A 144179-nucleotide genomic window follows, 5' to 3' on the forward strand; every position below is an offset into this window, starting at 1 on the left:
GTGAAGTGTTGTGGATTGACAGTTTATAAAGATGCATGTTGCAGCTACAGCAGGAAGCTGCAGGAGATGCTCAGTCACCACACACATCTCTTGTCCCACCCTGGACAATTCAGAGGGCACTTCTCAAATACACCACCTTCCAGGCCTTCCAATGACCACAGGTATGAGATTGATCCCCACAAAAGGTAGATAGGAATTGTAAGGAAGCTCGTGCCCTAGGAACAACTTGGAATCAATGGCCTGTGAAGTTGTGGAGGAATATTTCAACTTCCTGCCTTCAGAGTGCTGCTCATAACCTCCAAGGCAACCCCAGCATGATTGACCCCGTGCTCATCAATGCACCTGCATAAGTTTCCTGTTCTTCCTTGCCTTACCTGCAAAGCACCTGCCTTTAACTCATGGCAGCCAGGAAGCAGGGGGCAGGGAGGTAGAGTCCCATTGTCCCCTTCAGACACACACTTCCAATGACTTAACTTCCTTCCATGAGTCTCCACCACCTTATAGGCTAGAGACCAAGCTTTCAACACATGTGCCTTGGGGAGCATTCAAGATTCAATTAGCAAAGAGTTTATAAGGGTGGCATAAAGGGGTCCCAGGCAGGAGAACAGCCTGGCAGAGGTCCTGTGGTTTGGGGCAGAGGGCACCATTTTGGCAGAGAATTAAGGGGCACTATGTGATCTAGGAAATCACATCACATCCCTGAGCTTCAGTTTCTTCTATCAAGTGGTCCCTATCATTGCCTCTGCAAAGCAGGATGCAGAACTTAGAGGTTCTAAATGGGAAAGGTGACCGAAGAGAGGGACCCAAGAATAACAATGCTGACATTGAGCATTTACCACCAAGGCACCCATGCAAGATCCTATGTTTAGTTCACTGAATTTTTTTTTCTCCAAAGTCTTTGCCCTTCTGGAGTGACAACAGCACTGTGGGGCAGGGGAGTATCTGAGAAACTTATATGCCAGTGGCTGCAAAGGATTTACACAGTAAGAAATTTAGGGAAGAAAAATAAAGCAAGAGCTGACAGTGCAGGACAAGGGAAATATTTTAAATAAGGCCCCTGAGAATAGGGACTTGAAACAGGCAGATGAGCTCACCATGTGAATAATGCAGTAAGAGCAAGCCAGGAAGAACAAGCAGTATGTGCAAAGGTCCTGGGGCGGGAGGGATTCATTGGAGATATAGCAATGAGGCTGGTATGGCTGGGATATGGTCATTAAGGTGGAAGGAAATGATGGGAGAGAAGGATGAGAGATTGTGGGGTCAGATACTCCAGGGCTTTGTGGACCAACAGTGAGGAGTTCAGTTTTTAACCTGCATGAGCAGGGATCCAGGAGTCAAATCTGGCCTGGATGACATCTCTGATTCACAGTGAAGGGTCATCCCAGCTGAGGCATGAAAAATGACCCAGTAGTGGTCAGAGAAGCATGCAGGCAGGTGACTGATGGACCCCACCACACTATCATGGAGTCTGCTCTCAACACATGTCCCTACGGTACTCTATCCTGAGGACGTGTGCCAGCCAGGGGTGATGAGCTGCAAAGGATTAGCTGGCAAGAGCTTCTAATTTCCACCGGCATGGTAGGTAAAGGCTGTGGTGACATGCAATTAAGCCCTGAGCTCTAAAAATAGGGTAATAAGGGGGATAGGGGTGTAGGAGGCTGCCTGGTAATTTAAATGATATCCAGCTCAAATATGGAGTATTTAAATGGTCTCTCTCAGAGCCTTCTATGAGAGAGAGCTGCCTCATTCATTTATTTTGTTAACTAGCTACTCATTGGCACTACCTCCAGTCACTCAGTGGAAGAGACAGGAACCCAGTGACCATTGGTGACCTCTGTGCAGGGGGCCAGCCATAGAGGACTAACAACTGTACTCATTGGTGGCTGGTCCTAGAGACCCACTGTGTGCATGGGATTCAGAACATCAATCATGTAAATTAGAAATGATGCTGAATGAGTCCCTCTGAAGGTCAATCTTGTGAATTAGAAGTGATGCTGTATGAGTCCCCATGAGGAGCCACGTGGGGAAACCCAGGCACAGGGCAGAGAGGACTCATTCAAGTTCACAGCTGGTGAGTGACTTGGTGCAGCAGCCTTGCCATAATGGAAGGCTGAATGTCGACTCCTTGGCTTGGTCAGTTTCTCCACACCAGCTCTGGTGTGTATGGCTACCCGGCAGCCATCCTGAGGGTCCTGCACACCACCTACCGCCCCATGCAGACCTTCCACATTAGGAGGGCTGGGCTCAGGCTCAGCACGTGCACGGGTGGTCAGTGGTGTGGGGACCTCTGATGCTGCAAGGAAGAACAGGCAGCCAGTCTTGGGACTGGCTCTCTTGAGTTTCTCGCTTTTGTTAGAGTTGTGGCTGTTGGAAGCAGGCCACTTTCATCTGCACAATGACAACAGTAACACTGGTGAGAGTGTGGTGGTAAGTGGGACTGATATCCCCTTCAACTTGGGCGAGCAAAGGGAGTGGTGGGGACTGTGGCATTCTGGAGGGTGCACGGGAACAACAGATACCCAGCTCTGACCCAGCATTGCCCCCTGGAGTCTGGTCCCACAGCTGACAGAGCTCCAGGTTGGTGACAGGTGTTGGCAACTGAAAGAGGTCTCTACTGATTTCCCTTCCTGACTGTGAGATATACATGTTCAAAGACTTGCCAAAGAAAAACTTTTGTCTACCTGGCGGGATTCTGAACAGGGGCCCTTATTATGCCCTTCTTGTGCCCTCTAAGGCATGCGTCTTGTGGGGCCGATGGCTGAGGGTCAAGCGGTGCCATGGTCCCAAGATCAGGCCAGACTTGAGAGGTGGGGCCTGCATCTTGACACTGGCAGCCCTGCCTTGCATCAAGACCGCCATGGCCCCCATGACCCTGCTGCACTCGGCCCTCACAGCCCTGGTGCTCATGCATCCTTCTGGTTCTCCCTCTTCTGCCAGGAGGCCTACCCAACCACCAAGGCTTATCTCCAAACGCCTGCACCAAGACATGCCAACATTCATTCATTTGGGGACCTTCTTCTAGACTTCCACTGTGTCCCAACATTACCCGGACCTATCATTTACTGAAGCTTTTCTTTAAACTCCTTTTTCTTAATTGTTCAAAAAACACTTGGGACCAGTGCTACACACACAATGTCCCTTTTTCATAAAGAGAAAACAAGAGAGGAGCTCCATACAGTGAGAGCCATGGGATGTTGTTACATTCTAACCAGATAGATTTTCACAAGGCTCCTCCTCCTGACCTTTGCTCTCTCTCTGTTCAAAAACAACCAAGCAAACAAATGCCTACCCAGCAGGACATTCTAGCTCCACTCAGCTGAAACAAAGTTGCCAATGACCCCCATAAAAACTATTTTTCCAGCTTTATTCCTAACAGTGCCAAAGACCAAAGTGGAAATCACCCAAATGTCCAGCCGTGGGCCAGCCACGGGGGATGAGTCATATACAGAGATATGTTTATTTTAGGGAATATTAGACAGCACTGAAAAAGAATGAACTGTGAACACAGTGCAGCAGAGAGGAAATTCATGAACATAACAGGAAACAAATGAAGCAAATTCAAAAGGTGTGCATTTGTCCACCCGTGAATGAAGAGGTAAATAAAATGTGGTGTATTCACACAGTGGAATATTATTCAGTCCATTAAAAAGGAATGACTAAGGATCCAACAATGGATGAACTTGGAAAATGTTATGCTCAGTGAAAAGAGCCAAACACAAAATACCACATATTGTGTAATTTAAAATACATGAAACATTCAAAATAGGTAAATCCTTAAAGACAGAAAGCAGATTAGTGATACCAGGAATGGGAGAGGTCAGGTAACTTTGGGGGTGATAGGAGGAATACAAGTTTTGTTTTGGAGGTGATGAAATATTACAAAATTGACTGTAATGACATTTTCCCAGCTTTGTGAACATATTAAAAGTCACTGAATTTTAAATGGATGAATTATGCGGTATGCAAATTATATCTCTATAAAACTAATAAATACTTTAGTAGTCCATTTAACTGACGTTCAAGAAATCTTTGGGGCCAGCAGTGAGGACTGTGGGCAGGCTTGCTGAAGGCAGAGGCTGGGAGGGTGGAATGCAAACCAAGACTGAGAACACTCCACTTTCCCCTGCAGATATGTGAAAAGTTTTGCACTATCCACCTAAGATGTGTGCACCTTGCTTTTTTTTGTTTGTTTGTTTGTTTGTTTAAGAGAAAAGTAGCTGGTATTGAAAATGGGATGGTAGCAGATGAAGTCCTTCTCCTTGACATGGCGGGGTGGCTGGAAGGGAGTAACTTCCTGACACTCAAGCTCCACACAGGTTAATGGCATCCTCTGAGCAACCTGGACAGGCCCCCTGTCCTAGAGACAAGGTCAGCCAGGAGCAATCCTGGGCCCTGGGCCAAGTGCTGCCCCCCTTCATCTCATTGAAATGTGCATCTTTGAGACCATTATCATGGTTCCCATTTTGCAATGAGGAAACAGGCCCAGGGAGGCTAAGGAACAGCCAGGGTCTCCCAGGTACTGAGTTCTGGGGCTGGGGTTGGAATTGGCTGGAACCCTAAGACTTTGTCACTCTTCTTCTTTCTCTGAAGCTTGGTCACCCCCAAAAGCCCTGCCAGGGTGTCACCAAACTCTTCTCAGTGAGAGCAACTTACACCCCTCCAGATAACTTGTTCCACCACTGGACACTGTGGGTCCCCACAGACACCTTGAGCCTTGGCTCTGGTGCCTTCTGGTGGCCACTCTTGCTGCTATGGCCTCTGGACTAACTCTAATGACTGGACAGAGGAAGGTTACCCAGCAGACTCTACTGTTGTGCCTGCATCCAGGGTCCTCCTGCTCCAAGGATGCTGTCCTGAACAACTGGGGTCCTGATGCCAAGCAGGGTCCCCTGCAGCCTCCCCATGGTTTCCATTTTGGGGACATCCAAAGAAAGCAGCACAGACTGTCTGCCACTCAGAAACTCCTTGCATATCAGATGACCTCTTGGGTTTGTAGAGAATAACTCTCCCCTTTGGAAAAGGAGGGACACTGTGGCAGTGCTCTCAGTGAATGATGGTAAGGATCAACTGAGATCTTGGAGAAGAGGCAATGCTGTCTTAAGTACCCAGAGAAATTGGGGAAGACATGACAAGCCTAAGATTTGGGATAGAACAGACCTGGCTTTGCACCCAGCACAGGGTCTGGGGTGCAGATGGCGACCAGGGAGCATTTGCTGGGCAAGGGTTCAGTCAAGGTCAAGCTGTCTAGACCTTGGATGACCCACTCTGAGCCTGAGGCGCCTGTTAAATCCCGGTCCCTCTCCATCACTCTGTGTGAAGCTTAAGTGTGGTCATTTCTCAAATTTGCACTTCTCAAACTTCAACCTGTTCAGGAATCACCTTTCTAAATGCAACTTTGAGGGCAATGGCTTTGGATGATGGTGGTGGCGAGACCCTGCATTTCTAACCAACCAGATCTACAGGTCTGTGGACCATACCTGAGCTAGCCAGGCTCTAAAGCACTTTATAAACAATAGGTGCTCAATAAGTGTAGGTGCTTTCTGAGAAAAAGTCACAGCATATCCCCAGCCTTAAATTTCTATCTTTCCAGAGTTCCCTCCTCTTGCCCAGCCTGTCCCTCACACTCTGCTCCCTAATCTTCCCCCTGGGGAGGTCCCCCCACATCCCCTTTGTCACCTCCTGATCTTGAACTCTCCCTGAGAGCAGCCCAGGTCGTGGTCTCAGACTGGTGCCTAGTGACACCGGACAGATGCATTGGTTCCAGAAACCAGTTTGGGACACTGACTGTGGCAACCCGGCATGAACTCCTCCCCTCCAGCACTAGATCAGTGACACATGTTCAGAAAACTTCTGCAATTCAACAGTGGACTCCAGCTCACCAGCCTATTCCTGCTCCAAGCCTCAAGTCTGAGGAAATGAACATACAAGATGAAACTAGCTATTATAACATCAGTGAAAATGTGCCCACTCGCTGCTCTAGGTGAACTGACAATTTCCACATCGTAAACATATCCACTTAATTATTTTTTAATGAAGAGTGTGAGTCTGGCTAACAGTACCACAATCTTCCTTAAACAGTGTTGCCCCAAACTCATGTGTCAATGCTTCTGAGAGCAGAATAGATTCCTAGTTATGTGTATTATAAATTACATTATATATTTATACTTATATTTTATGTATATAGTTTGACTCATTCAATCACGTGAGCTTTTTGAAGTTAATTTTTCAGGGAACAATTTAATGGTATTTTTCTTGGCATAGCCTCACTGTCCCCTGTCTCCTGAATGTGCTAAGGTCAGTTGCTTGATTGCTACTTGTTCAATTTTAAGAAGTGCATTCATCAGACTGCTCAAGCCTTCCTGAATGCACCCTGGAAAGTGTCCTGTGGGATTTTCATATCTCAGTTCTCCTGAGTGGAGGACAGGACAACTGGGTGATCGGTCATGTAGTGACTCTGGGATGTCACCAGGAATGTCAAAGAATTCGTATCAAGACCTGTTGAGTAATGACTGATGAATTCAATGTGTTTTCTCACCCTCTTTCCAGGACACCAATTCATTCTTCCTTGAACACAACCTGTTTTTCAAGTGAAATGCTGAGTAATCAATCATTATGAACACAGTGAGAAGCTGTATGGACCATGAACATAACTCATTTTACTAAGAGCCACATGTATGTAATTGTGATCCATTAGGAGAAAATATATATGCATGCATATGCATATATATATGTGTGTAAATATGTAGTTTATATACATCTATTTGTATACATAATTTTTCATTGACTAATGATGAGGGAGAAAATTAAAAACAAAACCCCAAACTATACTGGGCTAATGAAGCACATTTCAGTTATTGAACCACTCTATGTAAACTCTAAGAAATTAAATTTTGAAATTTTGAGGACTCCCAGTAGTGGTTTCCATTTCTCTGTCAGTTCAGAAGTGAGCTGGATGAAGTATATCCTGACATATTTTCTTTTTGGTGACTGGTTTTTTCAGCCTCCCTTTAATATTCTGGGTCTCTTTATGATAGAACGTGAGTGGTTCGCATGATGTGTTAATATCCCGAGGACTTAGGAGATGTCCACATGGAGGTGGGGATCCAACCAGCCCTATGTTGTCCTCAGCATCCCAGGGACAGGGTTGTATTGATCAGACCTTGTGGGTGAATGCAGAGATGAAGGTAGCATCTAAGAGGAAAGAAATTGAGAGTATTCATGAGAGCACAGTTGGAATGTGGGCTGGGGAGAGGTGTTCGCAGAGAGAGCTGCATCACAAAGAGTGAGTGGCTGGAGAAAGTCAGTATTGGGACACAGAACATAGAGAGTGGAGGTGTGCACATGAACCAGGGCAAAGGAAAGGGCTTCCCCAGAGTCCAGGACTTGATACCTGGGCCTATCATGGTGGAGCCTTCCTGGGTAGTGACATCATCTGGGGTATGTGTAGGTCTTTAGATACAATCAGACTGAGGGATGTTATTAAAGTGGGGAAAATGGGGATACTTCAGCAATTCTGGTGCTGGCAAGGGATGAGGTTTGGGTGAGATTTCTGGCCTAGGTTAGAGTCCCTGCGTAGAGAAGCATGGTGAGTTGAGGAAGTTCTACAGCAGTGTCTGAGAGACCTGGGACATTGCCAAAGGGCATGGGTGTTCCAGAGAGAAGTGAGGAAGAGTTGGTGCACCACTGCTGGATTTGTTCACCAGGAGCCACAGGAAAAAGGCTTCTGCTCCTATTTCCAAGGGGGGAGGAAGGCACAGGAAGGAGACAGCAGCCTCCAGCTGAGCTCTGGTATTCAGAAAGGTGGAATGGCTGAAGGAGTCACTTGGGAAAGGGCAAGGGGCTTCAGAAGTTTTCTGTAAAATAGAGTCATAGACTTAAGGAGATAACAGTTCTCAGAGATGGAGATGACTTCCAAAGGGGAGAGAATTGGGAGAGGTGGCTATGAGGACTCTGAGGGAGCAGGCTGTCTTCATTCCCAGTCCAGCAGACACAAGAGGATAAACAGAAGCGTTGGTGGCACCATGGGGATCACCCTTCTGTAGGAGACAGCACAGAGAGACTTTTAATAATTCTATTGTACTCGGGAAAAATGGAATTCCTACTTCTGAATTCTTCTCAAAAAGCTACCAGTTTTATTTTTTCATTTATTGGTGATGATCCAAAAGTTTTCCCATCCATGTGAGAGCACATGGCCTGTCCGGACCCTGGAAGTTATATCTTGGTTCCAGAGGCAGAGTTGGGTGGTGTTCTCTATATCACTTCTCCTAAAGTGTCCAAAATGTTAATTTTGTCTACCAAAAAGATTTAAGAAAAAAAAGTTGAGAGACTTTCAGCCTGTTTTATAGAAAAAAACTCAGAAGGTTGGGAATGTTTCTGTATTGAACTCTGTGTTATGAGGCAATTCTATTGTTTGTAGTCACTTGTCTTTTAAATGAAGTGCTTATGTTTGAAAACTTGACCCTATTTGTTGAGAGGCAAGAAACCTACTATTTTCTATAATTAAAACCTCCATTAATTAATTATAAGATATTATGCACTTCGAATTCATGATTACATAAGTCAAAAGAACCAAGTTTCTACATCAGAATTTAAACATCTCACCTTTTCCCACTTTGGTGAATGAATCAAGTGATGGGTAGCTTCATTGCCTTCATCTAGCATCTCAAATGTCACTGACTGCTAAAAGAAAATGAGTATGACTGTGCTATGAATATGTCCAAGAATTCGTTGACATTTTACTTTTGTATTAAGAGTAATTGTAAAGTATTCATAGTCAGCCTTCTTGGCTTCCTCTCCTTCCTCCTTCCCTCCTTCCTTCCTTCCTCATCCCCTCCCTCCTCCTTCACTCCCTACCTCCCTATTTCTCTTTTCTATCCTATTTGTCCTCTTTCTTCTTCTCCTTCTTTTTCTTTTTCTTTTTCTTTTTCTTTTTCTTTTTCTTCTTCTTCTTCTTCTTCTTCTTCTTCTTCTTCTTCTTCTTCTTATCTTCTCTCTCTCTCTCTCTCTCTCTCTCTCTCTCTCTCTCTCTCTCTCTCTCTCTCTCTCTCTCTCTCTCTCTCCCTCTTTCTGCTCACAGCTGAGGTTTCATAGAGTTTAACTGTTTAATGGTGATACATTCCCTTCTGGGGTTTTGGCCAGGTAAGGGAGGGAAGGGCAGAAGGCAGGAGTGCCAGTCTTGGTAGGTGACACAGAGATGGGTGAGACTCTGAGCTTTGAGAAGGGAGCTGGGGACAGGTGGAGCTGAAGCAGACATCTCTTGTGTCCCTGGACATCTCCTAGTGTGTTCCTCCATAGCATTGCATCAGTGATGACCATCAGTGTTCATCTCTACTAAACCTCTCTGTCCTGTGCGGTCTCACTCTTGCCCCCCAACACATGTCCTCCCACTCCAGCTCCTCCTCTTGCAGCACTGCTTCCTCACCTTGGTGTTCGCAGTGTTGAAATGATTAAGTGGACTGGCAGTAGGTCAATTCAGTCTGAGAGCTGCCTTGAGGTCATCAGGTCTGGGATGGGATGTGAGGCTCTCCAGGCCTGTTATGGTCAAGGGACAAAGTCTGTGTTAGACCTGCTCCTCTGAAGTTTCCCCTTGCAGAAACCTCCTAGCAGGTTCCCTCTCTCTTTTCCTTGGTCTGCTCTCTGGTTCAGCCCCCAGGAGAGCAGCACCAAGGGCGTTAACATGCTGATGCACTTCTTGGCAAAGTTATGTCTGGCACACTCACCTGAGAGGATGAGAGGGGTGCCAGAGAGACATTTGTGCCATTCAGAACTGGGAGCCCAGTGCCCAAGTGCCATCAGCTCAGGGGGTGTGAGCAACATCTCTCAATCATTGCACATGGACGCAAGTCTCCTTCTCCTGAAACTTTAGTGATAGACAGTCACTATGTCTAGCAAGTATCTCTAGCCCTATCTGATCAGCTGTGATAGCACAACTGTCCTAAGATAGTTTTCCAAAGTATTTTCATGAGAAGATAGAAGATAATTTGAGTTTTGCTTGATAGGCATTTTCTAATTTAGTGGCCCCGGTACTTAATTTTCCATGGTAAAATATAAATTTGATGTCATTGGGTAAGAAACTGATGAGGGATTCTTTGGTTCTACCTCACTGTGGTTCTCTTCCTTGCAGACAATCAGGCTGAAGAGCATGGCTGAGAAAAGTTTCATCTGTGTGTGGAGGTTGAGCAGATGCCCACCTGGAGGGCAGGTGCTCTTTTTACATGAATTAGTTCTAGAGACCCACATGGACAACCCGCTGATTGCTCCACAGTTCCTAATATGGAGAATTGGAAGATGTCACAGACTGGTTTTATATGAGAACTGCAAACTCAATTAAGAATGAAATGCTAAAGCAAAGGGGTGTCCGAGATGAGCATGGTAACAGTGGGTATGGTAAGTGTGATTTGTCACAACAGGAGACAAGACATAAAGACAAGAAAGAAAAGAAAACAAAGCACATTCGTAGCATATATAAATTTAATGAATATTTAAAAAATCAAAAATACTGGTATTTTGTAATTAATATATTCTGAATTTATGCAGTTCATTTTCTCCATTGTGAGGTCTGTGGAAATCTATTCACCTGCTGAAGCAAAGCCACTTCCTGCCCTCAGTTGATGACTGGAGTCTCCTCCAACATATGTAAGAGCACAGCTTCAGGAAGAAAGACTTCCCTCACAACTGGGATAATGTCCTCATCAGCAGGGAGTCCTCAAGGAAAAGTGTGGAGTGCTTCACTTCCCTGATGAAATCACGGAGAGTGTGGACATGCAGTGTTCTGTGAGGTCACTCACTTGGTCTCTCTGTACTTGTGATGATCAGAGACGCAGGAGTAATCAAGCCCTGGAACTCTTCAGGTTTTTTTTTTTTTCTTTCTTCTTTCTGTTTTCATTTTGGAAACAATGAGGGGAATCAAGTTTGGTGGCTTTTAGGTAGACAAACTTCATTTATATCTATTTTCATGTTTGATATTTATGAATTTTAAAGAGGAACACAGATATTCTGAGGAATCTGGGTCACTAGGGGCATGGCACAGATGACACCAGTCTAGAAACTGGCATGAAAGTATGTCTTCTACCCAGGAAACTGTGGAAGGGAGACTCCATAAGGCACAAGACTTCTCCATGAAAGGTCTGTGAGTCTCTGGGGAGTCTCCTCCTGCCCCTCTCCCAGGAGTTAGCTGGGTTAGACAATGTCAGCATCTGACTAGACATGACATGCAAGCATGTGTGGTTGAGCTCTGAATGGCTGTGGAACCAATCTGGGAGGATCTGTCCTTGAGCAGAATATAACAATCCCTGAACATGTAGGGAGGAAGTCTGAAAACCCCTTTCTTTTTTTTTTCATTCATTTTTTTTTATTGTAAACAAATGGGATACATGTTGTTTCTCTGTTTGTACATGGCGTAAAGGCATACCATTTGTGTAATCATAAATTTACATAGAGTAATGTTGTTTGATTCATTCTGTTATTTTTTCCCTTTCCCCCACCCCTCCCACCCTTCTTTTCCTTCTATACAGTGCTTCCTTCCTCCATACTTGCCCCCCTCCCTAACCCTAACTCTAACCCTAACACTAACCCTTCCCTCCCCCCATTATGTGTCATCATCCACTTATTAGCGATATCATGCTTCCTTTGGCTTCTTGAGATTGGCTTATCTCACTTAGCATGATATTCTCCAGTTTCATCCATTTGCCTGCAAATGCCATAATTTTATCATTCTTTATGGCTGAGTAATATTCCATTGTATATATATAACACAGTTTCTTTATCCACTCATCAATTGAAGGGCATCTAGGTTGGTTCCACAGTCTGGCTATTGTGAATTGAGCAGCTATGAACACTGATGTGGCTGTATCTCTGTAGTATGCTGATTTTAAGTCCTTTGGGTATAGGCCAAGGAGTGGGATAGCTGGGTCAAATGGAGGGTCCATTCCAAGTTTTCTAAGGAATCTCTACACTGCTTTCCAGAGTGGCTGCACTAATTTGCAGTCCCACCAGCAATGTATGAGTGTACCTTTCTCCCCGCATCCTCGCCAACACCTGTTGTTGCTCGTATTCTTGATAATCGCCATTCTAATTGGGGTGAGATGGAATCTTAGGGTGGTTTTGATTTGCATTTCTCTTATTACTATAGATGTTGAACATTTTTCCATATGTTTGTTGATTGCTTGTAGATCTTCTTCTGTGAAGTGTCTATTCATTTCCTTAGCCCATTTGTCGACTGGAGTATTTGAATTCTTGGAGTAGAGTTTTTTGAGTTCTTTATAGATTCTGGAGATTAGTGCTCTATCTGAAATATGATTGGCAAAGATATTCTCCCACTCTGTAGGCTCTTTCTTCGCATTGCTGATAGTTTCCTTTGCTGAGAGAAAGCTTTTTAGTTTGAATCTATCCCAGTTATTGATTCTTGCTTTTATTTCTTGTGCTATAGGAGTCCTGTTAAGGAAGTCTGGTCCTAAGCCGACATGTTGAAGATCTGGACCTACTTTTTCTTCTATAATCTGCAGGGTCTCTGGTCTGATTCCGAGGTCCTTAATCCATTTTGAGTTTAGTTTCGTGCATGGTGAGAGATATGGGTTTAGTTTCATTCTGTTGCATATGGATTTCCAATTCTCCCAGCACCATTTGTTGAAGAAGCTGTCTTTTCTCCATTGCATATTTTTGGCCCCTTTGTCTAGTATGAGAAAATTTTATTTATTAGGGTTTGTGTCCGTGTCCTCTAGTCTGTACCATTGATCTACCTGTCTATTTTGGTATCAATACCATGCTGTTTTTATTACTATTGCTTTGTAGTAGAGTTGAAGATCTGGTATTGCAATACCCCCTGTTTCACTCTTCCTGCTAAGGATTACTTTAGCTATTCTGGGATTCCTATTCTTCCAGATGAATTTCATAATTGCTTGCTCTATTTCTGTAAGGTACATCATTGGGATTTTAATTGGAATTGCATTGAATTTGTATAGCACTTTAGGTAGTATGGCCATTTTGACAATATTAATTCTTCCTATCCAAGAACATGGAAGATCTTTCCATCTTCTAAGGTGTTCTTTAATTTCTTTCGTTAGTGTTGTATAGTTCTCATTGTAGAGGTCTTTCACCTCTTTTGTGAGATTGATTCCCAAGTATTTTATTTTTTTCGATGCTATTGTGAATGGTGTAGTTTTCCTAATTTCTCTTTCTGAAGATTCATCACTTATGTATAAAAATGCATTGGATTTATGAGCATTTATCTTGTAACCCGCTACTTTACTGAATTCACTTATGAGTTCTAACAGTTTTCTGGTGGAATTTCCAGGTTCCTCTAAATATATAATCATGTCACCAGTGAACAGGGATAGTTTGAGTTCTTCTTTTCCAATTCGTATCCCTTTAATTTCTTTGGTTTGTCTAATTGCTCTGGCCAGAGTCTCAAGAACAATGTTGAATAGAAGTGGTGAAAGAGGGCATCCCTGCCTTGTTCCAGTTTTTAGGGGGAATGCTTTCAGTTTTTCACCATTTAGAATGATATTAGCCATGGGCTTAGCATAAATGGCCTTTACAATGTTAAGGAATGTTCCCACTATCCCTATTTTTTCTAGTGTTTTGAGCATGAAGGGGTGTTGTATTTTATCAAATGCTTTTTCTGCATCTATTGAAATAATCATGTGATTCTTGACTTTAAGTCTATTGATATTTTGAATGACATTTATTGATTTCCTGATGTTGAACGAACCTTGCATCCCTGGGATGAAACCCACTTGATCATGGTGCACTATCTTTTTAATATGTTTTTGTATGCGATTTGCTAAAATTTTGTTGAGAATTTTTGCATCGATGTTCATTAAGGATATTGGTCTGAAATTTTCTTTGCTTGATGAGTCTCTGTCTGGTTTAGGTATCAGTGTGACATTGGCTTCATAGAATGAGTTTGGGAGGGTACCCTCCTCTTCTATTTTATGGAATACTTTGAGAAGTATTGGAATGAGGTCTTCTTTAAAAGTTTTGTAGAACTCGGCTGAGAACCCATCTGGTCCCGGACTTTTCTTTGTTGGTAGGCTTTTGATGACTTCTTCTATTTCAGTACTTGAAATTGGTCTATTTAAATTGTGTATGTCCTCCTTGTTCAGTTTAGGCAATTCATATGTCTCTAGAAACCTGTTGATGTCTTCGAAATTTTCTATTTTGTTGGAGTATAGATTTTCAAAATACCTTTTAATTATGTTTTGTATTTCAATCATATCTGTTGTGATATTTCCTTGTTCATTTCCTTGTTATTTTAGTGATTTGGGTTTTCTCTCGTCTTCTCTTTGTTAGTGTGGCTAAAGGTTAATCAATTTTGTTTATTTTTTCGAAGAACCATCTCTTTATTTTGTCAATTTTTTGTATTGTTTCTTTTGCTTGAATTTCATTGATTTCAGCTCTGAGTTTAACTATTTCCTGTCTTCTACTACTTTTGGTGCTGGTCTGTTCTTCTTTTTCTAGGGCTTTGAGCTGTAGTGTTAGGTCGTTTATTTTTTGAGTTTTACTTCTTTTATTAAATGCACTCCATGAAATAAATTTCCCTCTAAGTACTGCTTTCATAGTGTCCCAGAGATTTTGATATGATGTTTCTTTGTTCTCATTTACCGCTAAGAATTTTTTTAATTTCCTTCCTAATATCTTCTGTTATCCATTCATCATATAATAGCATATTGTTTAATCTCCAGATGTTGGAATAGTTTCTGTGTTTTACTCTTTCATTTATTTCTAACTTCAATCCATTATGATCTGATAGAATACATGGTAGTGTCTCTATCTTCTTGTATTTGCTAACATTAGCTTTGTGGCATAATATATGGTCTATTTTAGAGAAGGATCCATGTGCTGCTGAGAAGAAAGTGTATTCACTCTTGGTTGGATGGTATATTCTATAAATGTCCGTTAAGTCTAAATTATTGATTGTGTTATTGAGTTCAATTTTTGTCTGGAAGATCTGTCCAGTGGTGAGAGAGGCGTGTTAAAATCACCTAGTATTATTGTGTTATGGTCTATTTGATTTCTGAAATTGAGAAGGATTTGTTTGACATACATGGATGAACCACTGTTTGGGGCATAGATGTTTATGATTGTTATATCTTGCTGATTTATGCTTCCCTTAAGCAGTATGAAATGACCTTCTTTATCCCTTCTGACTAACTTTGGCTTGAAGTCCACATTATCTGAAATGAGGATGGATACTCCAGCTTTTTTGCTGAGTCCATGTGCATGGTATGTTTTTCCCCATCCTTTCACCTTTAGTCTATGGGTATCTTTTTCTATGAGGTGTGTCTCTTGCAGGCAACATATTGTTGGATCTTTCTTTTTAATCCAATCTGCCAGTCTATGTCTTTTGATTGATGAATTCAGGCCATTAACATTCAGGGTTATTATTGAGATATGATTTGGTTTCCCGGTCATTTGGTTCATTTTTTAAAGTTTATATATTCATTTGTTTGACACAACTTGGCTCTTCCTTTATTTGACAATTCCTTTAGGATAATTCCTCCCTCTGCTGCTTTGCTTCTTTGTTTTTCATCTCTTCCTCATGGAATATTTTGCCGAGAATGTTCTGTAATGCTGGTTTCCTTTTTGTAAATTTTTTTAGCTTTTGTTTATCATGGAAGGATTTTATTTCATCGTCAAATTTGAAGGTAAGTTTTGCTGGGTATAAGATTCTTGGTTGGCATCCATTTTCTTTCAGGGCTTGAAAAATGTTGTTCCAGGCCCTTCTAGCTTTTAGGGTCTGGATTGAAAAATCTGCTGATATCCGTATTGGTTTCCCCTTGAATGTAATTTGGTTCTTTTCTCTCACAGCCTTTAAAATTCTGTCTTTATTTTGTATGTTAGGCATTTTCATTATAATGTGCCTTGGTGTGGGTCTGTTGTAATTTTGTGTATTTGGAGTCCTATAAGCCTCTTGAACTTGATTTTCCATTTCATTCTTCAGATTTGGGAAATTTTCTGATATTATTTCATTGAATAGATTGTTCATTCCTTTGGTTGTTTCTCTAAGCCTTCCTCAATCCCAATAATTCTTAAATTTGACCTTTTCATGATATCCCATAGTTCTTGTAGATTCTGTTCATGATTTCTTACCATCTTCTCTGTTTGTTCAACTTTTTTTCAAGGTTAAATATTTTGTCTTCAATGTCTGAGGTTCTTTCTTCCAGGTGTTCTATCCTATTGGATATGCTTTCTATGGAGTTCTTAATTTGGTTTATTGTTTCCTTCATGTCAAGAATTTCTGTTTGGTTTTTTTTTTCAATATCTCTAACTCTTTATTGAAATGATCTTTTGCTTTCTGTATTTGCTCTTTTAACTGTCGATTGGTGCGATCATTCAATGCCTGCATTTGCTCTTTCATCTCATCGTTTGCTTCTCTGATCATTTTAATTATGTACATTCTGAACTCCTTTTCTGTCATTTCTTCTGCCATGCTGTCATTGGGTTTTATTGATGTAACATCTAGATTTGTTTGCAGCATTTTCTTTCCTTGTTTTCTCATATTGTTCAGGTATCAGTGGACCGCTGAGATATTGCAGATTTCCTCTATTGACTTACAATGTCCTGAAGATTTTCTATATATATATCCCCCCTTAGCCTTCAGTAGGCTGAAGTCTTGGAGGAAGTTGATAATGCACGGTGCTCCCAAAGGAAGCTGCCTCTCTAGGAGTGGTGGCCTTCAGGTGGGGTATAATCCCTGCTAGTGGGCAGAGGTGCCTCCACTTGTTGATCAATGGTCATCCAAAGGGGACCTAGGCTGCGGGCTGAGGCAAGGCCTGTTTGGGCCTGAGTCTTTGGTTTTACTGTCCTTGTGGGGAAACCTCACCCGGCAGGGAAGACTCACCCGGTGGGGAGGTCTCGCTGGTCAGTACCCTCCTAGAGGTTCCCCTCAATTTATAGCTACTGCCTGGGCTGGGCTGCCATTCCTCTGCAAAGTTCCCAGGGGCCCAGCCCTACCTCCTGGGCCTGGGAGCCTCACCCTTCGCAGATGAATCTCCTTAGGCTGGCCCCTCCTCAGAGAATCTGCCCGCAGGCCTGGAACCTTCGCTCTGCCCATAAGCGTGTCTCTGTGCGGCTCTTCCACCAAGAAGCCTCCTAGATCCTGGGACCCTGCTCTGCACCTAAGTCGCCTGGCTATGCCGCCCCTCCTCTGAGCAGCCACCTGGGGCCCCATACAATCGCTCTGAGTCCCAGAGACCCGCCTCACGCCTCTTCCTCCAGGACATCCGCCCCAGTATTCGGTGCGGTCACTAGGAGTCCAAGAAACTCACTGCGCGCCTCCTCCTCCCACCAACCACCCGTAGCCCTGGGCAATCAATCACTCCGAGTCGAAGTGACCGTCCCCGTTCCTCCTCCTTCTCCAGATACCCCCCGGGTGTTCAGGAGCGGTCGCTCTGAGTGGCTCTGAATCCACGTGACCGCTGCATGGGTCCTCTGGGCACCGCCCGGAGCTCAGGTGCGGCCACTCAAGACCAAGCGTCCCACCACACTTCTACTCCAGGCAGCCCCCCTGTGTTCAGGAGCTGTCACTTAAGTCCAACAACTCACCACTCGCCTTCTCCTCTGAGCAGCCGCCTGGAACGCTAATGCAGTCACTGCGAGTCCAAACGACCCGCCGCGCTCCTCCTCCTCCTACTCCTCTGGGCAGGCCCTGGTGTTCAGAAGTGGTCTGAGTCCAAATAGCTCGCCACGCAGCCCCTCCTCTGGCAACCGCCTGTAGCTCTGGTGTAGTCACTCTGAATCCAAGCTGCCGCACTCCTCTTCCTCCTCCTCGTCCTCAGGGCAGGCCCTGGTGTTCAGAAGCAGTCGTTCTGAGTCCAAACAGCTCGTCACGCGGCTTCTCCTCTGGCAACTGCCTGTAGCTCTGGTGCAGTCACTCACTCCCGAATCCAAGCGGCCACGCTCCTCCTCCTCCTCCTCAGGGCAGGCCCCGGTGTTCTGAGTCCACACAGCTCTCTTCGCCACTCCTCCCCTGGGCAGCTGCCGGAGCCCCAGTGGTTGCTCCGAGTTCCAGCGCTGTGCCGAGCGGCCTCCTTTACGGGGCTCCCAGTTGTCCGAGTTCACTGCTCCAGTGGGGGGAGGGGTGTGTCTCGCCGGCAGCTCTACTTCACAAAGTTTTCTGCGTTCCGGGACACTGTCCCATTCGGGACGGCCTTCCCAACGGGTGAGAGTCACCCGGTTTGCTTGAGTTGGTCCCCAAGTGTCTCAATAATCTCCTCTTTTGAATCCTGAGTCCTGGAGCAACATGAAATGCAGCCACCCTCTAGGCTGCCATCTTGAACCTCCCCTAATTTACATTTTAAATGAGCATATTATCTTTTTCTTCAGAAGAGTATAATGCTTTATCTTCTTTTTCATTCTTTTACCTTTCTTTACTGTCATGTCATGTTAATTTCATGTCATTCCACTTTATGATGCTGGGCATTGAACTTCGGACCTCCCACATGGTAGGCAACTGCTCTACCACTAGTTATTTCCCCAGCTCTAATTTATATTTCTTATATCCAACTTAACTTTTTTTGAAGTCTCTCCGTGGAAAGGAACCTGTAGAGAGTTACTGGTAAAAACCCAGGAGAAAGTAAATCTTTGAGGCTACCTGAGCAGTAGAGGGATAAGAAGTATAAAGATATCTATGATACAAAGTAACATATGGCAAGTCTCAAAAAGATAATAAAATTGGGTACATGAATGTTGTTGGGGTACTTTATATAAATTGTCCCATTTAGGTTTCAATGAAAACCCTAGTAGGCAGGTTTATCATCTCATTTTGCAAATGAGGAAATTAACAGAGCAGTTATCCCAGTAAGGCAGAGCAGACATTTGAGCAGATATTCAAACCCAGCACTTGGTGCCATGGCCCATCTTTCTAAGAGAACTTCTCTAAGTATCTAGAAGCACTGGAGTGTCACCTTATTCAGCAGAAAGACCATTTTTATATCTGTCTGTTCTGAATCCATTTATGAGTGGATTTTTGAGTGTTATTAGTAACAAAGGGATATTTATAATGTTGACTCATAGTAAGAATCCCAACAGCTAGGTATGTTTCAATATGTTTGTTAAAGTTATATTTCTCCATTACTATATTGTACATTCTGGAAATAATTTCCTTTGATTAGTGATTCAGCCCACTTTCATTCGTTGAACCAAATCCACCTCACTGACATTCTGCATTGAATAAGCATTTTTAGATGTTTGTGTATATACAAACCTGTGTCTAGTCTTCCAAAGGAAAAGGATCTAATCTATTTTGAATGGTACTATAGTATGGACACTCAGCACCTATGTCATAACCACCATCCCCGCCCAACCTCCCTGGGACCCTATCTCCTTTAATCCTTAATGCATCCCCTGCTTCCATTGCCAGTGCTCTCCTTGGACTTCCTGCCTGCTCTTTGGATCCCCGGATCACTCTTCACCTTCACCTCTCTCATCAGTGTGAATGGCAGTAATGGACTTCTAGTCTTCTGAATTTTCTCTGTAGCTTCAGATAAAGAAGCCTTCCTTTTGTAGGCCAGCCTCCACACAGATCTTTTAATTTTTCAGGAATTGTCCTTCTTTATCCACTGTTTTGCTTGACCCACTTAGTTTTACAAGTACACAAACAATGCGTGGATCCATAATGTTACATACAAAATTGAAAGTTAAAAATTGTATTAAACTTATACTTAATTGTTCTTTGCATGGTTTTCACATTTTTAAAAAGAATATTCAATATTTATATCTTTGTTTTATTATTACAGGTATTTTTGCAGCATAGTATTTGTCATCTTATAATCTATTATTGGATATTTATGTTATTTTTCAGTTTTTTGCTATATATATAAGTATCCCATATTAGAATCTCATCCAATCCTTTTCCATATTTTGGATTGTTTTAAACAGCTTTCCACCAGTAGCATCGTGTTTAAAATATGATTTTATGACTGAATTATTGAGAAATTGCTGTCATAACCTACTATACTACAAAACATGCTCTGGCAGCAGCCAGGAATGAACTCCACGTTAACAAGTTCAGTGGCAGCATCTTCCTGGACATCTCTGTGATCCTGTTCACCCACTCCCCCATTTTAAGTCTCTTGATTTCCTTTATGGGTTGACCTCTTAGCTCTACCTTTATGTTCTAGACCAATTTACCTAACCTTTCTGAGTTTTTAGTCTCCCTTGTTGGCACAATTATGGTTGCTTATCTTATTCTTTTGGAAATTAAATAACACATAAAGCCACAAGCACAATGTCTGGTACATAGTAATAATATAAATGTATCTTTTCTTTTTGTCTCTGGCCCCTTACTTCCTGCATAGATCTTTCTCATCTAAAAAGAAAAAAGAAAAGAAAAAGAAAAAGCACTTGGTAACCTTGAGATAAGAAGGTCATGATTCCAGGTATATTTCTAACAGAGTGAGCCTTACTGTTAGTCTTTCTAACAAGTCACAATTTTGTAGTAAGATGTGGTTGTAAGATGTGTGTTTGAGCTACACCCAAAAATGAATGTTTGGATTTTCTCTCACAGCTTCACATGGAGTATTCTTGTTGTTGGATGAAGCTCACAGATTGAAAACCAAAGCTCTCTGCTGCATAAGACACTTTCAGAGGTAAACCACAAAGGATAGTCTTAGTTTTTATATAACCCTCCTTCATTTTTTTAATTTACTTTATTTTTTAGAGCAAGTTAGGTTTCCAACAAAATTGAGTAGAAGGTATAGAGTTTCCATATGTCCCCTGCCCTTTACAAACATGCTCCCTGTATTCTCAGCATCTCCCTGGAAAAGAGATGTTAAAGCTAATGAACCTGCATTGACAACATCAGAATAACTCAGAGGTCCATAATTTATTGGATTCACTATTGCTATTATAAACATTCTTTGAGTTTGGACAAATAGGTAATGACACATGTCCACCATTATAGTATCACACGGAATGGTTTCACAGGCTTAAAAATCCAATATCCCATCTATTCATTGTTCCTTCTCCCCCCAACTCCTCCTTTGAGAACATGTACTTTAGGTACTGAACATAGTCAACTAAATTGATATGTTTTTAGGAAAGATTTCTGCAGAGCTAAATGAACCTTTTTGGGGGGGTTATGGGTAGTGACAAAAGTAGTATTGAATATGGGCTAATTACTTTTCATTTCTCTTTTATATAGGAGGTTATATTTACTAAAATCCAGTTATCAAATGAGCAAGACCCTACTCCAATAAATTACATTGTATTTTGGAGATGTTTCAACTCTCTTGAATTTCCTGGCAAACAAATGATCTTATAGTTACTGCCTGCAGTTGCAGATGTATGGGACATACCTTACCACCCCTGCACCCCATTAACCTAGTCAAAAATTTTGACCATTCACCTGCACTCATGAAAAGACCAGACAAATTTCTTATAGAACATTGCCTCCAATCTCTCATCTGTCATATTTTTTTTGTTATGATACTCTTGATTTCATGCCCTTCTCTCAACCTCTTGTGGTCATTCTGGAAAAGTATGTGAGAAACATCATTGTAACCTAGTGTTGCCCTTTTTTTCTGAGAAGCCAGTGGAATGTGAAGACTATCTTCTCCTTGTTGACCTAGTGAAAGTTTGCTCACTCATTGAGACCACACTTGGTAATTTCTGAGATGATAATTGAAATTTGGTCCTCATCCTATAATAAATCAACACTAACTTTGAGTTCATTTAACAGAAATCTTAGATTTGAATTCTATATTTAATGGCCTAGAAGTTGCAGTTTTTAGAGTTTTACTGAAGATGTAATCAGGTTTTATAGTTTCAAATATTTTTTATCCCCTGCCTGGTAGGGCATCCCTTTCTCTCTGGTGTCCTCTCAGCCTTCTTTGTAGGGACTCTTGATTGTGTCTCTTTGCCATTAAGTTTGTACTTTGATATTTAAAATAATATACATAAATATACATAAATAATATACATAAATAGGATATGACTCTTCCACTTCCTGTATTATTTAATTCTCCTGGTATAAGCTCTTGTGTCAGTTCAGAGGTTGACCTTACTTGGCCTAATATTGTTATTGTTGTTGTTTTTTTTTTTTTTTTGTTTTTTGTTTTTTGGTGATGCTAGTGATTGACCCAGAGCTTCATGAATGCTAGGCAAGTGATCTGCCAGTGAGCCACATCCCCTGCCCTGTTCTCAAAAATTTACATAAGTCCTTTTCTGTATTGGACTTCTTATGACAGAATGTCCAGAAACATCCAAAGATCTGATGCCTTGCATCTGATATACCTGCAAAGTTTATAAACAGATATGTTGTTTGTATACATCTTGTTCTTGCTTGTCGATAGAGGCCTGATGCTGTAATTCTGGCTTTCAACCTCCTCGAGTATATGTGTTATTCAGATGCCCCAATAATTCTCCCTTGTGGGTCATAACCATAGTGTGAATCTTTACATAGACTTGAATAATAATAACCATAGTGAATAACTGTGAATACTCAGAGTCACAAAGTGATTGTTACTTACATTCCTATGACAGTGTCTTCTTACAGATTATTATTCCCTTCTTTAGTTAGAAAACTGAAGAGATATTATATTCTAAATTAAACAGAATGTAACCACCTTGAACTTGAGCCTAATTCCATTAAATCATGCCACTCTGCTTTTCAATAAATGTTGTCATGAGTAACTCAGTTTGCTTCCAATGTTAGAGATTTTTAACTGTGTTTATTTACATATATTCTAGTTCTCAGTGGTCTTCAGTCTCCTGTTGACTGGAACTCCTATCCCAAACAGCCTCAAGAACTCTACTCTCTCCTCAGTTTTGTGGAACCTGAGCTTTTTTCTAAGGAACAGATGGAAGATTTTGTTCAACATTACCAGGATATTGAAAAAGAGTCCAAATCAGGTTAATCCCCATTTGATAAATCATCCCCAAGAGATCTTATCACTCAGACTTCCCTAATGCATAACAGTTACAGATAGGAAAGAAAGAGAATGGATAACCAGAGAATACCTGCGGTTCTTCAGACAAAGAACCAGAAACACAAGGCAGATGTTGGGTCCCTCATGTTGTGTGCAGTTGCCTGCTATTCGTGACTTTTGTTTGTTACATGATTCTACAATGGGGATTTTTTGGTTCATTTTTGGAAGAAGGTAGAAAGTACCAACCGATCTGTATACTTTCTTTTAAAAACCAGCTTGTAATTTTCTTTTTAATATTTTTCTTTTTGTGGTATTGGAGATTGAACCCAGGTGTGCTTTACCCCTGAGATATATTCCCAGTGCTTTTGTAAAAATTTGGAGATAGCGTCTTGCTAAGTTTCTTAGGCTGGACTTCAACTTGCCATCCTCCTTCCTCAAGTATATGTTACCATGCCTGGCTTCAAATTTTAAATTTTTATGAAGACTTTTACTTTCCATGCCACTTCCCAGTGCAGAAAAGTAAGTGCATGCTGTAGTCCCAAACTGCCCTTAAGAATTCTGCAACACTGTTATTTCTCTTTAACACTTTGTAGAAACCACAAGTCTGAGATGAGTGGAGAGTGGAAGTGAAAAGGGAAGCCCTCATTCATATAACCAGTAACTTTCTCTTATACCTTTGCCCCTCTGCCTTGTGGAATTATCTGAATATTCCTGTAATATCTGAATATCCTAGGCTGATTATCCAAAACAAATGGCAGGAAGCCAACTAGTGATTATGTATGTACTGGTTAAATATGAGCTGCAAAGTCTTCTTATAGCACAAATTCCCATACCACAAGATAAAGATTACCTTGAAAACCTGCTCTGATTGATTACTCCATGTTTAGCACTGCCAGATAAAAAATAGGACAACCAATTACATGTGACATGGGACAAATTTGTATTGAAAAACTATTAATTGTTTATCTGAATTTCAGATTTAGCTGGTTGCTTGTATTTTTATTTTCTGTTTTTGAAAATACTATGTGAAGTATAATTCTAATTTAGCAGAGTTTTTGAATTCCAGGATACCTGGTCAAGGAAGAAGAGATTAGAAGTCAAAAACTCAAGTTTGAATGCCTGTGTGTCCTTGAATAAGTTGCTTAATTCCTCTGAGCCTCACTTAACAGTTGTAAAAATGGTAACAGTATTACTTGCCGTACATTTCTATGCTGTTATGCTACTCAGTGAGATTAAATGTAAGAATACCCTGGTAAACAGTTTCTTGCAAATGAGATTATTAGTGAGAAGAATCAAGCTCTTTGAGTGTTTGTATTTTGGGGGTTCAAAGCCAGGAACAAGTCTAGAAGAAATAGGGAAGAGCCCATTAAAGGCAGAAATCAGATGGTTCTCTAATTATGTGTGTTCAACTTATAATTTTTTGACTTTACCATTTTATAAAAGCATTCCACATTCAATAGAAACAATACTTTGAATTTTGAATTTTTATTGATGTACATGTTTGTGCCTATTTTTGAGGTATGTGGTATTGATGTTTTGATTCATGTATACATTGGGTAGTGATTAATTTAGATAATTAGTATATCATATACTCAAACTTCTTTATTTTGAGTATATTCAAAATTGTGTCTGAATTCTAACTGGTTTGAGATATATAATGCATTATTGTTAGTTATATTAAAATGTTTAATTTCATTAATCATGGGGGAAATGCAAATCGAGACCACAGTGAGAAACTACCTCACCCCAGTGAGAACAGTTATTACAAAAATACAAAAAAAAAAAAAAAAAAAAAAAAAAAAAAAAAAACCTAACGATTGCTAGCAAGGATGTGATGAAAGGGGAACTCTGATATACTACTGGCAGGAGTAAATTGGTCCCAACCATAATGGAAAACAGGATGGATGTTTCCTCAAAAAACTAAAACTAGAACTGCTGTATAATTCAGCAATCCCCATCAAAGGAAAGGAAATCACATGTCACAGAGATATCGCAACTCCTGTGTTTATTGCAGCACTATTCACAGTACCCAGAATTTGGAACTAACCTAAATGTCCATTAGCAGATTGAAAAAAGAAAATGCAGTGTATGTACACAATGGAATCACTATTCAGCCATAAGACAACATGAGTTTCAGTCTTCCAGGCTAGAGATAGGTTGTAAGTTTCTGTCCTGTAAGGGTTGGTGGCAGCAACAAGTCACAACTCGCCAGTTCCTGCAAGCAATCATGAGGGTAAATACCTGATACAATACAGTGTTCTGTGTTGTCAGTGTTGTTTAGACACAGGTATTCAATAAATTACATGAAGTATTCAACATATGTTCATACTATATTATGTTATATTATTTGCCTGATGGACTATTGTAAGCATTGTGAGCACATTTAAGGTAGGGTGGGCTAAGCTGTGATGTTTGGTATGTTAGATCTGTTAAATACATTTTTTACTTACTGATATTTTCAATTTTGGATGGGTTTGTAAGAATGCAATCACTTTGTAAGTCCAGGAGCATCTGTACTATGAATATTGCTATACTAACCTAGAATGCAGAATTAGCTTGAAAATGAGGAAAGTAACTTGCTATATGTTCTCCAGTAGTTCAGTGCCTTTGTTGTATTTTTGAACCACTCTCTTGTATTTTTTTCCTTACACAGCAAGTGAAAACTATACAACTTCTTGCAGCCATTTCTGCTGAGGAGAGTAAAATCTGAGGTAGCTACAAAGCTTCCCCAAAAAGACAGAAGTAGTGATATACCATGGCATGGACAGCATTGCAGAAAAAAATACTACAAGGCTATTTTGATGAAAGACCTAAGTAATCACAGGGTACTTTAATCCATTTAGAATCTAAATGAAGATGTGATTTGGGGGCAGGGAAATATTTTATAATTACACTCACTTTGTATAGCAAGAATATAGTGTAGCATTTTGTATTCTGAATGATACTCAGGTCAGCTGCAGTGAGACAATGTAGTGTTAAGTGTATCAGACTTAGTTGTTGCATGATCAATTTCCCTTTTTCCTCTTGCCTAGTTTTTCTTATTTCCAACAATGAAGCAAACACTTCTAAATGTCCATTCATGCCTTTTGTCCTCCATTTGCTTTTTCCCCCCTCTTAAATCCACAATAGCAGTTAAGGAAGAAATTTTAGAAATTTCCAGTCATTATAACAAACCATCCCCAAGTTCAATTATAGACTTCCTTCTCAAAACAAAGTTTCATGTGGATATGCTGTTAATTCTCAGCGCAGATGAGACACTGGGAGTTAGTATAAATTTGAGGAATGTCCTATGAAATGAGTAAGATTATTTATAAAGAGTTGGGTTTGTTTTTGGTTTTGTTTTTGATTTGTTAGTCCATTTTTCTTTCTCTTCAAAATTACAGATGCATTTGAAAATGAGAAGGCAAAGAAAGTTAACCTTCAGAATATCTTATCCCTTCTTCAAAAGTATGTGGATCACCCATATTTGTTTGATGGTGAGGCAGTGTTCTTTTTCCCCATGTTATTTTTCTTTAGTATTTCTGTGTTCAAAATCAGCAGAATTCTTCAAAAAAAAAAAAAAAAACAAAAAAACAAAAAACTACCTGTATTTACTGTGTGTATTTTGCTTATTCTCATTTTCTCTATATTATCTAATGTTATTCAGATTTCTTCAGATGTTCCTGTAATATCCCTGATGGCTATGTTTTTCTTTTCTCTCTTAATGAAGATTCAGAGATTCTGTATTACATTTGCCATGTCTCTATTTTTCTGCAATCTAGAAATGTTTCTAAGCTTTTTTCGAAGGGTGGGGAGAGGACTTTTTTGTCTTTCATAATGTTGACAGTTATGGAGAATAAAACTTGTAGTTTTACAGAATGTGTCATAATCTGAATTCATCTGACCATTTCTTCATGGTTATATTTTCTCTAGTCTTGAACCTACTCAGCCACCATGCCAAGTTCACCAGTGATCTCTGTGATGCCCAATGATCATCAATTCACATTTCAGTTAACCTCTCAGAAACCCTTGACACAGTATATCACTTTTTCCTTGAAATGCTCTTTACACAGCTTCTGGAGTAGTACTTTCTCTTGCTTTTCCTCCTGCCCACATGCTCCTTACTATCCTTTGCTGTTCCCCCTTCATCTTACTGACCTGTGTACATTTCTCACTAAGCACTGCTTTAGTGCCTTCCTACAAATTTGATGTGCAGTGTTTTCATTTTCATTCAAATGTTTTTTTAACACACTATGATAGGCAATTCTCTGGCCATGGAGGCTCTAATATAGAAAGAATGCATTTGTTTTAAAGACTTTTTGCAAAGTAGCACTGTGAATTATTTAAAAGTTTAACAGGATCTTAATCAGATGCACATTAGAATATTAAGGAAGAATATTAAGGCATTAGGAATATAGCTTTTGAAGGAAAACTTCAAGAATATTCTTTAGGAGAAGAGCGGCTGCAACGCCGAGCGGAGGAGGCAGAAGGCGGATATCAGGGAGCGGCTGGGTGGGCACCATGGCCGGAATCACCACCGTCGAGGAGGTGAAGCGCAAGATCCAGGTTCTGCAGCAGCAAGCTGATGATGCTGAGGAGAGGGCTGAGCGCCTCCAAAGGGAGGTGAGGGAGAAAGGCGGGCCGGGAACAGGCTGAGGCTGAGGTCGCCTCCTTGAACCGTAGGATCCAACTAGTTGAAGAGGAGCTGGACCGTGCTCAGGAGCGTCTAGCTACTGCCCTGGCAAAAGCTGGAGGAAGCAGAAAAAGCTGCTGATGAGAGTGAGAGAGGTATGAAGGTTATTGAAAACCGGGACTAAAAGATGAAGAAAAGATGGAACTCCAGGAAATCCAACTCAAAGAAGCTAAGCACATTGCAGAAGAAGCAGATAGGAAGTATGAAGAGGTGGCTCGTAAGTTAGTGATTATTGAAGGAGACTTGGAACGCACAGAGGAACAAGCTGAGCTGGCAGAGTCCGTTGCCGAGAGATGGATGAGCAGATCAGACTGATGGACCAGAACCTGAAGTGTCTGAATGCTGCTGAAGAAAAGTACTCTCAAAAAGAAGACAAATATGAGGAAGAAATAAAGATTCTTACTGATAAACTCAAGGAGGCAGAGATCCCTGCTGAGTTTGCTGAGAGATCAGTAGCCAAACTGGAAAAGACAATTGATGATTTGGAAGATAAGCTGAAATGCACCAAAGAGGAGCACCTCTGTACACAAAGGATGCTGGACCAGACTCTGCTTGACCTGAATGAGATGTAGAGCTCCCCAGTCCCGCCCTGCTGCTGCTCCTCCCTCTGACCCTGACTCCGCCTGAGGCCAGCCAGCCTGAAGCTGACCTTGAAACTGAGGGCTGATCTTTAACTGGAAGGCTGCTTTCTCCTTTCAACACCCCCTCTACCCAGACCCCCTTGTCTTTTTCACCAAACTGTCTCTGTCTCTTCCCAAAGATTCCAGCTGGGCTAAAGGCTGAGAATTTTTGGGAACAACATTTAAGGGAATGTGAGCACAACACAAAGTGTCTTTAAAAGCATGTTGGGATGTACACATTTTGTAATTACTTTTTTGTTGTTACAGTAACCATTTGTAAAACATTCCAAATAATTTCATAGCTCTGAAGTAGCAATCTAATTCCTTTCTCACTTTTGGAAAGTAACTTTCTAGCCTAATCCCTATTGCCCTCTCTGTAGAGAAGGAAAAGAGGAATGGGCCTGCCTACTGAAAGCCAAACAGAGCCCAGGGAAAGACTGTACTATGGGAAACCTCATTGCTCTGTGCAAAGTACCAGCCAAACCAGAAAGGTGATTCCAAGAGGAGTTACCCAAATAACAAAACCGTGCTATTCAGGTTTTGTTTTGTTTTTAGCTTTGAGGTATCTTTAGACAACTTTATTCTTAGTTTTTACTTATTATTATTATTATTTTTTCATCAGAAATGACCAAATTAAGATGATGAGACCTCTGAGACCTTTTGTTTTTGTGGTGCTGGGGCTTGAACCCAGGGCCTCTTGCATGCTCCTCAAATGCTCTACATTGAGCCATATCCTTAGCCCTGAGACCAAATTTTTCTCCCATCTCTACCCCCCTTCCAGGTGTTCACAGAGTGGATCATGGGCCCCTTAATCTTGAGGTGACCACTTAATTGCTCTCCTGCCTCCTTGAAGAAAAAGAAAGAAAGAAAATTATGTTTTTGCCACTGATTTAGCCATATGAAACTCATTCATCACCCTTTTCTGGGTCTGAAGCTGCTGTATCTAAAAGTGCCATCTCATTGTGCTTTGTATCAGTCAGTGCTGGAGAATCTTGAATAGCTCATGTACAAAACTTTTTAAATTTTATATTATTTTGAACTTTGCATCTTTATGGCTGGAGTACCTGGCCACCCCATCTGGCTGTGAGAGTCTGCAGCCTGGGCTGGCAGTGTGTTGATCTTTCAACGTTTCTTTCACAACCCAGTCCCCACTTTAGATGAGGTTTCTGTGAGGTCTGTTAGGTATGCATCCTGCAGCTTATTGGCTTAAATGTACTTTCCTTTGTTGTGGTCTCTTTGGGGCCAGTTGGGAGAAAGAGAAACCAATAGTGTAACTGTTTGATACTGGAATATTGACAAGTGTCTTTTTGAAATAAAGAACAGTCCCTCCAAAAACCAAAGAATATTCTTTAAGTTTTTAAGTTTGTTCTAATTACTTGTGCATGACAGTAGAATGTATTCATACATTTTGATAGATCATACAAAAAATGAAGAATAATTTCTCATTTTTTCTGATTTACATGTAGGAATCACATCAGTCATGCAGTCATATATGTACACGAGGTGAAAATGTCTGTTTCACTTAACTATCCTTCCTACCCCCCTACCCTTTTCCCTTCCATTTACTCCCTTTACCTAATATAAAGTAACTCTATTCTTCCTCTACCCCACCTTATTGTGAATAAATATCTGCATAACAGAGAAAACATTTGGCCTTTAATTTTGGTGTTTTGGCTTATTTCACTTAGCATGACCTTCTCTAACTCCATCCATTTACCAGCAAATGCTATAATTTCATTTTTAAAGCTGAGTAGTATTCCATTTTATATACATACCACATTTTCTTATCCATTCATCTGATGAAGGAAATCTAGGTTGATTCCATAGTTTAGCTATTGTGAGTTGAGCTGCTATAAACATTGATGTGGCTGCATCACTGTAGTATGCTGATTTTAAGTCCTTTAGGTATAAACCAACAAGTGGGATAGCTGGATCAAATGGTGGTTCCATTCCAAGTTTCTGAGGAATCTTCATACTGCTTTCCATAATGGTTGTACCAGTTTGCATCCCAGCAGCAATGTATGAGTGTACCTTTCCCCCAATATCCCTTGTTGACATTTCTTGTTGCTTGTTTTCTTAGAGTAGTTTTGATTTGCATTTCTCTAATTGCTAGTGATGTTGAACATTTTTTCATGTATTTGTTGATCAATTGTATTAACTTCTGTGAAGTGTCTGTCAGCCCATTTATTGATTGGTTTTTTTTTTTTTTTTTTGGTGTTAGTTTTTTGAGTTCTTTATATGTTCTAGGGATTAATGCTTTTTCTGAGGTGCATGTGGTAAAATTTTTTTCCCACACTGTAGGCTCTCTATTCACATTATTCATTGTTTCTTTTCTGAGAAGAAGCTTTCCTAGTTTGAACCCATTTCATTTATTGATTCTTGATTTAACATATTGTGCTTTAGGAGTCTTGTTAAGGAAATCAGATCCTAGGCTGACATGGTATAGATTTGGGCCTAGTTTTTCTTCTATTAGACCCAAATCTTTGATCCACTTTGAGTTGAGTTTTCATGCAGGATGAGAGATAAAGGTTTAATTTCATTTTGTTACATGCTTTTTTCCATTTATCCCAGCACCACTTGTTAAATCGGCTATCTTTTCTCCAGAGAATATTTTGGCACCCTTGTGTAGTATGAGATGCCTGTTTTTATGTGGCTGTCTCTGTGTCTTCTATTCTGTATTATTGGTCTACATGTCTGTTTTGGTGCCAAACCATGGTGTTTTTATTACTATACCTCTGCAGTATAATTTAAGGTTTGGTATTGTGATGCCTCCTCCTTCACTATTCTCCGCTAAGGATTGCTTTGGCTCTTCTGGATCTCTAATTTTTCCAAATGAATTTCATGATTGTTTTTTCTAGTTCTATGAATCTTATTGGGATTTAATAGGAATTGCATTAAATTTGTATAACACTTTTGGTAGTATGGCCATTTTGATAATATTAATTCTGCCTATCCAGGAGCATTGAGAGGTCTTTCTATTCTCTAATGTCGTCTTCAGTTTCTTTCTTTAGTGTTCTGTAATTTTCATTGTAGAGGTCTTTCACCTCTTTTGTTAGATTGATACCTTTTTTTTTTTTTTTTTTTTTTGAGGCTACTGTAAATGGAATAGTTTACTCTCTTTTTGGGGGAAAGGGGGGTAATTTTCTTTATTTCTCTTTTAGTGGATTTATTACTGATGCATAGGAATGCATTTGATTTATGGGTATTGATTTTATATCCTGCTACTTTCCTGAATTCATTTATTAGTTCTAGAAGTTTCTGGTAGAACTTTTTAGATCTTCTAAATAAAGAAACATTATTGGCAAATAGTGATAGTTTGAGTTCTTCTTTACCTATTTGTATACCTTTAATTTCTTTCTTTTGTCTAATTGCTCTGGCTAGAGTTTCAAGGACATTATTGAATAAAAGTGATGAAAGGGCATCCTTGTTTTGTTCCAGTTTTTAGAGGGAATGCTTTCCAATTTTTCTTGGTTTAGAAATATGTTGGCCTTGGGTTTAGTATATGTGGCTTTTACAATGTTGAGGTATGTTCCTACTATGCCTAAGTTTTTCTAGTTTTTTAAACACGAAGTGGTCCTGTATTTTGTCAAATGCTTTTTCTGCATCTATGAGATAATGATTTTGTTTTTAAGTCTATTGATATGATAAATTACATTTATTGTTTTCCATATGTTGAACCAATTCTGCATCCCTGGGATGAACCCAACTTGATAGTGGTGCACTATCTTCTTTTTAATATTTTTTGGTAGCTATTTTGCAGGATTTTATTGAGAATTTTTGCATCTGTGTTTATCAGGGATATGGTCTGAAGTTTTCTCTCCTTAATGTGTCTTTGTCTGATTTTGGTATCAGGATGATTTTACCCTATAGAATGAGTTGGAAAGCTTCTCTCCTTCTATTTCATGGAATAATTTGAGGAGTATTGGTGTTAATTCTTCTTTGAAGATCTTGTAGAACTCAGCTGAGAATCTATCTGGTTCTGGGCTTTTCTTAATTGGGAGGCTTTTAATGGTGTTTCCTATTTCATTACTTGAAAGTATTCTGTTTAGATCATGTATGATCTCCTGATTCAGATTAGATAGTTCATATATCTCTAGAAATTTGTCGATGTCTGCAGTATTTTCTCTTATTGGAATATAAATTTTCAAAATAGTTTCTAATTATTCTGTATTTCAGTTGGGTCTGTTGTGATATTTCCTTTCTCATCTTGTATTTCAGTAATTCAGATTTTCTCTCTTTTTTCTCTTCGTTAGTGTGGCTAGGGATTTATCAATTTTGTTGATATTTTTTTCAAAGAACCAACATTTTGTTTTGTCAAATTATTCAGTTGTTTCTTTGTTTCAATTTCATTAATTTCAGTTCTGATTTTAATTATTTCATATTTTCTACTGTTTTTGGTGTTGATTTGTTCTACTTTTTCTAGGACTTTGAGATATAATGTTAGGTCATTTATTTGTTGACTTTTTATTCTTTAATAATTGAGCTCAGTGCAGTGAACTTTCCCTCTTAGTACTGCCTTCATGTGTCCCAGAGATTTGGTTTGTTGTATCTGTATTCTCATTTATTCTTGGCATTTTTTTCATTTCATCCTTGATTTTCTTTACTATCCATTTTTCATTCAATAGTGTATTATTTAGTCTCCAAATGTTAGAGTAGCTTCTATTTTTTCTATTTTTTATCTTATCATTGATTTCTAATTTCAGTCCATTATGATCTGATAGACTATAGGGTATTTTAAGGATTTCTGCTTTTTTTCCCCCCACAATCACTAACCCTTTATTGAAGTGATCTTTCACTTCCTGTATTTTCTCTTTGATTTCACTCTTTATACCATCCTTTACTTCATAGATCAGTTTAACTATGCATATTCTAAACTCCTTTGTGGACATTTCTACTGAATGTCAGTGGATTCTCATATTGGGCCATCTTGACTTGTTTGGGGCAATTCGTTCCCTTGTTTTTTCATGTTGCTTGTGTGTTTTCCCATGTAGTTGTATGAATCTGAGCTACTACAGACTGTACCCTGTAGAACTATATTGTCCCAGAAGATTTCCAGCATTTCACCTTTAAGAGGGAGATCAACATCAACAGCACCCTGCACAAACAATACACAGCCTCAAATCTAATAGCTTCCACCAAGTTGTCCACTGCCCTCTAGCAATAAACAGCAATAATGACTTCAATCATGGTTCACAATATGAACAGAAAATTTGCAAAAGAATTTACAATCTCAAATATTGGACACTGAGAAATCAGAAATAGTGCAGGACATGATGTCATGAAGGAGAAAGAGAGAAACCAGAAGTAAAAATCCACAGGAAGAATGGAAGAGCAACCAACAGATTGACTATTAGGAGGAAAAAAATTAGAAAGGGAATCCAGAAAAACAGACAAGGAAGAGAAAGCATATATATATATATATATAATATATATATATATATAATATATATGGAGAAATGAATTAAAAATATAAGAATATACAACAGAACTGCAAAACGCCATGCATATATCTCCATCCTCAACAAACTGGTGCAGGAAAAATACTGTGCTCCAAATACAGTGGAGAGAGATTCCAGAGAAATAAATAAATAAATAAATCTCAGTGGAAAATTGAACAACTGTTTCTGCCAGCATCCAAAAGCTTCTCAGCCCTGCCTCTGACTTCCCACAAGACTGCCTGGCCCAGACAGGCCCTGGGAGACCCAGTCACTATCCCACCAATCTGGGCCCCAGATGTCTTAGGTTCCACCTGTTGCAGTCCCAAGATCTCACAATACTGGAATTTGGAAAGAGACCACCAGGGATAAGCAATCCTGAGAGACAATAACTAGGTGGCAGCAACCAGCACCCCCAGGAGGAAAACCCCAGGTGCAGCCAAACCCACAGTCACCTGACACTGAACCTTCAGGTTCTGGTGGGTGTCCCCAGACAGGGGCACCTTGTCTCCCCAAGATGGCAGTAGCAGGAAACCCATCAGCATCTCATATCTCAGGTTCTGTCTGGCGTCTCAAAATGGATGCAATCCTGTGCAACCAAACCTGGAGTCTCCCTAACAGCGAACCTCTGGGCAGTGGTAGAAACGGTAAGTGGCAGGGGGTTGGTGGCAGCAGGCAGGTGCTCAGCAGCAGCTCAGTTGTCAGTGGTGTTGGCAGGGGTGGGGGATCAGCAGCTGCACTGGTGGAAGCTGTGGCTGCAGCTGCAATGGCACCCAGAGAGAAGACCTCCAGGTGACCTCTGGGGAGCAGCAGCAGCTTTGGCAGCAGGGATGTCAGGGGCAGTGATGTCAGTGACAGCAGTGTAGATAGCAGGTGTGCCCAGAGAAAAGACCTCTGGTGTGTGGCAGCAGCATGGGCGGCAGCAGCACCCAGAGAAAACACCTCCAGCATCTGGGGCAGTGGCCTCAGGGGCAGTTGTGCCCCACCTAAGAGAAGACCTCCAGGTGATGACCCCTTCCAGAATATTCTGACTGCCACCCCATACCTTGAGAATCACTTATATACACCTAAGCCTGTTTCTTGATTCCTTTTCTAGAGTGAGAGCCTTAGCACTTCATTCCCTTAGCATCTCCCTTTGCCTCTGTTTCCTAAAGAGTGGGTTTGATTCCTACCCAAGTATTTATTAGACCTTTTGGATGTGCCAGGCTCTGCAATTGGTGTTAAGTTGCACTGAGAGTTATGTAAGCAAATAGTTAGAAAATGCCTCAAATAGATGTGACTAAGGGACATAATGGATTGAAAGGAGCATGGGTTCTCTTGCTGTTGCCTACCTATTGACTTTTCTGTAAGCCTCTTGTATTTGATTTTCCATTTCATTCTTCAGGTTTGGGAAATTTTCTGATATTATTTCATTGAATATGTTGTTCATTCCTTTGGTTTGTATCTCTGTGCCTTCCTCAATCCCAATAATTCTTAAATTTGGTCTTTTCATGATGTCCCATAGTTCTTGGAGATTCTGTTCATGATTTCTTACCATCTTCTCTATTTGGGCGACTTTATTTTCAAGATTAAATATTTTGTCTTCATTGTCTGAGGTTCTGTCTTCCAAGTGGTCTAGTCTGTTGGTGATGCTTTCCATTGAGTTTTTTATTTGGTTTATTGTCTCCTTCATTTCAAAGATGTCCATTTTTTTTTTTTTTGTTTTGTTTTTTGTTTTTTGTTTTTTGAGAATCTCTATCTCTTTGTTGAAATGATCTTTTGCTTCCTGCAGTTGCTCTTTCAGCTTATTGGTATTATCATTCATTGCCTGCGTTTGCTCTCTTATCTCATTCTTTGCTTCACGAATCATCTTAATCATGTATAATCTGAAGTCCTTTTCTGACATTTCTTCTAACATACTGTCATTGGGTTCTATTACTATAGAATCTAGATTTGTTTGGATCATTTTCTTCCCTTGTTTTTTCATGTTGTTCAAGTATCTTCCCCTCTAGTACTGCAGATCTGGGGTATTGCAGATTTCCCCCTATAGTCTTATAGTGGCCCTATAGGTTTCCAAAACCCTTTCTTTAAGGGGAGATCAATATTAGCAGTGCCCAAATCAGACACTATGCAATCCTAGACCAAATAGCCCCTATGGGGACAATTAAAAAATTGTCATAATAAACAAAATGTGTTCAAATGTTATCTTCAGTAAAACAAACAGGTTTGCAATAAGGTCTGCAGTTTCTAATAGAGGACAAAGAGGATGCAGAGGGATGAAGAATATGGCTGTTAATGGGATAATAAAAGAATATACAGAAGTTCTAGAAAATAGGGTGAGAGTGTAATCAAAAGAAATCGGATGTTAGCATGTAAATAAGGGAGAAAGTGACTCTGAGGGAACAGGTAAACAGAAGGAAAAGAAAGCAAGAAACATAAAGAAATAAAAACTTAAAATTTTTTTTTAAAAGAAGAGAAAAGAAACAGTCATATACTAATAACAGTCATATACTAACAGTCATATACTATAACAGTCAGATACTAATGAAACCTCCCAGTGTTCAGTAGCCTGATGTATGAGAGGTACCTGACAATGAGCTTCAAGTCTCCAGCAGGCATCTCAGGATGGGATTTGCCCCACCCGAAGATCGGAGCTACGGCTTCCAGGATTATCCAAGATGGCTGCTCTGGCTTCCAAATGTGTAGGCAAATGGGGAGCTGCAGCTCAGGGATGGACGTGGTCAGCTGGAGGTCCTGGAGACAGGATGCAGTTGGTCCGGCAGTGGTCCTGGAGGTCGGGTGTGTTTGGTGTGGTTGTGGGATCCAGGAGGCTGGGTGCAATCAGTTGGTCTGGGTTCCCAGTGATAGGGCACAGTCAGTTGGTCTGGGGGTCCTGGCGACAGGGAGCAGTCAGTTGATGTGAGGGCCCCAGAGGCAGGGAGTGGTCATTCAGGCTGAGGGATCCTGGAGATGGGGCTCAGTCAGTCCGGCCAGGGGTCCTACGGGGCCTGGCTGTTGTCTCAAACTGGAGGCAGCCACGTGTAATCAAACCTGCAGGTACTGTAACAGTGAACTTCCAGGCAGCAGCAGGCAGCTGGTTCTCCACTGGCGGTCTGCAGTCAGTCTGCTGGCAGCTGTCGGATGATCGGGAGGTGAACCTCGAGCGTTGGGTGATGGATAGGGGTAAGGCAAGCGATGGACAGGTGAGAGGCAGGCAAATGGCGGATGATAGATGCCTCATAGTGAGCAATCTGCTCTCAAAAAAGGCGTCGATATGCTGGCTGACTTTTCTATTCAAGAAGTTTTCCCTGAGTCAGGGCACATGACTGGGAATGGGCCCTTTCTTGTCCAGGTGTATAGCCAGAGCCTTTTGAAGTTGGAGACCATCTGATTGAGGCTAGTGGGAAACTTCACCTGCTGGATAAGCTGCTGGACTTCCTGCATTCCAGGTATAGGTTCACATGTACTGCTCTGAGCTGGTGACTGGTTAAAACCTAATTAATGAGGAACTTACTTATTTCATGAGACTGATTCAAGTTTTCCTCTTTTACAAGACTCTAATTCAGGGTCTACTTTCTCTGAAATTATACACCCACCCCATTCCATCTCATCCCACCCCACTCTTTCCTACCATTATCCTTTCTTTCCTGAATTCCTATAGCCTTTAGGATCCCACTCCAGCACTTGGCAAGCCCTACCTTAATCTTCTACCTGGTTGATCAGTGTATGTTCACCTCATCAGTCCAGCTATATTGTTTAGAGCCCCAAGGACAGAGTCAGCATTGAGCATTTCTTTTATAATTGCCTGCTGGTACCTTGTGTTGAATTGACACATAATAGTCTCAGTAAGCATTCATTCTTGTTAACTTGTGGGGTTTGATTTAAACTCAAGGGGTACTTGGAATAGTCTTTCCCAGAAATGCAAGCTGGGTATCAGAAGAACAGAATTTTTAAATTGTCTGGTTAGGATGACTATCCCAGGTGTGACATGAACTAACCTAAAACTTCAGATTTGGCAAAAATTTCCCAATCTGTTCCAAGTTAAATAATTGCATGTATCACTGTGTCTTATTTTATTTGACATATCTACTATAGGTGTGTTAGAGATGGAGAAGGGAAATACCTTCCATCCAAGTTTTTTGTGTCACAGACCCAGAAAGGTCTTATCCAAAGTCATATAGCTAGCAAATGTCAGAGATGAGATAAGAATTGAGGTACTCACCTTCAAGCTCAATGCTTTCCCAACAATTTGGGCTAGAATCTGGCAGGAGTTTGCCCTAACGCTTGATCTTACCTTTGTGGTAAGCTTAAATTAAGTTCATTTTCTTAAGAAGAATATTGTTTTGTCAGCCCTGTACTTCTTTGTTCGGGCAAATTTTAAAACTGTCTGATAACAAGGAGCTCTCAGCTCGACTTTGTTCTTAATGCATTATTTTGAAAATTTCCTCTCTTCACTCTCTATATGTAATTTTCCTCATGTTTTATGGGGGATTGTTTCTCTAACGTGATGCTTCTCAGACTTCTCTAGATGATAATGGCTTACACCCGCAAGTAGGGAATAACAGTAGATAGCTGACCACAGCTCTTTAGCATCTTGGGGAAGGAGTACACACATATGCGATTCTTGCCCTTTACTCTTCATGTGTTTATTTATTTCACTATTAAAGTGAAAGCTTATATTTCTTTTCATTGAGTGAAATGACATTCCAGAAAGTGGCTCCTTGGTTGCTCTAGGTGCTTTCATAGTTCCTGGTGAATTGACACGTGCCCTGAGAATATCTCCGCTGTAGCTTTAAAACTGCTCTGAAGGATACAGCTACATGTGGAGGCACTTTGTATTCTTATGTAAAATATGTAGAGTTTCTGAGAAAGTTATGTGACATTTATATTTCTACTTTAGCATTTCACTTACTTAAAAAATTGTATTTGATAAATTTTGTGTGAGGGTTACTCACCCTAAATACTACTAGAGTTTCTTCTTTTCTTTTCCTTGCCAGGGGCCATTGGGTTTTACTTTTCTCCCAAATGACCCAGATGTTGGATATTCTCCAAGACTATATGGATTATAGAGGTGACTCCCCTGGGCCACTACATTACTGAAGTCTTTTGTAGATTTAATGATCAAATAGGTCCATGAAGAATAATAAGGTGTGTGGGAAAGTTACAGCAGAAAAAGTTGCAAAAACATTATTCAGAACCAAAAGAAGATTAGGAGAGGGGACAGTACTATGTGAAGCAGAAGTGAAAATGTTTGAGTGTCTTCAAAAAAATGTATGATAAGTTGAGTTTCAGTGACAGAAGCTTTCAGTGTCTTGCAATGTTTAGCTCAACAGTTGTGTACTTATTCAGGATTAGTAAGAAAATGAATACTGCTAGTATAGAGATCCCACAAATCAAGCAGGGGAAGGTAAAACCAATTATTTCTATGGACAATAGGGAATGTAGGCAATTACCTGAGAACTCTGTTTTATATGTAATAAAACTGATGTGGGATAATGGTTAAAAGTTTAAACAGTGGATGATTATTGAACCTTTTGTAGATTATCAGTTGCAGAACTAAGAGTTTTAAAATTTAGTTCAGAGTGGTCTCTCAGATCCACTTGATCCCTCCAAGTACTGCAGTAACCTGGATACTTGCAGAAATGCCATTGGCACATTGAGGAATCTCCACTGTCAAAACACGACAGGTTTATAATTTCCCTTCCTGACCTGATGCATGGTGGTAAGTGGAAAGCCCTAAAGCTTCATTGAAAAGCAGATGCTGGGACATCAGGCAGGCTCCTAAGTGCTTGTCTTACTGCTTGCCTAAGTAAGGATTGTGTCTCAGCAAATAGAAACTGCCATAGAGAGTGGATATTTAGGGTTGCCTGGGAATAGTCAAACTGAATGTTAACTCTGTTTTAAGTGCCAAAACTTTGACTGCATGTGTTTTAAAAACCAAGGCTAGAGTGTTATGGTGAATTTTTTTTGTAAAGTGATGTATTGTCCCCCTAAATTTAGATCTTTCCCATGGGATTTATTTAAAGTAGGGGCATGCCTGGATATGGAAAGGACAATATAGGCATTTTGTTTAGGAATGACTTGATTTTTTTTATTTCCTCAAGAGTCCTTGAAAAGGGTTAAGATCTCCTTGTTGTTGTTCTTCTCTATGTAAAGGCTATAACTATGAGAGTGTGGATATTCTGTGAGAGGAGAAGAGAGACACCTGGATATATAAAACTTTGGACAGCATCCCATTTTTATTTTTCTCCTGAGTTCCAAGGCAGGTAAGCCACATAGGTATTGATGAAAGCAGACAAAGAAGGAGTGGTGTAGTGCTTTTACATCCCAACCATTGGTACATTTTCCATAATTCTCTGAAAGGTGAGGTTATTACCAAGGAGTACAATAAAAGTAGAGAATCAAGGCAGTTGACATAGCATTGTACTGGACTTCTACTTTGGAGCTCTTTTCTGTCCAACCTATCTAAGCTGTGATGTCACAAAGAAGTGAGGCTGGAACCTGAGCTTATTGGAAAGTAATTCTAATCTGCTTTCACCTCTGACCTGGGAATGCCCTGAATTTTTTTTTTTTTAATTTTGAGGAAGTTTTATTTATGTTCAGTGGAGACAGCTCTCCTTCCTAGTCATGAATTTGGAAAATAAGATAATCTCTTTGCTAGTTACCCTTCCTCCATGAGTACCCCTGGAACAGTGTTGTAAAGTTTAACAAACATTTTGTTGTTTAAAATGTTATTATAGTGAAACTGCCACTATTTGTAATTATTATGGCAGTGTCCATATGACTTAAATCATAAATATCATGACATCTGTGGTGTTTTGTCAGTTATGGAGTGTTCTCATATACTATTAAATAATTTGAAATCAGTTTTGGGAGATGGAATTTTCCTTACATCCTGAATCAAAAAGACCTTAAATTAATTTTGAATTCATATCTGAGTCTCATTATCTTATTTTTTATAGACCTTAATTTGTATGAAATAGATATAGGACTACAAAAAGGATGTGTGTCCTTGATGAAAGAGAGATTAATATCTTTATGAAAAGAAAGTTCAGACTTATTTAGAAAGCATTTATAAGTGCTTTGTACTATATGGGTATATAAAGGAAGTGTTAGATATAATCCTTGAGTATAAGGAGATTATTTCTCCAGCGTATGTCTTATCTGTCTAATAAACTCAATAATAAGATATAATCAGACTCCTTTGGCCTCTCTTCCAAGGTCACATGCCATACCCTGCATCAGAGACATTCATTCGGTTGTCTCATAGTTAGTCTTAGGGGAAACTTAAAGGATCTGGTCACATGCATCGTCAGGTTGGGAGAGGAATTCCATTTGTGTTTTAAAGATTTTATTATTCATATTTAGAGAGCAGATATTTGAATCATCTAAAATTAGAAAGAAACCTCTGCTTTTCCGTTAATCTCCCTGGAGGCCTCAGTAGATTATCTAGGGTCTGAAGCAGTCCTGGATGTTAACCTTTTCCAAACACTGATTGTCATATTTGCTATCACGTTTTTGCTATAGTTCTGCAGCATTTTCATTTACTGGGTTTCCTTCCAGCTTTCAAGAGTTGAGGTTATTACCACATATTGTCAGCAGGTGGCAGTGATAGCTTATGTCCCAAACAACTAAATATGGCTTAAAATATTCCCTAGTGAAGATGGGCTGCAGTAGCCAACTTCAACTCAAGAGGAAGATAATTTTTATGGAACACATTTTTAAATGAAATGATTGCCTAGATAGTAGGAGGATATAGTGGATAAAAAGGTTCTGGAGCCAGGCGTAGTAGTGCATGCCTACAATCCCAGTTGCTCAGTAGGCTGAGGCTGAAGGATGGTGTGAGCCCAGGAGTTCAAAGTCAGCGAGGGCAGCACAGCAGGACCCTGTATCAAACCCAGGAGTAATAACCACAGATTCTGGAATATGGGATGGAGTCCTGACTCTTTCATCTTCTAGTGATGCAACTTCAAATAAGTTTCTTAATCTAGCTGTGTTTTTGTTTCAGCATCTGCAAAATGAGAATTATACCAGCAAGAATGCAGGGTTGTGAGGGTTAAAAGAGTTAATTTATGTAAACCTTTTTGAACAATGCTTGGTAAATAGTAAAGTAGAAGTATAACTATCATTATTGGATATAATTTAACATCTCTCAGTAATCAGTCATTATTATTTCTTTATTCCAACTTTAATTTTATATGAAGGCTTTCATGAGAATGTTCCTGCCTGACTTGTCTTGAGATCCAGCTGGGAGTCAGTAGTCCTTATGAAAAGTAACCCTTCATTCAATTCTTGGAACAAGTCCTTTTAGGCTTGTTTCAGGAATGAACTGTAACAACCCTGGCAAGAATGAGTCTGTTCTTTACTAGTTTTCACATTAATCAAAGAGAAGGCTATAATTTGCCTTCATAGTAGTCTAAATTCCTGTAACCCAAGGTACTTCCTTGACCCTTTTTCTGCACCACTGAATAAAGATCAGAAAGTTGTTGCATTGAGTGTTCTTGTCTTGAATTGATTTTATGACATTGTCTTTGATTAATGTGGAAACCAATTCAGGAAGACATGTTCAAGTTTTCTCTAGTCAGAGGCATGTATCATCCCCTCTTCTCATTAACTAGTGTCAGGGTCTTCCTATCTTGTAGCTTGCAAGTGTATTTAAGTGCTTTTCTTAATGCACATTGCAGACCTCTCCTTTTTTTAAATACATATTTTAGTTGTAGACGAACACTGTTTTATTCAGCTTTTTCACCACTGTGACTAAAAGACCTGATCCAAACAACTATAGAGGATGAGGGCTCATGGTTTCAGAGGTCTTAGTCCATAGAGGGCTGACTTCATTCCTTGGGGCTCAAGGTGAAGCTGAATATCATGATGAGAGAGTGTAGCAGAGGGAAGCAGCTCAAATCATGATTAGAAAGCAGAGAGACTCCACTCTCCATATATAGACTATATACCCCATATCTATGCCCCCATTGAGCCAGTTCCTTCAGCCACACTGCACCTGCCTTTAATTACCATTCAGTTAATCCCATTAGGGATTTATTCACTTTTTAGGCCAAAGCTATAATCCCATCATTTCTCCTCCAAACCTTCTTGCATTGTCTCACATGTGAGCTTTTGGGGGACACCACATCTAAGCCATAACAGGCAATATCTTTATTTTGTTTATTTTCATGTGGTGCTGAGGATTGATCCCAGTGCTTCACACATGCTAGGTGAGCGCTCTGTCACTGAGCCACAATGGCAGCTCCCATACCTCTCATTTTTTGAGCTGTTTTCTGAAATAGCTGTGTCCTTATTCACAGACTTTTCTAAGCAAAATCCAATCAAGGTTTTGAAACATGGCTTCACAGCATTAAATTAAGCATACTTTCCTGCCCCTTACCTCTCATTCTGTTATATTTGATAATTAAATTTTTCTGGGTCAGGCAACATAAGATGAGGTGGCACTTTTGACCACTCCAGGGCTCTGGAGTTGGGGGCAGAGATGTCAGCCTGAAGGAGAAAACCACTCAGTTGGACTGATTTCAGTTGTTCAGTATGACCCAGTCTAGCCTTGTGTCTGTTTCCCGGTTCCTTATTTGTGTGTTGCTGATCATGCTTCCTTTTTGTGTGGTTTTCAGGTGGAATTGGCATGAACTTAACAGCAGCAGATATTCTTATTTTTGTTGACAGTGATTTTAATCCTCAAAATGACTTACAAGCAGCTGGCAGAGCTCACTGAATTGGCCAGAACAAGTGAGTGAATTAGACATCTTCATTTTCCTGCTCTATTCTCTTGTAGTTCTGGATTGTGGAGGAAGGTGAAGAATGTAGTCCTGACAATAGTGTCATACTGGGAGTTGAGAACCACTAGGTTTTAACCCCATTTTGTCACTGACTTGCAGAGTCATGTTCAGTGATCACATGATCAATTCAGTCTCACTTTGTTAAAAAGAACAGATAAATTGCAAAATGATTAGAAGAAACTTTTAGGCTTTAGTTAGAACCTAACTCAGTTTAAAAATGAAGTTAAAACTGGTATGGTGGCACATACCTGTAATCATAGCAACTTGGGAGGCTGATGCCAGAGGATCGCAAGTTCAAGGACAGCCTTGGCAACTTACCAAAACCCTGTCTCAAAATAAAATATTTTAGGGCTGGGGTTGTGGCCCAGTGGTAGAGCACTTGCCTAGCATGTGTGAGGCACTGGGTTGAAGTCTTAGCACTGCAAATAAATAAATGAATAAAGTAAAGGTCCATCAACATCTATGAAAAAAAAAATTAAATAAATTAAAAAAAAACATTTTTTTAAAAAAGGCTAGGGATATAACTCATTGGTAAAGCTCCCCTGGACTTGTTTCCCAGTACCATGAAAAGGAAAAAAATGGGGTGAAGAGGTTGTGGAACTACCCTTTCACCTCAGGATAACATGCCTGCCAGGGGTTGGCCTTGGCTATAGATGAAGTCCCAATTGTGGTCACTTCATCATCCTTTCCCTGACTCTTTTGGGAAAGGTTCAGAGAGAAGTTGAGGCCAGATCTCTCTAACAAATGCTCAGGTCCAAATAAGCAATGTTCTTTGAATTGTTCCCTGAATATGGTCTTCAGTTCTGCTTCCTTTTTGGTGCCTGCTTTTCTCCACAGCTTTTCAGACTCATAGTACACTGCTCTCATTTGGCTTACATACAGGGCTGTGAAAGTTATTTGGCTGATTGGCCGAGACACTGTGGAAGAAATAGTTTATAGAAAAGCAGCCTCCAAACTACAGCTCACCAACATGATCATAGAAGGAGGCCATTTTACTCTTAGAGCCCAGAAACCTTTGGCTGATGCTGACCTCCAGGTAAAATATGGTTTTCTTTTCTTTAAAGTCCCATGATTTATAATCAGTACTCCCTGTGGATGTGAATGCAAATAAAAAGTACCAGCATTAACCACCCTTTGTCTCCAGTTACACATTAGTCTGTTAGCCTAATTCATGCCCACTCAGTACATACTACATGCAAGGTGCCATTGAAGCTTAAAGCAGAGAAAATAGAATAAAGAGAATGGGCTTTAAACACTTAAAGGCAGAGAAAATAGAATAAAGAGAATGGGCTTTAAACCATCAAACTTGGATTCAGATTTATACCTTATCACTTACTGGATGTATGACTTTGAGCAAGTAACTTAACATCATGGATATATTCTCTTTGGGGTTTCTAAAAATAAGTATGCCACTAGTTATCTCAGAGAGAATTTGTCTGTTTGTTTAGGTTTTGCTTGTTTTTTTTTTTTTTTTTTTTTTTTTTGTTGTTGTTGTTGTTGATTTTTGGAGAAGAACCTGACTTAATCGGTAATGTTTAATTCCATACCTATTCCTTAATCCCAGACCCTTTGTGCAGTGACTTACAGTACTCATTCCATACACAGAGGAGGATGAACAAGACTGGGAATTAAAAATTATACCATAGGATATATGGATGAAAGAACTAGAGTTAATTTGCTTGAGGAAACAAAATTTAGATAGGAGTCAAATACTGACTTGGAAGATTCTAGAGAGAGCTCTCTTTTGGAAAAAGGCTTAGAGTTATTCCATAGCAGCAGCTTTTGAGTTAAAATTAGAACCCATATAATCTACCCCAGGTCCTTTTGAGGGATTAGATACAGAGAGATCAACCCCTAGGATTCTGAAATGATTCAGGCATGAAGTGAGTAATAAATAGCTGACAAGGGCAGTAGCTATGGGAAGGTCTGCTGTAGGAAACATTGCAGAGAAGAAACAATAGGAGTTGACTGCTGTTTTGAGGCAGGGAGTGAGAGAGATAGCAATTCAAAGATGACGTTAAGGCTTTAAGCCTGAATGATGAGAATAGAAATTAGGAAGATATGCAGTCAAGTGTTAGGAAGATGAAAATAATGTAGGCTTTAGTCAACAGGGTTTATAGTAAAAATCAATGTAAATTATTGTTAGAGGAAGACTCAAAAAAGGAAGGGATTTTATTTAGAAAAGTTTGCAAGAAAAATCAGACTTTAAAAGACCTGCTATCAAACAAAAAATTCAAGAGGTATGCAAAAGGGAAAAAATTACACAGTATTATAAGCAGAATTATCAAGTTTACAATTAGCCCAAGTGTGGGATAAAAAATAGCAGTTTTCTCTCACACACACCTGTATCTTTGCACATCAGCATTACAGACAGGGACCAGTGCTATTTTTGTTAGGGAGTCATTGACTTGCAGGAAAGGTTCACAGTTTTGGGGGTACTAGAACCTAAAAGAAGAACCCTAGGGTTTGTTTGTTTGCTTGGCTTTTGTTTACCTTAGGGAGTAATTGTGGACGCTGGCTTTTTCTATATTTTTAGTCTTCTGCATGCTCATCTGTCATGGTGGCAGAGCAGCTGTGCATTTTGTTTTCACACTATTGAAGAGGAAATTACAAATGTAAGGTGAAAGCTTGAGAGAGAGGTAGGTGTATACTGTAGATGTCTAAATACATTTCTTCACAGGACTTTGAGAGATGAGTTCATTGTGGGCTGTAGTGAAGGTGTACATATTGGGAGTTAGAGGAGATGAAGTCTCAGATGCTCAAACTCTTCCCCAGTGGAGGGAGCTCCAGGCATTCAATAAGGGATTTCCCTGTGATGTGGTCTACCAGCACGTCATTGTGAAACACAGAGGCACAACTCCCTGCTGTGGGTCAACATAGACTATAGGCTGTTGGAGAGGACCTTGGTGGGACTTCCTGTCCAGGGCAGGGGCAAAAAATCTCATTCTGGTTCTGAGTGATTTCTTTCCTCCCCATCCAGACTGAGTTATATGGTTGCCAAGGACAAGGATAATAACTCACTGCCTTGTCTCAAAAGAAAGCAGGGCATTTTTAAAATTATTAAAGAATCTAATAGTAAAAGATGTGGTTCTGGTTTGATAAATCTAAGCAGTGTAGAGTTGTGAAGTCCTGAAAAAGGAAAGCAGGTTCCTTATCCTGCAAGGAGAACACAACAGAAAGAGAGGGACAGATATAGATGTAGTGAACATTTATTGAATGTTTACTGTGTGCTAAGCATTGTCTGAGGTATACTTTTTCCAATTGTTTAATGAAGAAGAGTAACAGAAGAATGAGGTAGACACTGTCTTTATCCCCATTTTAAGAAATTTTCCAAACATCATTCAGATTCATGACTCTAATCCAAGCACTCTATAACTTCCAACTACATGCTCTTAATTATTGTAATATACTATTTTTCATTTTTTAAAAAAGGTATTTCCTTAAAAACACATTGCAAGTGCTCAGTAGCAAGGGAAGCCAGGAGACTTAAGTCTAAGGAAGTGGAAGGGAGGATCCCAGTATGAACTGAGCTTCATCATAAATACTTGGCTTTCTTCTTTTTTGGTTACTAAATGCCAAAGCCATTCGCCTTGGTTCATATATATGTATTTATGTGTGTGTGTGTGTGTGTGTGTGTGTGTGTGTGTGTGTGTATGTTTATATATGTACATACACAGACATATACATATGTATATAGATTACTTACATTTATATATATATATATATAAACATAAAATATATACCTACCAGGGCTAAATATAAATATATCCAGGTGTGTTCTTGCTTAGTTTTTAACTCAGGTGTTTTCAAGCTACAGGATACCTTTAAGTTTCTGGGTTACAATATAGAAAGTCTAGAGATAAATAACCAAAAGTAAAAGGACAAAAGCAAATGAGGGCCCATCATGTGGATCCCAATTCTTAAAAGAGAGTGCTTAGGGAGGAGTAAAGTTGGAAATAGCAAGGGAAAGCCAGGTAATACTATCTAAGCTTTCTGGGTGGTTCCTGTAGCCTTAGGAAATAGGCGGAGTATCCCCTAGGGAGGAATGAGAGGAAAGGGCAGGATAGGGAGTGCACAGGGCTAACTAGGGAGATTGAAATTAAGAAAGGGCCTTTGGGCCTTGGAGACTGAAATTAAGAAAGGGTCTTTGGGCCTTGGTGATCAGGATTGTTATGGTTTATCCAAAATGGGTTCCATAAAGTACTGTAGTAGGAAAGCAACTTGGCAAAGGAAAGGAGTCAGCTTATTGTGAGGTGAGATACTGGGAGGCCTGCTCTTTCTAAGAAGTTTGACACTAATCTCCAGAATCTATAAAGAACTCAAAAAACTCTACACCAAGAATACAAATAATCCAATCAACAAATGGGCTAAGGAAATGAGCAGACACTTCACAGAAGAAAATCTACAAGCAATCAACAAACATATGGAAAAATGTTCAACATCTCTAGTAATAAGAAAAATGCAAATCAAAACCTCCCTAAGATTCCATCTCACCCCAATTAGAATGGCGATTATACAAGCAACAGGTGTTGGCGAGGATATGGGGAGAAAGGTACACTCATACATTGCTGGTGGGGCTGCAAATTAGTGCAGTCACTCTGGAAAGCAGTGTGGAGATTCCTTAGAAAACTTGGAATGGAAAAACCATTTGACCCAGCTATCCCACTCCTTGGCCTATACCCAAAAGCCTTAAAATCAGCATACTACAGAGATACAGCCACATCAATGTTCATAGCTGCTCAATTCACAATAGGCAGATTGTGGAACCAACCTAGATGTCCTTCAATTGATGAATGGATAAAGAAACTGTGGTATATATATACAATGGAATATTACACAGCCATAAAGAATGATAAAATTATGGCATTTGCAGGCAAATGGATGAAATTGAAGAATATCATGCTAAGTGAGATAAGCCAATCTCAAAAAACCAAAGGTCAAATGATATCGCTAATAAGTGGATGAGGACACATAATGGGGGGAGAGAGGGATTAGTGTTAGGGTTAGAGTTAGGGTTAGGGAGGGGGGCAAGAATGGAGGAAGGAAGGACTGTGTAGAAGAAAAAGAGGGGTGGGAGGGGTGGAGGGAAGGGAAAAAATAACAGAATGAATCAAACAACATTACCCTATGTAAATTTATGATTACACAAACGGTATGACTTTATGCCATGTACAGAGAAACAACATGTATCCCATTTGTTTACAATTAAAAAAAATTAAAAAAAAGAAGTTTGACAGTGGGAGAGGTAAGAAAGTAGCTAACAGGGTCTCTGACTTCTCTCAGGACTGCTGGAAGTACCTGTAAAAACTGCTGGTGAGAGGTGCTATAGAAGATGCAGGAAATCATTTTATTCTTACCACCCCTCCCAACTAAAAAGAAATTGGAGGCTAATAATTTTTTGTTGTTGTTGTTGTAATAGATAATTATCAAAATCAATAGCTCTGGTCATCATTTATCACCTTTCTGCTTATTCCTCATCTAACCCCACAATAGTGTGGTTGAAGTCATCTGCCATGGGAGAGAAGAAAGTCCACAAGGGAAGGAATGTGCTTGGTGTCACTTAGACACTCAGCAGATCACCACATCCTGATCTTTGTTTTCATGAGAACTAACTGGATTTTTTTTTCTTCATTCAAGTTGAGTGAAATACTCAAATTTGGCTTGGATAAACTGTTGTCTTCTGAGGGGAGCACCATGGATGAGATAGACCTGGAGTCCATCCTGGGAGAGACAAAAAATGGCCAGTGGGTCCCTGATGCCTTGCCTGAAGCTGGAGGAAGGAGTAGAGAGCAGGAGGAAGGAAGTGAGTTGGGGGTCAGGGTGAGCAAATGGACCAGTCACCTCAAACTAGGGCATGAGTGATATACATCCCCATAGGAAGTCCTGTATCCTATTCCCTGGGACCTCTTTTTCCTACCCAGCCCTATTGTCATCTTGAGCACACTCTTTAGGCTCCTTGATCCGAGAAACTGAAAATATATCTGGCTGTTACCTTGTGGCTGAACTTTGAATCCAAGTCATGATATTAATGTTTATGGTCCTGTCATCAAGGGTTAAATTTGTAGTTTTTCTCTCTTGATGCAGACATCTTATCTGGTGTTTATTGGAGAAGCATGCTGTCTTTATGATGATGCTCTGCACAGTGATTCCTCTTCTCAATAGTAGATTTTTTTCTAAATTGTAGCTAATATTTGTGGACATTTATAGTGGTTTCATCAACAGTGCTGCCAAATGTCATGTGCTTTATATCATTTTCCATTTAGCCTTCATAAGACCATGAGGTGTAGGAGATCATTTTGTCTTCCTTTTTCTTTTTTCTCCAAATTTGGTTAAAATATTTATCTTTTTTTTAAAAGTATTTTTTGTAGTTGTAGATAGCATGCTCTTATTTTATTTACTTTTTTAGTGCAGCGCTAAGAATCAAACACACTGCCTCACACATGCTAGGCAAATGCTCTGCTACTACTGAGCTACAGCCCTAGCCCCAATATTTATCTTTTCATCATTTTATATTCTGAAATTTTTGAATTTTGGATTTGAAGGGATTTTTGGGTTTTGTTTTTGTCTTTTCTTTTCACATAGTGACTTTGTATCATGCTCCCTAATATCACATGATAATTTTTAAAATGACTGTTTTCCTGTATCAGCAGCAATAGGGAGTCAATATGGGATGAAGTGAGAGGGTTCTTACTGAGCTTCTTAATTCAAAAGTTCCTTCTAGCTGAGTGTGGTGGTGCATGTCTGTAATCCCAGTGGCTCAGAAGACAGAGGCAGGAGGATCCTGAGTTCAAATCCAGCCTCAGCAAAAGCGAGGTGCTAAGCAACTCAGTGAGACCCTGTCTCTAAGTAAAATACAAAATAGGACTGGGGATCTGACTCAGAGGCCGAGTGCCCCTGAGTTCAATCCCATAACCCCCAACCCCCCAAAAAAGAGCTCCTTCTCTGACCAAAACAGAGAAGCACCATGGTTTCAGTAGGTGGTGCTTCCTTTACTGGTAGGAAGTGGGCTGGGAAAGGTTTTTGGTTTTGTCATTCTCGATTTTTACTACTTGCTTCTTTCTTTCTCTTTGCCATAAAATTGTCAAAGGATACCTCCCTTTCTAAATTACCTCTTTCTCACCTAAACGCAGTGCTTCCTCAAATTTTTGACTGCATCCACTTTCCGGCCCTTCCCTTTTGATTCCTTAGTAGCCACTGCTGTGACCTACCAGGTCTGGGACCTATCCTCATTGTTTTCCCCTTTGGAATGTGACTCTCATTTTGGAGAATAAATATCCTCTGTCTGGTACTGCTAGAACCCCACTGTCCTTTCTCCTATGCAATCTCTGTCTGCATACCCAGACTAGTGAGCGCTTCAGAGCTGGCTCAGCTGGTTTGGGATGTTCATTTCTCTACTTACCTGCAATTGTAAGTTTAGTTTCTGACTCCTAATTTTGTAGTAGGCTTAGATTAGGGATGGTTTCATTATCCTTGTTGATTGGTGCAGTTTTTATAGGATATATGAAGAATTCAAAATTCAGGTGACTGGCATTATTCTACAGAACATTGTTTTTTGACTTTCTTGTGTTTTATCTTTAAAATTTGTTACAATAGTATCACATTTATATTCAAGAACTCTTTCTTGTTCTCTGCTTGTTGTTTGTATCCTGTTCTCATTTCAAGGATATAATATCCTCACTGAGGACATTTATTATAGCTTTTAAAAATATATCCCAGGGAGGATATTATATCTTTTCAAAATTGTTGCCCTACCCACTGTATTGTCTCTTTTTCTCCATTTGCTTCTCCTTCTTCATCTATTTGCTTTTCCTTCTTCCTCTTCTTTTTTCAAAAAGAATCTCTTGTTCTTATTAGCAGTTTTCCTGGAACATCTGGTGTACTGTGACTGTCTGATCAGGGTGCTGGTGAAATGCCCCAAAGCTGACAGGCAGTTCTGTTGTAAGCAGGTGGATGGACTTTGGGCCTCATGCAGCAGCACTGGTTGGCAAGCCAGCTTTTGCAGTAGGGGAGTCTTTCCAGACACTCAGATTTGAAGACACCACTGAACAACTCATTTTATCATTAGGTGAGTCCTCTTTTATCATCCTTGGAAGATACACCATCCCAGCAAAACTGTCTGTTTAAATTGAAAAGACAGGACTCCAAGGGCTCATGATGCTCCCATTATTTGGTGTGTGGATCCTTTCAGTCCCCCGACATCATGGTGCCCTGTAAGGACCATGAGTCCTAAGCTTTTGGAGTATTGAGAGGGTTTCTATTCCTGTAGTCAGATCCAGCTGGATACCTGTGTTTTGGTTCCACAGCTCTTCTTAATCTGTTATCATTTTCCAAAGAGTTTGTGAATGTTTTAATGTACCATTGCCTCATATAGCTTTTTAGAAATTTATTTATTGTCATTTAGCTGTTTCAGGTGAGAGAAAAAATAAATGTGTGTAGTCATATTTTTAAGTTATACTTGATGACCTTAGTATCAAGTTTACACCCTCTTCTGTAGTCATCTATGTTAATTTAATTTTATTTGCTAGAACAAAATAAAATTGCAGTGTTTTTAGAAAGATGATTATATATCTTCACCTGCCTAAAAAAAAAGGTATTTTTGCAGAAAATCTAATCACCAGAAAAAATTCTCCAGTTTGATTAAAATCTGGAATGATGTCTTCAATGACCATGTCTTGGTTCTCTTTGTGGTAAATGGTTCCTCTGGCAGGATATAGATGAGGGTCTAGACCTGTGGGCTACAACTGCCTATTAGAAACAGACTAAAGACATGGAGCATCATTAAAAATAATATAAATAAACATTAATGAATATTAATTAGAGCCACCCAATCAAATTGAAGTAAAAAGTAAGGTTGCTTATCTTTAATACCAAAGTTTTTTAAAAAGCACATTTACATGGTAAATTGAGAATTTCATGCAGTTTGATGCTACATATATTGATCATATTTGACATTTCTCAGCTCTTTATTTTTTCCACTTGTTGATAGAGTGCCTCACTGAAATACCCCTTCTGATTTAATTAGCAAATGCCAATCAGTATTACAGCTGGTTATATTTGGGTACAAGTGTGAAGTAATTGATCTCTTGAGAATGAAAATGTTTTGATTTTATTCTCTCTAGGGAAAACATACTTACAGCTGATTTCATAATTCTGTGAAAATACATTACTTGGTAACATGTGCTATTAAATACACTACACTTTTTTTTTTCACAAAGGAGTTTATTAAGCAAACAGAGTGTCTCCCTGCATGGTAAGAGAGAAAATGAGAGGAAAAGAGAAAGGAAAGAGAAAGGGCACATGTTAGAGAGAGTAGAAAGCGAGGAGGAGAAAGAAAGCAAGTCAGGGGGGAGAGAAAAGCCTGCACTTCACTTTTGAATCATTATCTTGTCTATCTGTGGTTACTGGTCTTGGATGTTTATCATTTGATTCATGATCTTGGAAGATCACTCAGCCTCATTGGGCCTTTGTGTCATCTCTAAAATGGTACTGTTAATGTGTTCTCTACTCCCTTACACAGCAGCAAAAATCAAATATGGTAATAGATGTGAAATTGCTCTGATAGCATAAAGTGCTATTTAAGAGTACTATATCAGCCAGGGGTGTTGCTCAGAGGTAGAGCTCTTACCTAGCATTTGAGCGCCTGTGTTTGATCCCCAGCACTGCAAAAATTAAGGAAAGAAAAAAAATCATACTATTGTCCTTATTGTTTTTGCCATATTATTTGCAAGCCTGTTTTCTCTCTACTTTTCTATACACACTAATTCTACTGAAAAGAGCATACTGATCTTAGATTCACAAAAACCTTCCTTGTTCATCTTGTAGCAGAGAGAATTGGGGAATCCTTTTTTTTTTAGGTACAAATTTTTTATTCATTTCACAGCTAAGGGATTTTATTTCTTCTTTTTTATTTGTTTTTTAAATTTATTTATATTGTATACAAATGAGATACATGTTGATTCTCTGTTTGCACATGGAGTAAAGGCATACCATTTGTGTAATCATACATCTATATAGGGTAATGTTGTTTGATTCATTCCATTATTTATCCCTTCCCCCATTGCTCACACCCCTCTTTTCCCTGTATACAGTCCCTCCTTCCTCCATTCTTGTGTCCTCCCCCCCCCCAATTATGTGTCATCATCTGCATATCAGTAATATCATTCTTCCTTTGGTTTTTTGAGATTGGCTTATCTCACGTAGCATGATATTCTCCAGTTTCATCCATTTGCCTGCAAATGCCATAATTTTATTATTCTTTATAGCTGAGTAATATTCCATTGTATAAATATACCACAGTTTCTTTATCCATTCATCAATTGAAGGGCATATAGGTTGGTTACACAATCTGGCTATTGTGAATTGAGCAGCTATGAAAATTGGTGTGGTGCATCTTTGTAGTATTCTGCTTTTAATTCCTTTGTGTATAGGCCAAGGAATGGGATAGCTGGGTCAAATGGTGGTTCCATTCCAGAGTGGATGCACTAATTTGCAGCCCCACCAGCAATGTATGAGTGTACCCTTTCCCCCACATCCTCACCAACACCTATTGTTGCTTGTATCCTGATAATCGCCATTCTAATTGGGGTGAGATAGAATCTTAGTGTAGTTTTGATTTGCATTTCTCTTATTACTAGAGAAGTTGAACATTTTTTTCATGTGTCTATTGATTGCTTATAGATTTTCTTCTGTGAAGTGTCTGTTCATTTCCTTAGTCCATTTGTTGATTGGATTATTTGTATTCCTGGTGTAGAGTTTTTTGAGTTCTTTATAGATTCTGGAAATTAGTGCTCTATCTGAAGTATGGGCGGCAAAGATTTTCTCCCACTCTGTAGGCTCTCTCTTCACATTACTGATAGTTTCCTTTGCAGAGAGAAAGTTTTTTAGTTTGAATGTATCTGAGTTATTGATTCTTGCTTTTATTTCTTGTGCTATGGGAGTCCTGTTAAGGAAGTCTGATCCTGGGCCAACAAGTTGAAGATTTGGACCTACTTTTTCTTCTATAAGATGAAGGGTCTCTGGTCTGATTCCAAGGTCCTTGATTCATTTTTAGTTGAGTTTTGTGCAGGGTAAGAGATAGGGGTTTATTTGCATGTGAATTTCCAGTTTTCCTAGCACCATTTGTTGAAAAGGCTATCTTTTCTCCACTGCATATTTTTGTCACCTTTGTCTAGTTTGAGAAACTTGTATTTATTTGGGTTTGTGTCCATGCCCTCTATTCTGTACCATTGACCTACCTGTCTATTTTGGTACCAGTACCATGCTGTTTTTGTTACTATTGCTTTGTAGCATAGTTGAAGTTCTGGTATTGTGATACCCCCTGTTTCATTCTTCCTGCTAAGGATTGCTTTAGCTATTCTGGGTTTACTATTCTTCCAGATGAATTTCATGATTACTTGCTCTACTTCTGTAAGGTACATCATTGGGATTTTAATTGGAATTGCATTGAATCTGTATAGCAGTTTTGGTAGTATGGCAATTTTGACAATATTAATTATGCCTATCCAAGAACATGGGAGATCTTTCCATCTTCTAAGGTTTTCTTTAATTTCTTTCTTTAGCATTCTGTAGTTCTCATTGTAGAGGTCTGTCACCTCTTTGGGTAGATTGATTCCCAATCTAACCAAATTATTATGAATAATTTTTTTGATGCTATTTTGAATGGGGTAGTTTTTCTAATTTCTCTTTCTGAAGATTCATCACTTATGTATAAAAATGCACTGGATTTATGAGCATTGATCTTATATCTTGCTATTTTACTGAATTCACTTATGAGTTCTAAAAGTTTTTTGGTGGAATTTCCTGGTTCCTCTTAATATATAATCATGTCATACATAAATAGGGATAGTTTCAGTTCTTCTTTTCTTATTTATATCCCTTTAATTTCTTTGGTCTGTCTAATTGCTCTGGCTAGAATTTCAAGGACAATGTTGAATAGAAGTGGTGAAAGAGGGCATCCCTGCCTTGTTCCAATTTTTAGGGGGAATGCTTTCATTTTTTCACCATTTAGAATGATATTGGCCATAGGCTTAGCATAGATGGCCTTTACAATATTAAGGAATATTCCCACTATCCCTATTTTTTCTAGTGCTTTGAGCATAAAGAGATGCCATATAATATCAAATGCTTTTTCTACATCTATTGAAATAATCATGTGATTCTTCACTTTAAGTCTGTTGATATGATGAATTATGTTTATTGATTTCTGAATGTTGAACCAACCTTGCATCGCTGGGATAAAACCCACTTGATCATGGTGCACTGTCTTTTTAATACATTTTTGACTGTGACTTGCTAAAATTTTGTTGAGAATTTTTACATCAATGTTCATTAAGGATGTTGGTCCGAAATTTTCTTTCCTCGATGTGTCTGTGTCTGGTTTAGGTATCAGGTTGATAGTGGCTTCATAGAATGAGTTTGGGAGGGTTCCCTCCTCTTCTATTTCATGGAATACTTTGAGGAGTATTGGAATGAGCTCTTCTTTAAAGGTTTTGTAGTACTCGGCTGAGAACCCTTCTGGTCCCAGACTTTTCTTTGTTGGTAGGCTTTTTATGACTTCTTCTATTTCATACTTGAAATTGATCCATTTAAGTTGTGTATGTCCTCTTTTAGTTTAGGAAATTCATATGTCTCTAGAAACCTGTTGATGTCTTTCTGATTTGTTGATGACATTTTCTGATTTGTTAGAGTATAGATTTTCAAAATAGCTTCTAATTATATTTCATATTTCACTCATGTCTGTAGTGATATTTCCTTGTTCTTTCCAAATTTTGGTAATTTCATTTTTCTCTCTCCTTCTCTTTGTTAGTATTGCTAGGGGTTTATAAATTTTGTTTATTTTTCCAAAGAATCAACTATTTATTTTGTTAATTTTTTTCTGATGTTTCTTTTGTTTCAATTTCATTGATTTCCAGCTCTGATTTTAACTCCTTCCTGTTTTCTACTACCTTTGGTGTTGATCTGTTCTTCTTTTTCTAGGGCTTTAAGTTGTAGTGTTAAGTCATTTATTTGTTGATTTTTTTCTTCTTTTATTGAATACACTCCATGAAATAAATCTTCCTCTAAGTATTGCTTTCATAGTGTCCCAGAGATTTTGATATGATGTGTTTTTGTTCTCGTTTATTTCTAAGAATTTTTTTTTATTTCCCTCCTGATGTCTTCTGTTATCCATTCATCATATAATAGTATATTATTTAATCTCCAGGTGTTGGAGTAGTTTCTGTTTTTTATTCTGTCATTTACGTCTACTTTCAATCCATTACGATCTGATAGAATATCAGGTAGTATCTCTATCTTCTTGTATTTGCTAAAATAAGCTTTATGGCATAAAATATGGTCTATTTTGGAGAAGGATCCATGTGCTGCTGAGAAGAAAGTGTATTCACTCTTTGTTGGATGGTATATTGTATATATGTCCATTAAGTATAAATTATTGATTGCATTATTGAGATCTATGGTTTCTTTATTCAATTTTTGTTTGGAAGATCTGTCCAGTGGTTAGAGAGGTGTGTTAAAATCACCTAGTATTATTGTGTTGTTGTCTATTTGATTTCTGGAATTGAGAAGGATTTGTTTGAGGTACATGAATGAGCCAATGTTTGGGGCATAGATATTTATGATTGTTATGTATTGCTGATTTATGCTTCCCTTAAGCAGTATCAAATGTCCTTCTTTATCCCTTCTGACTAGTTTTGGCTTGAAGTCCACATTATCTGAAATGAGGATGGATACTCCAGCTTTTTTGCTGTGTCCATGGGCATGGTATGTTTTTTCCCATCCTTTCACCTTTAGTCTGTGGGTATCTCTTTTTATGAGATGAGTCTCTTGTAGGCAGCATATTGTTGGATTTTTCTTTTTAATCCAATCTGCCAGTCTATGTCTTTTGATTGATGAGTTCAGGCCATTAACATTCAGGGTTATTATTGAGATATGGTTTGTATTTCCAGTTGGCTCATTTTTGTTTTTTGACACGACTTGGTTTCTCCTTTATATGGCTATTCCTTTAGACTAGTTCCTCCCTTTGTTGATTTGCATCATAGTTTTTCATCTCTTCCTCATGGAATATTTTGCTGAGAATGTTCTGTAATGCCGGCTTTCTTTGGGTAAATTTTTTTAGTTTTTGTTTATCATGGAAGGATTTTATTTCATCATCAAATCTGATGGTAAGATTTGCTGGGTATAAGATTCTTGGTTGGCATCCATTTTCTTTCAGGGCTTGTTAAATGTTGTTCCAGGCCCTTCTAGCTTGTAGTGTCTGGATTGAAAAATGTGCTGATATTCTTATTGGTTTCCCCCTGAATGTAATTTGATTCTTTTCTCTCACAGCCTTTAAAATTCTGTCTTTATTTTGTATGTTAGGTATTTTCATTATAATGTGCCTTGGTGTGGGTCTGTTGTAATTTTGTGTATTTGGAGTCCTATAAGCCTCTTGTACTTGGTTTTCCATTTCATTATTCAGATTTGGAAAATTTTCTGATATTATTTCATTGAATAGTTTGTTCATTCCTTTGGTTTGTTTCTTTGTGCCTTCCTCAATCCCTGTAATTCTCAAATTTGGCCTTTTCATGATATCCCATGATTCTTGTAGATTCTGTTCATGATTTCTTATCATCTTCTCTGGTCAACTTTGTTATCAAGATTAAATATTTTGTCTTCAATATCTGAGGTTCTGTCTTCCAGGTGTTCTATCCTATTGGTTATGCTTTCTATGGAGTTTTTAACTTAGTTTATTGTTTCCTTCATTTCAATGGTTTCTTTTTTTTTTCAGTATCTCTCTTTATTGAAATGTTCTTTTGTTTCTCATATTTGCTCTTTTAACTGTTGATTGATTGTGATCATTTTATGCCTGCATTTGCTTTTTCATCTCATCCTTAGTGCCTGCATTTGATCTTTCATCTCCTCATTTGCTCTCTGATTGTTTTTATTATATAGGTTCTGAACTCTCTTTCTGACATTTCTTCTGCCATGCTGTCATTGGGTTTTATTGATATAGCATCTAGGTTTTTTTGGGATATTTTCTTCCCTTGTTTTCTCATATTGGTCAGATATCAGTGGGACTCTTTGAGATATTGCAGATTTCCTCTATTGGCTTATAGTGTCCCTGTAGATTTCCAGTATATCACCTCCTAACCTTCAGTAGCCTGAAGTCTTGGAGGAACTTGATGATGCAGTGCTTCCGAAGAAAGCTGCCCCTGGCCCACCCCTGAGTTGGGTATTGGGGAATGGATGTGCTCAGAAAGCCTCTCACTAGGCGCGCCTGCTCCAAGAAGCCTGCTGTGGACCAGGCCTGCCACCAGATGGAGCTGGGCTGCTTGGGAAAGCCTCTTGCTACCCTGCACTGGTCCAAGAAGCTGCCTGCGGACTGGACCCTAGCCCACCACTGGGGACTGGGTATGTGCGGAAAGCCTCTCACTAGCCGGGCTTGCTTCTAGAAGCTGGCTGTGGAATGGGCCTGCTGCTGGATGGAGCCGGGCTGCTCAAGAAAGCCTCTAGCTGCCCATCTCTGCTATAAGAAGCTGCCCCCTGTCCCGGCCTGCTGCCCAGGCCAAGCTTCACCCAGTGGGAGCGACTCACCCAGTGTCTCTGAGTTGGTCCGAGACTCTCAATACCTTCCCTTCTTGAATCCTGAGTTCTGGAGCATCAGGAGATGCAGTCACTCTCTAGTCTTCCATCTTGAGGTCTCCTGAGGAACCCTTTAATCCCTGTGTGAATCTCAGTTTCCTTTTTCATACATGGGATTAGTTATACCAGGATTGAGGTAAGAAACATGCAGATGCTTTGTGAGATCTACAGAGAATATTATAAATGTAAGGAATTATTTTTTGTGATTTTTTAAATTTTCTCATAGATTTGTTCCTTGTTCCTTTTAATATTATAGAAAAAGGGAAAAGAGTTGACTAAAAACATTGAGATTTTCTTAGGAGATCTTAAGTCAGTGAGATTTGCACTGGGAATATATGTGGAATGGATGAATGATTTGAGACTCAGCAATGTAGAGGGATCCAGCAGAGATTCCCACATCTTGTACGGTGGACCAAAAGGGTTTAGGCCAATGCTCTGTCCTTTGAAAAGTGAACATGTATAGAACCCAAACTCATCAATATTGGTGCAACAGAAAATGAAATGCCTTCATCACAAGCTGGTATCCTACAGTGTATGCTTTAAATCAAGGAAAAAAAGTATCTTTTCTGAATTACCTTATTGCTCATGAAATGAATCAAAATGACTATACTATTCATGCTAGTACTTTGACTGAATTTAGAACACAGTGGCCACCATGCCAAAGAGATTCATAATATGAACAGTAAATTGAAGTATCTTGCTGCCAGTGTCCACCACACAGGGATGCAGTGTTTTGTGAAAGCCTAAGCATGTTGTCTCTGTGGAGAGTCTGCTTTGGGGATGAATGAAACTCATGGAGGAACAGGAAATTCCTGACCTTCCTGGCTTTGGATCTTGTCCTTCCTACAGGTTCTTATCCCAGGCTTCTTGGAGGGGTCTACCAAAAGGAAGAGGATTCTGAGCCCAGAAGACCTGGAGGAAAGACAGAAAAAAAAGACAAGAAGCAGCAGCCAAGAGAAAGAGACTAATAGAGGAAAAGAAGAAGGAAAAGGAAGAAGCTGAACATAATTTAAAGTATGTCTAGAGAATACTGTCATTTCCAGTGACATAGACATTTTGTCTCCTCCACTAGAATCACTTAAAAATTCAAAATTATCAATCTGGTAGTTCCTGTTGATAACAGAACACTTTTTTTTGGACTAGTGTTTGAACCCAGGGGCACTCTACCACTGATTTATTTCCTCAGTCCTTTTTATTTTTTAATTTAGAGCCAGGGTCTCACTAAATTGTTTAGCTGGGCTCCGAATTGTGATCCTCCTGCCTCAGCTTCCTGAATAGCTAGGATCACAAGTTTGTGCCACCACATTCTGCTCCACAGAACACTTTTTTTTTTTTTTAAAGATTCAACTTTAACATTTAGTCTACTTTAGGGAGAAGTCTTGAGTGCCTAAAGCAGAGAAGATGCATTCTATTGAAACAAGAAATTTTAAAGGTTTTATTGTAGCCAATGAGGAATCATTTATTTGAACACTCCCTTTTAGTCATGTTCTTAAAAACATGCTCATTATTGAAGTGTAGTCAGGAGACAGGCTAATCAGTAAAACTTGTTTATTTACAAATGAGCAAAAAACCTCAGTCAGGGTGAGTTTCTAATTACATTTTACTTGGTAGTTATTGTTTGTGAATAGCAGTACAAAATGTGCTCCAATTTCTTGACTCTGTCAGGTCAAAGGATGGCTTGGTGGGAGTCCAACAATTATCAGTCCTTCTGCTTACCCTCTGAGGAGAGCGAGTCCAGGGACCTTGAGGATGGGGAAGATGAGAGTGCTCCCGAATTGGGTTACAATGACCCAGACTCAACACCATCAAGTATGTTAGTGGTGATGTCACGCACCCTCAGGCAGGTACAGAGGATGCTCTCATCATGCACTGTGTAGGTATGAGAAGTGGTGTGGGACAGGGAGAGTGCCTCAGTCTTTATGGTGCCAAGAAATGGAGAAGATGAGTCTAAATCATGACTTAAGGGTGCTGGTCCCAGTGCAATGTCATGTGGTCAAGAAAGCATGAATTGTAGAATTAGTAGATGTGAATCTGACTCTTGGCTCTTTGGTTTACCTGATTGAGTTACCTACTCTCCCGAAGCATGAGCTTCCTAATCTATATTAATGGGATGATATCTGTCTTATCCTCTGCACAAATTTTTTAAGATGGTGAAATGAGGCTACATTTTAGAAGAAAAATGTATTCTCTGAGAAACTCCCCATGTGTTCCCCTCACATCCTCTGCATGTTCTGCATCCTCTGCCTGGAACCTTATTTTCTCTAGTCACATCAAGTATTTTTTAAATGTCTTCTCTCAGAAAGGTCTTCCCTGATCACCTCATATAGAACAGTTTACATGCCCCCTCTGTTACTCTTTGTCCTATTTCTACCCTACTTACCTTTTTCACCTCCTCATATATTAACATATATTTGTTTATCTCCTTGTATTAGAAAGTAAGCTTAATAGAAGAGGATTGTGTATGTGTATATGTGTCCATTTCAGTAGCTCCAGTACCTAGAATGATGTTTGACATGTAATACATGTAAACAAATATTTGTGGTATGAATGAGTATAAATGCAAGGTGCTAACTCACTATGTTAATGCAAGCTTGAATGAGTCATTTGACCTTTCCTCTTCCTGACTTGTACAATGGGAGTTGTATGCTATGATAGTAACAGCACTTGCTCACTGTTATGTTCCACCCACTTTCTACCCTTCCTTATTCTCCTCCCTCAGAGTTATAGACCCACCAGAGATTTTTTTTCTCATTCATAACACTCATTTTTGAGATGCCTTTCTGTTATGATGACCAGGTATATCTTTCAGAAAACCTGAACATATTTGAGAATCCAACTATGATTCTCCTAGGAGATCAGATATAACTTTCCTTCCCTTTGACATATCATGCTTCTACAAGCCTATTTTGTGTGCTTTTGTTTCTTTAAATTGTGGGCTTGACATTGCCTCTTATAGATAAAAATTTCTTTCTTCTGTCAGATGACTCTGGCTGCTGGGGCAGAGGTGGCTTATTGACATTTCTGGAAGCATGGTCAGCTGAGCCAAGAAAAGTATATGAGCTGGCAGGGGAAATAAAAGGTAAGAAGAAAAACAGAATAATAGAATAAGACAGGAGCAGACACTTAAGATTATATCATGTGGATTAACTAGCCTTGGAGAAGGACTCAGAAGAGCTGATTGTGATGTGAATTCTATCATCACCTAGTTTTATGTGACTGTGACCCCTTTCTCTCTGCCTGTTTTCTCATTTAATTTATAATACTTTGCTCCACCTACTCCAAGGGACTATAGTGAGGATAATTAATGTGTAGGTATTTTGAAAAATGTCAATTGCTGCACACATCTTCAAGTATTAGAATAAAGATTATTTCATCATTTACCCAACTCCCTCATCTTCATAAGGGAATATCTCATGAAAATGTCAGAGATCTATAAGAGGGAAATGGGACACACTATTAAAATGCTAACATAGCTCAGGTTTGGTGCTAGGGGGAAGGAAAGTAGATTATGAGATCAGCACTGTGTGGGTACAACACTCGAGACACAAGTAAAGCTGTTTGGGATCAGGAAGACTTGGAAGACTGAAAAGTATTGTCTCTTGACACACAGAAGGGAAAAGGGCACCTCCTTTTACATGCAGAAGTTACAAAATGGAAGAAAGAGTAAAGTATCATTGTGATTATTTTCTGGGGGAGATGAGCAGTCAAAGAACCTTGTCCAACAGAGATGGGCCCTCCAGATATCTTAGAGATTGTTTTTTTCCTAATTCTTTTGCCCAGTTCTCTAAAGTAGAGAGGAATATAAGGACATAAAACACATTGTTTTTTCTGGTAAAACATATTTTTGAAAGAAATGTTTGATGTGTTTTCAAATAGCCAACCCAGATCTGGATATTGATCTGGCAGAATTCAAAACAAAAACAAAAAGGTGCAGAGAACCCCAGAGAGGTCAGAGCCAGAAGTACAGACTGAGGCGTCCCTCTTTGAAACAACATGGGAGAAATGAGAAGGCAGAGAACAGAGCATAGAAAACTTTTGGAAGTGAGATAAGAGGAGAGACAGTAAGAATTTTCAGGAAAATAGAAGAATCTTGAGAATGTAGTATTTTGAAGGTTTAGTAGCCTTTATTCAAATTGCTTAGGACTAGAAGTATTTCAAAATTTTTTTAAACTGTGGATATTTGTGTATACCTTAGTGAGATATCTTGGGGATGAGATCCAGATCTAAACACAAAATCCATTTATGTTTCACATGGACCTTATAAACATAGCCTGAGGGTAATTTTATACAGTATTTTTTAGCTCATCCTGTCACGTGAGGTCTGATGTATAATTTTCCACTTGTGGCATCATGTCACTGTTTAAAAATTTGAGATTTGGGAACATTTTGGATTTTGGATTTCTGGATTATGGATGCTCAATCTATGTAAGGGAAGAGAGGATGTTAAGAAGGCAAAGTGGTCTGCAGTGTCAGACTCTGAAGTAAGAATAATAATTGGGCATAGTCCACTGAATTCAACCCGTGGTCGATCACATGACCTTAGAACACTTTTAGGAATGTAAGGACTATCACCTAATTGCACAGATTTAAGGTAAAAGTGGTCAGTAAGGAAATGGAGATAGAAGTGTATACTCTTTTTTGAAGAAGTATTTAAATTGGCTATATCAGAGTAGGTGGAACTAGGCTATGACTACTGGGGAAGGCTTCATGGAGTGGTGAGAATTATTTGGGGTCTGGAAAGATGGGTTGAATTTGAATAGGCAGGTAGAATGGCAAGAGGATTCCTAATAGTCACATTCTTTTCGGTATCCCCATAATACCTACTATTCACAGGTAGTTTCACAGTTCATATGCAGGCCAGGTTTAGGCCGAGGAACAGAGGAGAGTTCAATTTTAAAGGGAGGTTTGGCCACATCATAGGAAACCATACATGGCTTATCTAGGGGATACCATTCTAAGTAAGAGCATATCCAGTGGATAATGGGTAGTCATACAGGAAATCTGATCAGAAGAATGGCATAGCAGAGCTAGTATTTTAGAATGACTTACAAGATTGAGGTGTGCAAGATATTTGTCATTTTTAGTTTGAACAAAAAGTTAAACCGAGTTTTGTGAAGCCCAAAATTAAATTAGCATATCTCTCTAGAGTGTCAGTTTGATTTGATTTGCTGGGGTTAGAAAATATGCAAATAGGAATAGATATAGTATAATGCAGTATTTGAATGATGTATGACAAACAGTAGACTTCTAAAGCAATCTCAAGCTCATAAAATTCCTCCCCACCTATGGATACCTCTAGCATTTGTATTCACTCTCCATTGCCTATAGGACACTTGATTGGTAAAGTTTGGGAAATATTGAATTAGGAGAACATGAAAACTTCAGAAGAGAAGCAGGTAAGAACCTAGCAAAGGAGAGCAAGAGAGTGAGAAAAGGCTATGCAAGACTGATGGAGGTGGGGTTCCAAACTTAACTGGATTTGGAAAAGGAAGACACAGGAGGATTTGGAGTAATTCTCCTTCAGTGGTCCATGTGAGCTGAATGTTCCTTCTGTTGTTCTTTTTTCTTTTTTAATCTCAGACTTAAGTTTGTGAAGTGTCCTTTTATTTCCTATTCTAATGCCCATGCATGAGAATTTCAGTGTACATTTACTCAAGAATGCTGCCTATGGTGTGGAACATTGTGTCTGGGATGTGACTGTAATGACTGACATTGGCTCCAGAAGCTTCCTTAACTCTCCAGCTCTACCCCATTTAGGAGGAGGTGGAAGATATTTGGCACTTGGTTTTCATAGGAATTGTTTAGACAGAGATGGACTGACTGCTTGTCCTGGGAGACTAACTCTAATGTCAGTCAAGAGGGCTAGATTATAAGAACCTTTAAAATCCTTTCTACTTCTAAGAGTCTTAAAAGTTTTCTTTACCTATGAGAACATTTAGAAAGTACAAGTTTTAGACTCTGGTTTTTAACATATCATAAAAAGAGGAAGAAATCCCTGTATAAATTTACCACAAAAATAAGAGATCAGTTACGATAGGGTGGATAATCACACATTGCTGTTCAGGCAGTGCATACAAAAGAGAGGGAGCCACCGGGCACAGTGACACACGCCTGTAATCCCAGTAGCTTGGGAGGCTGATGCAAGAGAATCGCAAGTTCAAAACCAACCTCAGCAATTTAGTGAGGCCCTTTTAGAAAAACCCTGTCTCAAAATAAAAAATTAAAAAAGGACTGGGGATGTTGCTCAGTGGTTAAGCACCTCTGGGTACCCAGGTACCAGAAATAAAGGATGGAACCAAAGCCTCAGTGATCCATAAAAGGCTATGTCCTCTCCATGGGTAGGTCACTGAGTTCACAATGGAGCTATCTCATGTCATCCATCTAATGTTTCTTTTTAGTTGGCCTTGGTAGTGGCTCAGCACCATGATAGCTCCAATACCCTGTCTGGCATTAAGATGGCAGCTCTAGAAGATATTTTTGTCAGTAAAGAGAAAGAAGGGTAAGCTCTTCCAATGGAGATCAGGAGGAGATGAATTTCTTTTTCTCGGCATGCAGTGTGATTTTTGAAGGGAAATGAATGTCAAGCCCATACTCAGTTTGCATGGTACAGAGTAATAACCACTTCATCTTGTCTTTGTGTAACCCATTTCCTTTCCAGGTTTGTTTCATATTCATTATTTCTGTGGACCATGTGCATCCACTGGTATTTTTATCATTTTTACAGTGGGGAAGCAAAGATTCCCCATTGTAATTTGGTTGCATATTTGGTAGTTGGGAAAAAAAGAGTATTATACTTTCTCTTAGAGAGTCAGTCTGCCATGACTGTCTGCAAAGAAATATAATTTTGTTTCCAAACCTAGTATGTCTCAGTATTTGTTGAATTTCATGGATAATTGGAGTATCTTTGTTTTAACTTTGATTTCACCATCAATCATATTCAACTTCCATTGTGCCTACTTATTTCAAGAGCCTATGGATCTTCATGTTCAACAGAATAACCGATTTTTTCCCTATTATGATCTCCCCACCAGAATATTTTTCACACTATACTTGTATATTTTGGGCAAATGGTCAATAATTATTTTCTTCTATGTATATGTTATACCCATCAACCAATATTTGATGAGTGAAGACATCAAAAATCAAAAAACAGACATAATATATTTGTTTTAATAGCAAGTGTTCATCTTCCATGCATCTGTCATGCCACCAAGTATCTTAACTGGTATGGTAACTGAGCGACTTATTTAGAAACATTTGGCCACAAGAGGCATCCCAACTTACATGTATCCTTTTGTTGTCTTCATAGTATGTTTTCCCAACTCAAGAGAGAAATATGTTGTATTTTTTAGTATTGCTATTTTATCCAAAGCCAAGTTCTTTCCTGCCATGTTCTTTACCCTACCCTCCTCAGTGGAACAAAACTAAGAAGCATTTTCTGACTTGTATGTATATCCAGAGTATACACCCAAGGAGATGGTCACACTAACACTTTTGGATGCCAACAGATGGATGAAAAGAATATATGAAGGGGAGAAGTAAATGAGCAATTGCCTTTTGGTAACATACTAAAATTTTTTCTCACTACTTTTCTGGAGATCTTTCAGGTCTGTGGACCAAGGCCTAATTCTAAGAACTTTATTCTGTTCTCTAAACTAAGCAGTTAACAAATAAGTGAACTATTTTATTTTGGGAAATTTTGATGTGTCCTTAAGAGACAATATGAAATTCATTCTATTAAGTCATAATCCGCTTTAACTAGACTAGTATTTTTTCTCAGGACCTCCTCAGTATGTAAATTGGCATTCTTTGAACTATGATACAATTTCCAAAGTGAGAGGCTGCCAGAAATGACCCCCCAATTATTATAATTACACAGAAACTCCATATATGTAGTTAGATTTTTACTGAATTAGTTCAGTCAGTCACAACTCATTAAAGAAACTTAATAGAGAAGACACATTTTATGTACTCATACAATTCAAGCAGTAGGATAAGAGTTTTAGTGCAACAGATTAATAGTAGCAATAATTAGTACTCACAATATTGGAAGTATTTATGATATAGAGAAAAGGAATTAGAACATACTACTTCTAGAATGGTTATTTCAGTAATTATTAAACTAGAGAACTAGTAGTTTTAGCAAAGTTAAATGTAAAGTGATGTCTTCCTTGACATCCTTATCACATATTACTTCCCTAGAAGCAAGGCTGCTGTCCTACATTCACAGTCCCCACTTTTCTCCTCAGCACAGCACAATTGGCCCAACACCAGATCCATTATTCAGCAACTAGCTATCAAGATATTTGTCCAGAGGGACTGCCATGAGTATTTTAGAAAAGAATCGGGCCAGATGTGGTGGTGCATACCTGTAATTCCAGTGACTTGGGAGGCTAAAGTACGAGGACCATAAGTTCAGGGCAGCCTCAGCAACTAGCAACACACTGTCTCAAAAATAAAAATAAAAAGGACTGAGGATGTGGTTAATCATACCTGGGTTCAATCCCTGCTATAAAGAAAAAAAAAAAAAGGAATTGGGATTTGGGACTTCTTGGATAGTGTGTGTTTTTTTATAATTTATTTTTATTGTAAACAAATGGGATACATATTTCTGTATAATGTAAATGCATAATCATACATTAACACCGGGTAATGATGTTTGAATCATTCTGTTATTTTTTCCTTCTCCCCAGCCCTCCCACCCCTTTTTTCCCACTATAGTCCCTCTTTCCTCCATTCTTACACCCCTCCCACCTCCCATTATGTGTCACCATCCGCTTATCAGTGAGATCATTCGCCCTTTGGATTTTTGAGATTGGCTTATCTCACTTAGTATGATGTTGTCCAATTTCATCGATTTACCTGCAAATGCCATAATTTTATTATTCTTTATAGCTGAGTAATATTGCATTGTGTGTATATATATATGTGTATATACATATATATATATATATATAAAATCAATCACAGTTTCTTTATCCATTAATCAATTGAAGGGCATATCTAGGTTGGTTCCGCAGTCTGGCTATTGTGAATTGAGCAGCTATGAAAAATGGTGTGGCTGTATCTCTGTAGTATGCTGATTTTAAGTCCTTTGGACTTAAGGAGTGGGATAGCTGGGTAATCAAAACTACACTAAGATTCCATCTCACCCCAATTTGAAAGGTGATTATCAAGAATACAAGCAACAATACATGTTGGAGAGGATGTGGGGAAAAAGGTACACTCATACTTTGCTGGTGGGGCTGCAAATTAGTGCCGCCACTCTGGAAATCATTGTGGAGATTCCTTAGAAAACTTGGAATGGAACCACCATTTGACTCAGCTATCCCACTCCTCAGCCTATACCCAAAGGAGTTAAAATCAGCATACTTCAGAGATACAGCCACATCAATGTTCATAGCTGCTCAATTCACTATAGCCAGATTGTGGAACCAACCTAGATGCCCTTCAGTTGATGAATGGATAAAGAAACTGTGGCATATATATACAGTGGAATATTACTCCGCCATGAAGAATGATAAAATTATGGCATTTGCAGGCAAATGGATGAAATTGGAGGATATCTTGCTAAATGAGATAAGCCAATCTCAAAAAACTAAAGGACGAATGATCTTGCTGATAAGCAGATGAGGACATATGGGGGAGGTAGGAGGGGTTAGTGTTAGGGTTAGGGTTAGGTTTAGGGTTAGGGATAAGGAGGGTGGTAAGAATGGAGGAAGGAAGGACTGTATAGAGGGAAAAGAGGGGTAGGAGGGGTGGAGGGAAGGGAAAAAATAACAGAATGAATCAAACAACATTGCCCTATGTAAATTTATGATTTTTAATTAAAATAAAATTAAAAAAAAAAAGAGGGTGAACATTTTTTCATGTTTGTTGATTGCTTGCAGATCTTCATCTGTGAAGTGTCTGCTCATATCCTTAGCCCATTTGTTGATTGGGTTATTTGTATTCTTCATGTAGAGTGTTTTGAGTTCTTTATAGATTCTGGAAATTAGCGCTCTATCTGAAGTAAGAGTGGCAAAGATATTCTCCCACTCTGTAGGCTCTCTCTTCCCATTGCTGATAGTTTCCTTTGCTGAGAGAAAGCTATTTAGTTTGAATCTGTCCCAGTTATTGATTCTTGCTTTTATTTCTTGTGCTATAGGAGTCCTGTTAAGGAAGTCTGATCCTCAGCCAACAAGTTGAAGATTTGGATGTACTTTTTCTTCTATAAGATGCAGGTTTTCTGGTCTGATTTCAAGGTCCTTGATCAATTTTGAGTTGATTTTTGTGCAAGGAGAGAGATAGGGGTTTAGTTTCATTCTGTTTCGTATGGATTTCCAGTTTTCCCAGCATCATTTGTTGAAGAGGCTATCTTTTCTCGATTGCATATTTTTGGCACCTTTGTCTAGTATTAGAAAATTGTATTTATTTGGGTTTGTGTCCGTGCCCTCTATTCTGTACCATTGATCTACCTGTCTAATTTGGTACCAATTCCATGCCATTTTTCTTACTATTGCTTTGTAGTATGGTTGTAGTTCTGGTATTGTGATACCACTTGTTTCACTCCTCCTGCTGAGGATTGCTTTAGCTATTCTGGGTTTCTTGTTCTTCCAGATGAATTTCATGATTGCTTGCTCTATTTCTGTGAGGTACATCATTGGGATTTTATTTGGAATTGCATTGAATCTGTATAGCACTTTTGGTAGTATGGCCATTTTGACAATATTATTTCTGCCTATCCAAGAACATGGGAGATCTTTCCATCTTCTAAGGTCTTCCTCAATCTTTCTTCAATGTTTTGTAGTTTTCATTTTAGAGATCTTTTACCTCTTTGGTTAGATTGATTCCCAAGTATTTTTTTTTGAGGCTATTGCAAATAGAGTTGTTTTCCTCATTTCCCTTTCAGCTGTTTCATTTCCATATAAAAATGTTTTAGATTTATGTGTGTTGATTTTATAGCCTGCTATTTTGCCGAATTCATTGATGAGGTCTAGAAGTTTTCTGGAGGAGGTTTTTGGATCCTCTAAATATAGAATCATTTCACCAGCAAATAGTGACAGCTTAAGTTCCTCTTTTCCTATTCTTTTTAATTTCTTAATCTGCCTAATTGCTCTGGCTAGAGTTGCGAGGACAATGTTGAATAGAAGTGGTGAAAGAGGACATCCCTGTGTTGTTCCCGTTTTTAAAGGGAATGGTTTCAATTTTTCTCCATTGAGAATGATGTTGGCCATGGGCTTAGCATAAATAGGCTTTACAATGTTCAGGTATGTTCGTACTATCCCTATTTTTTCTAGTGTTTTGAGCATGAAGGGGTGTTGTATTTTGTGGAAGCCTTTCTCTGCGTCAATTGAAATAGCCATATGATTCTTATCATTAAGTCTATTGACATGATGGATTACATTTATTGATTTACATATGTTAAACCATCCTTGGATTCCAGGGATGAACCCCACTTGATCATGGTGCACAATTTTCTTAATATGTTTTTGGATATGGATTGCCAATATTTTGTTAAGGGTCTTTGCATCTATATTCATCAAGGATATTGGTCTAAAATTTTCTTTCCTTGATGAGTCTTTTCCTGGTTTGGATATGAGGGTGATATTAGCTTCATAGAATGAGTTTGGTAGGGTACAGTCTTTTTCTATTTCCTGGAATACTTTGAGAAGTATTGGAATCAGGTCTTCTTTGAATGTCTTGTAGAACTCAGCTGAGAATCCGTCTGGTCCTGGGCTTTTCTTGGATGGTAGGTTTTTAATGGATTCTTCTATTTCTTTGCTTGATATTGATCTGTTTAAATTGTGTATGTCCTCCTGGTTCAGTTTGGTAGGAGTCTATGTCTCTAGAAATTTGTCAATGTCTTCGGTACTTTCTATTTTGTTGGAATACAGATTTTCATAGTAGCTTCTCATTATGTATCTCAGTGGTGTCTGTCATGATATTTCCTTTTTCATAATGAATTTTAGTAAATTGAGTTTTCTCTCTCCTTCTCTTTGTTAGTGTGGCTAAGGGTTTGTCTATTTTGCTTACTTTTTCAAAGAACGAACTTTTTGTTTTGTCAATTTTTTGAATTGTTTCTTTTGTTTCAATATCATTGATTTCAGCTCTGATTTTAATTATTTCCTGTCTTGTACTACTTTTCCTATTAGTCTGTTCTTCTTTTTCTAGGGCTTTGAGCTGTAATAGTAGGTCATTTAGTTGCTGACTTTTCGTTCTTTTCTGGAATACGCTCCATGCAATGAATTTTCCTCTTAGGACTGCTTTCATAGTGTCACAGAAATTTTGATATGTTGTATCATCATACTCATTGACCTCTAAGAATTTTTTTATCTCCTCCCTGATGTTTTCTGTTTTCCATGTTTCATTCAATAGCATATTATTTAGTCTCCAGGTGTTGGAATAATTTCTGTTTTTTATTTTGTCATTGATTTCTACTCTCAGTCCATTATGATCTGATAGAACACAAGGCAGTATTTCTATTGTTTTGAATTTCCTAAGGGCTGCTTTGTGGCATAACATATGGTCTATTTTTGAGAAGTTTCCATGTTTCTTCTCTGCTGAGAAGAAAGTGAATCCACTCATTGATGGATGGAATATCGTATATATGTCTATTAAGTGTAGGTTATTGATTGTGTTACTGAGTTCTATTGTTCTTTGGTTGGTTTTTGTTTGGAAGATCTATCTATTGGTGACAGCGGTGCATTAAAGTCACCCAGAATTATTGTGTTGTGGTCTATGTGATTCCTGAAATTGAGAAGGATTTGTTTGATGTACAGGGATGCACCATTGATTGGGGCATAAATATTTACTATCATTATGTCATCCTGATTTATGGTTCCCTTAAGCAGTATGAAATGTCCTTCTTTATCCCTTCTGAGTAACTTTGGCTTGAAGTCCACTTTATCTGATACAAGGATGGAAACTCCCACTTTTTTACTGACTCCATGTGTGTGGTAGGTTTTTTCCCATCCTTTCGCCTTTAGTCTGTGGATGACTTTTTCTATGAGATGAGTCTTTTGCAGGTAGCATATTGTTCGGTCTTTCTTTTTAATCCATTCTGCCAGTCTATGTCTTTTGATTGATGAGTTTAGGCCATTAACGTTCAGGGTTATTATTGATATATGAGTTTGTATTCCCAGTCATTTGGCTTATTTTTGGTTTTTAAGTTGGCTTGGTTTCTCCTATGAGTGGTTTTTCTCTAAGGCAGTTCCTCCCTTTGCTGACCTACATGGTTGTTTGTCATTTCCTCCTCATGGACTATTTTGTTGAGAACATTCTGTAGCGCAGGCTTTCTATTTGTAAATTCTTTTTTTTTTTTTTCATAAACTGTGGTGTATTTAAAATGTTTACATTTAACAAATGAATTCTTTTAACACACATAAACCAAAATATAATTGTGCCATTCACAAAGTAATTACAGTGTTTGTAAAAGAAGGACCTTAGTTCATGGCAGGCTCCAGGCGGTGTGGTCCAGAAATGAATTGTGAGTTTGAAACCAGATGACACAGGGCTCCTTCCAAGTGCGTCTATCTCATTTAGAGAGAGGTCATACCTGGAGGCCGTGGGGTGTGTGCAGTCCAGGCTAGACCTCCTTGGAGCTTTGTGAGGAGTTCTGATTGGAAGCACCCCTTCCTCTTCCTTCAGGGTGGTGGCCCAGCTCTGCTGTCTTCACAGTGGGGTTGTGGCCTGAGGGGGTCCCGTGGACCCAGCCTACCCAAGGTGGCCAAGAACTGCACAGACTAATACCTGCCATGGCTGAAAAGCCTGATCTGGGTAGGAAGGCAGAGCTAGGACACCCCTTGGGGCAGATTTGTCATCCTGTGTGTGCTGTTGTCTTGGGGTGTGGGGGGCCACAACAGTGTAAGAGGTTGTGCTTGGAGCAAGAGTGCCACGGTCCAGGGACAGACTTCACATCCCCAGTGGGCTGTGCAAGGATCATGTTTAATGTTAAGAAAGTGGTGAGGTGAAGCAGAGACACCCTGTGTCCTTGACAATGCTGTCATCCTCTCTGTAATCCCCACTTTGCTGCCTGGAGGCAGTGGTGCCCCTCCTGGGCCAGTTGAGATGTCCAGGAGGAGGCTGGCTGGGCTGACACTACTGTTACGTGGATGTACCACATTTTACTTATCCATTGGCTGGTAGACATTCATGGGGTTTCCACTTTTTTACTGTTGTCTGTTACACATGAATGTTAGTGTGCAAGTGTTTGTGTGGATTCTTTCTTTTATGAATTGCCAGACTATTTTCCAATGTGACCAGACTGGTTTTGCTTTTTTTTTTTTTTTTTTTTGCGGTGCCAGGGCCTTGTGCTTGTGAGGCAAGCACTCTACCAACTGAACTATCTCCCCAGACCTGGTTTTGCATTTCTAACAGCAACAGTGAAGCTCCATTTTGTCTTTTAACTTTTGTTTATCATGGAAGGATTTAATTTCATCTTCAAATCTGAAGGTTAGTTTTGCTGGGTATAGGAGTCTTGGTTGGCAACCATGTTCTTTCAGAGCTTGAAATACATTGTTCTAGGCCCTTCTAGCTTTTAGAGTCTGGGTTGAGAAGTCTGCTGCTATTCATATTCTCCCCCTATATGTAATCTGATGCTTTTCTCTCTTGGCCTTCAAAATCCTATCTATTTTGAATGTTCGACATTTCCATTATAATGTGCCTTGGTGTGGATCTGTTGTGATTTTGTGCATTTGGTGTTCTGTAGCCTCTTGTATTTGATTTTCCAGTTCATTCTTCAGGTTTGGGAAATTTTCTGATTTATTATTTCATTGAATAGTTTGTTCATTCCTTTGGTTTGTACCTCTGTGCCTTCCTCAATCCCAATAATTCTTAAATTTGGTCTTTTCATGATGTCCCATAGTTCTTGGAGTTTCTGTTCATGATTTCTTATCATCTTCTCCGTTTGGGCATCTTTATTTTCAAGATTAAATATTTTGTCTTCATTGTCTGAGGTTCTGTCTTCCAAGTGTTCTAGTGTTTTGGTGATGCTTTCCATTGAGTTTTTTCTTTGGTTTATTGTTTCCTTCATTTCAAGAATTTCTGTTTGGTTATTTTTGAGAATCTCTATCTCTTTGTTGAAATGATCTTTTGCTTCCTTCAGTTGATCTTTCAGCTTGTTGGTATTGTCATTCATTGCCTGTATTTGCTCTCTTATCTCATCCTTTGCTTCGTGAATCATCTTAATCATGTATAATCTGAAGTCCTTTTCTACATTTCTTCTAACATACTGTCATTGGATTCTATTACTATAGAATCTAGATTTGTTTGGATCATTTTCTTCCCTTGTTTTTTCATGTTGTTTATGCATCTTTTCCTCTAGCAGTGCAGATCTAGGGTATTGCAGATTTCCCCCTATAGTCTTATAGTGGCCCTATAGGTTTCCAAAACCTCTCCTTTAAGGGGAGATAAATATTAGCAGTGCCCAGTTCAGACACTATGCAATCCTAGACCAATTAGCCCCTATGAGGACATTAACAATATTGTCATAATAAACAGAATGAGTTCAAATATTATCTTTAGTATAACAAACAGATTTGCAATAAGGTCTATAGTTTCTAATGGAGGACAAACAGGATGCAGAGGGATGTAGGATGTAGCTGTTAATGGGATAAGCAAAGAATATACAGAAGTTCTAGATACTAGAAAGGGTGAGAGTGTAATCAAAAGAAATTGGATGTTAGCATGCAAAAAGGGAGAAAGAGACTCTGAGGGAACAGGTAAACAAAAGGAAAAGAGAGGAAAAAAAGTAAAGAAATAAAAACTTAAAATAGTTCAATAAGGAGAAAAAAGAAAATCTATAGTATAACAGTCATATAGTAATGAAACCTCCCAGTCTTCAGTAGCCTGATGCATGAGAGGTACCTGACAATGAGCTTCAGGTCTTCAGCAGGCATCTCAGGATGGGATTTGCCCCACCTAAAGATCACAGTTAAGGCTTCCAGGATTATCCAAGATGGCCACTCTGGCTTCCAAATGCATTGTCAAATGGGGAGCTGCAGCTCGGGTATGGACGTGGTCAGCTCGAGGTCCTGGAGGAGGTGTGTGTGTGGTTGGTCAGGCTTTCCATTTTTCCCAGCACAATTTGTTGAATAGGCTATCTTTTCTCCTGGTTGGTCCTGGAGGTTGGGTGTGTTTGGTGTGGTTGCGGGATCCTGGAGGCCAGGTGCAATCAGTTGGTCCAGGGTTCCGGTGATAGGGTACAGTCAGTCAGTATGGGGTTCCTGGCGGCAGGGAGCAGTCAGTCAATGTGAGGGCCCCGAAGGCAGGGATTGATCAGGGATCCTGGAGACAGGGCTCAGTCAGTCCATCCAGGGGTCCTTCGGGGCCTGGCTGTTGTCTCAAAATGGCGGCAGCCATATGTAATCAAACTTGCAGGTACTGTAATAGTGAACTTCCAGGCAACAGCAGGCAGCTGGTGCTCCACTGGTGGTTGGCGGTCAATTTGATGACTGTCGTCAGACAATCAGGAGGTGAACCTCACACGGTGAGTGATGGGTGCAAGGTAGGCAATGGACAGGCAAGAGGCAGGAACATGGCAGATGATAGGCGCCTGACAGTGAGTGATCTGCACTCAAAAAAGGCATCGATATGCTGGCAGACTGCAGGAGATCACAGTAGACAAATGGGGTAAAGAGAAGGGGATCAATAAGCAGCAAAAACTGCCTCACCAAGAAACACATATCCTCTGCTTGAAACCAGAGTTACAGAGTGACAAGGAATGCAGCCTCCCTCTAGTTCGCCATCTTGGATCTCCTTAGAGTAGTTTTGATTTGCATTTCTCTAATTGCAAGAGATGATGAATATATTTTCATATGTTTTTTAATTATATTTCATCTTCTATGAAGTGTCTGTTCAGTTTCTTAACCCATTTCTTAATTGGCTTATTTGCTTTTTTGGTGTTAAGTTTTTTGAGGTTTTTTTATATCCTGAATATTAGCACTCTGAGGTGCATGTTGTAAAGATTTTCTCCCATTCTCTAGACTCTCTCTTTATATTATTGTTTCCCTTGCTGAGAAGAAGCTTTTTAGTTTGAATTCATCTCATTTATTGATTCTTGATTTAATGTATTGTACTTTAGGTGTCTTGTTAAGGAAATCAGATCCTAGAGTGACATGGTATAGATTCAGTCCTAGTTTTTCCTCTATTAGGCCCATGGCCTCCATTCTGGTGCCCAAGTCTCTGATCCACTGTGAGTTGAGTTTCATGCAGGGTAAGAGATAAAGGTTTAATTTCATTTTGTTACATGTGTCTTTCCATTTTTCCCAGCACCATTTGTTGAATAGGGTATCTTTTCTCCAGTGAATGTTTTTGGCACCTTTGTCTACTATGAGATAACTGTATTTATGTGGGTTTGTCTCTGTGCCTTCTATTCTGTACTATTGATCTACATGTCTATCTTGGTGCCAGTGCCATGCTGTTTTTATTACTATAGGTCTGTAGAATAGTTTGGAGTCTGGTATTATGATGCCTCCTGTTTCACTCTTCTTACTAAGGGCTGCCTTGGCTATTCTGGGTCTCTTACTTTTCCAAATGAATTTCATGATTGCTTTTTCTAGATTGATGAATAACATCATCAGAATTTTAGTAGAAGTTGCATTGAATCTGTGTAGTGCTTTTGGTAGTATGACCATTTTGACAATGTTAATACTGCCTATATAAGAGCATGGGAGATCTTTCCATCTTCTGAGGTCTTCTTCAATTTCTTTGTTTAGTGTTCTGTAGTTTTTATTTGAGAGGTCTTTCACCTCTTTTGTTAAGTTGATTCCCAAGTGTTTTATTTTATTTTATTTTTTGAGGTAGTGTTCTTTATTTCTCTTTCAGTGGATTCAGTACTGATGTACAGGAATGCATTTGATTTATGGGTATTGATTTTATATCTTGCTACTTTGCTAATTCATTTATTAGTTCTAGAGTTTTTTGTTGAAATTTTTTGACTCTTCTACATATAGAATCATATCAGCAAATAGTGATAGTTTGTGTTCTTCTTTACCTGTTTGCATACATTTAATTTCTTTATTTTGTCTTACTGCTCTGGTCAGAGTTTCAAGAACAATGTTGAATAAAAGTGGTAAAAGAGGGCATTCTTGTCTTGTTCCAGTTTTTAGAGGGAAAGCTTTCAATTTTTTTCCATTCAGAATCCTTGGCCTTGGGTTTAGCATATGTGACTTTTATGATGTTGATATATGTTCCTACTATCCCTAGTTTTTCTAGTGTTTTGAACATGAAGGGGTGCTGTATTTTGTCAAATACTTTTCCTGCATCTATCATAATTTTTACTTTTAAGTCTATTTATATGATGAATTATGTTTATTGATTTCCATATGTGAAACAAACCCTGCATCCATGGGATGAATCCATTTGATCATGGTGTGCTATCTTTTTAATATGTTTTTGTATGTGATTTGCCAGAATTTTACTGATAATTTTTGCATCTGTGTTCATCAGGGATATTGGTCTTGGTCTGAAGTTTTCTTTCCCTGATGTGTCTTTGTCTGGTTTTGGTATCAGGATATTAGCCTCATAAAATGAGTTTGGAAGGGTTTCCTCCTTCTATTTCATGGAATAATTTGAGGAGTATTGCTGTTAATTCTTCTTTGAAAGTCTTGCAGAACTCAGCTGAGAATCCATCCAGTCCTGAGTTTTCTCAACTGGTAGGCTTTTTTTTTTTTTCTTTTTGTGGTGATGGGGATTGAACCCAGGACTTTGTGCTTGCAAATCAAGCATTCTGCCAACTGAGCTGTATCCCCAGCCCCAGCTGGTAGGTTTTTAATGGCATTTTCTATCTCATTACTTGTAACTGTTCTGTTTCAATCATGTGTGACCTCCTGATTCAGTTTAGGTAGGTCATGTCTCTACAAATTTGTCAATGTCTTCAATATTTTTTATTGTATTGGAGTACACATTTTTCAAAATACCTTATAATTATCTTCTATATTTCAGTTGCGTTCATTGTGATATTTCCTTTTTCATCATAAATTTTAGTAATTTGGGTGTTCTCTCTCTTTTTCTTCCTTAGTATGGCTAGGGGTTTATCAATTTTATTATTTTTTTTTTCAAAGAACCAACTTTTTGTTTTGTCAATTTTTTTTCAATTGTTTCTTTTGTTTCAATTTCATTGAGTTCAGTTCTGACTTTAATTATTTTCTGTCTTCTACTGTTTTGGGCATTCATTTGTTCTTATTTTCTAGGGCTTTGAGACCTAGTGTTAGGTAATTTATTTGTTGGCTTTTTATTGTTTTAATAAATGAACTCAATGCAATGAACTTAGTACTGCTCTAATAGTGTCTAAGGAATTTTGGTATGTTGTATCAGTAATCTCATTTACCTCTAAGTATTCTTTCATTTCATCCTTGACTTATTCTACTAGCCATTCATCATTCAATAGTGTATTATCTAGTCTCCTTGTGTTAGAATAGCTTCTTTTTTTATTTTATCATTGATTTCTAATTTTAGTCCATTATAATCTGATAGAATGCAGGGTTTTATCTCCATTTTTTAACATTTACTAAGGGTTTCCTTGTGGCATAAGATATGGTCTATTTTAGAGAAGGATTCATGTGCTGCTGAGAAGAAAGTGTATTCCCTCATTGATGGATGAAATAATGTATATGTCTGTTAAGTCCAAGTTATTGATTGTATTATTGAGTTCTGTAGTTTCTTTCTTTAATTTTTTTTTAGATCTGTCCAGTAGTGAAAGAGATGTGTTAAAGTCACCCAGTAATATTGTGCTGTGGTCTGTCTGATTCTTGAAATTTTGAAGGATTTGTTTGACACACATAGATGCTCCATTGTTTGGAGCATAAATATTTACAATTTTATATCTTGCTGATATATAATTCCCTTCAGTAGAATAAAATGACCTTCTTTGACACCTCTGATTAGCTTTGGCTTGAGCTCCACTTTACCTGATCTGAGGACGGAAACCCCTGCTTGTTTACAATCCATATTAGTGATATGTTTTCTTTCCCATCCTTTCATCTTCAGTCTGAGAATGTCTTTCCTTATGAGCTGAGTTTCTTGGAGACAGCAGATTGTTGGGTCTTCTATTTTAATCCAACCAGCAAGTCTATTTCTTTTGTATGATGAGTTTAGGATAGTAACATTCAAGGTTATAACTGATATGTGATTTGTATTTCCAGTCATTTGGTTTATTTTTGGCCTTTAATTTAATTTCTTCTTTGATTATTCCTTTAGGTAGTTCCTCCCTTTGCTGGTTTTCACTTTATTTTTTAACTTGATCCTCATGGAATATTTTGTTGAGAATTTTTTGTAGTGAAGTCTTTCTAATTGTGAATTATTTTAACCTTTGTTTATCATGGAAGGTTTTTATTTCATCTTCAAATCTGAAGCTTAATTTTGCTGGATATAAAATTCTTGGTTCACATCTATTTTTTTTCCAAGCTTGAAATATGTTGTTCCATGACCTAGCTTTGAGTGTCTGAGTTGAGAAATCAGTAGAGATCTGAATTGGTTTTCCCCTTATACATGATTTCCTTTTTTTCCCCTCTCACAGTCTGTAAGATTTTATCCTCATTCTGTATTTTAGTAATTTTCATTATAATGTGCCTTGGTGTGGGTCTGCTGTAATTTTGTACATTTGGGGTCCTATGACCTTCCTGTGTTTGATTTTGCATTTTATTCTTTAGGTTTGAGAAATTTTCTGATATTATGTCATTGAAAATTTGTGTATTCCCTTGGTTTGTACCTCTGCTCTTTCTTCTATCCTGATAACTCTTAGATGTGGTCTTCTTATGTTATCCTTTAATTCTTGGAAGTCCTGTTCATGGTTTCTTACCATCTTCTCTGCATGGTTGACATTATTTTCAATATTAAATATTTTGTCTTCATTGTCAAAGGTTCTGTCTTCCAAATGGTCTAGTCTGTTGGTGATGCTTTCCATTGAATTTATGATTCAATTTATTGATTCCTTCATTTCAAGGATTTCTGCTTGTTTTTTCACTATCTCTAACTCTTTTTGAAGTGATCTTTCCCTTCCTGCATTTTCTTTTTAATTTCACTCTTTATATCATCCTTTACTTTGCAGATCAGATTAACTGTGTACATTCTAAACTCCTTCTTTGACATTTCCTCGACTGTATTGTCAGTGAATTCTATTATTAGGGCATCTTGGTTTGTTTGTGGCACTTCGTTCCCTTATTTTTTCATGTTAATTGTGTGGTTTCCAACCTAGTTGTATGGATCTGTTGTACTACAGATTCTACCCTGTAGACATATATTGTCCCTGAAGATTTCAAGTACCCCACCTTTAAGAGGGAGACGAACATTAATAGCACCAGTATACAATATACAGCCTCAAATCTAATAGCTCCCACCAAGGTGTCCACTGTTACAAACAGCAATGATGAGTTCAATAACTGACCACAATATAAACAGAATTTGCCAAAGAGATTTACAATCTCAAATTGTGGACAAAGAAAGAACAGAAACAGTGCATACATGTTGTTCATGAGGGAGAAAGAGAGAAGCCAGAGGCAACAATCCACAGAAAGAGTGGAAGAGGAACCAACAGATATTTTCTGTTAAGTGAGAAAAGATAGAAAGAGAATCCAGGAAGACAGACCAGAGTAAGAATACATTTAAACAGAAAAAAAAATTAAAAATACAAGAATATACAGCAGAACTGCAAGACACTATGGATATATCACCATCCTCAACAAATTGTTACACAAAAAATTGTATGCTCCAAATATGGTGGAGATGCCAGAGAAGAAAAAATAATAATAATTCTCAGTGGAAAATTGAACAACTATCTCTCTCAGCATCCAAGTGCTTCTCAGCCCTATCTTTGACTTCCCACAAGACTGCCTGGCCCAGACAGGCCCTGGAAGACCCAGTCACCATCTCACCTATCTGGGCCTCAGATGTCCTGGTTCAGACATGTTCCAGTCCCAAGATCTCAAATCCACTGGAATTTGGAGAGAGATCACCAGTCATGAACAATCCTGAGAGACAGTAACTAGATGGCAGGAACCATAACTCCCAGGAGGAAGACCCCAGGTACAGCCAAACCCACAGGCATTCTGACACTGAACCTGCAGGTCCTGGCCACTGTCCCAAGACAGGGGCAGCTATGCCCCAAGATGGGAGTAGCAGCAAATCTACCAGCAACCCAACCAAACCCCAGGCTCTGGTCAGCATCCTAAAATGGATGTGGCCACATACAACCAAACCTGGAGTATCCCTAGCAGAGGACCTTTGGGAAGTGGTGGAAGTAGTAGTAGAGGGCAATTGGTGGCAGCAGGCAGGGGTTCAGCATTAGCTGTAGTCATCAGTGACATTGGCAGCAGGTGGGGGGACTGTGGAAACAGTAGCAGTGGATGTGGTTGCAGCTGCAGTGGTACCCAGAGAAAACCTCCTGGTGACCTCCAGGGAATGGCAGCATCTTTAGTGCAAGTAGTGTTGGCAGTATCATCGGGCAGCAGTATAGATGGTAGCCACAGCTTGAGAAAAGACCTCCATGCATCTGAGGTAGCGTTGAGGTCAGCCGACCTCCAGTTGACCGTAACAGCTTTGACAGCAGCAGCAGCAGCACCTGGAGATGACTTCCATATGTTGAACCAATGTTACATTCCAGGGATGAACCCCACTTGATCATGTTGCACTATCTTTTCAATATGCTTTTTATAAGATTTGCCAACATTTTATTGAGAATTTTTGCATCTATGTTCATCAGGGATATTGGACTGAAGTTTTCTTTCCTTGATGTGTCTGTCTGATTTTGGTATAAGGGTGATACTAGCCTCATAGAATGAATTTGAAAGGGTTCCCTCCTTTTCTATTTCATGGAATAATTTGAAAAGTATTGGTTTTAATTCTTCTTTGAAGGTCTTATAGAACTCGACTGAGAATTCATCTGGCCCTGGGTTTTTTGTTCGTTTGTTTGTTTGGTAGGCTTTTGATATGTCTTCTTTTTCATTGCTTGAATTTGATCTGTTTAAATTGTGTATGTCCTCTTGCATCAGTTTGGGTAGATCATATGTCTCTAGAAATTTGTTGACGTCTTCAAGTTTTTCTCTTTTATTTGAGTATAAATTTTCAAAATAGTTTCTAATTTCTAATTATCTATCTTATTACTCTCCATCATAATTCCTCTTTCATCATAAATTTAGTAATTTAGTAATTTGATAATTTAGTAATTTTAGTAATTTGATTTCACTTTGTTAGTATAGCTAAGGGTTTATCAATATTATTTATTTTTTCAAAGAACCAACTTTTTGTTTTGCCAATTTTTTCAATTTTTACTTTTGTTTCAATTTATTGATTTCAGCTCTGATTTTAATTATTTCATGTTTTCTACTGTTTTGGGTGTTGATTTGTTCTTCTTTTTCTAGGGCTTTGAGATATAATGTCAGGCCATTTATTTGTTGACGTTTTATTCTTTTAATGTAAAAACTCAGTGCAATGAACTTTCCTCTTAGCATTGCCTTCATAGCATCCAAGAGATTTTGATATGTTGTATTGGTTTTCTTATTTACATCTAAGTATTTGTATTCCCTCCTTGATTTCTTCATTTATCCAGTTTCACTCAATAGCATGCTATTTAGTCTCCATATATTAAAGTAGCCTCTATTTTTTATTTTATTATTGATTTCTATTTTCATTCTGTTATGATCTGATAGAATGCAGGTAGTGTCTAATTTTTTTTGTATTTCCTAAGAGTCATTTTGTGGCATAACATAAGGTCTATTTTAGAGAAGGATCCATGTGCTGATGAGAAGACAGTGTATTTGCCTGATGATGGATGAAATACTCTATACATGTCCGTTCAGTCTAAATCATTTATTGAATTATTTAATATAGTTTCTTTAGTTTCTGTTTGGAAAACTATTCAGTGGTGAGAGAGGTGTGTTAAAGTCACCCAATATTATTGTGTTGTGGTCTATTTGGTTTTTGAAATTAAGAAGCATATGTTTGATGTACATAGATACTCCATTGTTTGGGGCATATATATTTACGATTGTTATGTCTTGCTGATGTACAATTCCCTCAAGCAGTAATGAAATGTCCTTCATTGTCCTTTCTGACTTTGGCTTGAAGTCCACTTTGTCTGATATGAGGATGGAGACCCCTACTTATTTGTGCAGTCCATGTGAGTGATAGGTTTTTCCTAACCTTTTACTTTCAGTCTGTGGATGTTTTTCTTAGGAGGTGAATCTCTTGATGACAGCATATTTTGGGATCTTTTTAAAAAAATCCAATCTGCCAGTCTATGTCTTTTGATTGATGAGTTTAGACCATTAGCATTCAGGGTTATTATTGAGATATGGTTTGTATTCCTAGTCATTTTGGTTTATTTTTGGTTTTTAACTTGACTTAGTTTCTCCTTTGATTGACCTTTCCTTTAATATAGTTCCTCCCTTTGCTGGTTATCATTGTTTTTTTTTTTTTTTTCATTTCCTCCTCATGGAATATTTTGCTGAGAATGTTCTGTAGCACAGGCTTTCAAGTTGTAAATTCTTTTAACTTTCATTTATCATGGAAGGTTTTAAATTTATTTTTAAATCAGAAGCTTAATTTTAGTGGATATAAAATTCTTGGTTGGCATCCATTGTCTTTCAGAGTGTGATATATATTTTTCCAAACTTCCTGAATTGATGGTCAGGTTTGAGAAATCAGCTGAGATCCAAATTGGTTTCCCCCTACATATAACTTGATTTTTTTTCTCTTGCAGGTTTTAAAATTCTATCTTTTTTCAGTATATTAGTCAGTTTCGTTATAATGTGCTTTGGTGTGGGCCTACCATAATTTTGTACATTTGAGGTCCTGTATGTCTGTCATATTTGACTTTCCATTTCATTTTTTTACATTTGGGAAGTTTTCTGATATTATGTCATTGAAAAGATTGTGCATTCTTTTGGTTTGTATCTCCATGCCTTCATCTATCCTGATACCTCTTAAATTTGGTCTTTTCATTTTATTCTATATTTCTTATAAATTATGTTCATAGTTTCTTACCATCTTCTCTATGCAGTCAACTTTATTTTCAAGAGTATATATTTTCTCTTCGTTGTCTGAGGTTCTGTCCTCCAAGCGGTCTAGTGTGTTGATGATACTTTCCATTGGATTTTTAATTTGTTTTTTTGTTTCCTTCATTTTGAGGATTTCTGCTTGATTCCTTTTTTATAATCTCTGCCTCTTTATTGAAATGATCTTTTACTTTCTGCATAGTCTCTCCAACACCATCCTTTATTTCAAAGATCAATCTAACTATGTATTTCCTAAACACCTTCTCTGTCATTTCTTCTACTGTGTTGTCTATGAGTTCTATTGTTGGAACATCTTGGTTTGATTGAGGCACTTGTTCCTTTGTTTATTTAATGTTGTTTGTGTGTCTTCTCATCTAGCAATATGAATCTGAGGCAGTACAATTTCTACCCTGTAGTCTTATAGTGTCCCTGAATGTTTCCAGTACCTCATGTTTAAGGTAGAAACGAATATTAACAGCACTCAATGCAAACAATATACCACCTTAAACAAAATGGCTCCTCTGAAGGCATTTATGGTTTTGTCACAATAGACAGAAATGATATGTTCAATTATTGTCTACTGTATAAGCAGTAAGTTTGCTATAAAGGTTTACTGTTTCAAATGATGGACAATGAGGGAACAGAAATAGTGTAAGATGTGATGTTTATGAGGGAGAGAAGACAGGTAAAAATTTATAGTAAGAGCAAGGGAGGAATTAATAGAGGTTGACTGTTAGTAAGAGAGAAGAATCCAAGGAAACAGGTGAGAGAAAAATATGCACAGATATTTTTTAAAAAGTAAAAATTTAAGAATACACAACAAAATTGTCATATACTATTCAGACATCCCATTCCTCAGTAAATTCATGCATGAAAAATATTTGGATTCAAAGATGATAGAGATGTGAGAGAGAGCGGGCAAAGAAAGAAAAAAAAAAAAAACAAGGAGGAAAGTCTCAATGGAAAATTGAGTGATTGCTTCCATTGGCTTTCAAAGACTTTCTCTGCTTCCCTTCTCTGACAACAAACAGGGTTGTCTGAAGTTTGATGTTAACTCCAGTCCAGTGGGTGACTGGACTGGTTGGGTGGGTGAGCAGATAGAAAGATGCCCTCACATCCTCTTACCATTTCACCACCCATTGTAACCAGCCCTTCCATCCCTGCACACTTCAAGACTCAGCTGGAGAGAGTCCAGTTTCTCTAGTTTTATCAACCTCTGAAAACCCACAGGTAACTGCTCCTAGTCTCCAGCTTTCCACAGGCTTGCCAGACCCAGACTGGCCCTTGTGAACCCAGCTGCAATCTGATGAACCTGGGTTTCATCTTCCCTGGACCCCATCTTGCTGCAGTCCCAAGATCTCAATGCCCTTTCAACTGGCAGAGTGACCACCAGGGATGAACTCACACAAAGGAGTGACCGTGCAAAGAGGCAACCAGATGGCAGACACTACCACACTGAGCAGAAGGACCTCAGGTGCAACCAGACCTGCAGGTACCCCAATATATCTTCAGGCACTGGCCTGAGACCTCAAACCCAGGTGGCCATGCCCTCAGAGGGCAGCAGCTATGGCGGCAAACCTGCAGGCCTGGCTATTGTCCCAAGATGGCAGGAGCCACATGTAACCAAAGTTGTGGGTACTGTGACAATGGATGTCCAGGCAACAGCAGGCAGTAGGCAACTGGCAGTCTGCAGGCTAAGGACAGAAGATTGGTGGTGGGCAATGGGTAGGTGAAAGGTAGGTGATGGGCAGGCAAGAGGCAGGCAAATGGGCAAATGGCAGATGATAAGCAGCAGTCAGTGAGTGATCCACACTCAAAAGGCAGGGGACATGCTGGTAGAGGGAGACCATTGGGGTGAACAGCAGAATATGTTCAAGCAGAATATGGGTGGGCAGTGATGACTGCCTCTCAGAAAAACAGTATTTTCTCTGCTTGAATTTGGTTAGAGAGAGGCAAGGAATGCAGCCTCCCTCTAGTCTGCCATCTTGGCTCTCCTGGGTTGTATCCTTCTGAGGAACTGCTGGACAGTTTCCTAAAACAGCTGTACCACATCACATTCCCATCAGCAATGCATGAGGGTTCCAATTCCTCCTCATTCTCACCCACACTCACTCTGCCTCTTGTATTACAGCTGTCCTAGTGAATGTGAAGTGATACTGTGTGTGTTTTGTATCGCTCTGATGGCTAAGGATGGTCAGCATTCCTTTATGTGCTTATTGGCCATTTGTATATCTTCTTAAGAGACATGTCTATTTGGAAACTATTCTCATTTTCAATAGGATTATTTGACTTTTTACTGTTGAATTATAATAGTTTTTCATATATTCTAAACACAAGTCCCTAGTTAAATATATGTTTGCAAATATTTTCTCCTATTCTATGAATTGTCCCTTCACTTTCCTAGATGGTGTCCTTTGAAGCACAAAATGTCTTAATTTCATGAAGTCCATAAATGTATTTGTGTGTGCATTTGGTATCATAGCTAATAAACCATTCTCTAATCCAGAGACATGAATATTTTCTTCTGTTTTTTTTTTTTTTCTAAAACAAATAAATGTAGAACTTATATTTAGGTCAGCAGTCCTCTCGAGTTTTTGTGTCTTACCTACAAATATTAAAAATGCTGTTTTGTAAACAAAACCCATTTGTGAGCTGGGAACTGCTTGAAACACATGATCATTTGAATAGCACAAGGCTCACTTTTACATTAAGAGAGAATATGTTAAACTTCCTTAGTGCTTTGTTTTGGAAGATGGGCAAGATAATGGTTTTTCACAAAATCTATGAGTTAGCAAAAGAGACTTTTTTTTTTCCAGGTTCAAGTGTTTAAAAAAAATAGCAAGTTAGTCTACTTGAATCTCACCATTTTTCTATTTTAGATGCCTTTGGGCTATGCTCAGATTGTGAAAAATTTACATGCCTCCATTATGACATGTCTAAGATCTCCTAATGAGCAATACTGCTCCTTAGCAGAAAAAAATACTAATTATTAATGGTATCTGCATTTTTTACATCTAAATCTGACACTATCAGCTGTTTCTCTCCTAGTTTTGTTGCAGAGAAATATTGCAAGATAAATTCAACCTTCTGTCTTCCCTCTGTCCTATAGATATGATTCTGCCTTGAAGAGTAGCTGGTTCGTATCCTTTTCTTTTCTTATATTCCAAAGGCAACTGGCATTAGTGTCAGGCCATGGGTAATTGCAAGCATATGAAAGGAATTATGAACCTTGGGAAGATAAGGGGAAGAAAAAAATTACATTTGGAAAAGCAGTTTCAGAGCATGGGTTGGTTCTGAGAAAGTGGTGCATTGTTAGAACCATGTCTCTGATGCCAAAACAGGTCAACATAGGTCGATGAGTCAAAAGACAACAGAAGGTATGCTATGAAGTCCAAGTACAAAGCCCAAGGACTTCAGCTTAAATAGAGGAAAACAACCATTAGAACAAACAATTGTTCTAATTAGTTACACATAACAGTAGAATGCATTTTGACACATTGTACATAAATGGAGCACAACTTCTTCTTCTGGCTGAACATGGTGCAGAGTCACACAGGTAGTGTAATCATACATGTATATAGGGTAATAACATCTGCTTCATTCCACTGTCCTTCCCATCCTGTCACTCCCTCCCCTCCCCTCACTCCTGTCTGCACATTCCAATGTTCCTTCGTTCTCCTCACCCCATTATGGATTAGCATCCACTTATCAGAGAAAACATTCAGGCTTTGGCTTATTTCACTTAGCATGATAATCTCTAGTTCTATCCATTTACCTGAAAATGCCATAATTTCATTCTTCTTTAAAGCTGAGTAATATTCCATTGTGTATATATACCACAGTTTCTTTATCCATTCATCTGTTGAAGGAAATCTAGGTTGGTTCCATAGTTTAGCTATTGAAAATTGAGCTGCTATAAACATTGATGTGGATGCATCACTGTAGTATACTGATTTTAAGTTCTTTGTGTATAAACTAAGGAGTGTGGTTGCTAGGTCCAATGGTGGTTCCACTCCAAATTTTCTAAGGAATCTCCATACTGCTTTCCATAGTGATTGCACCAATCTGAAGTTCCACCAACAATGTATGAGTGTACCTTTTTCCCCACATCCTCATCAACACTTACTGTTGCTTGTATTCTTGATAATTGTGATTCTGATTGGAGTGAGATGAAATCTTAGAGTAGTTTTTATTTTCATTTCTTTTATTGCAAGAGATAATGAACATTTTTTATGTGTTTATTGATCAATTGTATTTTTTCTTCTCTGAAGAGTCTGTTCAGTTCCTGAGTCCATTTATTGATTGGGTTATTTTTTTTATGTTAGGTTTTTTTGAGTTTTTTATATCCTGAATATTAGTGTTCTATATGAGGTGCATGTGGTAAATATTTTTCTCCCATTCTATAGATTCTCTTTGTTTTTATAAACACTAAAGTGAGGGTTGTTAAATTTTTAGCTATGGAAAGAACAGACTGACCAATAGGGAATAAGTAAGGAACAGAGTACAGAAAAGCAGGAATAGCAACTTGGAATATAAAACTACATAGCAGGTTAACCAACAACATATTTGTGAACTTCCTAAATCAGGAATTGTGTCTTTTTATGTCTATTACTTGAGTGCCAAAACAACCTGAAATAAAACAGGTGCTCACGCTGTGTAATGAATGAATAAATGAATGTTCATAGCAAGGCAGAAGTTGTCTGCCTTAATTGAAGGCTTAATTGAAGCCTTCTCTATCATGGATGTGGAAAGTTGTCAGGTATACACAGTTCTCCAGAGAGAGGTAGGACTCTGCAGATGACTGAAGTTGGAGACCACAGTTGAAGGGGTAGACTGGCTTAAATCTACTGAAGCATGCTTGTTGTCAGTACCCAAAGGTCAGATGTGTGGTGGTTAAGATAAAGAGGAAATGCAGCAAGGGAGCAGTTCATATCAATTAGGAGAGTCAAGAAATGGTGACAAGGTAGGTGGCCTGACCAAGGTTGTACTAATGAAGTTCAACAGTCCATCATTCAAAGAGTCTGATTTAAAACCTAAGTTACAAGAGTAGCCTATTTTAACAATCTACTTTTTTAGAAAACCTCAGGCTTACTGAGATGGCTATCTATATCTGTTCACTGGGTGGTTACGATGATCAAAACTCAAGAAAAGTCCTATTACTTGTAAATTCAAGAGTTTATCAAGGAATTTCCCATCCTGGATATAACAGATCAGAGGATGGTTTGAAATCAATGTCAGGAAAACTCTGGTCCCATGAGCTCTCTACTATTCATCAGGAGTAATTGGTGTGTGTCCACTCAGGAGAAATCTAAAAATTTTAAACCCTTACATTATTATAAGTAACATTACATTTATATTAGGTAAATATCTGACAACAAATCTCATGGTTTGTAGGAACTGTTGAGAGTAATCTTGCCAGGCACGGTGGCACATGCCTGTAATCCCAGCCACTCAGGAGATTGAGACAGGAGGATTGAGAATTTAAAACCAGCCTCAATAAAATCAAGGTGCTAAGCAACTCAGCGAGACTGTCTCTAAATAAAATACAAAATAGGGCTGGGGATGTGGCTCAGGGGTTGAGTTCCCCTGACTTCAATTCCCAGTATGCACCCATCCAAAGAAAACAGTAATCTCAACAGATGTGGTGTTCCATCCTCTGCCTGAGTATGTCCAGTGATGACCACATTAGTCCCTGAAAGTTATAAAATGCTTGCTCAAATTAAACTGAGTAAAACAAGGAATTGAAAAACAACACACATAAACAATACAACTAAAAAGAAATCATGAAACAAACTTCTATGCCAACACATAATTAACTGAGGTTGAGGTTGTTGTGAAAATTAAATAATTAATGCATGTGAAACAATTAGAACAAATACTGAAATCTGAAAATCCAGGTTGAATTCAGGCATGTGAATTCAGGCACTATTTTCAAATTAATCGCTTAGGATTTGTAGCTTGAGGATTTGGTGGTTCATAATGAACTCAATGTGGGGTTAATAGGTCATGATAAAGAATACATGACATAGTATTGACACCATAGACCCTGGGATCTGACAAGCTAGATTTACATCCCAACTCTGATACTAATTCAGTCAAGTGAACTTTGCATCTTATTTAATTTCTTTGTCTTATTTTCTCATCTGTAAAACATAATTAATAACAGTATCAATTTCCTAGAGTTGTAAAGATTAACTGAATTTATATATATATATAGGATTTTTATAAAAGTGACTTTATATGAGCCTTTACAAGTATTTTTGCTAAAATACTACTATTTTTCAGAGTCTGCCTTCAAACAAATAAAAGGCTTGAATCAAAGCAATTAAAACAAGCAGTGTGTAATTCCTTCCTTGCTCTTTTTTCTTGCACTGTCTTTGGCTTTGCAGCAGGGTTTGTGGTTCCAAATACATTTTAGAATCTTTTTTTCTGTGAAGAATGCCATTGGATTTTAGTTCTGTGAAGAATACCATTGGATTTTGATAGATATTGCATTGAACCTACCAATGATTTTGGGTAGTTCAGACATTTTTACAATATTGATTCTTCTGATCCATGAACTCAAGATGTCTTTCCACTTTTCTGAGTCCTCTTCAATTATTTCATCAATATTTTAATAGTTTTCATTTTAGAAGTCTTTCACCTCCTTGGTTAAATTTATTACAATGTATTTTGGTAGCAATTTAAAATGGGATTGTTTTCTTGATTTTGTGTTTCAGATAATTTGCTATTGACATATAACAACATTACTAATTTTTGTGTGTTGACTTTCTGTCCTGAAACGTTGTTCAATTCATTTATTAGTTTACTAGTTTTTGAGTTTCCTGTGTATTAGTTAGCAAGGACAGTTTCACTTCTTTATCTCCAGTTCTAATATCTTTTTTAAATTATTATTTTTCTTGTCTTATTGCTGTGGCTAGGACTTCCAGAATGATATAAAAGTGGTGAGGCCAGGTGCCTATAGTCCCAGTGACTCAGGAGGTTGAGGCATGTTTGAGGCCAGCCTCAGAAAATTGGCAAGGCCACAAGCCACTTAATGAGACCTTGTCTCAAAACAAAGAAGTAAAGGGCTAGGTATAATACTCCAGTGGTAAAGTGTCCCTGGCTTCAGTCTCCAGTACCAGAAATAAGATAAAATAAAAAAAAATTTTTAATGTGGTGAAAGTCAGCATCCTTGTCTTGGCCTAGAGACCTCAGAAAGCTTTCAGCTTTTTCCACATTGAGTAAAATGTTAGTTGTTAATTTACTATAGATGGTCTTTATTATGTTTAGATACATTCCTTCTGCAACTAAATTGTTCAGTATTTTTTTTATCATGAAGGTATATTAAATTTCTGCTATGGAACAATCCTTGTGTCCATGAGACAATTAGTGATTATTGATTGTGGTGAATGATTTTTTAATGTACTGTTTGATTCAGTTATTAATATTTTGTTGAGGATTTTAAAATAAAATATTTTTAAATAAAACAGAAGTGCCATGTTATCCAGAACTCTCACTACTAGGTATTTATCCAAAGGAAATGAAATGAGTGTATCAAAGAGACTCCCATGTTCATTTCGGCACTATTTAGAATAACCAAGAAATGAAAAGAACCTAAATACCAATCAACTGATGAATAAAGAAAAAGCATTCCATATTCACAATGGAATGCTATTCAACTCTAAAATATTATGAAATTCTGTCATTTGCAACAGGAATGGAATTAGAAGTGAAATAAACCAGGCACAGAAAACAAAAGAGAAAAAAAAGCACTACATGATCTCACTAGTATGTGTGGGAAAAGAAATTGATCTCATAGAGGGTGGGAATTGAATACTGATCACCAGAAGCCTGGGAGAGTAAAAGAGTAGAGAAAGATTGGCCAATGGGTACTAAGATACAATTAGAACTAAGAAGATCTAGTGTGCTATTGCATAGTAGGGTGATTAGAGATAACAATAATATATGGTACATTTCAAAGAGCTAGAAGAAAGGATTTTGAAAGTTGTCATCACATAGAAATGATAAATGTTTGAGGTGATAGATATGTTTAGGCTGATTTAAACATTTCACAATTTATACATTGAAACACTGCATGGTATCTATTAATATGTATAGTTTTTATGTCCCTTAAAATAAATTTTAAAATAGTAAAATAGCACTGTGACTAATTCTAAAATACCACCCTGCATATTTATGTACTTTTCAAAATTTTGATTTTTCAAGAACTAGGCAAGCATCTCTCAGAGTAACTCTGTGAGGAGGGTTCTTTGGTAAGAGACAGTTTATTCACTACTACCTCACTTAGTATTTCTGAAACAAATTGTGGGAACTTGTGTAGCTGTCTAGAGTTGCCACACTAGAGCCTGCAGCCTGGCAGGGAACTTTGGGGATAAAGAGGAATTGGGGGGAAGGGAATGAGTCTTCCCTCAGAGTTCAGAGTCCAAGCACCTTTTTTACCTCAGGAACTACACAACTCTTGGAGATGTTCACCAGTGTTCCAGAGACATTGGGGATTCAGAAACAGGAGTGAAATTTATGCTATAGGCATATATATATTAAATATTTCTTAACTTGTTAATTTTTTATTTCTGTTGTCTATATTCATGATCTGACCATTGCCTAAAGGGATTTGTCCATCATTTAACCTCAGATCTTATTCCTTGCCTATGGAGAAGTATTCTTAGACATGACAGTTAAAGAACACCCCAGAAATACACACTCAGATATACACACACATGTTCATATGTACCACTGGGAGTATGGGTTTGCAATCTATCTGTGGTTCATGAACTATTAACCCAAAAAGGAAGTACATTGCTCCAAACACATTATTGACCCTTGCTTTTGAAAAGGAGATCAGTCTTTGTATATACAACATGGACACCATACTGTGTTTTGTAAAGAGACATAATGAAGATCAAATCTCTGCCTTGGTCACTGTGCAGTCATTCTTTGGAACTATTTCCAGCTTCCCTGAGTGCCAACTTTCAGGACCTTCTCTATAGGACCATTCTTCATGAATGAAAATATCTGGGATAGCTTTAACCTCATTTTCATTAAGAGTCTGTAAGATAGCTTTCCAGATATGTCTTTATTGTGATGGTTCTGTCTTTACAAGATCCCAATCAATTTCTTACATGATGGACAGCATTTCTGTAGCCTTGGAGTAGGATCTGCTAATAAACCTTCTAATATACTTCCCTGTTCTGACATCCTGTTGATCTGTGATCCGCACTTAATCATCTATTTCAGAACTGCCTCCAGATAAATTGCAAGATAATTTAAGAAACTTGAGATAGAGATTCCAGACACAGTGTAATTAACCATGCAGTCTGTGTGATAACAAATGTGTAGTTTCCTGTTGCTAGCATAAAAAATCACTGCAAATTTAGTGACTTTAAATAAATTAAAACAAATTTATTATCTTGTAGTTCTGGAAATCAGAAATCCTGAAATGAAGATATCATCAGGGCATTCCTTTTGGAGTCTTTATAGCCATTTCTGTTTCCTTGCCTTTTCCATCTGCTAGAGGCTGCCTGCATCCCCTGACTTAATTGCCTCTTCCTTCCTCTTTGAAGTCCATCATTCCAATCTGTGCTTCCATTGTCACATCTCCTCCTTCTAACTTTTGCTCAACTCTCTTGTTACAAAACCCCTTGTGGTTACATTAGATTTGCCCAGATAATCTAATATAATCTCTCCATCTCAAAATCTCAAGTTAATCATGTTCTCAAAGTATCTTTTGCCCTTCACAGGTTTTGGGGATTAGGACATGAACACCTTTGGGGGCTAATTATACCATCTGCCTAAGTGAACAAGGCAGTAGCCTTTTTAGGATAAAATCTTCCCCTTGTTCCTGTTACTAAGAGTGTTAAATATTCACTGAGTTTACCAGTTATTACATTTCATTTCCTGCTTTTCCATCCTGACATCACCAACACTGATCCCTTTCAGAAAGTTTCACTTTTCTTATAGATGGAGGATGATGCAGTGTTTCAACATTTTTCCCTCTGCCCTCATTAAAGCTTGCTCTAACTATGCATGTCCTCACTGGGTGAGACCATGCATTTTCTTTATGTAAATCCAAGTCTTCCTTCTGCTTATTTATTACCAAAGGTAACCTGAATAAAAGTCAATTAACTAATTTGGATAGATGGGTAGGCTTAGTGTATTGAATGTGTTTGAGAGCAGCAAGTTGGTACAGTTGCAAAAGAGTTGCATAAGAGTGAGTAATAGATAAAATGGTACAAAATGAGGTCAAATAGCCACACACAAAATCACTGAGGGCCTGGATTTTACTCTTCTCCCTGTGGAATGCTATTGAAAGGGTTTTAGCCAAAACCCTCCATTTCCAATATGTGGGAAATCATGGGAATAGGGCAAGGGTGAATAGAAAACAGCATGCTATTGCCAGTTAGGTGAAAGGTGATATTATTTTTCCTATATGCGATGAGAATTCATTGGAAGAGTGAGCACAAGAGTAAAATGCCAGGATATGCCTGTAAAGGATCACTATGGCTTCCATGAGAATAGGCTAATAGGTATAATGAAGGAAACTAGGATAACACTGCATACTCTATAGTCAAGGATAAAGAAGATAGCAACTTAGATTGAAGAGATAGTAGTAGAACTGGTGAGAACATATCTGAAAAGCATTTACAATATAGATAAAACAGCTTTCTATTTTAAGAGATATGTAAGGGGCAGGGGATGCAGCATTCTGTGTGGCTGGTAGGGCCCTAGGCCAGGTTCCTGACTGGGCCAAATCCCGGGTGTGCCCAGAAATGGAGGAGTGATTTCGGGGGCAATGCCGCTGGGGCCGGTTCTAAACTGGGTGACCCACGTGCCCTCATGGAGCCCTCTGTTCCCACCTGGTCCCCTAGGACTCATGGGGGCTCACTGCCCACAGCAGGAGCTAGGTGACCTGGCTGTCATGAAGCCCAGAGCAGGCAAAACAGCACAGCGCCACCTAGCAGGCCTGGAGGGTAGTGCGAACTGTCAAGTTTTAGCAGGGGTCCCCTGTCCTACCTGGATGGGGAGCCATCCACGGCCCCTGGGCTGCGCCCTGCACACCCCATAGCTCCTCTTCAACTGGGCCAAGAGATTAGGATCACATTTCTTGAAAGATCAGGCCCCTAGCCCTGGCTCCCTTCCTTTTTCCTCTTACCGTCAGCACGGAGCCTGCGCTTGTTTTCAATCTCCGTCTGAAGGGGCCAGGACCTGAAGCGTCTCTGGTTGCCATCGGAACTGTGACGCCACCATGCTGTCAGGCTGCCCCTCCGTGACCTCAGGCGCTGTCTGTCATGCAGGCATGAGGTCACGAAGTCACTTCTCAACATCCAGGTTGCCCAAGGCCCAGAGAAAGCTTCTGGAGAGAGAAAGTGTGTTCTCCTACTGGAGCCTGGAACCTCCAAGTCCTTCACATCCAACATCACACATTTGGATATGTATAAAGTGTTCTGTTTTGACATTCAGGTTTTACAAATGTTGGATTTTCACATTTGCATTTTAGCAGAGATGTTTTGTTTAAATTTCTGATATTGTGTTGCACTCTATTTCGAGAGCCATGGTTCAGTGCTTCATATCCCTACTAGGTTTCAATTGAAGGTCTCAGGTGTACACCTGTGGTGTAAGAAAAGTATTTCCTCATAGTTCTTGTTCCAGAAAAAGTAAAAATCATCATATGCATCATCAGCTGTCCCTTGCAAGCAACAGGAAAGAACCAGGAATTCGCAAGAACATTGATGTCCTTACAAGGGGAATCAGGGTCAGTCATGATGGTTGCTTACAGAATGATCTGGCACTGACTGCCTACTGTATTTGTACAGTAAGTTGAAGTTGAAGAAATGTCCTGGAATTTGGGCATAGACCTTAAACAATGACAATTTTGTTAGTGTCTCTTCACTGAAGTTGGTTTTCAGCACCAACACCCTTCTGCTTTTCATGCCCACCAAAAGTCCTTGCTCTTCCTTTTGGAGTGTCCAGTTTTGAAGCTTTGTGCCATTTCTCTTTCAGTATCATGCATGTTCACATCTGCTATTCTGCCCTGTGAAAATGTGCTCATCATTTTCATCAACAGCAGGCTCTTGTTTCATCCACTGGCTTGTGATCTGCATCTTTCATGGATTGGTAACAGGACTCTTGGAAATTTCCCAGAGGGCCTTGTACCACAGAGGCACTAGTCTGGTCAAGGGAATGAACCTTTGGGTGAACACAGATTGGTCAGATATTTCTGAATCTGAAGGTGAGTTGAAGGACCTCAGGAAAAATCACAGCAGGACAATTTCTGAGTGCAGCCCAGTTGTAAGGCAGCAGCCAAGGTAGTTGGGCCTGGTAGATGGTGTGAGCACAGCACATCTCTCCTTGCTTGACAGCTCCTTCCTGTCCTCCATCCAACATGCTGAGTGAATGACTCCCTGGTCTCCTCATAAGCCATTCCACCAACCACCCACCTCCACTTATTAGACCAACTCTCCAGGTTCCAGCTGTCTCCTGTTAGGGTTTTCTCGGAAAGGAAGGGCAACCAACCAGACTGGGTATGATGTTTCCCAATTCAAGGAGCTCCTAAGCCAGGGAGCTGTGCTGCATGCTCCCCTGCCCTGAGCTCTCAGCAGCCATCATGCCATGTGGCTGCTAGGGCCCTAGGCCAGTTGCTGGAGTCAGCCAAATCCTGGGTGTGCCCAGACCTGGAGGAGTGGTTTCAGAGGGCAATGCTGGCAGGGCTGGTGCTAAGCTGGGTGACCCATGTACCCTCATGCAGCCCTCCATCCCTTCCTGGTCCCCTAGACCTCGTGGGGGCTCATTGCCTGCAGCAGGAGCTAGGTGACCAGGCTGTCATGATGCCAGGTACAGCCAAACCAGCACAGCACCACCTAGCAGGCCTGGAGGGTAGTGCGAGCTGTCAGGCTTCAGCGGGGTCCCCTGTTCTGCCTGGACCTGGAGCCATCCAAGGCCCCCTAGGCTGTGCCCCGCACACCCCATAGCTCCTCTTCAACTAAGCCAAGAGGTTAAGATCACATTTCTTGAAAGATCAGGCCCCTGGCCCTCGCTCCCTTCCTCCATCCTCTTACCATCACTGCGGAGCTGGCACTTGTTTTGAATCTAGGTCTATAGTGACTGGGACCAGAAGTGTCTTTGGTTGCCGTGGGAACCATGACATCACTGCGCTGTCATGTCGCCCCTCTGTGACCTCAGGCGCTGTCTGTGGTGCAGGGACGAGGTCACAGAAGCCACTCCTCAAACTCCAGGTGGCCCAAGACCCGGAAAATGCCTCTGGAGAGAGATAAAAAGGGCATTCTTCTACTGGAGCCTGCAACCTCTGGGCCCTTCACACAGAACATGCCAGAAGCCTGCCCCTTCCACTTTGAATATGGTAGCTCTCCCATGTTTTTCTCTCATATCACATGAGCACTGGTTACCAAGTTAGGCATTTTTCTGAGTGCAATTATATGCAATGGAATGATTGGGAAATCACAGATATGACTTTGAGTCACTTACATCACTGTAATGAATCTTGAGAGAAATAGGTGAAAACATAATGAGTGGAAGATTGAAATTCAGTGAGGAATATTATTTTTCTGCTAGCAAATATTGGTCCAGGGACCCCAAACCCTGTTAAACTTAGTTTGGTGTGTGCCTCCGTCAAAAGGCTATGTCTCCTTGGCCATATGACCTATCTGCAAAATGGAGCTCATGGAAATAAAAATAAATATTCTATGGAGTTGTGCAAGGAGAAAATAAGATAAAGTCTTGCATATTCTAAGCCCCTGAATAAACATAGTTGCTATTACTAAATTGAGAATATAATAATAGTCGGTTCAAAAATATGAGTCATGGCTATAGATAACAAACATTGATCATGAGTTCTATACCAAGCTTTGTTTTCATAGTTTTATTTTTTTTATAGTGTTAACTAAGTTAATTCTGGTAATACCTCAATGAGATACTGTAACTATTTTCAGATGAGCAACAAGGCACAGAGGTGGGGTGGTTTGCATACTGAACACACAACTAATGCTCTTCAAGGCATGACCTGAGGCCAGAATATTGGCTATTGGCTTTACCCCAACTCTTCTCTATCCTTCAAGGCACCAGTTCATAGAACTCATTCAGCTTGCCCCAACTGGGAAAGAAAGATTTTCACAGCAAGCTATCAAAGAACATGGCCATTTGACACCAAATCTTGAGGTCTCTTCAGCTGTGTTCTGGATCATTGTCCTTTGAATTATACCTAGACCTCATAGGACTTTTCTGATTTTCAGAGCTTTCATTAAAATCCAAATGCTTCTAAGAGGTGGTCTGTTATGGTAAGTCATTCATTCATTTGTTCCTGCCTTTTGTGTGTGCCAGAACTTATGAAGCATCTATGCTGTGCCAGATAATGTTCTAGTTCTGAGGATGTTATGAATGATACAAATATTTCCCTGCCCTCAAAGGAGCCAGGAGAGCTCTGGCAGGTCTTGGCAGACAATGCATACTGGGATCTGGTCTGCTGGGAGTATGAGGATGGAAATCTGAGACCAGAGAGCAGATCCTAACACCCCATTCCTCCATCCCCAATCAGTTGCCCTATGTCTCAGTTGCAACTGTGCCTACCCTGACTCTGACCCACAGCACCTTCTGTTCATGACTGACAATCTCCAGCTTAGCCTCACACTCAGTCCACCTGAAGAGGGAAAGAACATTCTGCTGCATCTTCATTTTCCTTTAGGAACTGTATAAAATATCCTTTATGAAGTTTCTAAAACAACACAAAATGAAAAGAGGGAAAGTGACTCTTAATTGCTCAACCAAACATAAGCCCACAGTTAGGGATGCTCCTTCCTGACCTGTTTGCAGCGTGGTCAGGTTCCTGGTTCTGGGGATACTGAGACACAGGGGCCTCACCTTTTGACTGGTGATGTATTGGCCATATTGATTGAGCAGGGTTACTCTCCGATCCCAGCATCTTGTTTCTCCTTTGCAAAGCCAATATTCTTTTCCGTTGCAAAGCCAATATTCTGTTCCTACTTTGCAGTACTGTTTGATAAAGTGCTCAGAAAAAATAAGTATATTCAATTCCCAGTGCTCAGTGGACACTCAGTATATGACTCTGACTATTCCCACTTTGAGAGGCTTTGAGGAAGGCATCAACCACCCTGGGTCCAGGCCCTAGCAACTCCAGCTATGGATCTTGACAATCTCCTGAAATTTCCCTTGTGCATCCTAGAAATGGTAATGTCTGTCTCCAGAGTGGGGATACAGCTGGGATGTTATGATTATTATAATTATTATTAACACTGGCATTATTTCAATACTGCAATGGGTCCATCTCAGTATCTACCCACAGTGAGAGTTATATACCCCCAACTCAAATCACCACAATCAGATCCAAATTTGAGGGAAGGAGAGCAGTAGTCCATTCAATTGGGCAGAGACCTCTAAGAGAAACTTCTGAAACTATCTTGCTTTTACAAACCATGGCCATGGGAACACTCCACTGGGTGCCCACTCACGGTCTGAGAAGGGACTCTTGCTAATCTGGGGGTCCCCTGCTTAAGTTCCTCAGCTTTGCCACAAGTCTACTTCTAACCTGGACATTGGGAGCAGCAGGCTTGAGGGAGAAAAGATCCCCTTTCCAGACCTTTCCTAACCTGCCATGACAGGCCCAACAGAAGTGGGACCTGCCTGCATCATCCTCCTCCTCCCCTGCCCTGTGCCCTGACTCCAGTGATTCCCAGAGACTTAGCTGGCTCCAAAGGTTCCAGACAGAGGAGCTAATCATGTTACCCACAGACTAGCAAGACACAATGACAGTAGGAATTAAATGAAAGGAAAGCATAACAGCCACAGTTCAGTCCTATATGAATATTTATGCTGGAGGAAAAATTGTTGCCTGAGTAATGACCTTGCCTTGTGGCTGGTATTAATAGAGATGTCTCTAGAACATGCTGCCAGAAAGGGAAAGGCATGGGGCTGGGGGTGGTGAGGCAGACCCAGAGCAGGAGTAGGGGCTTGTAAATTTTCATACCAAGCCCAGGCCCAGCTGACCTTTACCCCTCCCTGACCTTCAGTGCCCTGCCCCATTATCTATCTTCAGATCCCTTCTTCCTTCTCCCTAGTCATCAGGTCTGCACCAGGCCCATGCCTGCCCCTGCATGAGCCCTCATGGACTTACTTTTGTCAGTGTAGCTTGGCCACATGTTAGATACACAGCTAGTGTTTAACAAAGTCTCAAGGCAGTGAGTGAGAGCCCAACATGAAGCCCCAACTCTGCTTCTCAACTTATATTTGGAAGGATTCCTCCAATCCTGCCAGCCTCCACTCTGTAGTAGTCCCGCAGACCCCTCACTCTGGCCAGAAATCCCTTGGCAGATCCAGACTTCTGAGATCAAATCCAAAGCCCTGGGCCTGCAGGAGTCTGGACCTGCAGGAGCCCTCCTAAGCCAGCTCCTGCTCCCCTTGGCAGTTTCATTCCCCACACTCCCTGTCTCTCCATGGCTTCCTTCCCCACCATACTGGATCATTTTGAATTTTCAAAACTCCAAGTTCCTTCTCACATCCAGATCTTCAAATCTTTTCTTCCTGGAACACTTCCTCTGTGCCTCTTCATCTGCCTCTGTCCATGCATCTTGAGTTACACCCCTTCCTACAGGAAGCCTCTCCGCTTTGGAGGCCTCTGCTTTGGAGGTCTCCAGTCCCAGGGACCCTGGTGCCTCCCCACATCACACCACTCACTCCTGTCCTTTGACTTTCTTCTTCCTCCCCTCAAGAGTCCAAGTATCACAAGAACGACATGCTGATGCCCGTCACTGCACCCATAAACCTAACACAAATCTAAGCACATTGTACGTCCTCAGGAAATGTCTGTTAAATGAGTCACAAGCACAGGACTCTACTCACTTTCTGCTGAAAACATGAGATGTGCTCAGATTCCCTCCATCTTAGACACAAGAGAATAGAGGCCTCAAAATAGCCTGGGAAAGGCCCCACTTTCACCCAGGACATGGCAGCCTGGATTTTTCCCTACTTTGATTGGTGGATCATCCACTGGGAGGCAAATTTCCCAATGTTGGGCATTCTGCACCAGAAGTAAAATGGGAGCAAGCAAGAGAAAGGTCAGCTCTGCCCAAAGTGCTTCCAAGGCAGTGTTCCAAACCAAGTTGCCACATGGGGATCTGGGTACTCAGCTGGAGAAGATAGAGCTCAAACCACAGCTCCTTGGAAGCCTGGAAGTTCTCCCAGGGCAGGAAGTCACAGAGAGACTTTCCTGCAGGAAACCCATAGCCCGGAGCCACCTCACCCTCTACCCTTCCTAAAACAAACCCCCAGTGCAGACTTCCCTCCCTCCCTGACTCAAAACAGATTCTGCAGGCCTGGGCTGTGCAAGGCAGGAAGTTGAAGTTGCTGAGAGTCCCCTGGGACTTCTCTGGGCCTGGTTCTTGGCACAGGTTGCTTCCTTTTGTCTTCAAGATGGCTCCAGGTGAGAGGAGACAGTGAGGGTGGTTAAGACCAGGTTGGACTCCAGAGGGTGGACACCAAATCCAAATCATCTTCTGCCACTTTCTTCTTTGCTACTTTAGAATTTTTTTGACCTGTTATGGTTCACCGCTGACACTCACCTGGAAGGGACAATGCCTTGTCCTTACTCTCTCTCATCTGTTCCACCCACTCTAGAATAAAGTGCCAAACTGATGGACAGTGCCTGTTGTATCCTTCCATCTGACTGAGGTGCCTTTCAGCTGACCTTGATGTTGGTCAAAGGCACAGAGCCAGAGGCAGCTGAACAAGTCCCAGAAGAACAACACTTCCACCTTCCTGGAGAAGTCAGCAAATACAAGGTAAGATGCCACAAGTCACTGTCCTCTATAGTGCCACTCACAACAGCCAAGACATGGAAACAACCCAAATGTCTATCAGTGAGTGAAGAGATGATAGACATGGTCTACCCATGCCATGGAATACTATTTAGCCTAAAACAGAAAGGAAATTCCCATACAGTATTGATGAACTTTGAAAACACTCTGCTAACATGAAAAAGACAGACATGAAAGGACAACTCAGACAATTCTGTTTACATGAAGTTCCTGGAGCATTTAAATTCCTTGAGACAGAAAGCTGAATAGTGGTGTCTAGGGGTTTGGGGGTGGGAATCATGAAGAATTATTGTTTCATGGGGATAGCGTTGCAGTCAGCGAAGGTGGAAATGAACTGGAGATGAAAGGTGGACAGAGAAGCTCAACTTGAACATATTGCACCCCTGTGCATAGAAAAGGTTAAAATATATGTTATATGTCTGTGGACATAATTTTTTTAAAAAAGCAAAGAGAGATAAAGGAAAAAAGTGAATCAGAATGGAAGGACAGAAGGCAGCTGGAAAATGGAGTCTGGAAGCAGGAAGACCCATCCAGAGGGCCAAGAGAAAGCCAGACCCTTCTGGATTACTAAGCCCTGACCTTTCTCTACACTGATCAAGGGATCTTAGCAAATTCCTGCTTGAACACTCTTCCTAGAGGTGTGCAGAATGGAGGTGACTAGTCACCCTGCCACACACCTCGGGTGAGAGCATCAGTATATCCCCAGTTTCTGGTACAAATACCAACATGAAATTGAGGCTCAAAAAAAATGGAAAGGTTGTAAGGATAATTTGGTGGTTTGTAACATGCTTTCACCTCAAAAACAGCCTTAAAAAGTATGAAAACCACAGTAAATTTTGCAAAATGAATTCTAACCATGACTTTCCTTTAATGTAGATTTTATTTTCAGTTTTTTAAACACATACATTTTTTAGTTGTAGGTGGATACAATACCTTCATTTTATTTTTATATGTTGCTTAAGATTGAACCAAGGGCCTCATGCATGCTAGGTAAGCGTTCTACCACTGAGCCACAACCTCAGCCCTTATTTTCCACTTGAACAAAACTTATAGCATATAAGAATATGATATTAATGTGTCACTGTTTTAACTCTTGAGACAGAATGTTTGTGGCTCCTACAATTTTGCAGTGGAGATCCTGAATCCTGGCCCTAACTTTAGGGTTGGGGACCAGAAAGCAATGAACCTACAGATTACAGAACCAAGAATTGCCACATGTCACCCAATGTCACTTATGGTTCCACCATCCTGCTTAAGGCTTTGCTTCCTCACAATGCTTGCTGGCACCTGGCCTGCAAAGGGGTCTGACTCCAGGGATGTGGTGGGTAACATAAACTGTCATGACATTTCCATAATACATCAAGTAGGGGCCTTTATAGAATCTTATCTTACAAGGACATCTGACACCATATGGAATGGTGACCTTCTGGCCTGGCATCCTCTTGAGATAGGCAGGAGCATTCAACACATGGAGCTGGTCACACCATGGTATATCTATCTAGCTGCCATTTGGCCATTCATTCATCCTCCATTATGGTGTTAATGGACCTGAATTCAAGTTCAAGTCCATCAGTAACTGACATCTGCCTTGAGCTCCACAGTCTCCTCCTCATTACCTTCCAAGAGCCATCTGAAGACAGATGCTCAGTAATTTTTTTTCAGGGAAAGAGCCCATGTCCTCTTGGTCCCTGTGTAATGCCAAGAACATAGAAGCAGAGCTCAGGGAGCCCAGGATTTTGGCTCTGAAAGTCCCTGTCCAGTCTCCTCCAGGCAACTCAAAGCAAAAGGAGGGGTGAGGATCTACTGTGGCTAGAGATGGAACCAAAGTTACTTGACCTTCAGGGTCATTTCTCATTCCCTCTGTTCTCCATCCATTGTCTTCTTTGATCCACCCATCCTTCCTCCATTCCTTCTCCTCCTCATTTCCTCCTCAATGTCTTCCATCCTCCCTTTCTCCATCTCCCCTTTTTTTTTAAAGCTGACAGAAGATGTTTGGGCTTGAATCACAAATTTTTTTTATTTTAATTTATTCTTGCCCCCCTCCCACCCCCCATTATGTTTTCATCATCTGCTTATCAGTGAGATCATTCATCCTTTGGTTTTTGAGATTGGCTTATCTCACTTAGCATGATATTCAATAATTTCATCCATTTGCCTGCAAATGTCATAATTTTATTATTCTTTATAGCTGAGTAATATTCCATTGTATATATATACCACAGTTTCTTTATCCATTCATCAATTGAAGGACATCTAGGTTGGATCCACAATCTGGCTATTGTGAATTGAGCAGCTATGAACATTGATGTGGCTGTATAAATGATACAGATACTATGTATCTGTAGTATGCTGATTTTATGTACTTTGGGTATAGGCCGAGGAGTGGGATAGCTGGATCAAATGGTGGTTCCATTCCAAGTTTTCTAAGGAATCTCCACACTGCTTTCCAGAATGGCTGCACTAATTTGCAGCACCACCAGTAAAGTATGAGTTTACCTTTTTCCCCATGTCCTCTCCAACACCTATTGCTGCTAGTATTCTTGATAATCGCCATTCTAATAGGAGTGAGATGGAATATTAGGGTAGTTTTGATTTGCATTTCTCTTATAACTAAAGATGGTGAACATTTTTTCATATGTTTGTTGATTGCTTGTAGATCTTCTTCTGTGAAGCATCTGTTCATATCCTTAGCCCATTTGTTGATCAGGTTATTTGTATTCTTGGTGTAGAGTTTTTTGAGTTCTTTATATATTCTGGAAATTAGTGCTCTATCTGAAGTATGAGTTGCAAAGATATTCTCTCACTCTGTAGGCTCTCTCTTTATATTGCTGATAGTTTCCTTTGCTAAGAGAAAGCTATTTAGTTTGAATCTATCCCAGTTATTGATTCTTGCTTTTATTTCTTGTGCGATGGGAGTCCTGTTAGGTAAGTCTAATGCTAAGCCAACAAGTTGAAGATTTGGACCTTCTTTTTCTTCCATAAGATTCAGGGTCTCTGGTCTGATTTCAAGGTCCTTGATCCATTGTGAGTTGAGTTTTGTGCAGGGAGAGAGATAGGGGTTTACTTTCATTCTCTTGCATATGAATTTCCACTTTTCCCAGCACCATTTGTTGAAGAGGCTATCTTTTTTCCATTGCATATTTTGGCCCCTTTGTCTAGTATGAGAAAATTGTATTTATTTGCATTTGTGTCCATGTCCTCTATTCTGTATATTGATCTACCTATTTTGGTGCCAATACCATGCTGTTTTTGTTACTATTGCTTTGTAGTACAGTTCAAGTTCTGGTATTGCTATACCCCCCGTTTCATTCTTCCTACTAAGGATTGCTTTAGCTATTCTGGGTTTCTTATTCTTCCATATGAATTCCATGATTACTTGCTCCATTTCTGTAAGGTACGTCATTGGGATTTTAATTGGAATTGCATTGAATCTGTATAGCACTTTGGTAGTATGGCCATTTTGACAATATTAATTCTGCCTATCCAGGAACATGGGAGATCTTTCCATCTTCTAAGATCTTACTCAATTTCTTTCTTCAATGTTTTGTAATTTTCATTACAAAACATATCTTTTACCTCTTTGGTTAGATTGATTCTGAAGTATTTTTTTTTTTGAGGCTATTGCAAATGGAGTTGTTTTCCTCATTTCCCTATCAGATGTTTTGTCACTTGCATATAAAAATGTGTTAGATTTATGCGTGTTGATTTTATAGCCTGCTATTTTGCTGAAATCATTGATGAGGTCTAGAAGTTTTCTGGAGGCGTTTTTTAGATCTTCTAAATATAGAATCATGTCATCAGCAAATAGTGGCAGCTTAAGTTCCTCTTTTCCTATTTGTATCCCTTTAATTTCTTTAGTCTGCCTAATTGCTCTGGCTAGAGTTTCTAGGACAATGTTGAATAGAAGTGGTGAAAGAGGACATCCCTGTCTTGTTCCCATTTTTAAAGGGAATGGTTTTAGTTTTTCTCCATTAAGAATGATGTTGGCCATGGGCTTAGCATAAATTCCCTTTAGAATGTTTAGTTATCTTTCTACTATCCCTATTTTTCTAGTGTTTTGAGCATGAAGGTGTTGTATTTTGTCGAACACTTTTTCTGTGTCAATTGAAATAACCATATGATTCTTATCCTTAAGTCTATTGACATGATGGAATATGATTATTGATTTAAGGATGTTAAACCATCCTTGGATTCCAGGGATGAAGTCCACTTGATCCTGGTGCACGATTTTCTTAATATGTTTTTGGATACGGTATGCCAATATTTTGTTAAGGATGTTTGCATCTATATTCATCAAGGATACTTGTCTAAAATTTTCTTTCCTTGATGTGTCTTTTCCTGGTTTGGGTATGAGGGTGATATTAGCTTCATAGAATGAGTTAGGCAGGGTACCCTCCTTTTCTATTTTCTGGAATACTTTGAGACGTATTGGAATGAGATCTTCTTTAAATGTCTCATAGAACTCAGCTGAGAATCTATCTGGTCCTGGGCTTTTCTTGGATGGTAGATTTTTAATGGCTTCTTCTATTTCATTGCTTGATATTTATCTGTTTATATTATGTATGTCCTCCTGGTTCAGTTTGGGAGGAGCCTATGTCTCTAGAAATTTGTCAGTGTCTTTGGTAGTGTCAATTTTGTTGGAATACAGATTTTCAAAGTAGCTTCTCTTTATGTTCTGTATCTCAGTGGTGTCTGTCATGCTATTTCCTTTTTCATCACGAATTGTAGTAATTTGAATTTTCTCCTTCTCTTTGTTCGTGTGGCTAAGGGTTTGTCCATTTCATTTACTTTTTCAAAGAACCAACTTTTCATTTTGTCAATTTTTTGAATAGTTTCTTTTGTTTCAATTTCATTGATTTCAGCTCTGATTTTACATATTACTTGTCTTCTACTACTTTTGTTGTTATTCTGTTCTTTTTCTACGGTTTTGAGCTGTAATGGTAGGTCATTTAGTTGTTGACTTTTCATTCTTTTGGAATGTGCTCCATGCAAAGAATTTTCCTCTTAGTACCACTTTCATAGTGTCCCAAGATTTTGATATGTTGTATCGGATTTTGATATGTTGTATTGTCATTCTCATTGATCTCTATGAATTTTTTTATCTCCTCCCTGATGTTTTCTGTTATCCATGTTTCATTCAATAGCATATTATTTAGTCTCCAGGTGTTGGAGTAATTTCTGTTTTTCATTTTGTCATTCATTTCTACTCTCACTCCATTATGATCTGATAGAACACAAGGCAGTATTGCTATTGTTTTGCATTTCCTAAGGGCTTCTGTGTGGCATAATATATGGTCTATTTTTGAGAAGGTTCCATGTGCTGCTGAGAAGAAAGCAAATTTCCTCATTGATGGATGGAATATTCTATATATGTCTGTTAAGTCTAGGTTATTGGTTGTGTTATTGAGTTTATGGTTTCTTTGGTTGGTTTTTGTTTGGAAGATCCATCTAGTGGTGACAGCGGTATGTTAACGTAACCCAGAATTATTGTGTTGTGGTCTATGTGATTCCTGAAATTCATTTGATGTACAGGGATTCACCATTGTTTGGGACATAAATATTTACTATCATTATGTCTTCCTGATTTATGTTTTCTGGAAGTAGTATGAAATGTCCTTCTTTATCCCTTCTGACTAACTTTGGCTTGAAGTCCATTTTATCTGATATGAGGATGAATATCCCTGCTTTTTTACTGAGTCCATGTGCATGGTAGGTTTTTCCCCATCCTTTTCATCCTTTTAGTCTGTGAATGTCTTTTTCTATGAGATGAGTCTCTTGCAGGCAGCATATTGTTGGATCTTTCTTTTTAATCCATTCTGCCAGTCTTTGTCTTCTGATTGATGAGTTTAGGACATTAATTTTCAGGGTTATTATTGAGATATGATTTGTATTCCCAGTCATTTGGCTTATTTTTGGTTTTTAAGTTGGTTTGGTTTCTCCTTCGAGTGGTTTTTCTCTAAGGTAGTTCCTCCCTTTGCTGACCTCCATTGTTGTTTTTCATTTCCTCCTCATGGAATATTTTGTTGAGAACATTCTGCAGTGCAGGGTTGCTATTTGTAAATTCTTTTTTTTAAGCATATTAAGCAGATTTTATTTAAAGGTAATAATGCAGACCTCTCCCGGCAGGAAGAAGGGGGCCATGGCTGATGTTCTAAAGTCCCAAGAAGTGAACACACCCTACATCTTCTATAGGTTAAAGTCTCTTTTGTTCTCCAATTCCCTTTCTCCTTATCTCTCCTTCCTGCCTATGTGACTAGGCCTTTTAACTTTTGTTTATCATGGAAGGATTTATTTCATCTTCAAATCTGAAGGTCAGTTTTGCTGGGTATAGGATTCTTGGGTGGCAAACATGTTCTTTCAGAGCTTGAAATGCATTGTTCCAGGCCCTTCTAGCTTTTAGAGTCTGGGTTGAGAAATCTGCTGCTATCCGTATTGGTCTCCCCCTATATGTAATCTGACGCTTTCCTCTCGTGGCCCTCAAAATCCTATCTTTATTTTGAATGTTAGACATTTTCATTATAATATGCCCTGGTGTGGGTCTGTTGTGATTTTGTGTATTTGGTGTTCTGTAGGCCTCTTGTATTTGATTTTCCATTTCATTCTTCAGGCTTGGGAAATTTTCAGATATTATTTGATTGAACAGGATGTTCATTTCTTTGGTTTGTATCTCTGTGCCTTCCTCAATCCCAATAATTCTTAAATTTGGTCTCTTCATGATGTCCCATATTTCTTGGAGATTCTGTTTATGATTTCTTACCATCTTCTGTTTGGGCAACTTTATTTTCAAGATTAAATATTTTGTCTTCATTGTCTGAGGTTCTGTCTTCCAAGTGGTCTCATCTTTTGGTGATGCTTTCAATTGAGATTTTTATTTGTTTATTATTTCCTTCTTTTCAAGGATTTCCATTTTTTTTTCTGAGAATCTCTATCTCTTTTTTCAGATGATCTTTTGCTTCCTGCAGTTGCTCTTTCAACTGCTTATTGGTATTTTCATTCATTGCCTGCATTTGCTCTCTTATCTCATCCTTTCCTTCACGAATCATCTTAATCTTGTAAAATCTGAAGTCCTTTTCTGACATTTATTCTAACATACTGTCATTGGTTTCTATTAATATAGAATATAGATTTGTTTGGATCATTTTCTTCCCTTGTTTTTTCATGTTGTTCACATGTCTTCCCTTCTAGCAGTGCATATCTGGGGTATTGAATATTTCCCCCTATAGGCTCATAGTGGCCCAAAAACTTTTCTTTAATGTCAGATCAATATTAGAAGTGCCCAATTCAGACACTATGCAATCCTAGACCAAATAGCCCCTATGAGGACAATAACAAAATTCTCATAATAAACAGCATGAGTTCAAATATTATCTTAAGTATAACAAACAGATTTGCAATAAGGTCTGCAGTTTCAAATGGAGGACAAAGAAGATGCAGAGGGATGTAGAATGTGGCTGTTACTGGGATAAGAAAAGAATATTCAGTAGTTCTAGATAATAGAAAGGGTGAGAGTGTAATCAAAAGAAATTGGATGTTAATATGCAAAAAAAGGAAAAAGAGACTCTGAGGGAACAGGTAAACAAAAGGAAAAGAGATCAAGGAAAGTAAGGAAAATAAAACTTAAAAATATTTCAATAAGGAGAAAAAAGAAAATCTACATTATAACAGTCATATAGTAATGAAACCTCCCAGGCTTCAGTAGCCTGATGCATGAGAGGTGCCTGACAATGAGCTTCAAGCCTGTAGCAGGTGTCTTAGGATGGGATTTGCCCCACCTAAAGATCAGAGCTATGGCTTCCAAGATTATCCAAGATGGCTGCTCTGGCTTCAAAACGTATCGGTAAATGGGGAACACAGCTCAGGGTGTGGACATGGTCAGCTAGAGGTCCTGGAGGCTGGGTGCGTTTGGTCAGGCAGGGGTCCTGGAGGTCAGGTGTGTTTGGTGTGGTTATGGTGTGATGGACTGACAGATCTGACTCCATGAGAATGTTATAGGCCAGACTCTAAGCGAAATGACTAAACAGACTCCATTTTGCTCTGAGACTCCATGTTATGTAAGAAATAAGTTTCTCCCATGGGAACACCCCGCCTCTGTACCCATCATAAGTTACTTAGCGTGGCATGTTTAATAATATACAATGGCCACTCCTATATAGTAAAAATTGTTCTCCTTTGACCTCTATTGCTCTTAACCAATGGGCCATGTAAACGGTAATTGTGTGGATGTTAGCAACCATTCTTTAGTTTGTACCTAGGTAAGGGTCAGTTTAACCCACTTCCCCCTCTGTCAATGATCTCATGATATTAGTTTGTAGCAACTATTCTTTAGTTTGTACCTAGGTAAGGGTCAGTTTGACCCACTTCCCCCTCTGTCGATGATCTCATGATGTTAGTTTGTAATTTTGAATCATAGCAACAGACACTTATGATTGCTGTGATTTTTCATATAAGAAGCCCTACAACCCTGTGGTTGGGGCTGTTCTCCCAATAGCCATTTTTTGGGGCATAGTGTGAAACAGCCAGCTGGCCAACTTAATAAAGACTCTCAAATTTGGACTTCTCAGTGGTAATTGGTCTGTTCTTAAGTTGTGCCTCATTACAGCGGGATCCTGGAGGCCGGGTGCAATCAGTTGGTCTGGAGTCCTGGTGATAGGGCGCAGTCAGTTTGTCTGGGGGTCATGGCAACAGGGAGCAGTCAGTCTATTTGAGGGTTCTAGAGGCAGGGAGTGATTAGTCAGGCTGAGGGCTCCTGGAGATGGGGCTCAGTCAGTCTGGCCAGAAGTCCTATGGGTCCAGGCTGTTGTCTCAAAATGGCGGCAGCCACGTGTAATCAAACCTGCAGGTACTGTAACAGTGAACTTACAGGCAACAGCAGGCAGCTGGTTCTCCACTGGTGGTCTGCGATCAGTTTGCTGACTGTTGTCAGACAATTGGAAGGTGTACCTCGTGCGTTGAGTGATGGATAGGTGTAAGGCAGGCGATGCACAGGCGAGAGGCAGGCAAATGGCGAATGATAGGCCCCTGACGTGAGCAATCTGCACTCAAAAAAGGCATCGATATGCTGGCAGACTGTAGGTGGTCACAGCAGACAAATGGGGTAAACAGCAGGGGATTGATAAGTAGCCAGAACTGCCTCACCAAGAAACAGATATCCTCTGCTTGAAACCAGAGTTATGGAGCGACGAAGAATGCAGCCTCCCTCTAGTCTGCCATCTTGGATCTCTTCCATCTCCCCCTTTCTGCATTCTGAGTTTCATTACCCTCAACTCTTCTAGGTTCCTACTTTACCATAGGATTGCCCCAGTTGGCATCTTCCTACCCCATTGCACCTCAGCATCCTGCCCTTCCTCACATTGGGGTCCTCTTAGTTCAAATCCCTAGGAGATAATCAAATTGGTTTATTCTTAGCCCTGTTCATGAAAAACCTGTTAATTGGCTGCCTATGATCAGGTAACCCACTCTCATTCAATCAGTTACAGCTAGGGTGAATGAAGGGAGAGAGTCATGCAATAGACAACATGGTTTCCTGCACACCAAAGACTCAGGCCAACACTTTCCTTGGGAAGGAGATGTGGACCATACCCCCACCTTGTATAATTGAGAATGTTATCCCAGCAAAGGGAGGTTCCTCAGAGAGAGAAATTAAAAAACATGATGAAAAGAGGACTGGACTTAGACTTAAAGACCAAGAGTCAACCTGTGGCTCCATCCCTTAGACAAACCATGTTTTATTGATGACCCTTAATGTCTCCATTTGTTAGGTGGAGAAGACAAAGCAATTCATGACCACATCTCTGGTAGATTCCATGAAGCAAATTAGATTATAGATAAGAAATTTCCTATAAGCAATCAAGTGTATGTGTATATTTAACACATCAACATATCAATTTATCAATATATGGTTTATCTCCTCCTTATATATAATATATTTGATGTATGTCAATGTATCAACTCAATACATGGTACCCAGCTGTTTTTTATGGACAGTCCTAGGTTACCTAGCTGCTTATTGGGGTTTTATCCAACTTGACTTAGCTAGTTTGTCAACACTCATGTTCAGGACACTAACCTTGCTTGCCTGATTCTGCCAAAAATTAAGCCTGGTGTATCTGAACAGAGTGACCCAGGGAGGGGAAAGATGGGCATTCTTTAATTGTGGGCTCTAAAGTCTAATTTTCCAAAAGGAAGGAAAAGAAGAGTGTGTTTCAAGAGGCTATTGGGTTCATGATGAATCCTCAGAACATTGTGTCACCCCTATTCCTCGCCACTCTATGCATGAGTCATTATTCCTTCCTGTTTTATGAGGTGACCCCACTAATGAATGGATACTTTAAAGTTCAAACCCCAAGGCCTCCCACTGATGCAATAGTTGTTGTTGCTGGTCTGGGCCAGGTCCACTGGGTCTCAATCGGATTCTCTTGTGCATCAGGGATGCATGTGTAAAATGGCCTCATTTTTCTGTCTATTGATTGGCCACTTGGTGACAGGGATGACTAGGCCATGTTTCTCATAGTGAAGGCAGGGTTCCATGAGAGAGGTTAAAAGCATGCGATACCTATTGAGGCCCAGGCCTGGCACTGACAGGCTGTCATGTGAGCACTGTTTTATTGGCTCAGAGTAAATCGCAAGCCTAGCTTAGATTCAGTGGTGGGGCACATGACTCTACCTTTTGAAGGAAAGAACTGCAAGATCACAATAGAGTTTGCATAAAGGGTGGAGAATTGCTGTCATTTTTTCAATGATTCTGACACAAACCTCTTTTCCTCACAAGAAACCCTGTATACATTCTTCCAACCAAAATTCATTGACCATTTACTATGTGCCAGATACTCTCCTGCAAATAAGCAGCAAAAAAAATTCTCTATTCATATGAAACTTAATCACTAATGGGGAATTACAAACAAACAGTAAAAAGGTAAATAAATACATCTATAAGGTACTTCTACATGGCATTAAATACAATAAGGAAATATAACAGTGTCTGCCTAATAGGGGTCTTTAGGTGAGTTTTGATAATTCAGGCTAGTGGAGCCTTTATGAAGAAGTAACATTGAACCTGAGACCTAACAGATGAGAAGTCAGCATACAGGGCCAGAAGTAGAATATTCTAGAAAAAGGAAGAGCAGATGCAAAAATCCTGGGGCAGGATTGTTTCAAAGGTGACCATTGTGGCTGAAGCACAGTAGTAAGATCAGACCAGTTCGGTCCAAACCAGATTAATACTGAGGGTATGACTGGATTTGTCTAGAGTTGAGTGGCCCTCACTGGGAAGGGCCTCAGAAGCCCATCTTTGTCCTGAATTCCTGTCTTCATGAACAGCACTGCCACTGTACTGAATTAAGCAGGTGTTGGGTACATAGCAGGATGACCCCTTGAAAAGAAAATAAAGATTAAGCACATAGGCTGGCTTTTAAAATCTTAGCAGACCCTTCCCATTGGATCCCAAATGGACCAATTTCCTTGAGAAATTAAACAAACAGCATTTGTCAAGAGCCACTGTGGGCTCTTAGCTGTACTTATTTATAGGTTGATCTGTTATTTATGGGTGCTTCCATTTTGTATAAAATTTTGTTGGATAGAAGTGGTAGCGAGGAGGGGAGTGCTTAATGCTTAAAGTCTTCACTCCAAGAATCTCAAACAATGAGCATTTCTGCTTTTTGTCCCCCCAAGGATGGGTGCTGGCATATATCAGGGAAGAATTCCTGGGAGTGCTGGGCCACTGGGCACCTCCCCCAAAAGAGCCAGAGGTCCTGGAGGAGACTTCTGCTGGTCAGTACTGAGGAAGATGTTGAAGACCCAAGATAAGCCACGTCTTTGACTTGTTGTGATTTCGGACTCAGAGCTGGGAAGGCCCAGCACTTGTAGCCTGAAAAACATGCTGGAAAATACTGCCATAGCACCAGTGCTTAATAAGTGTTGGTGAAGGCATGGAGGAAGAATGGACAGCCACATGTACCCAGGGTGGTAGAACCAGACAACTAGAAGAACCTCAAGATGCCACATGGATTTCTTGGCAAAAATGTACTTAGCAGGCCAAGTGCTATGGAACATGCCTACAATGCTCAGTGGCTTGGGAGGCTGAGGCAGTAGGATGGCAATTTGGAGGATAGTCTAAGCAACTTAGCAAGACCCTAAGACAAGACCCTGTCTCTAAATAAAATGAAAAGGCCTGGGGATGTGACTTAGTTAAGCACCCCTGAGTTCAATCTCCAGTACAAAAACAAAAATCAAAAAAACTTAGCAATATATATTTATGGCATTAAAATTTTCACAGCTTTGGCATGGTAGTTCTCTTCTCTTAAGAATAAGTGTATTGGTATTTGTAATAGCTAAGAATTAGAAACACAAGATTCTAATTCACCCTACTTTTATAACCGATTAAACATTTTTAGAAACCTTACAAAATTATCAAGTGCCTTAAATTATCACAAGAAAAAGAGGATACAATATTATCTTTATAATATTATTAAATTGAGTATTTTAAAAAAATATTATAAAAAATGCCTAAACAAAACTCTACAAATGGTTAAGTGCAGGTGTTTCTATAAGAAAGTTATGAGTTTTTAAAAGTTCTTCTATTTCTTCAAATTTCTGTTTTCTTTTAAAAAATGATTTAAAAATAAATCATTTGATTCATCATTTAATAAATTAATAGTATTTTCCCACCTCAAAATAAACTTACTTTTAAGACAGCCAAGATGACACAATCTGCTGAGTTTTTTAAAATAGTCTTTGTCAACTTTCCGTCACTATGACAAAATACCCAAGATAATCAACTGATAAAGAAAAAGATTTGTTTGGGCTCCTAGTTTCAGAGGTCTCTGTTCCTTGTCACTTGGCCCTATCACTTTGGGCCTTTAGTGGCACAGGACAGCATGGAGGAACATTTGACAAAGGAAACTGCTCACTTCATAGTGAGAGGGCAGCAGAGATTGAGGAAGTGACATCATCTCAATATCTCCAAGGTCATACCCCCAATGGCTCAACTTCCTCCCCTGAGGACTTATACCCTACAGGTTCCACAATGTGCAGTAGCACTGCAGGCTGGTCACACGGCCTTGACCTTATACATACTTGTTTAACTGTTATATATAACATTTAAACATATATACAGTCTTATCATTATTAAAGCAAAAGAAATATCCCCCTGGATTAAAATATCAGAATCACCAATTAATCACCTTGGCTTCTTTTAAGTGCAGTTAAATAAAAAATATGTGCACCTTTTCTCCTTGCTCCTGTATATGTCAACCTCTAGACCACACAAAATTCTCTCAGCATCCCCACCATTTTCTCTCTCCCAGGAATCCTGGTCTGTCTTTGTTTACTTGGCCCTCTTCTTATAGCTGACACCCTGTAAACTTTCTTTGTGACCATTCCTTGTTGGTAACCTTAATGTCTTCTCTGTGGGGCCAGAGAAGATGACAGAGGGGAGAGGGGAACTCTGACTCAGAACCAGGTGGACCTGCGTTCAGATCCCAGCACACTGCTTCCCAGTCTCATGACCTTGGCTGAGTAATCTAATTCCTCTGTGCCTCCATTTCCAAGCCTGATGTTGGCCAAGACACTGGAATGAAAGGATGAAAATAATAATAATAATAAAGTAAGTACTGTGAAATTAGTGGTGGACACATGGACCCTTTCAAGTGTGCTAGGCACCTTTATGTGTGGGAAGTCCTTCCAACCTCACCATGATCTACTGAGGTACATGCCTCTTCCCAATTTACTAGGTGAGAAAAAAGATCCATAAGTAATATTTACCTTTGTGGGAGCTCTACCTGGAAGTTAGATCTTAGTCTCATTCCATGTTTGCAACAACTAGCTACTGGTTCATTATTATACCCATTGTCTAGATAAGACCACTAAGGCTCAGGAGTGCAAAGGGTTGGAGCATATTCTCCAAGTTCGCAGATAGAAGAGTCAGGGCTTTAAGGCATTTCTCCCCAAAATCCCTAAGTTTTACAGCACTTGGTAGACACTCCATAACCAGCAGTATTGGAAGAAGGGAACTGAGCATGTACTGACCAGATCAGGGAGGCCCAGCCCTTCCTAGGACTGGGCAGCCTGCTCTTAAAAGTTATCCCCCCACCAGGCCAGAGGTCTGGTTACAGGGAACCAGAGCACCCAAAATGCCTCCCCATCCTTTGAGGCACCAAGGAAATAAAATGCAGGGTACAAGGGTCCCCACTTGGTGCTTGAAAATGGGCTTAGCTGGGTTTCTGCCTCCTGTCACTGACTCCAGAGTCACAAAAAAGTAAGGATAGGACCATACTGACATGGGCTGTCTGGAGGGAGGGGAGTGGGAGCAACACTAACATGTGAGTCATTTGGGTTTAAAATGAGCACATTCTGTAGGGTGTGAGAGTAGGGGGAGGGGCAGCTTCAGTTGGTTTCCATTAAACTTGGTGGCCTGAGAACTCTATGCATGTGGATATGTGCTGGCCTCAGTCGCATCCTGTAGACCAGAATGCCAGAGTCTCTACTGCAGTCTGAGAATGTTCCCCCTTCTCTGGCCAATGATACAAGGGACCCCTGTATCTCAGATGTGACTCAAGAAAAAAGTAGCCAGAAGACCCAGGGATTGCTGGGCCTCCCTTCTGCCCCATTTCTCTTAAGTCCCCTAATTAGGCATTTATATTATGGACCAATTATGTCCCTGAAAGGGTAGTTACAGGCTATTGGGTAATTAACAACATTTTAAAATTACCTTTTCTACCACACAAAACCATGTTTACATGATGTTAGGAACTGGCTTTAAGTGGCAGAATTGAAAAGCACTTAGCAAAGACAGAAAAGTTCTGACCCAAATGGTGAAGGACAGGCATCTTATCTTTGAAGCCAAGGTCAACAGTTTGGTGGGTCTGCTCAGGCATTGACAGATTTCCTGGTCAAGAACCTACTATTTGTGTTAAGCACTGCCCTGGGAGTTAGGAGTCTCCTGGAGGAGCTCTTCCCCAGGTGCAGAGAGGCATGTGTCACATGTATCTTTGTCCATGCATATGCTTAGCAATTTGCTCAACAAACACAGTCTGAGGATCTATTATGTGCTATAAACAGAAGGAAAGGCCTAACTCTTGAGGGTTCCCACTTCTGGATCCCCATGGACTCTCAGCATCTTCTTGTAGCCATGTCTACATCTTCTGAGTGTAGAATGTGCCAAGTACTCTCCAGATCCAGAAGATTCTGATAGATGTGGATCAAGATTTTTCTCAAATTCACAGTCCTCACCTGGCTATCTCTTTGTATTACTATCTTCAGTTTATTCATTGGTTCATCAACATGCTGAGCTCTGACTCTGTAGATATAGTACTAAGTCCTCCTCAGGAAGAAACAGATAGGTCTGGTCCATGCTCTCAGCTCAGAGAAGAACACACAGGACCACAATGTCAGAAGACACCATGTGGTGAGCTCCAGGGTGGGCAACCCCAGAGGAGAGAATGAAGCTCTGTGGGGCAGGTTGAGTCTTATTAAATAAACTTTTGCCAGTGGCAAGGGGAAGGGGAAGGGATAAACCAGATCCTGGGCAAATAATGAGTAAAGACACAGAAAAAGGAAGGGCCTGGCAGATAGGGAGATGGCAGTGGCCACAGGATGAGCTGAAAGGCTGAGCAGAGGCCAAGCCTCAGGGGAGCAAGGCAGCATCTGCATCCCATGGGGAAAAGAGGCAGCAGCAGTTCTGGGTCCAGAGGTGGCACAAAAAGAGGGCAAATTCAACCTTGAATTGTCCAAAAGAAACAGGTACAAGAGAGGTGAAAAAGTCTAACAGAGGTGTGATGGGGCAAGATGGAGCAATCCATGTTGACTAGCAAGGTCTAGACCATGAGTTCCAATAAGGCTACACAGAGAAGGAAGATGTGGACAAATGCAGACCCCAGGTGAAGGCAGGGAAAAGGAGCATGTTGGGGAGAAGCTCAAATCCCTGCTCTGCCTCTGAGCACACCTGGCACCCTGAGCCAGCCATGTGCTCTCTCAGCCCTAAGTTCCCCCAGTACCACACTCATCTGTAAACATGGTAGCATGTCCTGTTGGTTTATGTGACATAGTTAACTGTGATTGCTAATAGTTTAAAGCACTGTTCACCAGGTACCATTCTGAATTATTTGTGCATATTAACTAGTCACTTAACCTTTATATAACTCTCATGGACTGGTCCTAGCCCCATTTTATAGATGAGGAAAGCAAGACTCAGAAAAGGTAAGTAACTTGTCCAAGGACAAAACTATTGAGCAGCTCTGGATGCATGTTCTTGGTCCCTAAGAAATCAATCATATCCAGGAAATGGGAAGCTCCTGCTGACAACATGCTGAACAGGTCAATGGAATTCAACGCTGGGAGAACTAAAGACTACTGGTGTATATTTTGAGCAGACAATGGCCAGATCTCCATCTGAATTTGTTTTCTACTGCTGCATAACAGATTACTACAAACTGAGCAGCTGAAAACAAGTCATATCGATCCTCTTGCCATTTCTGTGTACAGCAGATCCAGCATGGCTAAGTTGGGTTATTTGCTCAGGGTCTCACAAAGCTGCAGTCAACCTGATTCTATCAGTGAGCAGCACCAGACACAGTGGCTCCCTGACTGTGCCTGGTGTGACCAGGGGGCTCCAGCCTGTGGTGGCCGCTAACACTCTGGAACCCCCAGTCACAGAGCAATTGGCCATCTGTATAGGGGCATGCCCACTGCCCAATATCCCAGCTGCCTGCATGGACGTGGTGCTGAAGTGGAGCTGCTTGGTGGAGCCTGCAGCCTGTGGAACTCCTGCTGCCTACTGGGGATGAGGAGGTAGAGACAGAGGAAGAGGAGGAGGAGGATGATACCCAGATACACAGAGAACTGGAGAAGTTAAATTAATCTACAGATGCTATCAACAAGCAGGAGACTAAACTTGAGAATGCTTGTCACAAGTTCCACTCTGTTATGGTCAAGGCAATGGTGAAACTGGATGAACTGGTGAGGAAAATAGGCAAACCACTGGAGGGCCCAAAGCCAAACTGGGAGATGTGTAGGGGCATGAGGCAGGCTCAGCTGGAAGTTCAGAAAGTCATCCAGGATTTCCAGAGTGCCAAAGACGTGCTCCATGCTGCCAAAGAGATCATCTCCCTTGCTGAGTCACGGTTGCAGGAAGAGGACAGTTTGCAGTTTGCCTGGCAGGAGATGGAGAATCTTGGAGGCAGAACAGACCAAGAGGAGGAGAGAGTTGATGCTTAAGGAAACTGTAGCCAGTTAGCCAGGTATGATGACTCCGTAGGTTGCCCAACTACTCAAGAGGGCCATCAATGAGTTCAAAGCTTATTTTGAACTTAAGAGAAAGTACTACATGCAGCTTGGGCAAGTGAAGACTGAAGATGATCTGCAGGCCAAACTGACCCTGACAAATGGTGAATACAAGGCAGCCCTGAAGAACCTGGAGAAGATCTCAGATTGAGATTCTTCATGAGCAGTGACAGCACTTCAGCACCAAAGGAACTGGGGGCTGCAGCGGAGGCCAAGGGGAGCAACAGGTCTGTGGAGGATGAGGCCCTGGTGGGTAGCCAGCCTGAGCTGGATGCTGTTCCTATAGCAAGTTTATATCTGAAGATGACCCAGAAACCCAGTTTGAATCCAACTTTAGTTCAGGACCAATCAGCCCATCTGAGCTATCTGACCAATTCCTTGCAGTCACAAGGTCTGGAAGCATGGATCTGTCCAGCCAAGTGTCCAAGTCAGAGTTTAGGATGATGTTCCCAGTGCTGTGTCCTTGAAGTGAATGCAGTGGGACCTCCTGCCCTGAATGAGAGAGAGAATGAGGAGACAGGGCAGAAGAGGCAGAGAACAAAACCAGGGACAAAGGCCAACAGCAATCAAGGTCTCAGCAACTGCAGTGCTGGTGGTAGCAGGGGCTAGAGTCAGAGCATCACCTCCTGCAAGGGCCACACATTGGAGACCCAGTTGAAGCAGCTCTCCTTCCAGGGTTCCAAGGAAAGAGATGGGATTATTGCTGACCTAAAAATGGTAGCATCAAGGGGCTATGAAACATGTATAAATGAATATTGATACATGAACCTGGAGAATATTGTGCTAATAATCATCTAATATATGCCAGATCTTAAGCATCTACTCTAAACTACACTATCAAAGTTTCAGTTACCTTGAGGACTAAAGAAATTCTGTTGGTAAGAGCTCTTGGGCTGATTTTACAGAGCAGGGTGCTTGCAGGTAGTCTGTGAGATAACAGTCCCTGTTGTTACAGGGACTGAGGAAGCAGTAATTAGTTACTGTGAACAAAGCCAGTCAGGAAGAGGGCTGTAAGCTTGACCAAACTGGGGGTGCCAGCTTGCATCTGTCCCTTCCTCAGTTTGAGGAAATTGAGACATTCTCTCCTGTTATATCCCAGAGCATCTAAATATTTTTTTTTAATTTAAATGCTCAGAGCATATGTTTTGATCTAATGAAGGCTTAAAATGAAATGTAAGAACACAATTCATGTCCATTACCTCTGGTGTTCAGAGGTGACTTCTTAAAAAAGTGTTCATACTAGGACATTCATCAAAGCCATTATATGGGAAGGCTACCATGCACTGCAAATATTTTTTGGGGGGGAGGGTGAATATGAGTGTGGGGAAGGTAGGTGAGATTAGCAGGGAAGGGAACTTGTGGCTTAGGAGAGAAGTTCTATAGCACAACCTTATTCTGCCAGCCAAGGAGATTTATTCTAAGAGAAATGCATGTGAATAAATGTTGCCATTGTTCTATCTAGCTTGACAAGGTGTTGATTTCTCTGTAGGTTGTAAATTTAAGAATAAATTATTTAAAGGTATGCCACACTACTATTCCTTAGAGGAGATTGTCCTTAAAGCTAGGAAAGGGAGTAGGTATATATTGGCTAAGACTGTTAAATAGAAGCAATGGAGTCTGTTATGTTCACAGTATAAGTGTTAAGACTACTGTTTTGGGCTGTGGTTGTGGCTCAGTGGTAGAGCGCTTGCCTAGCATATGTGAGGCACTGGGTTTGCTCAGCACCACATATACATAAGTAAATAAATAAATAAATAAATAAATAAATAAAGGTCCATTGAAACCTAAAAATATAAAAAAGATTGCTGTTTTTATTTTCATGATTATGCATATTTATAGTACTGTATTTTATCTGTCCTGTTTTTCAAGAAAATTTAGCATTTCTAAAAGAAGGTAATCTCCCCATTTCGAATTGTCTGTTAACTTCCAGAGCTGTATAATATAGTTATTTGTATATCTCTTCATACTGTCGTGGTTTCTTCTTTTTTATTTACTGATAAACTATGCTGATTACAAGGTTATTGGTACTTTTCTTAATACCTTGAGTGTAATAAACCTGCTTAAGAAAAAAAACTGCTAAGTCAAACTGTCTTCAGTTGGGGACTGCCTGCACCTGTTAAAAATTAATTCATATGTTATTTTTATTTGATATTGCATTACTTTAATATATTTGTGGCGTTGTTATCACTTATACAACACTCCTCAACTTACCCACTGTCAAGATGACAAAGTTTTCTTGTTTGGACCTGGAAGAACCCAGCACTCCATCAAGGAACAGAGCCAACATGAACTGACCACTCCCTCTGGGCCCAGTTTGGGGTGGATAAGAACCAGATTTACAAAAATAGCACCCTCTCTTCTTTGAGCTCATATTCTGCTGTGCCCTGCACTCAACTCTTTGTGTGTTGTATGTAGTGAGTATAACCAATATAGGCTGGATGTTCTATTATTATTTCAATACAAGGAATAATACAAGGAAACTGATACTCAGAATTGTAAAGTGATTTGCCTGAAATCAGGTAGAAGGCTGAAAAGACAGAATTTCAACCAGCTTTAAGCTTCCTATTGCCAATAATAATAATAATATTAATAATAATAATAATAATAATTGCTTTGCAAATATAACCTCATGATATTTCCACCTTCATTCTGGAGAAGATTCACTTACAATGCCCATACGGTAGATGAGAATCCTGAATCTCAGGAAATTGAACATAATTCTTCAGAGTTTCTTAGCCGTAAATTTGTAAAACTGAAATACAAATGTAGTTCCACCAGAACCAAAATCCATCCTCCTTCCACACAGCTCATGGCTGACTATATCTACTCTCTTACCAAGGTTCCATCCTGAGCAGGTCCCAGAAGGAACTCTACAGGCTCTGACCACAGCCCTCTGGACAAAGGCAGCCTCCTCCACCCTTAGCATCATCTCTCCTCTGATTGCCTGGCTTCTCTCCATGATCTTTGAGCTCTCCATGCCTGTGTCAGTAGTTCAGTGACATCACCTGTTATTCATGTTGTTACAGGCCTCTGAGGAAGAGAAAATCCATATTGATTTTAGAATGGCTCAAGATGTAAATGGTCATGATTGACTTGGCCCCCCTAATAGGGGATGGTATTGACTTAACCAAGGATACAAATCTCATTTTGGCCCAGGAAACTCATTTACTGAGTAGCCAAAGGTCTATGTAGATCCTTAAAATGACCACAAGCTATCAGCAAATCTGGGTACCACCTCATCTAGAGCAGTCCATAGCCTCTGTCTGTTGAATGAAAGTTCAGGGGCTTCCTTTGGCATTGGATTAGGTGTGATAATAACTCCTATGCCATTTGGTTATGAAAAATGGTAATGATGATGAAGATGATAATGCAATAGTTAATATTCATAAATCACTTTGGATACGTCATTTCATTTTAATATTCACAAAGTACCCTCACTGGCTGTCCTAGTCAGCTCCAACTGCTGCAACAAAATACTGTAACCTGGGAAGCTTAAAAAAAAAGATTTATTTGTTTCTCCCCATTGGGGAGGGTGGGAAGTTCAATATCAAGGTTCTGGCAGATTGAGTTCTTGGAAAGAGCCCTCTTCTTACTCATATCTGGCTGCCTTTTCACTCTGTCCTCACTTGGCAGAGAGCAAGTGAGCTCTAGTCTCTTCCTCATCTTCTAAGAGCACTCATTTCATTTTGGCAGCCATGCCCCCATGGCCTTATCTAAATCTAAATACCTCCCAAAGGCCCCACTTCTCATGCCATTACACTGGCATTAGGGCTTCAAGATAAAAATTTGGAGGAGACTCAAACTTTCAGTAGGGAAGCCACTGTGAGATCCTGGGCATGTTTTGTAGCCTCTCTGTGCTTCTATTTTCTCATGCAGAAAATGGGCAATAGCACCTGATCTATCTACCTGTGTATGTATGTGTGTTCATGTTACATTCAACTTAAAAAAAGGTTATTAGATGATATGTGCAAGTAACTCTAGATTCTTTTAAAAATGAATATACAACTATAAGTATCCAAATATAAGCTGAACCCAATTCTAAGAAAAATTCCCAGTGAGAGAATAAAAATAGGAGTTGTCCTGATAATATAAACTTTTAAAATCAAATAAATACTTATGAAATTTAACTTGATAATTTAGAAGCAATTATATATTTATATTATACATAATATGAGAAATATGTGTTACTATATTGTGCTTCCACATTTAGAAATCAATTGTTAACTTAAATTTTCCACAGTCATCTCCAATATTGGTGTTTTTCTCATGTCCAAAGCAAATTTTGAATCTTCAAAGGCAGTTTTCAGGACTCAGTTTCTGTTCCATTTAAGGAGAGGTAAAGACAGATCTTTGTGAATCAGGATGTTCCTAACAACCACAGTGAGACCTTTGTGTGGCTTTTATATGTGCAAATTTATACTCTAGGTGTGTATCTGTGACCACCACAATGTGGATTCCTTTTTAAATGATTGTACAACATTTGCATACACCATTCATACACTCAAAAAGGTAAGGCCACCTTCCAAGAAATCCTGGCCAAATTGGAGTTCAATTTTTTTAGTATTTGTTTTTCTGATTTCACCTTGTCACCTCTTAAACCAATATGTTCCCAAACTAACTACATAGCATGTCAAAATTATATTCTTGAGAAACCCCCACACCATAAGCATTCCTAAGGATTCTTTCTTTCTTATGGGAAGGTGGGAAGAGGAGCCCACCTAGAAGTAAAACATGAAGGTGGCAAGCCCCAATGACAATGATGAGGGTCCCTTGGGTGTTGGAATCCTTCTTTATGTGCTGATTTAAATTTTGTAGATATGTACATTCTAATTTATCTAACCTAAACATAAATTGCTTATTATAAAGGAACAAAACAAGCAATATCAACTATGTTTACCTTTGTTATTAGAAATTTAAAAACTTGGCCAATCCCAGGCTCTAGGATCTCTCAGGTGTGGCCCAAGTTCTCTCACCCCATTCATCCAGGCAGTTGGTACCTCTGACTCCAGAGGCAGACATGCTCTAGGAGGGTGTCCAGATTTCCTCCCTATGCAGCTGGAAATGGGGACTGAAAGAGGACACTGAGAAATTCTTAGCCTGAGAGCATGTGGGGAGGCCTATGCTGGGGAACATACCCCATCCTCCGGTCAATTTTCCAACAGCATGATGATTTTACTACTTTTAGGCAAGCAGTGGTCCTGGCCACTCCAGAGGAAGATTCAAGGTAAGTGCCAGTTCGGCTGTTTTCTCATGAGGCAAAACCTACACACCAAGCCCTAGGACCATGTTCTTTGCAGTCTGATCCCAACTTTTTCACCCACTGGAAGAGGATTGCTGGTTTGTGGTTGCACACGGCTTATCTGGGGTATGGGTGATTCTGCTCCACCCAGGGCCCTGGTCCCCAGTGCAGCCTGCCAGTCAGCACCACCAACCAGGATCAGGAGGATGCACCACTTGGAGAAACTTGTACTTCCATCCTGCATGCTGCACCCTAGAGAACCTGTGGGCAGTGGGAGGGCCTAAAGAGCACCCATCTTGGACAATGGTACCAGCCGAGGGCCCTTCCTATTTTGCTCCTCTGGGCCCTGCTCAGCAGTATTATTTTCAGTTCAGAAATCCACCCAGAATTCCACCAGCAACCAGCAGTGAGGAGTGGCAGCTCTTGATAGCTGAGGGTAGTGAAGCACACAAGGCTGCTCAGTAGATTATGGGGAGTTTAAGCTTGAAAATTCACAACTAACTCTGGCAGGGTGCCCTTCCATCAAGAGGAAGACAACATCTGTGAGAGCTCAAACCTCCCAAGAGTGAACATTCAGGGGATCTCTAGGTCTGTAAGGTGTCTGTGTTGGATTGAACTAGTCAAAGGCAAAGAGGTCTTACACTGTGGAATCAGTAGGAGGCCTACTATTGTCCCCCAACAGCTAAGCAATGAAGACACACTCAAACAATTAGAGAATCTTGATACCAAAATTCAAAGAGAGCAGGCAAAACATGAATAAAACTAGATTTTGTGAGCACATGGGCTGGGTTATTCTGTCTTCCACACCAAGGGAAAGATGGCGTACCAGGGCACCAGTCCCTCCCAGCCTGCCCTGCTGAAGCCCTCAGCTAGATGCTGGGTGGCACCCACGCTGTTTCCTCAGCAGCTGTCCCCTTCCCAGAGGAAGTGCATGAAGACACAGTCCCTGATCCCAAATATACCATAACCAGGAACTTTGCTCCCCAGCAGTTCTCCTTCTGTCTGGCCAGGTCCAGGTAGGTCTCTGACAGCTCTGGGATGGGGCATGGGCAGAGCATGGGAGAGGAATTTGTGCCTCACCAGAGCAAGGCTAGACACAAATACTAGATCACATCTTCACTGTGACAGTGGAGAACAGAGTGTCCTGTCCCAGGTCCAGTGAATGAGATCCTAGCGATACCATCCACAGTTGCTCACTGACTGTGCACCTGTAGAACCATTCCTGTGCCGGTGCACTGCCTATCTCCTGTCCTTGCTTCCCCTTCAGAGATCCAGGGTGGCTCCTACCAGCTGCCCTGCTCCAGCCCACTGCCCTGCTCCACACTTGGTGGCATGTGGGTCATTTATATTGGGGCCCATGCCATGGCCCACCTTTCCAGAGAAGAGCACCCCCAAAAAGGCATTGGTCTGTCCCTGAACCAGAGGCTCAGGTACTACCAGCCACAACCCCCATGTGTCAACCTGCTCCATGCCTCAAGAGCCACCATCTACGTGCCAGCTAGAGGCTGCTTAGTCCTCCCCCAACCCCCAACCTCCACCAGACTCCAGCCTGCCTGTGCAGCTATCCTGGCCACTTTTGGGGAGGGGTGGGGTCGCTGCACTAGTTCGAGGGGAGAAATTCCTACCATTGCCACAGCTGCTGACCTCAAAACTAACATCTAAAACCCTTCCCAGAGGATCAGGAAACCTCTCTGGGTCAGCTGGTGGACCAGCAGGATCTGGATCCACGACCCCAGTGCCAGTGCTCCATAGTCCCCCCAGGACCAATGCATGTACCAGGCATGCAGTTCTAACACCTATCTCTCTTATATCTGGTACACACATGTTGAGAACTTACCTCGTGCCCTTTGTCGATGGTTTTCTTCACGTGCCAGGGTTCTCTACTCATACCTTCCAAAGTTGCATCCTGGCCACAGGTCTCACTGCCATTTCTCCTGAGATTGGGTTGGGCACAGAAAAAGGACCCTTTGCACACATGGCTGGCATTTCTGAATCCAGCCTTTGCTAACTGCTGCCATGGGTACTTCCCAGGGTAAGCTTTGTCCCTCACCCCTGCCTCCCAGGGACCTTCCAGAGGCATTCTGCATGAAGCCCTATCACAGTGCCAGTTGACTTCCCTTCACTGGTTGGCCACTCTGGCCTGCCCTCTCCTGCAGGAACACTAGCAGGTCATCCTTCTGCCATCCCAACCCCACAAGGGCACATTGGCGGCTTAGTCGTGTGCCTCCTAGGTGCTTGTCTGGGGTCCTGAGGACTCTTCCATATCCTCTGGTAGACCCAGATGCTTCCTCCATCCTCTGAATGCCAGGTCTAGTGAGGAAGATGCTGCTTTCTTCTGCACCTTCCAACGATCCCTGTAGCACAGACCATCATATCATCGAGCAGATGCCTTGTATGGCACAGGAGCAGGAAGTTGCTGCTTGCCAGTTTTCAGCACCTTGGCCTACCCAAGATCACTTCCCAGGGAAGACTGTGCACAGAGTCCCTGGAGAAAGCAGCCAAGGGGAGCCTGAGAAAGCAGAAGGACCTGAAGATAGAAAACATCAGAGGAGGAGCTCCCATGTCACTGGAGAAGCACAATCTGCCTTCAGGCCTCTGGTGGCTCATGACTGCCTGCCTTCCTTTGTGCCCAGGACTGGGGCTCTAAAGGGAAACCTCTGCACCCAGAGCTCCCAAGACAGAGCTGACATCTCCCAGGCCACCTGTATGAGCTCCTGCCACAAGAGAAATGCCATCAGCAGCTCCTGCAGTCCACTTGAGGGCTCCCAGCTCTGAAGAGGAGGGCTTCATGCCCTTCCAATTGTGAGCTGCCCCTGGGATGTGCTTCATCCCCATGGATTCCACCGAAGAAGGCCCTGTGTGAGAAGGTGGAAGAAGGCAGGGTGTGACAGCCATTGCCTAGGAAATAGGGCTCATCCATTGGGGACACCAGTACACCACAGAAACAAAGTTTCCTCTGCTGCTGTGTCACTGAGGGAAACCTCTGAGGCTGCCACCACCTCTGGAACTGGCCTGTAGAGTCATCACTGAGGACTTAAACCAGTGGAAGGAGAAAGCTCTGCAACACATCAACTTCCTTCTAATGAGTGAGACCCAGGACATCTGGGAAAGCTGTACCATGCCCCCTCAAGACCATGTGTGGGCTCCCTCTGCATTGGGAGGGGCCATGCCTCTGACATCAGCAGACCTTATTCAGGCCTTGCCCCACCACCCCAGTACCACCATCACAGCAGCCTCCACCCAAATATGGGTAGGCTCTTCTCTCTCCTTCCTGAGATACCCTCCCACCTGCAACCTTAGCCTCTCCTTCTCCTGCAGCAAACCAGTTTCTGCCTCAGCCCTTCTTTCCAGGCCCTCTCCCAGCACACTGGCAGGCTTGGCTTCACAGTCAGTGGCTCTCTTTGGGGCCACCCTCATGAACACCATTATGCCTCCACAACCCCTCCATCTGGGGCCTCCATCTAGATTGGGTAGGAGCTTCCTCCCCTCTCACCAGGGTCCAAAGCCCAACAGTATTCACAATGTCTCAACTGTAGACAGCATCAACCGCCAGCTCAAAGGGTGTGGCAACATGCTCCATATGGGAAGCAGCTTCTCATCCCTGGAGCCACCAGCCTACCAACCCCTGGGGTTCCTCATGGGAAGAAGCCCAGAACCCTCACCTTTACCACCTCTCAGTTTGAACACCTGGGAGCTCCAGATCTAGGGGCAGCCCCAATCCCACCATTCGCTGCTGGCCCTCTAGCCTTTGGTAGCCTAAACCACTCAGCCCTTGGGACTGACAAACAGAGAAACTCCACCATGGATTCCCATGCCAGCACCAAGACACATTCAGCTGGCAGTGAGGCTGCAAGGACCAATGGGGCATCTAGTGCATTGGCCTCTGTCTCTTTAGCTGCCACCCAGAGGCCAGGGACTGTGGCCAGTGTTTGTCCCAAGAACATGGGTCAATCAATTTGCTTCCCCTTCTAGGTTTCCAGTGTTAGTGACCTCAAAGGCAACTGGAAGGACAGACTTGTCCCTAGGCCTGACTATTCCCAGGACAGTAATGAGCATCTGTTCAAAAAGTAGAGGGACCCCCAAAACTGGAGAGCACCAAGGAACAGAACACCAACAGTGCCCCTAGCAAGAACATTACAGTGATGCCCAAGAAACACAAAACCAAGAGCAAACAGGTGCAATGAAACACTGGAGTTCCTACCCTTAGAGCCATCCCCCAAAGCCTGCCCACCCAGAAACACCTAAGCTCATCTCAAGGAAGCAGCACCATCCCCAGAAAGGCTAACTTTAGTAGCACCTGTGACATCAATGGGATCTGGAGCCCAGACTTGCTCTCAGATCTCATATCAGCTTTTGGGGTCATGCGTATCTCCTCCCAAATAGGAGGGATTCCAAACAACAGACAGTAATCTGGGACAGATTTGGGACAGAACTCCTCCAGTGTCTAAGCAGAGCATCACCATGGGAACAAAGGGACAGAAGGTAAAGTGTAAACCTGGGCAGACAACCACTGGTGTTCCAACAGTTATTGTCATTCCCAAAGCCTGCCCAAGCAGGACCCTTAAGCTCTCCTGGGGGAACCAGGAACACCCCAAGAAAGACCACCTGTTCTTGCAGATCTCTCCTTATACCACCAATGGGATCTGGGAACCCAGAATTTTTCCCAGATCTGACATTTCCCAAGAGAGTCATGAACATCTATTCAAAAAATAGAGGGACTCTTGAAACCAGACAGCACCATGGGGCAAGCTTGGGACAGAACACCAACAGTGCCCCTTGCCAGAGCATTACCATGGCACCCAAAAATCACAAGACCAAAAGCAAACAGGACTAAGATAACCCTGGATCTCCTACCCTGAGAACCATCGCCCAAAGACTGCACACCCAGGAACACCTAAGCTCATCTCAGGGGACCAGAATCACCCCCAGAAATTTACCCATAGTTGCTCGTCTGTCCCTGTGACAATAGGATCTGGGAACCCAGACTTGTTCCTGGATCTCATATCAGCATTTGGGGCCATGTGTATCTCCTCCTAAAGAGGAGGGACTCCAAGCAACAGATGGCAACATGGGGCAAGCTTGGGACAAAGCACCTCCAGTGTCCATAGGCAGAGCACCACCATGGGAACAAAGGGAAAGAAGGTAAAGTGAAAACCAGGGCAAACAATCTTCCTACATTTACTGCCATCCCCAATAACCTGCCCACACAGAACACCTTAAGCTCTCCTGGGAGAACCAGCACCACATACAGAAAGGTCATCTCTACTTGTAAGTCTGTCCCCATGCAATCAAAGGGATCTGGAAGCCCATACTAGCACTCGATATCATATCTGCCTTTGGGGCCATGTTCCTCTCCTCCCAAAGTGGAGAAACAAGAAAACCAAGACAGTGCTAATGGGGCAACTTGGGCTTCAATGCCTTCAGCCCCACTAACTAGACCATCTCCAAAGTGACCATCTTACATGGAACAAAGAACAACTCTGTTCTTACAGTTATGAGGGGCCACTATTCAAGTGCCAAAAGTACCCCCTTGTAGAAACTCCCAAGCCCACCTTAGGACATCAACACCACCACAAGCAATGCTTCATATACCTGTGTTCTGACCACTCACCATGACAGTTCTCCTTGTCATGGGTGCACAGTGAAGAGGAACTACCATGTATTGCTCCAGGTTCAACAAGTGTTCTGTTGTAATTTCTCCAAAATTGTTTTCTTTGCCCTCATCTGGTAGCTCTTCTCTCCTTGATATGCCTGATATTCAGATGTTTGGTCATTTAATGGTGTCCCTGAGGTCTCTTATGTTCCCTGTGCTCTTTCCTAATTTTTGTCCTCATTGTGGTTTGAATGTACTAGTTTGGCAAAACTGTTCTCAAGTACTTACCCTTTGTCTTCTGCTTTATCTGGACTGCCTTTAAGTCTTTCAACTGAGTTTATGTGGCATATTGAACTTCTCCTCTTCAAGATTACTACTTGGTTCTTTTTCAAAACAACTCTCTAGATTCAAGTGCTAATTAGTATTCTGCCTTATCCCCCTTCATTCTTTCAGCTGTTCTTTGCATTCTCTTGGATTACACTGATCTTTTCAAAAGATCATTCTTTTGAGTGGTTGTCTGGAATTTTACTCACTTTAAAATCTTTCATATAAGTCCAAGAAAATTATGAAATATAATGGCCTTGTTTTGTAAAATATCTTTTATTTATGTTAAAATTTTCAATGCTAATGGGATGGATGTCTCTTCTGCTTTTTTTTTTTTTTTTTTAACCAGGCATGGAACACAGAGCAGCTTAAGCAATGGGATGGATTCCCCAGTTCACCTCACTGGGTTCATTAAATGTGGATCTGGGATATGAGTTCAATGAGTCTTTCCATGAACTCTATTTACCTGACATCTCTTAGAAAGTCAGCATGGCTACAAACACTGTGGTTGGAGTATTTTTACCTCCATTTTGTTGAACTATCTGGCCAGCCTGAAGTGTCAGGTTTTTCAGTTTTGTCCAAGATGACAGGTTGGTTTTTCTGCAAATATAAAGCATAGCATCTACCCTATATAACTATTGGATTTGGTTTATTCTGTTTTTCCATATGTTGGTCACTAGTGGTGAGACTTTAAATATCAGAATTAAAAGAATTTTTAAAAATAATTTTGTGAGATTTAGTGGGGGTTATTTAGGGTTGTCTTTCCCTTTTTTAATTCTTTAAAATTGTAGAAAAAAAGTGCATATAAACTGGAGCATCATTAGCTTTAAATTGGAGAGAATGGTCTGGAATTGTACAAATATTAAACAGTAAACATTTTTATTTGCCTAGGAAAATTAGTAAAGTTTGCATGTTAGGCATGTGAGGATTGTTAAGGTCAATGTTATTGAGCTGAAGAGGGCATTAAAGTAAAAGAAGTGCTAGCTTTTAACAAATGTATATTTTGATTTTGTTTCTAGTAATGGGTTGAGCAGGAAAATTATAAAACGGGGTCAGTATAGATATTGAAAGTCAGTTTTATAACTTGTTTGTCTTATAGGAAATTATCTCATTATCTTAAATTAATAAGTTTTTATATTAGAATTGGTACTTGTTTAAGACATTAACAAATAGCAGTTGTAAGGTTTGAAGAGAACACAATATAAAATTAATAAGAGTAAAATATATTTAAGTTTTATAATAGCTAAGCTTTAAGAAATATATTTTTTATAATTTTAAATAGCTACATATAGTGTTTTCTGTTCATATTAGGAATATAGTAACTTGTGTAACAAAAAATTTATATTTTGAATTTAAATTTAAATGAACTTGAATGATTATCTTAACTTGGATTTAGATTAGAGGCAGAGTTTTATCTTAAAAGAGGTGACCCTTAAAGGATACAGAAGCTATAAGCAGACATTTTATGAATTAATAAGACATATGTTCAGTGAGAACCGAAGAAATCTTTTCCACTTATTAGTATTAAAAATTGAAGGAAAAGAATTCCTAGTTTTCACCTAACATATTAGGAAATATTTATTGTTGTTAAATGTAGTGCTGATCCAAGTATGGAGAATTAGTGCTTTTAAATATTGTTGGGTACAATGTGAATTGGTAGTATCTCTCAGAACATTATTTAATAAGTAATTCATAAGTCTTAGGGTTTTATATGCCATTGATCTAGCAATTACATTTTAGGAATTTATGTTAAAATAATTTTCATTTAAAAAGATACAGTTGTATTGAGATACAAACAAAAGGAATGAACACCTATTCAATGAAATAATATCGAAAATTTCCCAAACCTGAAGAATGAAATGGAAAATCATATACAAGAGGCCTACAGAACACCAAATACACAAAATCACAACAGGCATATTATAATGAAAATGCCTAACATTCAAAATAAAGATAGGATTTTGAAGGCCGTGAGAGAAAAGCATCAGATTACATATGGGGGAAACTAATACAGATAGCAGCTGACTACTCAACCCAGACTCTAAAAGCTAGAAGGGCCTGGAACAACATATGTCAAGCTCTGAAAGAACATGGTTGCCAACCCAGAATCCTATACCCAGCAAAACTGACCTTCAGATTTGAAGATGAAATAAAATCCTTCCATGATAAACAAAAGTTAAAAGAATTTACAAATAGAAAGCCTGCACTACAGAATGTTCTCAACAAAAGATTCCATGAGGAGGAAATGGAAAACAACAATGTAGGTCAGCAAAGGGAGGAACTACCTTAGAGAAAAACCACTCAAAGGAGAAACCAAGCCAACTTAAAACCACAAATAAACCAAATGACTGGGAATACAAATCATATCTCAATAATAATCCTGAATGTTAATGGCCTAAACTTATCAATCAAAAGACATAGACTGGCAGAATGGATTAAAAAGAAAGACCCAACAATATGCTGCCTGCAAGACACTCATCTCATAGAAAAAGACATCCACAGACTAAATGTGAAAGGATGGGAAAAAACCTACCATGCACATTGACTCAGTAAAAAAGTGGGGTTTCCATCCTTATATCAAATAAAATGGACTTCGAGCCAAAGTTAGTGAGGAGGGATAAAGAAAGACATTTCATACTACTTCCAGAAAACATAAATCAGGAAGACATAACAATAGTAAATATTTATGCCCCCCAAAACGGTGTATCCCTGTACATCAAACAACTCTTTTTCAATTTCAGGAATCACATAGACCACAACACAAAAATTCTGGGAGACTTTAATGCATCACTGTCACCACTAGATAGATCTTCCAAACAAACACCAACCAAAGAAACCATAGAACTCAATAATGCAATCAATAACCTAGACTTAATAGACATATATAGACTATTCCACCCATCAATGAGCAGATTCACTTTCTTCTCAGCAGCACATAGAACCTTCTCGAAAATAGACCATATGTTAAGCCACAAAGCAGCCCTTAGGAAATTCAAAACAATAGAGATACTGCCTTGTGTTCTATCAGATCATAATGGACTGAGAGTAGAAAACAATGGCAAAATGAAAACCAGAAATTACTCCAACACCTGAAAACTAAATAATATGCTATTGAATGAAACATGGATAACAGAAAATATCAGGGAGGATATAAAATAATTCTTATATGTCTGTAAGAACAATGATACAACATATCAAAATTTCTGGACACTATGAAAGTGGTAATAAGAGGAAAATTCATTTCATGGAGCACATTCCAGAAAAGAATAAAAAGTCAACAACTAAATGACCTACCAGTACAGCTCAAAGCCCTAAAAAAAGAAGAACAGAATAACAGCAAAAGTAGTAGAACACAGGAAATAATTAAAATCAGAGCTGAAATCAATGAAATTGAAACAAAAGAATCAATTCAAAAAATTGTCAAAACAAAAGGTTGGTTCTTTGAGAAAGTAAACAAAATAGACAAACCCTTAGCCACACTAACAAAGAGAAGGAGAGAGAAAACTCAAATTACTACAATTCGTGATGAAAAAGGAAATATCATGATAGACAACACTGAGAAACATAACATAATGAGAAGCTACTTTGAAAATCATTATTTCAGCAAAATAGAAACTACCGAGGACATTGACAAATTTCTAGAGACATATGTTCCTCCCAAACTGAACCAGGAAGTACACAATTTAAACAGATCAATATCAAGCAATGAACACAATTTAAACAAATCAATATCAAGCAATGAAATAGGAGAAGCCATTAAAAGCCTATCATCCAAGAAAAGCCCAGGACCAGACGGATTCTCAGCCAAGTTCTACAAGACCTTCAAAGAAGAACTCATTCCACTACTTCTCAAAGTATTTCAGGAAATAGAAAAAGAGGGTACCCTACCAAACTCATTCTATGAAGCTAATATCACCCTCATACCCAAACCAGGAAAAAACACATCAAGGAAAGAAAATTTTAGACCAATATCCTTGATGAGTACAGATGCAAACATCCTTAACAAAATATTGGCATATGGTATCCAAAAACATATTAAGAAAATTGTGCACCACGATCAAGTGGACTTCATCCCTGGAATCCAAGGATGGTTTAACATCCTTAAATCAATAATCATATTCCATCATGTCAATAGACTTAAGGAAAAGAATCATATGGTTATTTCAATTGATGCAGAAAAAGCGTTTGACAAAATACAACACCCCTTCATGCTCAAAACACTAGAAAAAATAGGGATAGTAGGAAAACACCTTAACATTGTGAAGGCTATTTATGCTAAGCCCCTGGCCAACATCATTCTTAATGGAGAAAAACTAAAACCATTCCCTTTAAAAATGGGAACAAGACAGGGATGCCCTCTTTCACCACTTCTGTTCAACATTGTCCTCGAAACTCTAGCCAGAGCAATTAGGCAGACTAAAGAAATTAAAGGGATACAAATAGGAAAAGAGGAACTTAAGCTGCCACTATTTGCTGATGACATGATTCTATATATAGAGGATCCAAAAATCTCCTCCAGAAAACTTCTAGACCTCATCAATGAATTCAGCAAAATAGCAGGCTATAACATCAACACGCATAAATCTAAAGCATTTTTATATGCAAGTGACAAAACATCTGAAAGGGAAATGTAGAAAACAACTCCATTTGCAATAGCCTCAAAAAAAAAATTAAACACTTGGGAATCAATCTAACCAAAGAGGTAAATGATCTCTACAATGAAAACTACAAAACATTGAAGAAAGAAATTGAGGAAGACCTTAGAAGATGGAAAGATCTCCCATGTTCTTGGATAGGCAGAATTAATATTGTCAAAATGGCCATACTACCAAAAGTGCTATACAGATTCAGTGTAATTCCAATTAAAATCCCAATGATGTACCTCACATACGTAGAGCAAGCAATCATGAAATTCACCTGGTAGAATAAGAAATCCAGAATAGCTAAAGCAATCCTCAGCAGGAAGAATTAAACAGGTGGTATCGTAATACCAGAACTTCGACTATACTACAAAGCATTAGTAATAAACACAGCATGGTATTGGCACCAAAATAGACAGGTAGTTCAGTGGTACAGAATAGAGGACATGGACACAAACCCAAATCAATACAATTTTCTCATTCTAGACAAAGGTGCCAAAAATATGCAATTGAGAAAAGATAGGCTCTTCAAAAATGGTGCTGGGAAAACTGGAAATCCATATGCAACAGATAAACCCCTATCTCTCCCTGCACAAACACAAAACTCAACTCACAATGGATCAAGGACCTTGAAATCAGATCAGAGACTGTGCATTTTTTGGGGGGGGGGCGGGGGCGGTGCTGGGGATAGAACCCAGGGCCTTGTGCTTGCAAGGCAAGCACTGTACTGACTAAGCTATCTCCCCAGCCCCCTGCATCTTATAGAAGAAAAAGTAGGTCCAAATCTTCAACTTGTTGGCTTACGATCAGACTTCATTAACAGGACTACCATAGTACAAGAAATAAAAGCAAGAATCAATAACTGGAATAGATTCGAACTAAATAGCTTTCTCTCAGCAAAGGAAACTATCAGCAATGCGAAGAGAGAGCCTACAGAGTGGGAGAATATCTTTGCCACTCTTACTTCAGATAGAGCACTAATTTCCAGAATATATAAAGAACCCAAAAAACTCTACACCAAGAATACAAATAACGCAGTTAACAAATGGGCTAAGGATATGAACAGATGCTTCACAGAAGAAGATCTACAAGCAATCAACAAACATATGAAAAAATGTTCACCATCTTTAGTACTAAGAGAAATGCAAATCAAATCTACACTAGGATTCCATCTTACCCCAATTAGAAGGGTGATTATCAAGAATACAAGCAACAATAGGTGTTGGAGAGAATGTGGGGAAAAAGGTACACTCATACATTGCTGGTGGTGCTGCAAATTAGTGCAGCCACTCTGGAAAGCAGTGTGGAGATTCCTTAGAAAACTTGGAATGAAACCACCATTTGACCCAGCTATCCCACTCCTTGGCCTATACCCAAAGAACTTAAAATCAGCATACTACAGAGATACAACCACATCAATGTTCATAGCTGCTCAATTCACAATAGCCAGACTATGGAACCAAACTAGATGTCCTTCAATTAATGAATGGATAAAGAAACTGTGGTATGGAATATTACTCAGCTATAAAGAATAATAAATTTATGGCGTTTGCAGGGAAATGGATGAAATTGGAGAATATCATGCTAAGTGAGATAAGCCAATCTCAAAAACCAAAGGACGAATGATCTCGCTGATAAGCAGATGATGACACATAATGGGGGGTGCGTGGGGGGCAAGAATGGAGGAAGGAGGGACTGTATAGACAAAAAGAGGGGTGGGAGGGGTGGGAGGGAAGGAAAAAATAACAGAATGAATCAAACATCATTACACTGTGTAAATGTATGATTACCCAAATGGTATGCTGTTACTCCATGTACAAACAGAAACAATATGTATCCCATTTGTTTACAATAAAAAAATAAAATTAAGAAAAATAAAAAAATAAAAATCATTGAGTTGTACATTTAAAAACATTAACTTTACCGAATGTGAATAACATCTCAATAAAGCTGTTACTTTGGATAATAAGAAAAAAAAATAGATACAGCTGTATGAATATTCTTATTAACTCTTTTTAAGGTGGCAAAAATGATTTAAATGTCCATTCTAGGGTTCTGGAAAAATTAAATATATGCTAAAATATCTGGCATTAAAAAATATTGTAAAAGAATTGTAATTATGTGCAATTTTAAATAATTTAGAAGTTTTTAAAATATTAATATGATTTTATATTTGTAAAACTTGTATATCTACAAGCATATGTATAGAAAACAGTTTAGTAAGTTATGTGTTAAATGTTAATAGTAATTATATATGAATAGAATTTTAAGATTCTTATGTATACTTCTTAATTTTTCTAAATGGACCTCTTGACAAAACTTACATAAGGTTTTTAGTTTTAAAATTAATCTTAGTTTTTTTATTTGAATATTATTTCATAAATTTTTATATATAATTTTTTGATCAATATAAATTAGTTAATATAAATTAACTTATCTGAAACATGAAACAGACAAGAAAGATTTTAACCCCCTCTTGACGAAGGTGTCAAAACATTTTTATATCTCACTCCTAGTTATGGCACCAGGAGAATATGCAGTGAAGGGCAGAGAATATCTCCTTAGATAGTTTACCATGCACATCCCAGGTCTGCCATGTGTTCAGATGACACTGCTGCAGAGTGCTGAGTCCTGTGCTTATGCTACTCACTGGGACTCTCCCTCTTCCACCCCAACCCTTGCCTTGGAGGCCCTGCTGCCTACCCTGTGATAAGTACTGGGCACTCACTCTCACAATCCAGCCCAATTCTCAGGGATCCTCAGGTGTGTGTCTCTCCTCTGTTGAACTCCAGCATTCTCCCATGGTTACAAACCTCAGTGTGCTGTTTAGATTCTATCTCTGGACTATAGACAAGTGCTGGGTGCCTCTGATCTACCATCCTGCCCCTCTCATTTGAATTCGAACTGCAGTTTCCCCTGAATATTTGGGTGCAGATGCTAAGAGAGCTCAAGACTGGGGTTTCCACGAATGGAGAACTTCCTGTGAATTCAAGGCAAATCCCCATAAAGTCATTTTATTAACAGGAACCTTGGGTCTGTCATAATTGATTCTCTTCACCAAGGCTCCCATTATGGGCCAGACATGTTTACATAATTTACAAGACTACTCCTCAGAGGTTTGGGATTGCTCCTGGTAATAAAAAAGGTAACTCAAAGATGCCAATTCTGTGCTGAAATTAGTCTGAATATAAAAGAGCTGTCAAAAATCGTGGGGCCCAATTTGCATGCTAAATGACAAGCTGTGCCCCTTGTACTAGTTAATCCACTGATAATGCAAAGGAAAAGACCCTGAAGGAAATTAAAGTGCTGCTCCAGGGTATACGTGAGTGATAAAGAAAGCAAAAATGCCTTATTGCTGATATGGAAAATGTTTTCATCATCTGGAGAAAAGATGGAACAAGGCACATTCCCTTAAGGTACAACCTTGGTTTTAAATCTTGTTAAATAAAAGATGGTAAGAATGATAAGCCAGGGATAAATTAGGCAATTCAGCACTACCTCAACTCGGAAGCCAGGTAGGCATTCAGCATGATTTCCATGCAGAAATATATTTTGAGTTTAAAGGTGACATCTTTAGAAATGCACCTTTAGAAGAACTGACCTGTGAGGTAGGAGGTTGAAATTTACTTCACATTTTTATGTGATATAATAATATGTGGAAAATCATAAGTGAAAGTATGATGTTGGGTCAGGCTCATGAAATTATAGGCTGTTTTCAAATTTGTTTAAAGTTACATTGAGATAAATCTATGTAGTTTAAGCCTCCTGGAATATCCCCATACTCTGCCATACACACTGTCCACACTTTTTTACCCTCTTTAACAGTCCAAATACATCAATAAATGTATCAATACATGTATATACACATACTCAGATATACATTCTTTTGCAGTGTTCCCTCTTAATTTGCATCCCTTCAACTGACTATCAGGAAGAAGGAAACACCAGACAAATTTGAGGATCAGAAGGACACCAGTCCTACTCTAGTCATTCTGGAAGCTGACTATCCTGCACATGGCTGAAGCTTGAGGAAACATCAGCCCTGCTTCAGTCATTTGGGGGCTGAGTGATCAATGCAAGGTGGAAGATAAATTAACCAACAGGACAAATGGACTGTTTCATCCTCTAAGATGGCTCTTATATGATCATTGTCACCCCTTACTGCTGTCACATACATTATCCTTTCAGGAAAATAGCACATGTACAAGTTCAAACTTGAAAGGACATGAAGGATTTGGATCCAAGCTCACTATTTGGAGATTCTTGATAGATTCAAAAGCTGAATTGACATAGTAGCAATTATGCTATTAACTTGTGTTTTGCTTCCATGTTTGTTTCCCCTTTACATTAAAATTATTTGGTCTACTATGGGTAGCAACTATTAAAGAGAGAGAGAGAGAGAGAGAGAGAGAGAGAGAGAGAGAGAAAGAGACAGCACCTAAGATATGACATTATGTAAAAATTTAAGCAAAGAAGAAAATGATGCTCTATGATTGGTTTGAGCACCTTTTCGTTGTGAAGACTAGGTTTCTCCCTTTGTAAAGTTGGGTCTGCAGGGTTGTTTGTTGTGGCAGAGTAGTAAAGCACTTGCCTAGCATGTGTGAATCACTGGGTTCAATTCTCAGACCAAAAATAAATAAATAATATAAAGGTTTTGTGCCCATTAACAACCAAAATAAAAAGTTGGTCTGTAATCAAGCTTCTTGTCTCTCTTACCATTTCTGTTTTCTCAGTAAAAACTTGTGAAACCTCCTACAAACATGGAAGAAAAATTAACTGTTATATTAACCATCCTGTTGTGTAACCACCTACTGAGTATAAAACTTATGGAGAATTTCCAGACCTGAGGTCCAAAGACTTTTTGAGCTTAGCCACTCTGAATTGCTGCAACATAAATAAACCTACTTCCTGCACATTTCTTAGGTGCCCAGCCTCCTCTGTCCTACATCAATGTAGCCTGCTTGAAATGCTAAAATGTTCCCATTCTTGAAGGGCACACAGAGACAGTCTCTCTGATTCTGCCACAGTATGAATTCTATTCAAAGTCATTAATCACAAAAAACTAACAGGAGATTAACAATAGTGACCTCCTGGAAGTAAAGTCAATGTTGTATGATAAAACTTGTATACACATATTGAATTGCCCTGTTACACCTCATAAAGATATACAAATGACACATCTGAATAAACATTTTTTAATCTGGGATAAAATGTATTTTGTGAGAAATCTAAATGCCAAGTTTGCATTTTATGGTGTTTCTAATATCATGCTGTAATAATACTTAATGATAGGATTACATTTTTAAAATCAGAAAACACATCAGAAATCTGTACTGTAATATTGTTAGAAAGGGGGATATTTTAGAAATTAGAATTTATGCATTCCTGTTTGTAAAGCTAACATGTTGAATTAAAGGTTTTCAGCAGACAACAACTCCATCAGAGCCTCAGTCTGATGAAGCTGCAGCTTGGTGCCTGCCCAGGTAAGTGCCTATGTGTGCCTGGCTCTTTGCCACCCAGTAGATAGGTGTCCTGACCCAGGGTGGAAGGGCCTGCATTCCATCCCCCTTTCTTGATTCTTTGGGGTACCTTTACTGCTGTGTTCTGTTTTAATTTCTCTTCTGTGAGGAATTTTTCCAATATTCCTATGAGACTGTTGAAGATTAATGAGGAAGTTCATCAAGTTTAAGGAAGTCTAGCTGGTCTACACTATGAGGAGGGGCATCCTGCCAAAGCTGGCTCTGTGACTGATCCCCACTCTGTACCTTCTTTACTGTGTGGTCCCTGTTGGAAGGCAGGGAGATTCCTGTTCATCTGTCATGCACCCTGCCAGCTCCAAGGCAAAGGGACCCTCCTCTTATCGTCGCCTCTCAAAATGAAGAGGGTCATTGTCAGTTCCCTCAGGGGGTGAGAGATGATAGGTACCAGTGAGTAGTAAGCAATAACAGGACAAGATCATGGGTTTTCTTTAAGTTATGTTCAAGGTTTTTTTAAAATGTTTAACACCTGATTGGCAAAGAGTGGTGAAGGTGGATCCCAGTTCTCAAAGAAACTGTAAAACACCAGTAAATTTGGATACACCACTATTTCATTTTTCATTATTTGCTGAGAATTGACCCACTCTCATGAGAGTGCTCTTTTTTTGACCCTTACTTTACTTTTACTTATAATAAAGTTCTCTTGCGTGAATTTTGATGTCTGACTATAAATTATCTCTGTTTTGAGCACAAGAACTGAGATTTGGATCTTCAACTTCCCACTTTCCTGTGACATCTAACCTGGTGCCTCCTCTTAGATTGACAGTCATCTACAGGATAGGTATTTGAACTTCACCCTTTTCCTCTCCCAGTTTTGGTTGAGATGCTGTGTAACTTAGTCTCTTATATCTTTCTTTTTGTTTTGGGCTTCTCTGTATACTTTCCTGTCAAGACTGTTCTGTATGTCACACCTGTTCTGTTTGATGTTATCTATGTTGTCATTGTTCATCTCTTCTTCCAGTCAGTAACTGCAGTGACATTTTTTTTCCTGATGACATACAGATGTACACTTTCTCTTGTTTTTTTTGTGTGACATTGTTTTGAACCAGGCCACTAGGCAATGAGACTCCACTGTTTTGTCTGTTGCCTTACAGTGTCCACCTGACTCCTCTCTTTAGTAATGACCATTATACCACCTTATTTTAGAGGCTATGTCCAGAATTTGGAGGGCAATGAGCTCACCATCTTTACCTCCTTACAAATCACCTCACAGGGCACTAGATAATTTAAGATATCTCACAGCTGGTATCTTTTCTTCACCAAAATGGTAGTTTTGTCCTTTCTGTATAGTGACTGTGCATGGGCACTCTATCTCCTCACAGTTCTTATTCCAAGGGAAAATCATATGATACAGTGATGATTCTTGCTGTTTTCTATTTCACTTATCCTATTGTTACTTTTGGACTTGCTATGTTTTCAAAAGTGTGACATAAAAACCTCTGGCCCTCTCCACTTGCCAACATCAGGCCCATCTTACCTTTCATATTCTCTGCAAAATGACCAAGTGCCACTTCCTCAAGTTATATCAATTTGCATCATAAGATGATTAAACGTGGTTCTCAAATCAGATTATAGGCTCAAGCAACAGAGAGCTCACCAAAAAAGGCACAAGTTGCCAAGCTTGGACAGGCATACTACACCAAGTTCTAGGGAATCACACAAGGATCCGCCTTGTTCTGAGTTAAAAATGGAATGTATTGGAGTGATGTCTTCTTACATTCATCTCTCTTTCATGTCAGAACTGCTGAGGAACTCCTGGGTTATTGACAGGCACTGTCATTTATTTATTTATTTATTTATTTATTTATTTATTTATTATTTATTTATTTATTTTGTGTGTGTTTGTGTGTTTTGCCAGGGACTAAACACAGGGGTGCTTAACCAGTGAGCCACATTACCAGTCCTTTTTATTGTTTTATTTTGAGGAAGCTCTTTCTAAGTTGCTCAGGGCCTCCCTATGGTGCTGAGGTTGGGTTTAACTTGAAATCCTGACTTGCTCCCAATACTCCTGTATTGCTGAGGAAACAGGAGTGTGCCACTTTGCCCAGCTGGTTTTATTTTACAGAGAGGAAATCAACTATTGCTCTAAGCTACCACTTCCCTGGGACACATCCTGCAAAACTGGAATCATTTTGCCTGGAAACCCTTACAAAGAGATTAAGCTTCTTTAGTCATGTTGATTGGCCTCAATGAACATTAATGAATTAGGGGAAAAAAAGAAATGACCCATTATGGAGTCTAAATTATAATACTTTTTTCCCATAACATTCGCATTGCAGAAGTGAAGGAAAATGGCCAGAAATCCCCTACCTACGGGTTTTCATTTTACTAAGGGATCAAAAAGATTTATGTACCAAGTGCATCATTGATGATGCCCTTATACAATGATAAGTCACAATATTATTGGCCTAGGAACTCCCCCAAACTGAACCTTCCTCTCTCTCAGCAATGTATTTCACACTCAGATCTGTCAAAACCCAATTCTTCCATTCTTCTCTGTAACCCACCATTACCTTCTGCTCCCAATCCCCCTATCTTGGTTTCCCTCATCATAATCCTTTCCCTACTGAGCCCATTGCCATGATACACCCATTAAAAGAGACAAATGGAGAATCTGGAACAGTCAGAATTCAGGTGCCTTTTTCTGTGCAAAATCTGAAACAAGTCCAACAGATTTAGGAAGGTTTTCTGATGGGATAAAAATATAGAGGAATTCAAACATTTGATCCAGGATTTTAATGTAATATGGAGCGATGTAACAGTAATTTTGAGTCAAAACTCTAACAGACGCAGAGAGACACTGGGGGACAGAAGCTGCTAGGGTTTGGGGGGATGATTTACATAATACTAACCCTTGTGTGTCCTTCTGCTGTTTCAAATGAGTGTCCTCAAAGAAATTATGATGAATCACTGGAAGGTTGCACAGGGATCAGATGATCATTTGCCTCAAGGCAGAAGTTAAAAAGAGTAGAATGAAACCTATAAATGCCATGAAACTAGCAAGAACTTACCAAGGGTTGGCATGGGAACCCAGGGTTTTTGTAGAAAGTTTGAAAGGAGGCTTAGTAAAATATACACCCTTTGAACCTACATTTCTTGAAGGGCAACTTATTTTAAAAGATAAATGCATTCTTCAATTTGCTCCAAATATTAGGAATTACATAATTGGTAGCAGGCCCTAAGACTTCCCTTGAAGGAGCCACCCATGTTCTTTTATGATTAAGAAAAAGGAGGAAATTTTAAGGGATTTATGAAAGGAGAAAAGAGAGACTAGAGACCAGTGAAATTGCTGACTGCAGCTCTTGATGGCCATGTCTTCCTTCCTCCATAGGACCCTTGAGCCTCTGAAGATGTTTGTCATCATTCCAGAAAGTGAGGACACTAGAATAAAGAGCACCCAATTAAGGGCAGACTTCCAAAGACTCCTTGGCCTATATGTGGCAGGAGAGGCCACTGGAAAGTTTGTGAACCTGAGGGCTGAAGGAGCCTCGGATCAGACTTTCAAACTGATGGCCCAAGAATGAGAAAACCTTCAGAATCAGCCAGCCCCCCAGCTAACCTCCATTAATGGGGCTGACTGAGGCTAATTCTCAAGGAATGAAAGAGGGTCATTCAGTTCCTTTAGGATACTGGCACCACCTAGGATGGTTCAACCTTGTTCCCTTGACACCTTTTTGCTGATTTCTGCTTGGCATTAGGAGAAAATGAATTACCAATATAAGACATTTTATTTCATTTTTATGTTGAATTGAGAAGATAGAATATTCACTTATTCTTCTGG

The 144179-nt window shown here is 39.8% G+C and overlaps 3 pseudogenes across 3 annotated transcripts; all 3 read left to right on the top strand.

Moving 5' to 3' along the window:
- Nucleotides 1-2114: 2114 nt before the first annotated feature.
- On the top strand, nt 2115-118999 carry LOC306657579 (chromodomain-helicase-DNA-binding protein 1-like; annotated as a pseudogene). The gene is made up of 21 exons: nt 2115-2268; nt 2357-2427; nt 2735-2907; nt 20507-20588; nt 22690-22851; nt 25522-25682; nt 26252-26352; nt 36935-37023; nt 38572-38645; nt 39731-39840; nt 43198-43312; nt 44245-44398; nt 49000-49182; nt 59830-59994; nt 60653-60746; nt 60791-60857; nt 61961-62059; nt 64347-64435; nt 65379-65463; nt 66157-66288; nt 118718-118999. The product of its transcript is annotated as a chromodomain-helicase-DNA-binding protein 1-like (transcript).
- On the top strand, nt 27336-28301 carry LOC306656904 (tropomyosin alpha-3 chain-like; annotated as a pseudogene). Its single transcript has one exon. The product of its transcript is annotated as a tropomyosin alpha-3 chain-like (transcript).
- LOC306657580 (SH3 domain-binding protein 5-like) lies at nt 64353-119565 on the top strand (annotated as a pseudogene). The gene is made up of 4 exons: nt 64353-64376; nt 65379-65479; nt 118513-119006; nt 119040-119565. The product of its transcript is annotated as an SH3 domain-binding protein 5-like (transcript).
- Nucleotides 119566-144179: the final 24614 nt, after the last annotated feature.

The sequence above is a fragment of the Sciurus vulgaris genome (assembly GCF_902686455.1).
Source record: "Sciurus vulgaris genome assembly, chromosome: 3".
Classification (NCBI taxonomy): Eukaryota; Metazoa; Chordata; class Mammalia; order Rodentia; family Sciuridae; genus Sciurus; species Sciurus vulgaris.